The 124,078-nt window shown below is 38.4% G+C and overlaps 1 long non-coding RNA gene across 1 annotated transcript; it reads left to right on the plus strand.

Annotated features, from left to right (window-relative positions):
- Positions 1 to 23,420: 23,420 nt before the first annotated feature.
- LOC105499998 (uncharacterized) lies at positions 23,421 to 114,605 on the plus strand. Its single transcript, XR_011624235.1, has 3 exons — positions 23,421 to 23,605; positions 107,821 to 107,881; positions 114,547 to 114,605. It is a non-coding gene; the product is annotated as an uncharacterized lncRNA (long non-coding RNA).
- The last annotated feature ends 9,473 nt before the right edge of the window (positions 114,606 to 124,078 follow it).

Raw genomic sequence — 124,078 nt, forward strand, 5'->3', positions numbered from 1 at the left:
TATTTTAAATACATTCTTACAGTTATTTAATTTTACTTTTGACCTAGCTTCTGGGATTTGTTTCACAATATGAAAGTTTTTCTCTTTTAACATAATGACTTATAATTTTTTGCTTCATGATTCCTCCTTTGGTGTTATATTATAAAGACTTTTACTCATACTAAGATAATAAAATTATTCACCTATGTCCATATTTTTCTTGTAATCTTAGAGTTTAATATTTTAATTTTTAAACATACCTGATTTTTTGTATAGAAGGCAAAAGCCATGATTCAACTTATTTTTTCACAAATAGCTAGCAAGTTGACTCAATACTATCATGCTATCCGATTTGAAATGTCTGATTTATGACAATCTTATTCTGACCCCAGACTAGTAGGGGACTAAGAAATACAAGAAATACCTATGGAACCTGCCTATCCATGGCTAATCGTATTCCCGTAATATTAAAATTTTACATTCTAAGAGCTGCATTCTACACTAACCCCACCACACTACTTGCTTGCTATTTTTATTATAACCTATTAGCCTTGCATTATTTTCAGCATGCTACCCTCTGTGTGCTTATTAAGTAGCCAGAAGGCTATGCCCAATTTTTCTTCTAAAAACCAAATTGTCCTGCAACTCTATAAAATAGAAAAACACGAACTATTTTTCTCTGTATTCACACTCAACACAAAACACTTCTGTGACCAAATATGTGTACAAAAATAAGTCATTTAAAATCAAAGCTGCTTATGCATCAGCAAATGTGCTCAGCTGAGCCAAACAAAGTGTTTTTCAAAGTAACTTTCAGGGGCCAATATGGCAGACTAGAAGCAGCTCATGTGCACTGCTATCATGGAGAGGAAACAAAGGGCTAGTGAACACTGACCCTGCAGGCCAACCATCTGAGAAACCATGTCAGGAGCTGCCTTTGCAGTTGCTCTGCACCTTTGCAGTTGCACAGTTCTTGCTTCTCTAGTTCTTCTAGTTGTGATTTTAGATTGTTAATTTGAGATCTTTCTAACTTTTTAATGTGGGTGCTACAAAATTCTCTCTTAACACTGCCTTAGCTGTATCCCAGAGATTCTGGTACATTGTATCTTTATTCTCACAAGTTCCAAAGAATTTCTGTGGATAGTTTCTTTTGCTGTGCAGAAGCTCTTTAGTTTAATTAGATCCCATTTGTCAATTTTGGCTTTTGCTGCAATTGCTTTTGGTGTCTTTGTCATGAAACCTTTGTGAAGTCCTTCCTGTGTCCAGAATGGTATTTCCTAGGTTATCGTCCAGGGTTTTTATAGTTTTAGGTTTTACATTTAAGTCTTTAATCCATCTTGAATTGATTTTTGTATGTCATATAAGGTAGGGGTCCAGTTTCAATCTTCTGTGTATGGCTAGCCAGTTGTCCCAGCACCATTTATTGAATGAAGAGTCCTTTCCCCATTGCTTGTTTTTGTAGGCTTTATAGAAGATCAGATGGTGGTAGGTGTGTGGCATTATTTCTGGGCTCTGTATTATATTCCATTGGTCTATGTGTCTGTTTTCATACCAGTACCATGCTGTTTTGGTTACTGTAGCTCTGTAGTATAGTTTGAAGTATACTTTGAAGTATAGTTTGTAGTAACGTGACAGCTCAAGATTTGTTCTTTTTGGTTAGGATTGCCTTGGCTATTCAGACTTTTCTTTGATTCCATTTACATATTAAAATAATTTTTAAAAATTATGTGAAGAATGCCATTGGTAATTTGAAGGGAGTAGAATTGAATCTGTAAATTGCTTTGGACAGTATTGCCATTTTAACAATATCAATTCTTCCTATCCATAAGTGTGAAAAGTTTCATTATTTGTGTGTCATCTCTGATTTCTTCAGTGTTTTGTAATTCTCACTATAGAGATCTTTTAGCTCCCTAATATCTGTATTCCCAAGTATTTTATTCTTTTTGTAGCAACTGTGAATGAAATTGCATTCCTCACTTAGCTCTCATCTTGGATGTTTCTGGTGTATAGAAATGTTACTGATTTATGTATATTAATGTTGTATCCTGAAACTGATGAAGTTGTTCATCAGATCAAGGAGTTTTTGGGCTGAGACCATGGGGTTTTCTAGATATAGAATCATGTCATTAGCAAACAGGGATAGAGTGACTTTCACTTTTCCTATTTGGAAGCAATTTACTTTTTTCTCTTGCCCGAGTTCCCTGGCCAGGACTTCCAATACTATGTTGAATAGGAGTGGTAAGAGAGGGCATCTTTGCCTTGTGCTGGCTTTCAAGGGAGAAATGCTTCCAGCTTTTGTCCATTCAGTATGATGTTGGCTATGTGTTTGTCATAGATGGCTAATTATTTTGAAGTATGTTCTTTCAATGCCTAGTTTATTGAGTTTTTAACAGAAAGAGGTATTGAATTTTATTGAAAGCCCTTTCTGCATCTATTGAGATAGTCATGTGGTTTTTGTTTTTAGTTCTGTTTATGTCATTAATCACATTTGTTGATTTGCATATATTGAATCAATCTTGCATCCCAGGGACAAAGCCTACTTGAACATGGTGGATTTCCATGTGCTGCTGGATTTGGTTTGATAGTATTTTCTTGAGGATTTTTACTTCTATGCTCCTCAAGGATATTGTCTTGAAATTCTTTTCTTGTATCTCTGCCAGGTTTTGGTATCAGAATGATGTTGGCCTCATAGAATAAGTTGGGGAGGAGTGCCTCCTCAATTTTTTTGAATAGTTTCAGTAGGAATGGTACCAGCTCTTCTTTATGTATGTGGTAGAATTTGGCTGTGAATCCATCTGGTTCTAGTTTTTTCTGATTGGTAGGCTTTTTATAATTGATTCAATTTTGTAACCTGTTACTGGTCTGCTGAGGGATTCAATCTCTTCAGTCTTGGGATGGTGTATGTGTCCACAAATTTATCAATTTCTTCTAAATTTTCTAGTTTGTTTGCATAGAGGTATTTATGAGGAACTAGTAGTCTCTGTTTTGTTTTGTTTTGTTTTGTATTTCTGTGGGGTCAGTGGTAACATCCCTTCAACATTTCTAATTGAATCTTCTCTCTTTTTTTCGTCATTAGTGTAGCTAGCAGTCTGTCTATCTTATTTCTTCAAGAAACAAACTCCTGGATATGTTGATATTGTATATGTTTTGTGTGTGTCTCAATTTCCTTCCATTTAATCCTGATTTTGTGGGAGCCCTTGGTAAGGCTCCTCTCTGGTTTCAAATCCCCCTGGCTTAGGTGAAATGCAGACTGCATTCAAGCAACCTGATTCCATACCAGATGGAGCTGGAATTGAAGTTTAACTTTAAAGCTTTAAGGTAGTAGTTTCATTTTTTATCTCTCTAGAGATTCTGTTGTTTGCAAGTTTGTGGTTTTAGTCTTCTTTGAGGTTAAGATTTTTTTCATCTTACTTACTAAAGTTTGCAACCTTTTCTCTGGTTCAAAATCTGGTTTCTCGTTATTTAAGGACATTTAAGGAGAAAGTAAATGTCTACGGATTAAGCAAAATTGTGATTTAAACTGGTGAGGTTTTGAAGTTTGGTTCAATTTGGCAAATTAGAATTCTTCTTTTGAGTGACCAATAATTAACAAAAGACCTTTTATGAGGATGTGATAAGTCCTAAAGACAAGGGACACTGCTCCTCCCAGCCAAAGGCACCTTAGGCAACCAAGCACTTGTGCAAGTTTCAGAGCTTATCACTCTAGACAAGAAATGGTCCCATAGGGAATTCCCAAAGAAGAAAATACAGGGAAACTTGCTTAAACTTGTGGGCACATATAAGGGACTGATTTCTCAGTGCCTTAAGCACACTGAATTCCTGGTTTTCATTGAGACACATAAAAGGGAAGAACCAACCCAAGGGTGACATGTTGGGGCACTATTCCCTTAAGCAGTACACTCAGTCTAAAACACCTTTCCCTTTTAGCTTTTAGTCCTTAAGAGAAAAATGTAAATGATGGACAATCAGCCATCTAAAACCAAGTTTTTCTTGCGGAAAAATCCACCTTTAGAGACTCCAGCTAGATACATGTACAATATTTACGGCACCACCTCTTGTCATTATTTTTAAAAATGGTCCCATATAACTCGTGAAGAACCAAAACTTCAATGGCTCAAGTGGGATACCTTTGAAATACTTCAACTAATTTACTTGCATGTTCAAATTAGAAAAAGCTGACTATAGAATAAAACAGAGTAATTGGGAATGTCATTTTCAATGGTATTTGAATGCATCCAAAAGAAGTTCTGATAAAGTCATTTCTTTGCAGGAAAAAAACCCAAAAGATTATCTAAAACAATTTCTGAATTTAAAAAGGCTGCTGAAGCTTCTCCTCCCTCAGAAGCTTTCCCTTCTCGCTCGGCTCCTTTTTCTCTTTATCCTTTACTATCTGAATTACCTTGCCCTGCTATGGAATTTAAGTATTTGAGCTTATGACCCTGGCTTTTCTGACTTATATCAATTAGTTTGCATGTTAGCTTCAAAAAACAAGGCTAAAAATGAGGCTTGGATAGATAAAGCCCATTGGAAAAACTCCTAGAGGATTTCCATAAACGTTCAAAAGAAGACTGCAGGATGCCCGTGACACTGAAAGGCTCTACTTACAACCATTTCTTTAGTCTTCCAAAAGGTAGTTGATTGGAATAAAATACAGCGATGTCAATAACATCTAGATGAGTCAGTGGTGTCATACTTTGAAAGATTTGAAAAGACTTTTAGACAATATTCAGGTTTATCTGAGTTGAGTTCTGCTAATCATCAAAATGGTACTCTCCTGAACTCCAAGTTTATAAATGGGCTACACAAAAAAATTAGCTCTATTAGTAAAGAGACATTGCCCTAGCTGGGCTACTTCTCAGACTCACAATTTGATTAATCTTGCTGACAAGTTGTCTTGTACTTTAATTAAAAATGAAAAAGGGAAAGAGACTAAACTGAAAAAAAAAAGCTAAGAAGATTGTGAATCTGCAGCTAAAATAATTATTCACCCAGTCTGGAGTGCCAAAATACTCCAATAAACCTCTGAACAGATCTGACCCTCCAAGTTGCAATTATTGAAAACAAAATGGCCACTTTAAAAAAAGAGGTTGCTGAAAATTAACACAGAAGGAAAAACAACAGCCAAAGGAGGAAAAGATAAAATAGGAGTGCTCCAAGGAACTTAGAGGGATCTTTACTTATCTCCTTACTAATACTATGGGAGAAATACAAATCTCATCTTATTACAAGGTCTCATTCCTCAGAGTAAACACTTGATCCAAATGATAGGTGTCACAAATACTCCTATCAACAAACAGGTTTCAACCTGTAGCTTTTCAACCAGGTCCCTTACAAGGGACTCATATTTTCCTTTTGGTTCCTTTCCATCCATGTAATAGAAAGAGACTTCCTGGAACTGTATAAATACTCATATTTATTTTTCCTTAAAGGAGGAACTGTATTTAGAATTAGATTGTATGGTATGCACAAGAGACTACATTTTTTATCTACTCTAATCTTTTCAAAATGAATTCACTTTCTATCTTTTCCAAGCCATAAAGGAGTTTCCTCTCTTGAGCCAACTTATGAAAGATAATAAGCTACATCACATCTTAATGACACGATTTTGGCTTTTGTGAGCCAGCAGTGAAGAATTGTTTCTCAGAACCTTGAATCTGATGTTAGTCTCGGAGCTATACAGGCATCTTCATTAACCTGAGCCTCTGGATCTGACTTGTGATAGAGAGTGTCCTCTTTGTTTACATTTTAAGATTCTTGTTCTTAAGGGCAATCACAAGGCTCCAGGGGAAGGGAGAACCTTCCATCTGGAGACTGTTTACTAACTTGTCTTATTCTGTTACACGTTAAAATTATTTACCCAGCAGCTAGATACTGAACAAATCATTTTGGAGATTGTGGACCCATAATTGTATCCTAACTTACATTACAGTTATTTATGTAGTTAACTCCCTTACTAAATTATATACTCCTAGAGGGCAGAACCTTTGTCTTTTACATATGTGTCTTCTCCTTTAGCACCTAGTATAGAGGTGGAGACACAGAAAAGCAATGTCCTTATTACAGGTTTGGACTTTAACCAGATGGGGAGTAGAAATCTGACTCCAACACTAATTGGCTGTATGACTATTGTCTTAGTTGCCTATCTGCAAAGTGAGGAGCAAATTCTCCTCCTCCTTTCTCCCTTCCCTCCCATCCTTTTTTCCATTAACAAGCACTTACTGAACACCTACTAAGTGCTTGGCACCATGGCACACAAGACAAAATAATGAATAACACAGGAATGGTTGTTGTATTGGACCCCTATTGACTCCAGTAGGGATGACACTATATCTGAGAGGATGAAGAAGAGACAGTGAACAGGACATAGGGTTTACTGGGGGGATTTACATACAGGTATGGTCCTTTGGTGGCAGGTTGGTCAGGCGAACTGCTACCGTTTGTAAAAAGCATACAGTTTATACAGCATTTTCACTTAGCACCCTCCACCTAGCTACCTCCATCTAACCCAAAACAAAGGGCTTTGATCCCCTGCGTGGCCTGCATTGCAAGGGATGAGCCAAGGGTTCTGATGTCCTTCACAGATAAGGAGTGAATCTGGATTGGCCACTCCTAGATTCTTTAGCTTGGGACTCTGAGCAAATTCTTCTTAGGTCATTTTGAGGATGTGCTGAAGTTACTGCTATCGGGCCTGTCTGCCATACAATGGTCTTTGCTCCTTTGGAACTGTTTTAAGATTAAGAAAGATGATGAAAATGAGTACAGCGATGAAGTACAATGTGAGGTAGATAGAGAGATAGAGAAGTAGATAGGATTGAATAGATATTGTTCAATAAATTAATGCTGATGGGGAGAGAAAAGGGAATATAATACTTTTAAAAATGTATGATTGATTAAAAAGAGAAAGAGAAAGCAAAGAAAGAAAGAGCTAGGAAAGGAATTAAAAAAAAACTGGAGGTATGGATGCAAAAGAAAATTAAATGAGAAGAAAGGTGATATGATGAACAGGCAGAAACTTAACCTACTAGGGTTGGCTGTGGTGTATCTAGAATATCATCAGGACATAAAATGTCACTAAATTGTGACCAAAAACATCTCACAGTACTCTCCTCTCACTCACTGCTGGATCCTGAGAACTGCCTTTGGCTTACAGTTTAGTGCTCGAGTGTTAAGGGAGAGGAGAAAATAAGGATAATTTGGAGACTGTGAGCTTGTGTAGCTAGAAATGATGACACAATTCATATAAATGAAGTGAGGCATATAAATTAGTTAGGTCTTGAGTTTGGTTTAAAACTGATGAAGTTTCAGGTCTGAATGGCTTATCTATGTAGATATAACCAATGGCTCATTGGAGATTGGAATGAAAATTGGGGAAATAATCCTTTATAAAAACACACCTAAACAATGCACAGTGAAACCACAAAATGGATAACTCTTGAGGGAAATGACAGAGACAAAGCCAAAGAGAACATACTGAATCTTGAGAGTCTTTTCCTGGATGGTAACCTTCAGGAAATAAGAGAAGGGAATGCTTCAATCAGAAAACTAGAGTTGGAGCAAGGTGGAGCAAGGTGACGAAAGCTCCACAGATCGCAATCCTGTGCAAGGACACCAAGTTAACAACTATCTACACCGAAAAAAACATCTTCGTAAGAACCAAAAATCAGATGAGCACTCACAGTACCTGATTTTAACTTCATATTGCTGAAAGAGGCACTGAAGAGATAGAAAAAACAGTTCCAAATTGCTGACACCATCCCTCCCTGCCCCCTCTAGCAGAAGCGGTGTGGTGTGGAGATCATCTCCAGGTAGGGAGGGAGAACACAGCAATTGTGAGGCATTGAACTCAGTGCTGTGTTCGAACAGAAAGGAAAACCAGACCAAACTTAGCTGGTGCCCACCTATGGAGGGAGCATTTAAACCAGCCCCAGCCAGAGGGGAATCGTCAGTCCCAGTGCCTGCAAACCTCACCACCAAAGGCTACAGTATTCTGTGCATACAAGAAAACTCGAAAAGCAGTCTAGGCCATAAGGACTGAAATTCTTAGATGAGTCCTAGTGCTGAAGTAGGCCAAGAGATAGTGTATTGGGGAGGGCATATGGGGTCCTGGTGTTATTCCACCCCAAGCTTTAGATAGCTCAGAACAGAAAGAAACCCTGTATGTTTGGAAGAAAGTAAGGGATGAGAACAAGAGTCTCTGCTTGGTAATCCAGAGAATTCTCCCAGATCTTGTTCAAGACTATCAAGGTGGTACCTCCAAAAGTCTGCAAGAACCACAGCGTTACTGGATTTGCAGTACTCCCTAAAGCAGATACAGCCTAGATCACAACACCCAAGTCCTTTCAAATATCTAGAAAGCCTTCCCAAGAAGAACTTCTACAAATAAACCAAGACAGTGAAGACTCCAATAAACTTCAATGCCCAGACACTAAAGAACATCTACTAGCATGAACACTACCAAAGAAAACCCGACCACACCAAAGGAACTGCATAACTCATCAGGGACCAACCCTGGAGAAACAGAGATGTGACCTTTCAGACAGGGAATTCAAAATAGCTGTTTAGAGGAAACTCAAAGAAATTCAAAATAACACAGAAAAGAAATTCAGAATTCTATCAGGTAAATTTAACAAAGAGATTTAAACAGTTAAAAAGAATCAAGCAGAAATTCTGGAGCTGAAAAATGCAATTGGCATATTTAAGAATGCATTAGAGACCTTTATTTATTTTTATTTTTTATTATTTTTTATTATTATTATACTTTAAGTTCTAGGGTACATGTGCATAACGTGCAGGTTTGTTACATATGTATACTTGTGCCATGTTGCTGTGCTGCACCCATCAACTCGTCAGCACCCATCAACTCGTCATTTACATCAGGTATAACTCCCAATGCAATCCCTCCCCCCTACCCCCTCCCCATGATAGGCCCCGGTGTGTGATGTTCCCCTTCCCGAGTTCAAGTGATCTCATTGTTCAGCTCCCACCTATGAGTGAGAACATGCAGTGTTTGGTTTTCTGTTCTTGTGATAGTTTGCTGAGAATGATGGTTTCCAGCTGCATCCATGTCCCTACAAAGGACACAAACTCATCCTTTTTGATGGCTGCATAGTATTCCATGGTGTATATGTGCCACATTTTCTTAATCCAGTCTGTCACTGATGGACATTTGGGTTGATTCCAAGTCTTTGCTATTGTGAATAGTGCCGCAATAAACATACGTGTGCATATGTCTTTATAGCAGCGTGATTTATAATCCTTTGGGTATATACCCAGTAATGGGATGGCTGGGTCATATGGTACATCTAGTTCTAGATCCTTGAGGAATCTCCATACTGTTTTCCATAATGGTTGAACTAGTTTTAGAGACCTTTAATAGCAGAAATAATCAAACAGAAGAAAGAATTAGTGAGCTTGAAGACAGATTTTTGAAAATACACAGTCAGAGGAGACAAAACAAAAAAGAATAAAAAACAATGAAGCATGCCTACATAATATATTATAGAAAATAATCTCAAAAGGGCAAATTTAAGAGTTATTGGTCTTAAAGAAGAGGTAGAGAAAGAGATGGGGTAGAAAGTTTAATGCAAAGGGATAATAACAGATAACTTTTCAAACACAGAGGAAGATATCAATAGCCAAATACAAGAAGGTTGTAGAACATCAAGAAGGTTTCACCCAAAGAAGATAAACTCAAGGCATTTAATAATCAAACTCCCAATGGTCAAGGACAAAGAAAGGATCCTAAAGGCAGCAAAAGAAAAGAAACAAATAACATACCATGGAACTCCAATACATCTGGCAACAGACTTTCCAGTGGAAACCTTACAGGCCAGGATAAAAGTGGCATTACATATTTAAAGTGTTGAAGGAAAAAAAACTTTTACCCTAGAATATTATATCTGGTGAAAATATTATTCAAACATGAAGGAGAAATAAAGACTTTCCCAGATAAGCAAAAGGTGAGGGATTTCTTCAGTACCAGACCTGTCCTACAAGAAATTCTAAAGGAAGTATTTCAATCAGAAAGAAAAGGACATTAATAAGCAATAAATAATCACCTGAAGATATAAAACTCACTGGTAAGTACACAGAAAAACACAGAGTAGTATAACACTGTAACTGTGATGTGTAAACTACTCTTATCCTAAGTAGAAAGACTGAACAATGAACCAATAAAAATAATAACTACCATAGCTTTTAAAGACATAGTCTGAACAAAAATATATAAATAAATAGAAAAAACAAAAAGTTAAAAAGTCAGGGGATGAAGTTAAGTTTAGAGTTTTTATTATTTTTCTTTTTGCTTGTTTATGCAAATAGTGTTAAGTTGTTATCAGGTTAAAATGATGAATTATAAGATAATATTTTCAAACCTCATGATAACCTCAAACAAGCAAATCAAAAACATACAATGGATACACAAAAATTAAAAAGCAAGAAACTAAATTATATCACCAAAGAAAATTACCTTCACTAGAATAATACAGGAAGGAAAGAAAGAAGGAAGAGAAGACCATAAAACAACCAGAAAACAGATAACAAAATGGCAGGAGTAAGTCCTTACTTATCAATTATAATATTGAATGTAAAAGGACTAAACTCTCCGATCAAAATACATAGACTGGTTGAATGGATGGAAAAAAAAAAAAAAACAAGACCCAATGATCTGTTGCCTAGTAAAGACACATATAGACTAAATATAAAAGGATGGAAAAAATTTATGCCAGTGGAAACCAAAAAGGGGCAGGTGTCACTACACTTTTGTGAGACAAAATAGATTTGAAGACAGAAAACTATTAAAAGAAACAAAGAAATTCACTGTATAATGATAAAGGGGTCAATTCAGCAAGAGGATATAGCAATTTTAAATATATGTATGTGCCTAACACAGGAGCACACAGATATATATAGCAAATATTATTAGAGCTACAGAGAGACATAGGCCCCAATACAATAATAGCTGAGGACTTCAACCCCCCTCATTCAGCACTGGACAGAGCTTCCAGAGAGAAAATCAACAAAGACACATCAGACTTAATCTGCACTATATATCAAATGAATCTAATAGATATTGACAGAACAATTCCTCCAATGGCTGCAGAATACACATTCTTTTCCTCAGCACATGGATCATTCTCAAGGATGTACCATATATTAGGTCACAAAATAAAACATTCAAAAAAATTGAAATAATATCAGGCATTTTCTCTGACCACAATGGAGTAAAATTAGAAATCAATAACAAGAGGAATTTTGGAACCTATACAAATACATAGAAATTTAACAATATGCTCCTGAATGACAAGTGGGTCAATGAAAGAATCAAGAAGGAAATTGAAAAATTTCTTGAAACAAGCAATGGAAACACATACCAAAACCTATGGAATACAGCAAATGCAGTTCTGAGGGAATTTTATAGCTGTAAGTGCCAAAATGTCAAATAAACAATCTAATTATGCATTTTAAAGAACTAGAAAAGCAAGAGCAAAGTAAACCCAAAGTTAGTGAAAGAAAAGAAATAATAAAGATCAGAGCAGAAATAAAGGAAACTGAAATGAAGAAAGCAATGCAAAACATCAATGAAACAGAAGTTTGTTATTTGAAAAGTTAAACAAAATTGACAAACCTTTCACCAGACCAAAAAAAAAAAAAAAAAGAGATGATCCAAATAAATCAAATAAATAAAATCAGAAATGAAAAAGGAGACATTACAAGTGATACTGCAGCATGTCATAGGATTACTAGTGACTACTATGAGCAACTATATGCCAATAAATTGGAAAATGTAAAAGAAATGCACAAATTCCCAGATACATACAACATGCTAAGATTAAAACAGGAAGAAATCCAAAACCTGAACCGATCAATAACAAGTAATGAGATTGAAGCCATAATAAAAAGTCTCCCTGTAAATTAAAGCTCATAATCTGATGACTTCACTGCTGAATTCTACCAAACATTTAAATAAGAACTATTACCAATCCTACTCAAACTATTCCAAAAAATAGAGGAGATGTAATACTTCCAAACTCATTCTATGAGGTCAGTATTACCCTGATACCAAAACCAAAGACACATTGAAACAAAATAAAACAAAAAACTACAGACTAATAGCTTTGATGAATATTGATACCAAAAATCCTCAACAGAATACTGCTAAACCAAATCCAACAATACATTAGAAAGATCATCATCATGACCAAGTAGGATTTATCGCAGGCATGCAAGGATGGTTCAACATAGGAAAATAAATCCACATGATACATCATATCAACAGAATGAAAGATAAAAATGATCAATTGATCTTTTCAATTGATGCTGAAAAAGCATTTGATAAAATTCAACACTTCTTCATAATAAAACCCTCAAAAAATGGGGATAGAAGGAACATAATAAAAGCCATATATGACAGACCCACAGATATTAAATAGTATCATACTGAATCGGGAAAAACTGAAAGACTTTCCTCTATGATTGGGAACATAACATGGATGCCCACTGTCTCCACTGTTATTCATCATAGTTCTGGAAGTCCTCGTTAGAATAATCAGACAAGATTATTAAAAAGGGCATCTGAATTGAAAAGGAAGAAGCCAAATTATCCTTCTTTGCAGATGATATAATCTTGTATTTAAAAAACCTAAACCTAAAGATTTCACAAGAAAGCTACTAGAATTGATAAACAAATTCAGTAAAGTTGCAGGATGCAAAATCAACACACAAAAATCAGAGCATTTCTATATGCCAAGAGTGAGCAATGTAAAAAATAAAAATTAAAAGGTAATTACATTAACAATAGCCACAGATAAAAGCAAATATCTAGGAATTAAGTTAACCAAAGAAGTGAAGGATCTCTATAATGAAAACAATAAAACACTCATGAAAGAAATTGAAGAGAACACCAAAAAAATGGAAAGATATTTCATCATCATGGATTGGAAGAATCAATATTTTTACAATGTCCATGCTACCCAAAGCAATCTACAGATTCAATGCAATCTCTATCAAAATGCCAGTGACATTCTTTACAGAAATAGAACAATCCTAAAATTTATATGGAACTACTTTTGTGGACCCAGAATAGCTAAAGCAACCAAACTAGAAGAATCACATTACCTCACTTCAGATTATACTACAGAGATAGAGTAATCAAAACAGCATGGTACTGGTATAAAAACAGACACGTAGCCCAATGTAAGAGAATAGAGGACCCAGAAACAAATCCACACACCTACAGTGAACTCATTTTTGAGAAAGGTGAGAAGAACATATACTGGGGAAAAGACTGTCTCTTCAATAAAAGATGCTGGAAAACTGGATATCCATATGAAGAAGAATGAAAGTATACCCTATCTCTTGTCATATGTTAAAATCAAATCAAACCAAAATGGATTAAGGACTTAAATCTAGGACTTCAAACTATGAAACTACTACAAGAAAACACTGGGGATATGCTCCAGCACATTGGTCTGGGCAAAGATTTTTTGAACAATACCCCACAAGCACAGGCAACCAAAGCAAAAATGGACAAATGGGATCACATCAAGTTAAAAAGCTTTTGCACAGCAAATGATACAATAAACAAAGTGAAGAGACAATCCACAGAATGGGAGAAAATATTTGCAAACTACCAATCTGACAACAGATTAATAAGCAGAATATATCAGCAGTTCAAACAAATCTATAGTAAAAAATCTAATAATCTGATCAAAAAATGGGCAAAATATTTGGATAGACATTTCTCAAAAGAAGACATACAAATTGTAAACAGTTATATGAAAAGTTACTCAACATCATTGATCATCAGACAAATACAAATCAAAACTATAATAAGATATCTCACCCCAGTTAAAATGGCTTATATCCAAAGATAGACAATAAGAAATGCTGGCAAGGGTATGGAGAAAAGGGAACCCTCATATACTGCTGGTGGGAATGTAAGTTAGTTCAGCCTCTATGGAGAACAATTTGGAGGTTCCTCAAGAAACTAAAAATAGATATACCATAAGGTTCACAATCTCACAACTCAGAAGGGCCCCTCCACACTCTTGGAACTGTACATCCATTAGAAACTTTAAAGTAAAACTAATCAGGGAAGTTTCTCCCCAGAAGCATTGGCATCCATCATGTGGACAGCTTTCTTCCAAAATCACAGATTGAGAGTTCTCTACTGTCATGAGACTCACATCTTTCAATGTGTTTCCTTGCTTATGCCTTTGTGAACAATGGAAGTGAAAAGGGGGTCTGTTGTGTGTGTATTCATGGGGTATACTCTTATTTATGAAAGATTTTGCAGCCAGCCTTATACACGGACAAGCTCATGTTGTGACAGATGCAAGATGAAGGGTCAATGTAGGTAAGAACTTTTAATGGTATATTTGTTGCCTAATAATCAGTCAGAAATGAAACTTTGGTCCACTCCTCTTAAACTACATCATGGGTTAAAGAGAACATTGCCAGGCCAGGTGTGGTGTCTCACACCTGTAATCCCAGTAACTCTGGGAGGCTGAAGTGAGCAGATTGCTTGAGCTCAGGAGTTTTAGACCAGCCTGGGCAACATGGTGAGATCCAGTCTCTAACAAAAAATTAGCCAGGCATGGTGGAATGCAACTATAGTCCCAGCTACTCAGGAGGCTGAGGTGGGAGGATTGCTTGAGCCTGGGAGGCAGAGGTGGCAGTGAGCTGAGATTGTGCCACTACACTCCAGCCTGGGTGACAGAGCAAGACCCTGTCTCAAAAAAAAATAAAATAAAATAAAAATAAAAATAAAAAAGAGAGAGACAGAGAGAGAGAAAAAATTGCTGGGACGTCTTCATTGTTCTAGATGAGCGTCATTTTTAGGTCTTCTTTTCCACAATTTAGAGTAAATTAGGTAATGATTAAAAATTAATCTCTCACGATAGCATCTGTAGCAGATTCTATTGTAAAGGCTGTGGTTACACAACAGACTTTAAATTCTCTTGTGGAAGTTATGCTAAATATTAGAATTGCTCTAGATTACTTACTGGCTAAATGGAGAAGTATCTGCGCAGTTACTGGCATGTCTTGTTGCCCATGGAGAAATAAATTGGATACTATGGGGATTCAGTTGTAGGGGATTAATGAATAGGCTGCTTGGTTAAAGTAAATAGACTATTTACCCAGCTCATTCTTTGACCTGTTTAATTTTAGCTGCTTTGGTTAATGGGTATCCTGGCTAAAGAGCATACTCCAAACCCTTGGTATTATTCTCCTGATAGTCATAGTAGTCTCCCTGGTGTGTTGTGTTCTCTTTTTTTTTTTTTTTTTTTTAAATTTATTTATTATTATTATTTTACTTTAAGTTGTAGGGTACATGTGCATAACGTGCAGGTTTGTTACATATGTATACTTGTGCCATGTTGCTGTGCTGCACCCATCAACTCATCATTTACATCAGGTATAACTCCCAATGCAATCCCTCCCCCCTACCCCCTCCCCATGATAGGCCCCGGTGTGTGATGTTCCCCTTCCTGAGTCCAAGTGATCTCATTGTTTAGTTCCCACCTATGAGTGAGAACATGCGGTGTTTGGTTTTCTGTTCCTGTGATAGTTTGCTAAGAATGATGGTTTCCAGCTGCATCCATGTCCCTACAAAGGACACAAACTCATCCTTTTTGATGGCTGCATAGTATTCCATGGTGTATATGTGCCACATTTTCTTAATCCAATCTGTCACTGATGGACATTTGGGTTGATTCCAAGTCTTTGCTATTGTGAATAGTGCTGCAATAAAGATACGTGTGCATGTGTCTTTATAGCAGCATAATTTATAATCCTTTGGGTATATACCCAGTAATGGGATGGCTAGGTCATATGGTACATCTAGTTCTAGATCCTTGAGGAATCGCCATACTGTTTTCCATCTAGTTTACAATCCCACCAACAGTGTAAAAGTGTTGCTATTCCTCCACATCCTCTCCAGCATCTGTTGTTTCCTGACTTTTTAATGATCGCCATTCTAACTGGTGTGAGATCCATCTCTAGAATGTCAAATGGTCTCTTTTCAACTGGAATGACAAGAGCTGAAAGAAATGTGTGACCATGAGGGCACTGGAACCTATGAATGATATGCTGACACTGAAAACCCAAAATGACAGTAAGAGTGGCACTAAGGCCCTAAGTTTTGGTCATACTCTCAACTAAATTGGAACTTGACCAGAAGGGAAGAATTTTTAAACAAAATTGCGGGAGGCCATTGTTTTGGATTGAGCTCATGCCGTAGGCCCCAACAGATTGGACCAAACAAAAATAGTCACTCATGCTAAATGTGGTATAATCAAACTAAGACTTTAAAGAAATAGATTCTAGAAGAGACCAGGTCTTGTTTTTCTCCTGTAAACAGGGCATTCCAGCACAAGAAAGTACCCTCTACTCTAACCTTTGCAAGAAAAGTAACCTGAAGTCCTTGTTCCCACCTTAGGAATCCCACTGTTCTGCTATTTCCTAGTGGATTTCAAGACCAAATACTCACATTTACAATGGTGATTATGACATCAATGACTAAAGTTTTGGTCAATCTCCCAAAATTGAGAGAGGATGACCAAAAGGAGAAAATTTTTAAATCAGGTTTAGTCCAAAACTACCTCCTCACATATTTTAAGTTCAGCCTAAAGGTTTCTCTGTACATAGTGAACTATAATCTAAATGGAGATATAAACAGGCTGTAACCTACTCTTGTGCCAATCACCCAGTTTTGGCCAATAAAAGGGGGCCAACTGTTTAAACTATGTTCAGATAAGGCAAATGCTGAGTTGTAACCAGTCTGGCTCTTTCTGTACCTCACTTCTCTTTTCTGTAAGTCACTTTCCATAAGTCACTTTCCATTTTCTGTCCATAAATCTTTTTCTACCATGTGGCTGTGCTGGGATCTCTCTGAGCCTCTTCTGGTTCAAGAACCTGCCTAATTCATGAATTGTTCTTTGTCCAATTAAACTCTGTTAATTTAATTTGGCTAAGGATTTTCTGTTAACAGGGTGATTGGTAGGGAAAGAAAGTTGATGGAGTAGTAACTTGAAGTGACAATACATTGTAAAGAAGGGTTTTTCAGAATAGGGAGGATGTGCATAGGCTTTTAGTCAGAAAGAAAGGGACAGGAGGAGAGAAAGACATTCAAAAGGAGAAAAGAAAGTTGATGAAGAAAGGAAGTCGATGGATTTAGGAGTCAAGGCAGGAAGGGGACGTGGGGATAAGGATTATTCAGACCAGGAAAAGAGAAGCTTCTTCCTCTGCCAGGAGGAAGGAGGATGCAGGGAATGAAAATGGTCAGAGGAATTAGAGGCAGAGGAGGATGGTCACGGAAAGTGGAGGAAAGATGATTGTTTTCTTACTGCATAACCTTGAGGACAGTGGCTGGCCTGATGTCCTATTTTTGGACCACCCAAAACCATTGCTACACCTCAATAATAATACATGGAAGGAAGGCAGGTGAACCGGGTCAGCCTCAGCAAATGCAGCATAATCCATGGCCTGTGGTCATGGTTTCTGGGGCAATGGAAAGAGACTTTACCCAAAATAATTTCTTCAAACTTTAAAAATGTTCACATTAAATGGCTTTATTGAATCTTAAGTCATATTTTTAGATAATCTCTCTCTCATGTGTGGCTTCTTTAGCCTGGAAGGCCATACCAAAATGAAGTTTTCCTGCAAATAATATTAATTTAGCATTCAAGCTATGTGTATGGGCAAGTAGTCATTTGCAAACTTGTTTTACAGGTAAGCAAAAAAGAATGAAATGGGTACAAGGTAAAAAGAACTCTGAAAGTTGTTTTATGGAAAATAAAAATACAATGTCTGTAGTTTTTCCTTTTGTAAGGTCAGGTCTACTACATAATTAGAGCTTATGTGTATTCAGGATATCACAAGAATACAGAATTGCAAAGCATCCCTACTATTGTGATGGATGTGACAAAAAGGTACAAAAATTTTAGAACAATCTGCAGGCCAGATGCTGCTGCTTAATGATTGATTTGCAAAAGAAAACCACAAAAAGCTTTCGTTAAAAAATGATTGGCATCCTTTGAAAACTTTGCTTAAGAGGAGAAACATCATAAGAATTTGTGAAGGTGACAGCCATTCTTCCCTTTACACTTTTTTCTTTGTGTTCTTAAAAGCAGAAACAATCTTTTAACCAGAGCTTTTTAAAAAACATAAAGTTCCTATGCCTACCCATCAACTCCTATTTAAATATGTGTGGGTAAGAGCATAATTATTGGAAACTGTGTGTTGGCAGTATATAGAGGAACCTGTTAGAGGTGAAGGAGAAGTAGAGAAAAGAGAAATCTTGTACACAAAAGAGAAATGTCTCTTGTTTCAAAGTTTTCTTAGGATTACTGCAAAATAAAATTCCCTTCAATTGATGTAAATTTAGTATTAAGTTATATGAATGACTCAATTGCTATTTGAAAGGTTGTTTTTAAAATCGTTGTAACTTTTTAACCATGGTTTTCATTTTTACTAACATGAAAGTTCAATTTTCCATTACTCACTTGGAGTTAAGCTTGAAAACATATTTCTTTTTCCCTTTATTTTTCTTCTAACTGATTGTGCAATAAAGCTGAGACATAATGTACTCTGTAGAGTAGACGGGGTTTGAGAATTTTTTTTTTGATCCAGAGCAAATGTAGGGAGCTGATTGAAATATCAGAATCTCACACTGTTTGTCAAACACACACTCACCCCATGTCTTCTTGGAAGTCACAGTGCTCCCACCTATTTTCATTTTAGAGCAAAACTGGTTTGATGCAATTCCACAGTTGAGATTTTTTACATAAGTTGAAGTTGAGAAATCTTCACTCATTCTCACCTACTTGGCTTCAGTTTAAAATATTGCTATAATTTAGGCAAATAGTTGCAGAAAAAAAATACGCCATGGAAAGGCTAAGCAATAGTAGCTATGGCAACCTGCCTTTGACTCTCTCAGCGTTGTAGGGAATGGTGCTTCTGTCTACACTTCACAGCAGTCTCTTTGCCAGCACTCCCTGCCACCACCTATCTCTTCCTCAGGGGAGTTTCAGTGAACAGTATAGGCAGTTCACTCAAGTGGAAAATTCCGGTCCTCCACATGTGCCAGCAGGTCGGTGGGGTTTCAAATGCCTGTGACAACTTGTTGTCTTGAAATTTTGCTGAGACAGAAAAATTATGCCTTGAGCATCCCAGAATTGATATTTTTCTTTTGCTGCTCTGGTTGAAAGATAGAACATGTGTGGACTAGGATAGCAGGGTTTTTACAATGTTTGGGTAATCTCAGTCACTGTGCAAGAAAACAGCTCGATAGTATCTGTCTCCCCTCAGCTTCAAGCAGCTAAATAAAGATCACTCATCTCTGGAGTCCAGAATCAAGGCCTTTCTTGCCTTGTAGTGGAGTGACTTCACTGTCGCGTGGTAAGCAGACCATCTGTTTGCAGTAGCACCATGACCATGAGTGGTTGCTTGAAGGGAGAGTGGCAGTATTTGAGGTCTCTCTTTTCTGAGGGATTCTAGCCAGAGTGTGCAAACTCAGAGGTCTACAGGGAATAAACAAGTGATGAAATTGAGTGAGGCAGGGAGAGGGAGACTTTGGGAACTGGAGAACCCCTGCCCGACATCAAGGTCCTGGCTTGGTTTAAAGTAGAGAGCCTCCCTCAGCTCCACCTAGTTGTTGTCATACAGAAATGTGGCTCTGTCTTGCCAGGTCTTTGGGTTTGCCAAGAGAAGTCAGACAGTTACATGAAATTTATTTGTTACAAATTACTGGTAGCGAATTCATTAACATTTTGTGAACACCTCGTCAAGTTTTCAAAAACATTTCACCTCTTTCAGTTCTTTGCCCAAATGCCGACTTCTCAGTGAGGATTTCCCTGAACACTCTGTTTTGGTTGACAACCCCGACCCCACCCTGGCACTTCAGTTTTTCTCCTCCTTTGCTTTCTCTTTCTCCATAGCACAACACTTAATTGTTATCCAATACTGAGAGCAGGAACTTGTATCTGATTGCCTCTCTTCTGGATATCCAGCACCAAGAACAGTGTTTGGTCCACAGAAAGTACTCAAGAATTTCATTGGATGAATGTGAAGGAATGCAGGTCTGACGCACAGGCATAGGACTAAGGTAAGATGAGTGAGGCACTAAGGGTGCAAAATTGAAGGGGTACTTAGCTTGTACGACCATGGGAGTGAATGCCTACTTAAATTTTGTGTCCTGGATACCTTACTCCCTCACTCTAGTCTCTGCCATGCCGGTGTAGGTGCCATAAGAATGTCTGATATGATCCTGAGGGTCGAATGAGAGAGAGAAAAAAGGACTAGGATGTTTAACAAGTAACATGCTACTGTTATTTAAAAACGCATGACTCCAATGAATCTGTATTGTGTCCATCAACAACATGAATGATATCGACTAAAATTGGTACAGGGTAATCTTCAGTTAGAATGCATACCTTCTGGGAATTAGGAATTTTAATTCACGTTCTCTTTTTCATTTTTACACAGAAAAACGTAAATCATGATGAAAATGTTCTGTCAGCCAGGGGGGAATATTGATTTCAATTTTAGGCATGGGATGACCAGAGCTGAGAATGCCTATTTATTGAAAAGCATCAAAATGTACAACAAATCGAAAAAAGAATTACTACCTGTGGAAGAGGTAGTATACCTCATGTTCAAATTGAAGTTAAGGTTAAATTTTGAATGAAAACTAATTATAAGAAAAGTTCTCAGTACTGTAACAAAGGCCAGCTAACGTTTTCCATTTATAGTTTTACTGGCCGAAAAGTATTGTCTGCACTCATATCCACCAAACAGATGGCAATCCATAATACACAGGATGAACATAGTGGCAAATGTTAAATGGGAAATCTTGACTGAGGCTCTGAGATAGGATAACTATTAAAAGGAGTTAGTGAGGCAGATCAAAATGCAAACTGTTCAACTGTTGGAGAACTGGTTTCTCAAGCAGAATTGCAGTAGGAGGAACCCATCAAGGGAAATACCAAAGAACCCACAGTAGTCCCCATGGGGGAATCAGTTTTAAACATCTTCTATGCCTGATCGTGCAAAGCTTTTTAGAACGACACAATCGAAGAAAGAACTTTCTGTTCTCTCCTTTCTGCCCTCCAATCCCAGGGGCCTGAGAGTCATGCTTAGCAGGTTTGAGAGGAGATGCTGAGAGGGAGAAAGAGAGAGAGAGAGAGGGAGGAAGAGAGAACCACCACTGTCCCCTAAATCCTGGCCTTGCTAGGAAATGAAAAAAAAAAATTAATGATCAAAGAAAGAGTTTTGTATGTTACATTGGAGTGGACATTCTCATTATTGGATGGAGACTGTTTTGTGACATAAAGTGCCCTAGGACTATTTCAGAAGAATGAGTAGAAAAGTCATAGAACATGGTGGATTTCATTCAGAGGAAGTAAATTTTAGGGGAGAGTGGGAGACAAAGCTCGAGTTTCCTTTCAGTCATATCTCATGAGTGTGATTGTTAAATGTGCTGATTACCCAGGGCCGTGGCAGACTACAGCCAGTCTCTGCGATTATTGTTAAATTTTCCCAGAAGCGTTGCTCTTATGAAAACTACCTATTTGCTTAATAGGACCGAAAAGGAAAGAAAAGATGATCAGGTATACTCATAGGTGATTTGTACGGCTACGTAGTAACTGGAAGGTAAAGGAGAAAAGGAGCTCAGAGCAAATGTACTGGAGGGAAGAATGGTGCCAAGTAGTCCAGGGGAGCTGGGAGTTGGTATCCATCTGCTCCTGAAAGATCTACCCCTTACTAATACAAAAGAGGGGATTGTCCCTTGCAAAATAGAGAGCTCGTACCTTTCACTCCAGATATTTCAAAATGAGATGCTGAAGCACAGTTAACAAACTATAAAAATTAAGATAACTAGTAATACATCCCTGAAAGAGGCAAGGAAGTGGAAGGAACATAATCTTGGAAGACAGAAGTCAGATCTGCCACTTATCTTTCTGTGCATCTCAGTTTCCTTGTTTGTAAAAAAAAAAAAAAAAAAAAAAAAATAGATTATTAACACAGCTTTTAGGATTGTTGGGAGGACTAAATAAGATTATATATGTAAATAAAGTGTCTTATACCACTTGAAGTACAATTGTCATTCAATAAATGAGAGATATTAAAGTTAAAGTAAATGCTAGAAGACTCACCATCTATATTGGAAAAAAATCATGTGTATCATTATATTACGCCTCTCCATTGTCATCATTATTATGCAATGACAGGCTAACAAATATTTTTGCAGAAAACTTATATTTGAAAAGTAATATAATGGTGTAATTCGCTTGCCTAACAATAATACAAGAAAGCACATGACAGAAGACAGGGAAGACCCACATACACCCTCCAAGAATAGTACCTCTTTTCAATTTTATTTGACACCCTAAAAATATATTTGGAGGGTTTTGATGCCTTGAGAATATTAGGAGAGCTATTATAAAGTGAGTTACATTTTTTGTAGTCTGTCTTTAAAAAGAAAAAGGCTAGTTTATTTTAGGGTGGTAGAGTCTTAGGCTTATGCAGCTGAAGTAACAACTCCCAATGCACATTATTTTGTAACTTTCTTTTATCTAATGCCATCTTGGTAAATATTTATAGGACCTGGCAAATCATCCTGTTGGGCTGATTTCCCAGAGTCCCTGAGGGTAATAGGAACCTTTTTTTTTTTTTTTAGAATGTCTGTAGTTTTCAGGAGTTTCAACAAGATATAGCTTAAGTTGTGGCAATATGAAATAGATATTATGAATGTATGTGTTGACATGGTTAGCAGCATCATATGCCATCAGTCAATAAGAATGAATGATCAAATTCCAGCCCTCCCTCAGCCAGTACAAAGTTACAATTTGATTATGGCTACATATATGATTACCTAGGTAGATAATTTGATAACTGGCATTAGACTGTTCATGTATGTATCCTATCTGTGTCTAAGTCCTTGAATTTCAATATGCCATCACTTTTGACACCTGGACTGTTTTGTGGACTATTCGGCCTTGCTGGAACTCAGGGTCTGGGTCCCTCAGTGAAGGGCCAGTGCACTTGCAAGCTGGAAGTGGGTATTCATTGAGGATAGGAGAGACAGCAGGAGGTACGAATTCCAAATTTTACTTTCTGCTACCCAAACCATATCTTGATTGTAGTGGTGGTTACATGTGTATATACATTTGTCAAAGCTCATTGAACTTTACACTTCAAATGGGTATGTACTTTTATATGCAATTTATCTCAAAAATCGATTAGAAAATGTTTTGCTCCAGTTTGCTAAAAAGTAATTATTAATATTTGAACACTGTGATGATTGATACTGTTTCAACTTGATTGGATTGAAGGATACAAAGTATTGATCCTGGGTGTGTCTGTGAGAGTGTTGCCAAAGGAGGTTAACTTTTGAGTTAGTGAGCTGGGAAAGGCAGACCTTCCCTTAAGCTGGGTGATAAAAAGTAGGCAGAAAAATGTGAAAAGAGAGAGACGGGCCTAGGCTCCCAAACTACATCTTTCTCCAGTGCTGGATTCCCCCTGCCCTCAAACTTTAGACTCCAAGTTCTTCAGTTTTGGAACTTGAACTGGCTCTCCTTGCTCCTTAGCCTGCAGATGGCCTATTGTGGGACCTTGTGATCATGTGAGTTAATACTTAATAAACTCCCCTTTACACACACACACACAAATATATATATATTTAAATTTATATATATTTACATATATATTTAAGTTTATTAAGAAATATACATATGCTATTAGTTCTCTCCCTCTAGAGAACCCTGACTAATACAGATTTTGGTACCAGGAGTGGTTCTAGAGGAAGAGAATATTAAGGATGGAGTTCTTTTGTTGGTTTTGGGGTTTCTGGAGTTGGGTGCTTAATATGATTAGACCCCAAAATGCTAAGGACTCTACTTCTAACAGTATGGAGAACACTGATAGTCCTTAGCATTAGCTGTTTAGAGAGTTATTCAAAATCAATGCATTTGACACATTGATTCATTGCTCGTGAGAGGCAAGGAGCTTAGTGACTCTATACATAATGCCTTTGCCCATATGTGGAGAACCAAGGAACATAATGAAGCTGGTTGGTTGCTCCTAAGTTCAGTGGACAAAGTAATGAAAGAAAATGATGAACTTAGGGATTCTATCTCCTGGCTTCAGAAGCAGATACTGAGCCTCAAATCTGCTAAGATTGCCCTGAGAGAGAGTCTTATCAGCTGTAGAGAAAGAGTTGAAATTGTGGAAAAACAGACACAAGCTCTCATCATGCAAGTGGCTGACTTGCAATGAAAGGTGCATGTGCAGCCTCATCAGGTGTATACTGTTAAAGTGAGGGCATTGATTGGAAAAGAATGGGACCCTGCAACTTGGAGTGGGGATGTGGGAGGACCCTGATGAAGCTGGACACTGAGTTTGTAAATGCTGATGAACCTCTTTTGTTCCCAGTACCATCCCCAGTAGTGGCAACATCCTCTCCCTGACCCATGCTGCCATCAGCCTTTCCACCCTTGTCTGAGAAGATAAACCCTGTGCTGCCTGAGTCTACAGTGATGGCCTCTCCTGAGGCAGTTGCCAGGCAAGATAATGTTGATTCTCCTCAGGAGCCACACCCCTTTTGCTTCTAGACTTATAACTAAAGTCCTAGCAGGCCCCTATTGGTGAGTTGAGAGTGTGACCCTGAGGCAGTTGCCAGGCAAGATAATGTTGATTCTCCTCAGGAGCCACCCGTAACACCCCTTTTGCTTCTAGACTTATAACTAAAGTCCTAGCAGGCCCCTATTGGTGAGTTGAGAGTGTGACCCATGAGGAGGTACACTACACTCGAAAATAACTGCTTGAGTTTTCTAACTTATATAAACAGAAATCTGGAGAACAGGCATGGGAATGGATATTAAGGGTGTGGGATAATGGCAGAAGGAACATAGAGTTGGATCAGGCTGAATCTATTGATTTGGGCCCACTAAGTAGGGACTCTGCGTTTAATGTTGCAGCTTGGGGAGGTAAAAAATGTCCTAATTGCTTGATGAGCTGAAACATGGATTAAAAGCTGGTCCACTGTGAGCGAGCTGGAAATGCCTGATCTCCCTTGGTTTAATATAGAGGAAGGGATCGAAAGGCTTAGGGAGATTGGGGTGATGGAGTGGATTAGTCACTTTAGACCTACTCATCCCAGCTTGGGGTAGGGGGAGTCCAGAAGGTATACTCTTGACCAATGCCCTGTGAAATTGATTTATGAGGGTGTCACCTGAATCTTTGAAGAACTCTGTAATTGCTCTTCTCTGTGTGTCAGATCTAACAGTGGGAACTATAGTTTCTCAACTACAAAATTTAAATATAATGGGAATAGTTGGATCCTGAGGTAGCAGAGTCCAAGTGGCAGCACTCAACTGTCAAAGGCAAGGTGGGAGTAGCTACCATAATGGACAGCAGCGGCAAAGTGGTGATCAGAATAGTCTGACTTGTGTAGAGCTCTGGCACTGGCTAATTAATCACAGTGTTCCTAAAAGTGAAATCAATAGGAAGCCTACTGCATTCCTAATTAAATTATACAAGTAGAAACTTTCTAGGTCGAATGGACAAAAGGCTAATGTGAATTATACAAACAAAGAATCGCGGCCCCTCAATCAATTTCCAGACTTGAGCCAGTTTACAGACCCAGAACCCCTTGAATAAAGGGGAGACTGGGTCCCCTTGAGAAACGACCCCACTACATTACTGGCAATTTATGCAGTGAATCTTTCTCCCATCCTTCCCCAAGGAGACCTCCTGCCTTTTACCAGGGTAACTGTGCACGGGGGAAAGGGAAATGATCAGACATTTTGGGGACTACTGGACACTGGCTCTGAGCTGACATTGATTCCAGGGGACCCAAAACATTATTGTGGTCCCCCAGTTAAAGTAGGGGTTTATGGAAATCAGGTAGTTAATGGAGTTTTCGCTCAGGTCTGACTTGCAGTGGGTCCAGTGGGTCCCCAGACTCATCCTGTGGTCATTTCTCCAGTGCCAAAACGCATAATTGGCATAGACATACTTAGCAGCTGACAGATCACCCCATGTTAGCTCCCTGACTGGTAGGGTGAGGGCTATTATGGTGGGAAAGGCCAAATGGAAGCCATTAGAGCTGCCTCTACCTAGAAAAATAGTAAATCAAAAATAATATCACATCCTTGGAGGGATTACGGAGATTAGTGCCACCATCAAGGACTTGAAAGATTCAGGGGTGATGATTCCCACCACACCCCTGTTCAACTCTCCCAATTGGCCTATGCAGAAGACAGATAGATCTTGGAGAATGACAGTGGATCGTCGTAAGCTTAACCAAGTGGTGACTTCACTTGCAGCTGCTGTACCAGATGTAGTTTCATTGCTCGAGCAAATTAATGTATCTCCTTGTACCTGGTATGCAGCCATTGACTTGGCAAATGCTTTTTTCTCCATTCCTGTCCACAAGGCCCACCAGAAGCAATTTGTCTTCAGCTGATAAGTATACCTTTACTGTCCTACCTCAGGAGTATATCAACTCTACAGTTTTGTGTCATAATCTTATTCGGAGAGACCTTGATTGTTTTTCGCTTCTGCAGGATATCACACTATTCATTACATTGATGATATTATACTGATTGGATCCAATGAACAAGAAGTAGCAAACACACTGGACTTATTGGTGAGGTGTTTGCGTGCCAGAGTATGTGAAATAAATCTGAATAAGATTCAGGGACTTCTACGTAAGTAAAATTTCTAGGGGTCCAGTGGTGTGGGACCTGTCAAGATATTCCTTCTAAGGTGAAGGATAAGTTGCTGCATTTGGCCCCTCCTGCAACCAAGAAAGAGGCACAACACCCAGTAGGGCTATTTGGATTTTGGAGGCAACATATTCCTCATCTGAGTGTGTTACTCTAGCCCATTTATCAAGTAATGTGAAAGGCTGCCAGTTTCAAGTGGGGTCCAGAACAGAAGGCTCTGCAACAGGTCCAGGCTGCTGTGCAAGCTACTCTGCCACTTGACCCATATGACCCAGCAGATCCAATGGTATTAAGGTATCAGTGGCAGATAGGGATGCTGTTTGGAGCCTTTGGCAGGCCCCCATAGATGAATCACTGCAGAGACCTCTAGGATTTTGGAGCAAGACCCTGCCATCTTCTGCAGATAACTGCTCTCTTTTTGAGAGACAGGTCCTGGCCTGTTACTGGGCTTTGGTGGAAATTGAACGTCACCATGCATCCTGAACTGCCTATCATGAACTAGGTGCTTTCTGACCCATCTAGCCATAAAGTGGGTTGTGCACAGCAGCATTCCATCATCAAATGGAAGTGGTATATATGTGAATGGACTTGAGCAGGTCCTGAAGGCGCAAGTAAGTTACATGAGTAAGTGGCTCAAATGCCCATGGTCTTCACTCCTGCCACCCTGCCTTCTCCCCCAGCCTGCACTGGTGGCTTCATGGGGGAGTTCCCTATGATCAGTTGACAGAGGAAGAGACTAGGGCCTGGTTCACAGATGACTCTGCACGATATGCAGGCACCACCTGAAAGTTATAGCACTACAGCCCCTTTTTAGGACATCCCTGGAGGACAGCAGTGAAGAGAAATCTTCCCAGTGGGCAGAACTTTGAGCAGTGCACCTGGTTATGGACTTTGCATGGAAGAAGAAATGGCCAGATGTGTGATTATATGCTGATTCATGGGCTGTAGCCAATGGTTTGATTGGACGGTCAGGGACTTGGAAGAAGCATGTTTGGAAAATTGGTGACAAAGAAATTTGGGGAAGATGTATGTAGAGGAACCTTTCTGAGTGGTCAAAAACCGAAGATATTTGTATCCCATGTGAGTGCTCACCAATGGGTGACCTCAGCAGAGGAGGATTTTTATCAAGTGGATAGGGTGACCCGTTCTGTGGACATCACTCAGCCTCTTTCCCCAGCCACCCCTGTCATCGCCCAATGGGCCCATGAACAAAGTGGCTATGCTGGTAGGGATGAAGGTTATACATGGGCTCAGCAGCATGGACTTCCACTCACCAAGGCTGTCCTGGCTATGACCACTGCTGAGTGCCCAATTTGCCAGCAGCAGAGACCAACACTGAACCCTCAATATGGCACCATTCCTCAGGGTGATCAGCCAGGTATCTGGGGACAGGTTGATTATATTGGACCTTTTCCATCATGGAAAGGGCAGAGGTTTGTCCTCATTAGAATAGACACTTACTCCAGATATGGGTTTTCCTATCCTACATGCAACGCTTGTGCCAAGACTACCATCCGTGGACTCATGGAATGCCTTATCCACCGTCATGGTATTCCACACAGCATTGCCTCTGGCCAAGGCACTTCCTTTATAGCTAAAGAAGTGCAGCAGTGGGTGCATGCTCATGGAATTCACTGATCTCACCATGTTCCCCATCATCCTGAAGCAGCTGGATTGATAGAACAGTGGAATGGCCTTTTGAAGTCACAATTACAATGCCAACCAGGTGACAGTACTTTGCAGGGCTGGGGCAAAGTTCTCCAGAAGGCTATGTATGTATTGGAATTAGCATCCAATGTATGGTACTGTTTCTCCCATAGCCAGGATTCACGGGTCCAGGAATCAAGGGGTGGAAGTGGAAGTGGCACCACTCACCATCACCACTAGTGATCCACTAGGAAAATTTTTACTTCCTGTTCCCATGATATTACATTCTGCTGGCCTAGAGGTCTTAGTTTCAGAAGGAAGAATGCTGCCACCAGGAGACACAATAACAATTCCATAAAACTGAAAGTTAAGATTGCCACCTGGACACTTTGGGCTCTTAAGTCAACAGACTAAGAAGGGAGTTACAGTGTTGGCTGGGGCAATTGATCTGGACTATCAAGATGAAATCAGTCTACTACTTCATAATGGAGGTAAGGAAGAATATGCATGGACTACAAGAGGTCCATTAGGGCATCTTTTAGTATCACCAATTATTACCATGCCCTGTGATTAAGGTCAATGGGAAACTACAACAGCCCAATCTAGGCAGGACTACAAATGATTCATTCCACCAGGAAAAAAACCTATGACCTGCTGAGGTGTTTGCTGAAGGCAAAGGGAATACAGAATGGGTAGTAGAAGGTAGTCATCAATATCAGCTAAGATCACATGACAAGCTGCAGAAAGAAGGATTGTAATTGTTAGGAGTATTTTCCCCTTCTTTTGTTAAAAACATGTTTTTTCATGGATACACTTGTAGTAAGAAAATATCTTCATTTTATTTCCTTTCTCCTTTATCATGTGACATAAGATTTATTGACTTCACATCAGCATTTAAGTATTGTTAATTTTATATAATAGTATTTGGGGCCAGGCACGGTGGCTCATGCCTGTAATCCCAGCACTTTGGGAGGCTGAGGCGGGCAAATCACAAAGTCAGGAGATTGAGACCATCCTGGCTGATATGGTGAAACCCCATCTCTACTAAAAATACAGAAAAATTAGCCAGGCATGATGGCGGGCGCCCATAGTCCCAGCTATTCTGGAGGCTGAGGCAGGAGAATGGCATGAACCTGGAAGGCAGAACTTTCAGTGAACCAAGATCACGCCACTGCACTCCAGCCTGGGTGACAGAGTGAGACTCCATCTAAAAAAAAATAGTATTTGAGTTGTGGCTTGGTGCATTTCCAGTTGTACAAAGGATATTTGTATTATGTTAGGCATAATTATGACCTTATTATCTTTATTTGAAGATTATGTATGATCTCAGGAGATATGTATGGGTTCAACTTGACAAGGGGTGGACTTGTGATGGTTAACACTGAATGTCAATTTGATTGGATTGAAGGAAACAAAGTATTGATCCTGGGTGTGTCTGTGAGGGTGTTGCCAAAGGAGATTAATAATTGAGTCAGTGGGCTGGGAAAGGCAAACCCACTCTTAATCTGAGTGAGCACAATCTAACCAGCTGCCAAATGTGAAAAGAGAGAGACTGGCCTAGCCTCCCAGCCTACATTTTTCTCCCATGCTGGATGCTTCCTACCTTTGAACCCTGGACTTTAAGTTCTTCAGTTTTGGAACTCGGACTGGCTCTCCTTTCTCTTCAGCCTGCAGATGGCCTATTGTGGGACCTTGTGATTGTGTGAGTTAATACTTAGTAAACTCCCTTTTATATGTATATAGATCTATTCCATTAGTTCTGTCCCTCTAGAGAACCCTGACTAATACAAACACCTTCCTCAAAACAAAGAAAAAACCCTTCAGTGGCTCCCGTTTGCCTGTAAGACTAAATTCACAATGCTAATGAAGATATTTAAAGCTCTCTGGGTGATCCCAAGCTACCTTCAGCAGGGTTTTTAATCTCTTTTGGGTCACAGATCTTTTTGGTGGTCTGGTGAAAACTGTGGATCTCTTTTCAGAGTTATGTTTTAAAAAGCATAAAATAAAACACATTGGTGTACAAAGGAAATCATTTATATGCAAAGTATATCAAAATACTTTTTAAAAATTTGTGATATGGTGATATATGTACTTCTTTATTAACTCATTAAATAACAAGATCTAGGTTGGGTGCAATTTCTCACACCTGTAATCCCACCACTTTGGGAGGCAGAGGCAGGTAGATTGCTTGAGCCCAGGGGTTGGGGACCATCCTGGGCAATATGGTGAAATCCCATCTCTAAAAAAACACAAAAATTAGCTGGGCATGGTGGAGCACACCTGTAGTCCCAGCTACTTGGGAGGCTGTGGTGGGAGGATGGCTTGAGCCCGGGAGGTGGAGGTTGCAGTGAGCCAAGATCATACCACCGCACTCCAGCCTGGGCGATAGGGCCAAAAACAAAAAAAACCCACAAAAATCCCACATAAACAAACAAACAACAACAACAACAACAACAAATCTGGCATAAGTCTGACAAGTACAATTTCAAAGTATCATGAGCATAAATGGTAGTTTAAAAAATCTACAACTGCAATGTGCAATGAAATAATCTGTGATTTTTATTGGCAACAAAGTAACTACTAATACTACTGTGATTCTCCCTACCCACATTCAGAATGGAAGGAAACACTGAACTTTAGTTAGAGTTTAGTGAAAATTAAGGTCGATTTTTTCTCATTCAGTTTAAACCCTCTCCCTCTATTCCATCTCCCCAACTTTCCCCTGTCTGAATTCTAGGTTAAGAACTAATTATTTCTTAGTGAGTAATTTCCTCCCCCTAGCTTAAGCCCCAGTAAGCTCCAAGACACTCTGCTTTAGTGCAGAGATCACCCATCCTAAAACCTGTGAAAATAGCAAGAAACATGAATGTGTGGATGGGCAGGTATGTCAGACAGTGAAGAATGATAAGTGATACAGAGCCCATGTCCTCCCTTAGGGCATTCACATATAACATTTGGGTTTTTTTTGAAAAACACAATAATGTACTATCCAAATAAAGATTAGCCAGGAGTTGGCCAGTGTGTATCCACTGTTTAATCAACCAGAATGAACTGCCAGTTCTCCCCCATTCTCCCACCCCTGCATCTCCATAGTTTCCTTTTTGTAGAAAGTCCTTCCTTCTAATCTCTTTTAATCAAAATACAGCCAGTTCAGGGGTTGGTATTTCCTGCTTCCAGTAGCTGGAAGTCATCTGGCCCCTCTCTGTGCTCCCAGGAAACTTGGTTTAAATCTTTCTGTGCTTTATTTATTTATTTATTTTTAGCACAGGTCACATTTTGCCTTGTGTTATGTTCATTGATGTACACATTTCACCTTCTCTATTGATCGTGAGATCCTTGCAGGCAGGAAGCCTCCTACATTTCTCTTTGCAACTCCCATGGTGCCTGTATTCTGATGTACTCAGTGCTGTGGGGACCCAGCAGGGTAGATGGACTGTGTGGACTGCCCTCTGCCTCCTGCCTGTCTCTGCGTGGCGTCTTTCTCTCTTTAACTGATGAGTTTTAATTCTTCCATCCCATGAGAAATGAAACTCTGACCTAATTTTCTTTTCACTGAAGAGACCATGCTGTATTCACAAACCTCTTAGCCAGAAAAGTAATTGATGTCACATAAAGTCTTTATCAAGGAATAGACATTCATTCCTTTAATCCTTCATTCACACAATTCCTTATTCTCTTAAAAACCAGGTGAGAGCATGGTATGAAATAAATCAGATTAGAAATGGTGGTATATACAAACTGTGATGTGTATTTGTGAAACTATTTCTAGTAGCCAAGAGACAACGAGATTAAAGCCTCCTTATGAAGGGCACTCATTCTTTTTTAATTTTTGAAACTGAATCTCACTCTATCACCCAGGCTGGAGTGTAGTGCTGTGATCTCGGCTCACTGCAATCTCCACGTCTCAGGTTCAAGCGATTCTTGTGCCTCAACCTCCTGAGAAGCTGGGATTCCAGGCGCACGCCTCCATGCCTAGCTAATTTTTTATTTTAGCAGAGACAGGGTTTCACCATGTTGGTCAAGCTGGTCTCAAACTCCTGACCTAAAGTGATCCACCCACCTTGGCCTCCCAAAGTGCTGGGATTACAGGTGTGAACCACCACACTCAGTCTGATGAAGGGCCCTCATTCTTCATTGCATGTTCGGGAGTTGCCCCAGTAGCATTCTATAAATATGATCAGTCAGCAGTGCCTCACTGAACAACCATGGCTGTGGACTCCCTATCTGCCACGTGGTTACATTTGAAAACATTAAAGGAAATGTTTAATTACTTTGTATCCTGGCTTTTAAAATTCCTTGCAATGTGGCATTGAGTAAATTACTCAAGAATTCTGAGCCTGTTTTGTCATCTGTAAAACATCATTTATCTCCTAGAGTTGTTTGATGGTTGAATTAGTTAATACATGTACAGCACTTAGAACAGTGTCTGGCACATGGTAAGTGTCCCATGAATGTCACAAAAGTGTTCACTAAAACAAAACATCTCCCAAATATCTACTTCACGTTAGGCACCTGCTTTGTGCCAAACATTGGGTTAGGCATGAGGGATAAAAGGCTGAACAAAACATTGCCTCTTCCTCAAGGAACTCATAATGTAACATTTTCCAATCTGTGGACCAGAGATTCTCTGGGAAGACTTTTTTCAAGAATCTATTTCTTCATTATACTGAATACATAATCTGACTCAGAAATATATGCTTTATTTTAAAATGTATGTAGAATTAATAAATGTCAAAATCATTTAAAAGGATTTTTAGGTCACTTTTTTGTCATTACTTATAATCTCAACTCCTATTGAGGCACCAAATGCAATCATGTGGTGGCCCCCAACATTTTTGGAGAGATATTAAAAATAGTCTCTTATGGTAAAATGGGCTAGATCTACTTGTTGAGTGGCTAGTACAATCTGACAGAAACCCAAACAATCATTTCTGTTTAGGCATAGAGGAAATTCTGCCGCTGGAGAATAGCAGTAAGTACCAAGATACCTCAGAGTAAAAGCTGACTCTCAAGAAATATTCAATCAAAGAGCTTCCAGGTGCTCCCCTAAAGGTTGGGAACCCTTCACCAAGAAGGATGAGGTGGAGAGAAACTCCCAGATTGATCTAAGAGAAAGGGCTCTGTTAAGAAGCAAACTCTACTGCTGTCCCTCTTATCCAGCTAAAGTGGAAGGGTATCTCCAAAATTCTAAGATGAGAGAAGGCAACCTGTCGTTGTTAATGCAATCTAGATTTCTGTGGATGCCTGGCAGGTGCCAGTACTGATGGAAGTCCCACCAAAGAGACAGAGGTTGCAGAGAAGCGTTTGATTCCCTTCTGCTTGCTGCTGTTCTAATATGACAAAAATTGTGGAATTGTTCACACTCATATGCTTAGCTGCCAACCACTGGATATAAGTTCTTAGATCGCTTCTTCTTCTAAGAGATGGCAGTGCATAGAGGGAAAGCATGAGTGGGTTGAAATCTGGCCCCTGTTGCAGTTTGAATGCTTTGTCTTGGCATCTGTCCTAGGCAGTTTTGAAAAGACTGTAATAACTTTTCTGGAAAATTACTGGGAATTATTGTCAAATCACTAAGAAACTCATAGCAGTAGAGACTGAATATGAGATAAACTCCTACCGTTTTCTAAAAGTCCCATGCCTTAAAATCATTATGGTGCAACGTTCTTTTACGAAAGAGATCATTAGAATTTACTTTCTGGTCCAGAGCAGAAAGTCAGTATACTTTCCTGCAGAAAGTCTTGGTAGTCTTTGGGTAGGTATCTCCTTCTCAAGCAATTTGGTGATCTCCATGGAAAAAGAAATCTGCCTGTTTTGTGTTTTGTTTGATTTTGTTTTTTCTTATCTAGGAATTACTGTCTTTGGTTACTCCCCACAAAATTACTAATTTAGTACCAGGCCAAGTTTGTTATCTGGCAGATATCAGATACTCAGTTCAAGTTTATTGAGCAACAAAAAAAAATGAGTATTCACATAGCAGTGAAACCCCAATCTGTGTGTGTTCTCCTTAGTCACAGTCCCCTACCTTGGTTGTTTTCTTTTAATGGCTTATCTTCTTTTGCTCAAAAAGCTGCTGTGGGCCTGATGAATAAGCGATTTCTTTCATCGTAATTTCAAAGCAACGATGAGCATAAATGGTACTTTAAGACATTTGTAACAACTGTAACCTGCAATGAAATAATCTGTGATTTTTATTGGTTACTAAGCCACCCAAGGTCACTCACAGGTTGGTATGTTTGAGAGAGCAAGTATTATCTGATTTTACACATATATTTCTCATTTACTATCTTCTCAATCTAGCCATCTAAAGTTAAGAAAAAAAGCCTAGAAAATACTTGGTTATTCTCTCAACTTAAAAGGCAATTTTTAATGAAGTTTGATATAATCTTGCTAAGAGTTGATTATCTCAAATGTTAAAACAGAATTCGATTTCACAGCCTGCTCTAGTTCCAGATACATGTATTTTCCCTCTTTGACCTTTTTCTCAATTTTACTCTTTAAACACAAAATAGCATTTCAACTTTGTTGAGTGCTATGTTGGAGGTGACAGTTTTCCACTTAAAATCGTCATGTTCCTTCTTCTTTCTCACTTTTTTCTCTTCCTCCTTTTTATCATCATGTTGACTAAAGATCCTGGCCTAAGGTCTGCTCTCTTTATTCAGAGAGAGGATTTTGACATCCTCTTCCCTACCTGTGTGTTTCTGGGCATCCTTGGCATTCCTGCACTGTACTAAACTATCAGTTAATGTTTAAGCCTATTAAGTTCATTATATATTCCTTCTGCTGATGGTGTACCCAAAGAATGAGGCACAGCCAAAATCTCACAGGCTTTCCTACCTAGAGCTAAGGAGAAACTCTACTTTGGACTGCATACCCTTGTTGCTAGCTCTAAGAATATGAACTGTCCCAAATTAGTTTGTATGTTTGCCATTGTACATTTTGTTTTTTATAAAAGCTCTCCTAGCCTTGTGAGTTTAAAATTAAAATATGTCTTTTAAGAATATATCACTTATAATCACAAACATTGGCCACATAAGCCCATGCTTGAGGAGACCCTGAGTGCCTCTTGGCTGCCCATTTAGTTAACTGGGACAAGAAGATGGTTTGAGCATTTTATAGAAGCAGTACAAGTGTTTTGGGGCCTTTACTCTGACAAGTTCATCCAGAAGTAATGGATAAGTGTTAGAAAAAATAATGTTTCGTCATCAGCCATGAGGTAGATATAGCAGGAAAAAGAACAAGAATGCTTCAGACCTCCAGATAAAAGGCTGGTCACTCATTCCCCAGAACCACTGGTAAAGTGTGATCTGCCAGTGACACAGAAGATGCAAATTGTATGTTAGAAACTCCTAGTACAAACAGCAGCTCAGAATCATGGGTGGAAAGGCAAACCCTGATTACTCTGTTTTTCCATTTTTTGTGGCCACTGTTCCTTCATAGGAATAAATTTCTCCATCTTAGTATTTTTCCTGGCTGGATTTCAGGACCTACCTCTTAGTTACACTATTATGTTCTGATTCATAAATTTTTGTGAAGGCTTGGCCTGTAAATAGATCCTTTTTCCATTTGAAAGTTTCTATACTGTTGGAGTTTTAAAAATCTACTAAAGAACTGAAGGAGAGGTCAAAGCAATCTCTGAGTTCTGATTCCTGTGCTTCTCCCATACCTTGGATTTCTGTGCCAGGAAATTCCAAAATTTCTTTTTCCTCTTAAAGATCTCCTATTCCCTTCTTTTTCTTTTCTTTTTTTTTTTTTTTTTTTTTTTTTGAGATGGAGTCTCACTCTGTTGTTCAGGCTAGAGTGCAGTGGTGTGATTTCAGCTCACTGTGACCTCCGCCTTGTTGCGGGAAGTTAGAGACCCTGAACGGAGGGACCAGCTGAAGCCGCGGCAGAAGAACATAAATTGTGAAAATTTCATGGACGTTTATTAGTTCCCCAAATTAATACTTTTATAATTTCTTATGCATGTCTTTACTGAAATCTCTGAACATAAATTGTGAAGATTTCATGGACGCTTATCACTTCCCCAGTCAATACCCTTGTGATTTCCTATGCGTGTCTTTACTTTAATCTCTTAATCCCGTCACCTTACGTCAGCTTTAGTAAGCTGAGGAGGATGAATTTCACCTCAGGACCCTGTGAGGATTGTCTCAACTGCACAAATTGTTCGTAGAGCATGTGTGTTTGAACAATATGAAATCTGGGCATCTTAAAAAAAGAACAGGATAACAGCGATGTTCAGGGAACAACAGAGGTAACTTTGAACTGGCTGCCACTGAGCCGGTTAACAGAGCTGTATTTCTCCTCTTTCAAAAGCAAATAGGAGAAATATCGCTGAATTCTTTTTCTCAGCAAGGAACATCCCTGAGAAAGAGAATGCGCCCTGAAGGTAGGCCTATAAACGGCCCCCTTAGAAGCGTGCTGTCTTTTATGGTCCAAGCCGAGGGGATGAAATAAGCCCCAGTCTCCTATAGCTCTCCCAGGCTTATTAGGACAAGGAAAATTCCCGCCTAATAAATTTTGGTCAGACAGGTTGTCTGCTCTCAAACCCTGTTTCCTGATAAGATGTTATCAATGACAATGTGTGCCCGAAACTTCATTAGCAATTTTAATTTCGCTTCTTCGGGCGGTCCTGTGATCTCGCCCTGCCTCCACTTGCTTTGTGATATTTTATTACCTTGTGAAGTATGTGATCTCTGTGACCCATACCCTATTCGTGCACCCCCTCCCCTTTTGAAAATCGCTAATAAAATCTTGCTGGTTTTACCACTCAAGGAACATCACGGATCCTGCCAACATGTGATGTCTCCCCTGGACACACAGCTTTAAATTTCTCTCTCTTGTACTCTTTCCCTTTATTTCTCAAACTAGCTGAGACACTTAGAAAATAGAAAAGAACCCAAGTAACCATCGGGAGCGGGTTCTCCCGATACACCTCCCAGGTTCGAGTGATTCTCCTGCCTCGGCCTCCTGAGTAGCTGAGATTACAGGCATGTGCCAACATGTCCAGCTAAGATTTTGTATTTTTTTTTTTTTTTTCAGTAGAGACAGAGTTTCACCCTATTGGTCAGGCTGGTCTCAAACTCCTGACCTCAAATGATCCTCCCACCTCGGCCTCCCAAAGTGCTGGGATTGCAGGTGTGAGCCACCACGCCCAGCCCACCCCTCCTTATTAGCAGCAAAATTTATGGAAAGTGGGGGTGGACATGCCCTCTCTTCTGTATCTAACCTCTGTACACACACACTTGCACATGGACACACAAACCAACATTTTAAGCATCAATCTTGTCTAGTTTGTGGCCTTTTTCCAGCCAAACTCTATCCTGTTTCTCTGTATGATTTAAATTAATGGCAAAGCTCATATATTGAGCCTAATGAGTACTCATCCTTGTGTCCCTGTTCTTACGTGCTTCTATGCCTACAGCCTTACCACTGGGGTCAAAGTTAGTACAATGTGGGGGTCCCAGTCAGGAAATGCTCCAGGAAGAATAGTCAAATCTCAGTGACACCAATCAGCATCTGACTCTGCTGTTTGCATGGCTCTTGCAGGTCACTTTAATGCTAAAATTTCCCCCTCTTGTTTCAATCCTTCTGTCTTTCCATTTGCTTTTTCTTTGTGTCCAGTGTGGCTACTTGGAGATTTAGACTTAAAGAAAGTTATACCTGAGGGGACACTGCTAACTGTAAAGTACTAGAAAAAAGAAAGGCATTCATACCCTTGTTAACATCTTTGTATAACTTTCAAAGCTTCTCTATGAAAAACAGAGCCAACCAGAACCACCTGGAAGTGGGGTGCCAAGCTCTCCTGAGAGAAGACTGGGTCCACCAGAAAAAGTGCCCTCACAGAAAGTTTTCTTTCTCCTCCCTTATCGCCTGGACCAATTTTCTAAACAACTTCTTTGCCAGCAACATTATGTTGTAGAAAATGCATGAGCTAACTGGGAGTAAGTCATGCAAAGGGCCATCTTTTACACATCAAGTGTAAGTGTAAGTGGTAGGTGTACTTTCTAGCCTCATTCCTGCCTGTCAGTTTCCTTTCTTTGCAACAGACATAAGGAGTCATTCACGTATTCATTCATGGGCAGACCTTTTTCAGTAGAAGACACTGTTCTAGACATGGGATACTTCCATGAATAAGTCAGACAGGGTGCCTGATGTCATCCATTCACATGCAGGGTGAATGCAGTGCACATAACACTTCTGCTTAACCTCATGGAGCTTTCTTCAAGAGGGTCCTAGGGTCCTGAGAGACTGTGGCAGATGATCTCTAACATAACGCCTGACAATCTCATCTTCTCATTCTCATGCCCGCCACTTGAGTGTGGACAGGACTTGTGACTTGCCTCCAGCAATGGAATGTGGCAGAGGTGATAGAATGTTACTTCAGTGTGATTATATCATGATATATGAGCCATGTTGCTGGCAGGCGTATTCTAGGAACTCCATGGCAGACCTTAAAGAAGTAAGTGGCCATACTGGGAGGGCCATATGGCAAGAAGCTGAGGGCAGCTGCCAGCCAACAACCAGCAAGAGGCTGAGGAGTCCAGTCCTATAGCTGCAAGGCAATGGATTCTGCTAACAACCTAAATGAGCTTGGAGGTGGATCCTTTCCCAGTCCAGCCTCTAGATGACAATGCAGCTTAACTTTGGTTGCAACCTTATGACATCCAGATAAGCCATTCCTAAATGCTTGGCCCACAGAAAACTGTGAGATAATAAATTGGTATTGTTTTAACAAATTCACAAGCAAAACCAAAAAACAACTCCATTAAAAAGCGGGCAAAGGACATGAGCAGGCAATTCTCAAAAGATGACATATACACAGTCGACAAGTATATGAAAAAATGCTCAACATCACTAATCATTAGAGAAATGTGAATCAAAACCACAGTGACATACTATCTCACACAGCCAGAATGTCTATTATTAAAAAGTCAACAAATAACGGATGCTGGAGAGGCTGGGGAGAAAAGAGTACGCTTATATACTCCTGGTGGGAATGTAAATAGTTCAGCTACTGTGGAAAGCAGCCTGGTGATCTCTCAAAGAGCGTAAAACAACTGCCATTTGACCTAGCAACTCCATTACTGGGTATATACCCAAAAGGAAATAAATCATTCCACCAAAAAGACGCATGCACTTGTATGTTTATCGCAGCACTATTCACAATACAGAGACATGGAATCAATCTAAATGCTCATCAATGGTGGACTGGATAAAGAAAATGTGGTATGTATACACCATGGAATACTACGTACCTAAGAAAGAACTAGACCGTGTCCTTCACAGGAACACAAATGGAGCTCGTGGCCATTATCCTGTGAACTAACACAGGAACAGAAAACAAAATATGGCATGATCTTACTTATAAGTGGGAGCTAAACATGGAGTACACACAGACACAAAGAGGGGAACAATAGACACTGGGGCCTACTTGATGGGGAGGGTGGGAGGAGGGTAAGGATTGAAAACTACCTATTAGGTACTGTGCTTACCACCTGAGCAATGAAATAGTCTGTACGCAAAACCCCTGTGACATGCAATTTACTTATATAACAAACCTGTACATGTATCTCTGAATCTAAAAGTCAAAAATAACTAAGTCAATTGGTATTGTTTTAAGCTGCTAAATTTGTGATTATTTATGATGTATCACAGGAAATGAATACGGAGGCTCCATGACCAAGAAGACTAACCAGGCCCAGCACTGTCCCACAAGCCTCTGTAGCTGGTTAGACTGGATTTCTCTATTTGTCTCTAATACGTCCCTTAGGGCTTGGATTGCAGAGTTCTAACTCCCCCTCCAGGACTCCTCTAATCTGGGCAAGCATATTTATAACCTCCCTAACTCCTGGACTCCTTAAAATCAGATGAAGCCAAGTTGTCTGAAGCAAGACCATAGACAAAGAGAGATCCCTGAAATACTGTGTAAGTTGGGTGCTGTGTCACTGGAAGGATTTCAAAGACATATCCTCTCCCACTATAGCCCCACACAACCCCAAGTACCTTTCTTCTTAGATAGCCCACAGGCCACAAATTCCCACTGTTGGGGTCACTCTTTTGAAGTGAGGAATTGTCTCCAGGAAGTCTTTATTATTACATGAGGTAACCTTCCATTATTTCATTCATTAACTCAACAAACATTTAATTTCCATATCTATAAAATGAGTATAATAGTACTTATCTTATAAATTTGTCATGAGATGAAATGAGTCAATGTATATAAATTGTATAAATAATTGCTTGGCATGTTGTTAATGCTACAGAAGTATCTACCATTATTAATATAGTTTGTAGTATTGTGATTTATTTTAGCACAGACAATAACCTAGACATTAGGAACACAAATATGTAAGAGAGATAGCCCTTGCCCTGTTGCTTATTCCTCATCTACCTGTTTGAGAACTAAATTCCGAATGAAAAGGTCAACAGGACAGAAAGTTTTATGGAGTGGGGGCTTGAAATCGGTCATACAGATTCCAGAACCACATAGTGCATGCTGGAAAAGCACATTCTAGTTGGTGAAGTTTGGTGGTAGAGGATATAAAATATGGATCTAATAGCCTGTGTTCCCTTGGTATCTCAGGAGTCCATCAGTGCTGAAAGAGAAGAGATGGGTGAAGACAAATTCCAGCTACATCGTAATTTTTAAAGCACCAGTCTTGCTAATGCAGAAATTAAACTATGAACACCCATCATAACCATGTAAATATTATTTATGGAAAATACATATATAGTAAACAAAGGTTACAATATTTATTTATGGCATCAAAAAATTATAATTCACAGGAAAGCTAGATTTGATTGCTCTTTCAGGAAAGCTGGTGGGAACTCTAAGGGTAAAACAGTCTTCTAGGGTGGGCAGGAGCTGAGTGCTGAGACCACAGTTTGGTCCTTGCTCCCATGGAACACAGCTCCTCTTTGCAAACAGAACATGATAGAGCAAAGGAGAAGTGGGCTGCTCCGCACTGCCTGTTTAAAATGAATTTCTTAGGAACAAGCCTTGGCCTCCAAACAAACAAGTCATTCAGAAATAAATGTATATTTCCGTGGGGCTTCTTGATTAAGGTATCATCCAGGATAAGGGTAAAAATGAGATTAGGTCACAGTTTATGTCATATTATAATTTGGCTACTGGTGAGTGTATCTCAGTCTGTGGTTGAACTTTATATTCCTTCTTTTTCACCTCTGTACCTAGCATGGTGTCAGCAAATGGCAAAATATTCAGTATGTGTTTACTAAATAATGAGGCACTAAATACTGATTAATAAAACCAGACAATCAATGGCTAAATAGTCATAAAAGGTCAAATAACTCATAAGTCAATAGTTATTGTTCCTATTTATGAGTTCCCATATTGAGGGAACATTTTTACCTATTTGGATAAAATTCTTGTAGAAAAAGAAGTGAGAGATTTAGTTCAAATACAGTGTCTATAGCAATGACAAATATCATGGGATCTTCCTTAGACCTTCTTCCCAACTACTCCATAGAGCTAGTGCTTTGTTTTCCTGGCATAGTAAAGATTTAAAAAAGAATTCTCCAGTGTTCTTCTAAACTCCTACTCTGCCAAGTTTTATAAATGTTTGTGTGCCAAGGGAAGCTAGATAGTTTGATTTCCTCTCCTGGCCTACCATGAGCTGCCTTGATTTTCACCAATGGGGTTGTTCTTTAAGACTTGAGATCTTGTTACGAAAGACCCTTTTGTGTATCAGTTACTGGACATATAAGTCCAAGTTTGGTCTGCTGCTTAAGAGTGGAGGAAATGTGAAAATGGGGCATCACAAGGAGGCAGGGTGTATAACGATGAACAAGAGGGGCTTATGGTGGAATCCGAGCTCTGTTATTGACTATCATAAAAAGGTTACTTAAATTTGATAAATCTCCTCTTCCTCTAAAATGACAAGTACTTAATTTAGGTAATATTACTTAACGAGATGGATTGTATGAAAGTAATAAGCATATAGTAAAGTGATCAGTAATTAGCTATTCCTGTTATGTTTTGACTGAGAGCAACACAAAGAAAAGAGGAAGAAGGTTTAAGAGCTTGGATGCTGTCCAGCATGGTATGAAGAGGTAGGGTGCACAGGAAGGAGAATTTTAAAAGTGGTGATAATAGATGGCTATAAACAAACTTATCTAAACTCATCATCTCTCAAAGGGCTAATTCCAGGGGTTGATATCTTGTGCTAATGCACTCTACAAAAACATCATACCTGGCCAGGTTTGGTGGCTCACGCCTGTAATCTTAGCACTTTGGGAGGGTGAGATGGGCAGATCACTTGAGTCCAGGAGTTTGAGACCAGACTAGGCAACATGGTAAAATCCAGTCTCTACAAAAAAGACAAAAATTGGCTGGGCCTGGTGGCATATGCCTGTAGTCCCAGTCACTTGTGGGGCTGAGGTGGGAGGATTGCTTGAGCCAGAGAAGTTGAGGCTGCCGTGAGCCATGATTGCACCACTGAACTCCAGCATGGGTACTGATATGGTTTGGCTGTGTCCTCACCCAAATCTCATCTTAAATTATAGCTCCCCAAATTCCCATGTGCTGTGGGAGGGGAGCCAATGGGAGACAGTTGAATCAGGGAGGCAGTTCCTCCATACTGTTCTCGTGGTAGTGAATAAGTATCACAAGATCTGGTGGTTTTATAAGAGGTTTCCCCTTTTTGTTTGGCCCTCATTCTTTCTTGCCAGCTGCCATGTAACACACGCCTTTTGCCTTCCACCATGATTGTGAGGCCTCCCCAGCCACATGGTACTGTGAGTCCTTTAAACCTCTTTTTCTTTATAAATTACCAGTCTCAGGTATGTCTTTATCAGCAGCATGAAAAAAGACTAATACAGTAAATTGGTACTGGCAGAGTGGGGTGCTGCTGAAAAGACACCCAAAAATACTGAAATGACTTTGGAACTTGGTGACAGGCAGTGGTTGGAACAGTTTGGAGGGCTCAGAAGACGAGAAAATGTGGGAAAGTTTGGGACTTCCTAGAGATTTGTTGAATGGCTTTGACCAAAATGCTGATAATGATATTGTCAATAAAATCCAAGCTGAGGTGGTCTCAGATGGAGATGAGGAACTTGTTGGAAACTGGAGCAAAGGTGACTCTTGTTATGTTTTAGCAAAATGACTAGTGGCATTTTGCTCCTGCCCTAGAGATTTGTGAAACTTAGAGCTTGAAGAAGATAATTTAGGGTATCTGGTGGAAGAAATTTCTAAGCAGTGACTTGGATGCTGTTAAAAGCATTCAGTTTTAAAAGGTAAACAAAGCATAAAAATTTAGAAATTTGCAACCTGATGATGCGATAGAAAATAAAAACCCATTTTCTGAGGAGAAATTCAAGCCGGCTGCAGAAATTTGCATAAGTAAGGAGCCAAATGTTAACTGCCAAGATAATGGGGAAAATGTCTCCAGGGCATGTCAGAGACTTTTGCAGTAGCCCCTCCCATCATGCCCAGAGGCTTAGGAGGAAAAAATGGTTTTGTGGGCTAGACCCAGGGCCTCCCTGCTGTGTACAGCCTAGAGACTTGGTGTCCTGTGTCTCAGCTGCTCCAGCCATAGCTAAAAGGGGCCAAGGTACAGCTCAGGTTGTAGCTTCAGAGGATGCAGGTTCCAACCCTTGGCAGCTTCTATATGGTGTTGAGCCTGCAGTTGCACAGAAGTCAAGAACTGAGGTTTGGAAACCTCCACCTAGATTTCAGAGGATGTATGAAAATATCTGTATGTCCAGGTAGATGTTTGTTGCAGGGGTGGTACCCTCATGGAGAGCCTCTGCCAGGGCAGTGTGGAAGGGAAATGTGGAATTGAAGCCCCCATACAGAGTCCTCAGTGGAGCACTGCCTAGTGGAGCTGTGAGAAGAGGGTCACTGTCCTCCAGAACTTAGATTGGTAGGTCCACTAACATCTTGCACTGTGCACTATGAAAAGCCACAGATACTCAAAGCCAGACTGTGGAAGCAGCAGGGAGGGAGGCTGTAGCCTGCAAAGTCAGAGGGTCAGAGCTGACCCAAGACCATGAGAACCCACCCCTTGCATCAGTATGACCTGGATGTGAGACATGGAGTCAAAGGAGATCATTTTGGAGCTTTAAGATTTTATTGTCCTGCTGGATTTTGGACTTGCATGGGGCCTTTAGCCCCTTCATTTTGGCCAATTTCTCCCATTTGGAATGGGTGTATTTATCCAATGCCTGTACCCCCATTGTATCTAGGAAGTAGCTGACTTGGTTTTGATTTTATAGGCTCATAGGCAGGAGCAACTTGCCTTGTCTCAGATGAGACTTTCAACTGTGGACTTCTGAGTTAATGCTGAAATTAGTTAAGAAAGTGCTGGACTATTGGGAAGGCACGATCAGTTTTGAAATGTGAGGACATGAGATTTGGGTGGGGCCAGGGGCAGAATGATATGGTTTGGCTGTGTCCCCATACAAATCTCATCTTGAGTTATTGTAGCTCCCATAATTCCTACATGTCGTGGGAGGGAGCTGGTGTGAGATAATTGAATTGTGGGGGCAGTTTCCCCTATACTATTCTCATGGTAGTGAATAAGTCTCATGAGATCTGATAGTTATATAAGAGGAAACCCCTTTTGCTTGGCTCTCGTTCTTACTTGTCTGCCGCCATGTACAATGTGCCTTTCTCCTTCTGCCATGATTGTGAAGCCTCCCCAGCCATGTGGAACTGTGAGTCCATTAAACCTCTTTTTCTTTATTAATACTCAGTCTCGGGTATGTCTTTATCAGCAGCATGAAAATGGACTAATACAGCGACACAGTGAAACTCTGTCTCATTAAAAAAAAAAAAAAAAAAAAAAAAAGGAACATCATACTTATTCTCCATCAAATTTCTTTTAATTTTTTTGTTATTATTATAGTTTAAGTTCTAGGGTACATGTGCACAACAAGCAGGTTTGTTACATATGTATACAAGTGCCATGTTGGTGTGCTGCACCCATCAACTCATCAGCACCCATCAATTTATATCAGGTATAACTCCCAAAGCCATCCCTTCCTCATCCCCCTTCCCCACAATAGGCCCCAGTGTGTGATGTTCCCCTTCCCATATCCAAGTGATCTCATCATTCAATTCCCACCTATGAGTGAGAACATGTGGTGTTTGGTTTTCTGTTCTTGTGATAGTTTGCTGAGAATGATGGTTTCCAGCTGCATCCATGTCCCTACAAAGGACACGAACTCATCCTTTTTCATGGCTGCATAGTATTCCATGGTGTATATGTGCCACATTTTCTTAATCCAGTCTGTCACTGATGGACATTTGGGTTGATTCCAAATCTTTGCTATTGTGAATAGTGCTGCAATAAACATACGTGTGCATGTGTCTTTATAGCAGCATGATTTATAATCTTTTGGGTATATACCTAGTAATGGGATGGCTGGGTCAAATGGTACTTCTAGTTCTAGATCCTTGAGGAATCACCACACTGTTTTCCACAATGGTTGAACTAGTTTACAGTCCCACCAACAGTGTAAAAGTGTTCCTATTTCTCCACATCCTCTCCAGCACCTGTTGTTTCCTGACTTTTTAATGATCGCCATTCTAACTGGTGTGAGATGGTATCTCATTGTGGTTTTGATTTGCATTTCTCTGATGGTGAGTGATGATAAGCATTTTTTCATGTGTCTGTTGGCTGTATGAATGCCTTCTTTTGAGAAATGTCTATTCATATCCTTTGCCCACTTTTTGATGGGGTTGCTGGTTTTTTTTTGTAAATTTGTTTGAGTTCTTTGTAGGTTCTGGATATTAGCCCTTTGTCAGATGAGTAGATTGCAAAAATTTTCTCCCATTCTATAGGTTGCCTGTTAACTCTGATGGTAGTTTCTTTTGCTGTGCAGAAGCTCTTTAGTTAAACTAGATCCTATTTTTCAATTTTGGCTTTTGTTGCCCTTGATTTTGGTGTTGTAGACATGAAGTCCTTGCCCATGCCTATGTCCTGAATGGTATTACCTAGGTTTTCTTCTAGGGTTTTTATGGTTTTAGGTCTAACATTTCAGTCTCTACTCCATCTTGAATTAATTTTCGTATAAGGAGTAAGGAAAGGATCCAGTTTCAGCTTTCTACTTATGGCTAGCCAATTTTCCCAGCACCATTTATTAAATAGGGAATCCTTTCCCCATTTCTTGTTTTTCTCAGGTTTGTCAAATATTAGATGGTTGTAGATGTGTGGTATTATTCCTGAGGGCTCTGTTCTGTTCCATTGGTCTGTATCTCTGTTTTGGTACCAGTACCATGCTGTTTTGGTTACTGTAGCCTTGTAGTATAGTTTGAAGTCAGGTAGCGTGATGCTTCCAGCTTTGTTCTTTCGACTTAGGATTGTCTTGGCAATGCGGGGTCTTTTTTGGTTCCATATGAACTTTAAAGTAGTATTTTCCAATTCTGTGAAGAAAGTCATTGGTAGCTTGATGGGGATGGCATTGAATCTATAAATTACCTTGGGCAGTATGGCCATTTTCACAATATTGATTCTTCCTATCCATGAGCATGGTATGTTCTTCCATTTGTTTGTGTCCTCTTTTATTTCACTGAGCAGTGGTTTGTAGTTCTCCTTGAAGAGGTCCTTTACATCCCTTGTAAGTTGGATTCCTAGGTATTTTATTCTCTTTGAAGCTATTGTGAATGGGAGTTTATTCATCATTTGGCTCTCTGTTTGTCTGTTACTGGTGTATAAAATGCTTGTGATTTTTGCACATTGATTTTGTATCCTGAGACTTTGCTGAAGTTGCTTATCAGCTTAAGGAGATTTGGGGCTGAGATGATGGGGTTTTCTAAATATACAATCATGTCATCTGCAAACAGGGACAATCTGACTTCTTCTTTTCCTAACTGAATACCCTTGATTTCTTTCTCTTGCCTGATTGCCCTAGCCAGAACTTCCAACACTATGTTGAATAGGAGTGGTGAGAGAGGGCATCCCTGTCTTGTCCCAGTTTTCAAAGGGAATGCTTCCAGTTTTTGCCCATTCAGTATGATATTGGCTGTGGGTTTGTCATAAATAGCTCTTATTATTTTGAGATGCGTTCCATCAATACCAAATTTATTGAGCGTTTTTAGCATGAAGGGCTGTTGAATTTTGTCAAAGGCCTTTTCTGCATCTATTGAGATAATCATGTGGTTTTTGTCTTTGGTTCTGTTTATATGCTGGATTACGTTTATTGATTTGAGTATGTTGAACCAGCCTTGCATCCCAGGGATGAAGCCCACTTGATCATGGTGGATAGGCTTTTTGATGTGCTGCTGGATTTGGTTTGCCAGTATTTTACTGAGGATTTTTGCATTGATGTTCATCAGGGATATTGGTCTAAAATTCTCTTTTTTTGTTGTGTCTCTGCCAGGCTTTGGTATCAGGATGATGTTGGCCTCATAAAATGAGTTAGGGAGGATTTCCTCTTTTTCTATTGATTGGAATAATTTCAGCAGGAATGGTACCAGCTCCTCCTTGTACCTCTGATAGAATTCAGCTGTGAATCTGTCTGGTCCTGGACTTTTTTTCATTGGTAGGGTATTAATTATTTCCTCAATTTCAGAGCCTGCTATTGGTCTATTCAGGGATTCAACTTCTTCCTGGTTTAGTCTTGGGAGAGTGTAAGTGTCCAGGAAATTATCCATTTCTTCTAGGTGTTCTAGTTTATTTTCATAGAGGTGTTTATAGTATTCTCTGATGGTAATTTGTATTTCTGTGGGGTCGGTGGTGATATCCCCTTTATCATTTTTTATTGCATCTATTTGATTCTTCTGTCTTTTCTTCTTTATTAGTCTTGCCAGTGGGCTATCAATTTGCTGATCTTTTCAAAAAATCAGCTCCTGGATTCATTGATTTTTTTGGAGGGCTTTTTGTGTCTCTATCTCCTTCATTTCTGCTCTGATTTTAGTTATATCTTGCCTTCTGCTAGCTTTCGAATGTGTTTGCTCTTGCTTCTCTTAATTGTGATGTTACTGTGTCAATTTTAGATTTTTCCAGCTTTCTCTTGTGAGCATTTAGTGCTATAAATTTCTCTCCACACACTGCTTTAAATGTGTCCCAGAGATTCTGGTATGTTGTATCTTTGTTCTCATTGGTTTCAAAGAACATCTTTATTTCTGCCTTCATTTCGTTATGTACCCAGTAGTCATTCAGGAGCAGGTTGTTCAGTTTCCATGTAGTTGAGTGGTTTTGATTGAGTTTTAGTCCTGAGTTCTAGTTTGATTGCACTGTGGTCTGTGAGACAGTTTGTTATAATTTCAGTTCTTTTCCATTTGCTGAGGAGTGCTTTACTTCCAACTATGTGGTCAATTTTGGAATAAGTATGATGTGGTGCTGAGAAGAATGTATATTCTGTTGATTTGGGGTGGAGAGTTCTGTAGATGTCTATTAGGTTCGCTTGGTGCAGAGTGGAGTTCAATTCCTGGATATGCTTTTTAACTTTCTGTCTCATTGATCTGTCTAATGTCAACAGTGGGGTGTTGAGGTCTCCCATTATTATTGTATGGGAGTCTAAGTCTCTTTCTAAGTCCCTAAGGACTGGCTTTATGAATCTGGGTGGTCCTGTATTGGGTGCATATATATTTAGGATAGTTATTTCTTCCTGTTGAATTGATCCCTTTACCATTATGTAATGGCCTTCTTTGTCTCTTTTGATCTTTGATGGTTTAAAGTCTGTTTTATCGGAGACTAGGATTGCAACCCCTGCTTTTTTTGTTTTCCATTTGCTTGGTAGATCTTTCACCATCCCTTTATTTTGAGCCTATATGTGTCTCTGCATGTGAGATGTGTCTCCTGAATACGGCGAACTGATGAGTCTTGACTCTTTATCCAATTTGCCAGTCTGTGTCTTTTAATTGGACCATTTAGTCCATTTACATTTAAGGTTGATATTGTTATGTGTGAACTTGATCCTGTCAATCTGGTTATTTTGCTCGTTAGTTGATGCAGTTTCTTCCTAGCATCGATGGTCTTTACATTTTAGCATGTTTTTGCAATGGCTGGTACCGGTTGTTCCTTTCCATGTTTAGTGCTTCCTTCAGGGTCTCTTGTAGGGCAGGCCTGATGGTGACAAAATCTCCAAGCATTTGCTTGTCTGTAAAGGATTTTATTTCTCCTTCACTTATGAAATTTAGTTTGGCTGGATATGAAATTCTAGGTTGAAAATTCTTTTCTTTAAGAATGTTGAATATCGGCGTCCACTCTCTTCTGGCTTCTAGAATTGCTGCTGAGAGATCTGCTGTTAGTCTGATGGGCTTTTCTTTGTGGGTAACCCGGCCTTTCTCTCTGGCTGCCCTTAACATTTTTTCCTTCATTTCAACTTTGGTGAATCTGACAATTATGTGTCTTGGAGTTGCTCATCTTGAGGAGTATCTTTGTGGCATTCTCTGTATTTCCTGAATTTGAATGTTGGCCTGCCTTACTAGGGTGGGAAGTTCTCCTGGATGATATCCTGAAGAGTGTTTTCCAACTTGGTTCCATTTTCCCCCTCACTTTCAGGCACACCAATCAGATGTAGATTTGGTCTTTTCACATAATCCCATATTTCTTGGAGGCTTTGTTCATTTCTTTTTCCTCTTTTTTCTCTAGACTTCTCTTCTCATTTCATTTCATTCATTTTATCTTCAATCATTGATACTCCTTCTTCCAGTTGATCAAGTCAGTTACTGAAGCTTGTGTATTTGTCCCATAATTCTCATGTCATGGTTTTCATCTCTATCTGTTCGTTTATGGCCTTCTCTGCATTGATTATTCTAGTTATCCATTTCTCCATTCTTTTTTCAAGATTTTTAGTTTCTTTGCGCTGTGCACATAGTTCCTCCTTTAGCTCTGAGAAGTTTGATCGACTGAAGCCTGCTCTCAATCCGTCAAAGTCATTCTCCATCCAGCTTTGATCTGTTGCTGGCGATGAGCTGCGTTCCTCAGTTGAAAGTGCCAAAGTCACCTGTCTTCTGTGTCGCTCGCGCTGGGAGCTGGAGGCTGGAGCTGTTCTTATTTGGCCATCTTGCTCAGGATTGCATTTCTTTTAATTTGAATTGAAATTTTTTTCAATCAGGATTCAGATGCTTTTAATATACTTTGTGTAATAGAATGTGTTCGGCAGGATAACGGTCCATCAGATGTAGACATTCTAATTCCCAGAATCCTTGAGTATGTTAACTTACACAGCAAAAGGACTTTGCATACATAATGAAGATTATGAATCTTGATATGAGATTATTCTGTATATATGGGTAAGTTTTACATAACCATATAAGCCCTTAAAAGGAGAAGAGGAAGGTAGAGAGTTAGAGCGATGTGGGAGAACAAGAAAGAGGTGAGATTCAATGCTTGAGAGGTACTTAACCCTTGATTGCTGGTTTTGAAGATGGAGGAAGAGAGCCAGGATCCAAGGAATGCAGTGAACTCTATAACCTGAGTAAGGCCCTCAGCTGACACCCAGCAAGGGAATGGAAACCTCAGTACTACAGCTATTAAGAGCTGAATTCTACCAATCACTTACATGGACAAGAAAGTGGATTGTTCCTTAAAGTCTCCAGAAAGAAATGCAGCCCTGCTGAACCCTTGATTTCAGCCCAATGAGACCCCAGTTGGACTTTGGACATAGAAAACTATGAGATAATAAATGTTTATTGTTTGAACTACTGCATTAGTGGTAATTTATACTGAGAGCAATATAAAACCTATAAACACAGGTAAAGACAAAACCTTCATTGAATTTCATACATTTATTGCTCATTTGTTCATTTTCCAAACATTTATTAGTCAGCCCTACTGAAGCAGGCTCTGAGCCAGTGCTGGTAAGAAAAGTATGAGTAAGACCCAGTCCAAGCTCTCAACAGACTTATAGAAAGTCTGAGGAAAAAATGAGAGAAAGTTCTCAGATTCCCTAAACAACATGTTCTACCTTAATTCCCCAAACGACCCAAACTCTTGAGTAGAATTTCAAAACAATTAGTCACAGGGAGGTGTGTTATGTTTTGCAAACTTATTGGCATGGATCTAGCATGGGCAAATTAAACAGAAACTAAGGATTTTTCCCCCTCAGTCTGTGTACCATGAAGTCGTGGCTTTACTGCTCTTCATTGTGGGACTTTCGCCAGTTAATAAACACCCACATAATACTGCTGTTGCTCAGTGACACGGCGACATCCTCCTCCCTCAGAAGAGGAACCTGCAGAGGGTTGCCTAGGTTGCCTAAGAATCATCTAGAAGGCTTATTGAAACACAGATTCCTGGGCCCCACCTCTGGAGATTCTGATTTAGCAGCTCTAGGTTAGAGTCTGAGAATCTGCATTTCTCACAAGCTCCCATATAATGCCTCCTGCCCAAGGGCCACACTTTGAGTATGTCTGATAGATTGCTACTTGTTTATTGATAAATATGGCTCCTGGAACCAAAATGGTCAGAAGTAGAGAAACCTCAAAAAACATGTAGCATGTCTGCCAGTTAATGCCATACTTTTGAATACCTAAGCCCTGATAGTTTTCCACCTGGTCCTTCCCATTTTTCTTCCCAGATGAGACTTTCTTCCTGTTCTATTATAACCTGAAATGTACTGCAACTTGCTGCAAACTCAGACTGCTGAGAAGGAGGAGGGAGGAGTCAGGGGTTTTTCCCTAGACCTTATGTCCAAACAAAGGGGCTTGATGTCCTTGCCATAGTAAACAGCCTCCTCGTTGATAAACTAAATTAAAAAAAAATTGGAATCCCTGCTTATGCAACTCAACGTGAGGCCAGAGCTCATGTCCTGCTGAGGGGAAAGCAAAGTGGTTACACAATGTGCCCTGTGGAACTGAGGGCATCACACGGCATTGCAGCCTTTCTCCATCCCAACCTCCCATCACTGAACTCACCATCATCCGTCCATGAACTTTTTAAGATCAAAGGGCACGTTAGAATGCACTAAAACAAACAACTGCAAATTATTTACTGCCCAGTCTTCTGAGGACATGGTCCTTCCGGTGATCTTTGATCTATGATTGGCTATAAATCTCAGTACAATGATTCCAGGCAATAATCTTGAATTCCTAAATTGAGTGTCAATTTAGGAGCTATATGTGTGACATCAAAGTAATATGTGTCATGTTGCTTCAATTGGCTATATGGATTCTGGCTCCTCTTTCTAAGATTCAAAAAGGTAAAGTGGATAGCTGGGCATGATAACTCATGCCTGTAATCCCAGTTACTCAGACTGAGGTAGGAGGATCACTTGAGCCCAGGAGTTTGAAGCTTCATTGAGCTGTGATTGCACCACTCCACTACTGTCTGGGTGACAGAACAAGACCCCTACCATAAAAACAAATAAATAAAATAAAGTAAATAAGATATAAATACAAAAAGAAAGGTAAAATGGGATTTAGGTCTATTGTTTAGAAAAATCCAATTGAAATTTAAGAATATCTTTATCATTTGAAAGAGCAGAATATCGTAAATTAAAACCTTATAGAGTACTTCTTGCTTGATTAAAGGAAAAGTCATGTACATAGTAGAAGTCAGTTTTTTGCTTAGGTACTTTTCCTAAACAAAAGATCTTTCTATAGCTATGGGAAAACGATTTATCTCCAGGTGGCTGTGGTAATAGTAATTCCTTTGTGCAAAAAGAAAAAATACTTGTTTGGAATATGGAACGTTACACATCTGTAAATCCCTTTTCTTTTAACAAGAACAAAAAAACTCTTATTGCTTTTATTTGTTAAAGATTATTTAGTTTTATTTTTCTCTAAAGAAGAGATTTTTAACTTTCTTTATGTCATGAACCTCTCTAGAAATTTGGTGATGCCTACAGACCACTTCTAAGAATAATGTTTTAAATATATTTTTAAAACACTATAGTTTGTCATGGGATTAAAGGACAAAAAAACCATATAAAGAGGACTGCAAAGAAAAACAATAATTTACAAACACAGTTACCTGACTATAAGCCAAATTTATAATCTATGTACTTTTAATGCATGAATTTAGATCTACCAGCAAGCCTACTATCTAGTATAACTTCAAAGTAGTGAGAAGTAGAAACAGTATTTTGAGATATCTGCAACTGTAATGAATATGACTATATCTGTGATCTCTATAGGAGATAGAAACACAGGTGTCTATTGCTCTGGATTGCTGTTTACATTGTTAATTGAGGGAAATCCTGAATTTCAGATAGAGGTTAGTGAAAACAACAATACAATTATTCCCACCCAGGTCTGTGGACTCCCTGAATTCTATAGACCTCTTTGGGTGTCCTACAGCATCCTTAACTTTAACATCTTCTTTCCCTCTGAGCTTCTGTTTATGAATGCTAAAATTTAAGGAATCCAAAAAGAAAAAAGGATTCCTATGAATCAGCTGGTCTTTGGCAAATGGAGGCTGTCATTCTTTTGTAGGGACATCATCCTTTTGTGGGGAACACGTCTAGGCTTCCCATGGAATTCCAGAAAAAATAATGATCAAAGCCTCTGAACCTCATGAAGTTTTTGTTTGTTTATTTAGAGACAAGATCTTGCTCTGTCACCCAGGCTGTAGTGCAGTGGCATGATTACAGCTCACTGCAGCCTCAAACTCCTGGGATGAAGTGATCCTCCGGCCTCAGCCTCCTGAGTAGTTGGGATTGCAGGTGTGAACCACCACACCCAACTAGCTTATGGGGTTTTAATTATTCAATTAACATACTGATCTAAGGTCTTTGAAAATTTTCTAAATGACTCTGAAATATATATAGTAATTGTGAAGGAAGAAAAAGCAAGGGTTTTTTTCCCCTCCCAACTTCCAATCTCATGCCCATAAGGAAATCACTGCTGACAATGCATTTATGCTTGTCACTTCAATAAACATCACTGTTTAGCACCACTAGCTCACCCTTGAGTTATTTCCTGGGCAAAGCCAAGAACCCTTCTGGGCTAAGACTCCACTTTGGGGCTCTCTTGCCCTCTATCAGCCTCATGAGATCAAGTTAATAATGGATTTGGTCCTTAAATGGCTTTAATGAACTTTCTGTAGGGAAGATTTATGTTCTATTGGCACAGCCTATACTCCTAACCTTAGTCAACTTCTATGCAAATTTGTTTCTATATCAGTGATGGTTCTCCAATGAAATAAAAACCAATAGAATAGATAGATAGATAGATAGATAGATAGATAGATAGATAGATAGATAGATAGATATAGATGTGACATAGATATAGATGTAGATATAAAGGAGTTTATCTTAAAAATTGATTATGCAATTGTTAGGCCTGGCAAGTCTGAAATGTGTAGGGCAAACATAGCAAGCAGGCTAGAAACAGACAGGAGTTGATGCATGTAGTCTTGACTCCAAAATTTGTAGGGCAGGCCAGCAGACTTGAAACTCAGGCAAGAGTTCAGGAGTTGGTGCTGTAGTCTTGAGGCAGAATTCCTTTTCTTGGGAAACCTCAGTTTTTTCTCTTAATTCCTTCAGCAGATTAAAGAGGCCCACCCACATGATCAAGGGTAATCTCCTTTACGTAAAGTCAAATAGATCTTAACCACCTCTACAAAATACTTTCACAGCAACACTTAGATTACTGTTTGATTAAATAACTGGGTACTAGAGCCAAGCCAAATTGACATATAAAATTGACTATCAGTGTTCCCTTGTTAAAAAAAAAAAGCAGAACAAAACTGAACAGAGTATATTGATAAATTCTAAAACAGAGAACTTTTTCCTTGTTGGAAAAAACAGCATGCACTCCTAATAAGAGTGGTCAATATTTTAAGATACAATTTATAAACAAAATTAATGTGTTGTTAATGGTAAAGTCTCGTTAATATCAACACATTAATAATGCAGTTGCATGTAGATATTCAGAGGCACAAATCATATTTCTTGTCATCTAATTATGTTCAAAATATATGTTTGGAGAGGCGTGTAATAAACGTTGCTGATTGAGTTACTATTCATATTAGCTCAAAGAATATTAGCTTTGGACAGGATTTCGGCAATCAACAGTCCAGTGACAGCTGTACGAAATGGTTCCTGAGGATATTATGAAGAAAAAACTAAATTTAATATGCCCATTTTAATAAAAAACAGTAATCATACTCAAATCAGTTATTTTAACCCTAGTTAATTCTGGTTTTATTAATGTTAGCTTACATGTCTCCTTCCATGAGTTTGACCACTTCCAGATGAAAGAACTGTGAAAGGTCAAACTCATCTTGTGAAGTCTGAAAGGTGTCGGGTCTCTTTGTAATAAAGATACCAGCTTTGTTTGGCAAGTTGGGATCCATAAATCTACTTTTCTGTGGAGTAGAATAGTCGACAATTCTTCGCTGAAGGACACTGAAATTTTTGGAGAGTTTTTTGAAATTTTTTCCAGAACTTCTGATCTGTGGTTTATAGCAGTTACTTTTAAACAAGTGTAAAGGAAACCAGAAACCATCTATTGATGACAAAACTGAATAACTCTAATTAATATATTAGCCAGAATTATTGGAATAAGGAAAAATGGAATCCTCTATTAACATATGTGATTTATAAGCATCCTGAAGACATAAGAATATATTTATAATAATAACATTTCATCTGCATGCAATTAACCTGGAGAGGATTAAGTTTCTCCTTTTGATTTGAGAGTGGTTTGCCCCTATACTGTGAGATTGATAACAGGATTGCTCTCATAATTGTGTAGAACATACACATATTCTTATTTGTAGCATTATTAATTTAATAAAGTTTGGAACAAATCTTTTGTGTCTCAGAAGACTCCTTGGAAACCCCAAAGATAGTTTAGATAAAATAATATCTTAGAATTTTTATTATGCAGTATTTGGAACCTATATTTAGGAAAAGCAATATCAAAAATAATTATCAAAGAAACATTTTATAGCATTAATATATAAACAGGTCATTGATGTCTAAAGATGAAACAATGATCTTAGCTATAAAAATAATCATAAATAACATTTAAATTAAGCACAGCAGTGAGTCATAATTTATAGAATTTTAACTTCTTTTATTTCTTAATAGAAATAAAAGATTTTGGTCAGAAAGTAATTGAAAGTCAGTTGCAGTAGTGCACACCTGTAATCCCAGCTACTCATGAGACTCAGGTGGGGGGTATCACTTGAGCCCAGGAGTTCGAGGCCAGCTTGGGAAACACAGCGAGACTCCCTCCCTTAAAAAAATTTTAATTAAAAAACTCAAGAAATCTACACCAAACCACAAAGATTTAGGAGTCTCTCAAGAAGCTCTCTTCCTATGAGGTAAGGAAGTCTCTTCTCCATAATAGCCACCAAATAAGAAAACATGATTGTTTGTAGTTGTTGCTTTTTTTTTTTTAAAGAGCAGATTGAATATTCAAAGACTACTTCCCACCTAATTGTTAGTTTTTCTTTGAATATTCATAAGGTTCTTAGTTTCACAATTCTAATATAACTCTATATCTATGTTTAAACATACACCAATATGTGTGATAAAATTTTTTAAGCTTTTTTTCAGTTTTCAGATATATTAGCTGTATCATTTAATTTATATGATTATAAATGCACTACATCAAATGTATTGTCATGATTGGCACTTTTCAAAGATAAAATATGCATTACTTATTTGTACTACTTTTGTGATTTCTAGCTTTCTAAATTTTAATATCTTAGAATATGTCCAGATAACCAAAGATTTTAGATAACCAAAGTTTATGTATAATTTACTATTAGTTCAAGTTTCAGGGATCTTAGGAATTATATTAAGTTGTAACAGTACAGATTAAGGTGATTTCTGTTGGTATTAAAATTTAGACAGATGGCATTTAACAGTTTTCAGAAAGTGTAATAATTAAGTCAACTTTTTTTGCAGTATTGTTTATAGTTTACAAGACACAATCCTTTTAAAAGATAACAATTATTATCATTTAATTTAGTCAAGCATATTTGTTTACGTTTTTGTGACTTCAAATATTTTGTGGAGATAACTTATCTGACCGATTTGACTATCAAGAAATTTACAGAGTTAATTAGATGTTTTTCAGGAGTAACCAAAACCTAAGTCTTATAGAAAAGAGAATATATATTTTAACTTATTTCACATTATAATAAAAACTGGCAAGAAACCATACAGTTTTAATTGCTTTATTGAGATATAATTCACACACCATACAGTTTGCCCACTTAAAGTGTACAGTTCAATGGGTTTAGTATGTTTACTGATGTGTGTAACCATCACCACAGTCAGTTTCAGAATATTTCATCTTCTCAAAAAGAAATTCCATGCTTTTTAGCTATCACTCCCCTACTGCTCATCTCCTGCAGACCATAAGTAAACCACTTATTTACTTAGAGAACTAGGGATTTTCCCATTCTGAACATTTCATGTAAATAGAATTGTGTAATATATAGTCTGTTGTGACTGGCTTATTTCAGTCAACATGATGTTTTCAAGGTTCATCCATATTGTACCTTGTATTATTATATCATTCCTTTTTATGCTGAATAATATTCCATTGTATGGCTATGTAATGTTTTGCTCATACATTCATCAACTGATGGGCACTTGTGTTGTTCCGCATTTTTTGCTATTATGCATAATGCTGCAATGAATATTCATGCATATGTTTTTGTGCGGACACATTTTGACTTCTCTTGTGCATATACCTAGGAGTGATATTGCTCGGTCATAAGATAACTCTATGTTTAACTATTTGTGGATATGCCAAACTGTTTTCCAAAGTGCCTGCACAATTCTATATTAAATCCAATTGAAGAGATGGAAAATAAGCAAAGTAAGCAAATGATAAGTATCAGGGAGAAAAACATAAAGAAACTTACAAAGCTAGGCCACATTTAAGGGTTAAAATGTTAAATGAAGTGAGAAGGCCACTTTATGAGTCAAATTATATATGTATTGTCTCACTTTAAGAACAAACAAAAAACAATGAGATTAGTAGTTTTATTAACATAAGGGTACCTAGATTCACAAAAGTAAGACAACTTACCCAAGATTAAATGGCACGTAAATGGTGAAGCTGGAATTCGAATCCAAATTGCTGTGATTTCGAAGTTCACCATACCACATTTTTTTCACCATACTACGTTTTTGTGAGTGTAAATTTTGCTGGAGTTGGAGTTCATTCTTTAAAATGCAAACATAATTATGAATTAAAAAGTTATGGATATGTTATAAATACATGTGGCAGAAAAGAAGCATCCTTTTCTACTGTCTCTGAGCACCTCTCCTGAAGCAGAACATCGTATATTACAATTGGGGAATTCCTGCATTGTTATGTTTCCAGTTTTTTTATTTTTTTAAAGAACTGTCTTATTTTAATGACACATCACCCAGCCAGGTTTAGTACTTTAGAATCCCGTCCTGCTTTTTCTATTCCCTGAGCAATTATTCCTTTATGAGCTAGATATAATCTGATGAAGAAAAACTTATTTTTAAGGGTTTCATATAGAAATTTTCCTTTAAAATTAGCTGAGTGGATTCCAAACCTGTACATACTACTGAACTCTCTCTTTAAGCGAATCCCTCTTAGCACTATGAATTCATTCAAGAAAATAAAACCACTGATTCAGTGTAATAAATGGAGTCATAAGAGGATACTGCTTGTGAGGATGTGGTGCCACTATAATTTACTACTGCTCATGAATGTGCAATTTGCAGTTTTATTAGTTGTCTTTGTTTTCTCAGTATTCTTTATAATTGCTTTAATGGTGGAAGCAACTAAGCCTTTAACTTAATCTCCATCATCTGACTGTCCCTTAAGTCTAATCTCTGTAATATTTACATTTTGATATCCAGTGAGTACTTTATCCATTAAAATAAATCCCCAAAGCATGTGAAAATGGGCAAGATGTCTCATTTCAGTGAGCAGATTTGTGAGTATCCCTCAAACTGAGGACTGTGTGGAATATCCACTGGCCCTCATTCGACCTGGAGCTCTCCAAATTCCTATCTACAAAACATTATGAAGTTACAGTCCCATTATGTATATACTTATTTGTGAAGTTTATAATGCTCTGTTATACTACTACAGCATGAAATTATAAAACATGCACAAAATAGCAAATAAAAGACAATAATTTAAAATGAAATAAACATTGTAAATGACTTTTAAATGTGTATTATTTATAGTATCTTTGCTATAACTAAGAGCTTATTATTAATCACATTTAAAACAGGACAATATAATGGAATAGGCTCCTTTCTTTCTTTGTTTTGTTTTGTTTTTTTCTTTCGAGATGAAGTTTTGCTCTTGTCACCCAGACTGGAGTGCTGCAGCAGAATCTTGGCTCACTGCAATCTCTGCCTCCCAAGTTCAAGCAATTCTCCTGCCTCAGCCTCCTGAGTAGCTGAGATTATAGGCACGCACCACCACACCTGGCTAATTTTTGTATTTTTAGTAGAGACGGGGTTTCACTATGTTGGCCAAACTGGTCTCGAACTCAGGAGTTCAGGTGATCCAGCTGCCTCGACCTCCCAAAGTGCTGGGATTATAGGCATGAGCCACTGTGCCCAGCTGGCTTCTTTTCTTTTTTAACTTTGGTTCAATATATTGTGATGTGGCAGCACTAGATTTGGTTTGACATTTGATCTTAATGGCTGTCATAGCAGAAAAAATGTTATATTAAAAAGTGCTATCTTAGTCATATGCTTCATTCAGCATATGAATTTTGGTAAGTACTCACACATCTAGTTTATAGGATTCTGCCCCTGGTCCCCCCAAATTTATGTCCTTCTCACATGCAAAACACATTCATTCCATCTCATTAGCCTCAAAAGTGTTAACTCATTACAGCATCAACCTTAAAGTCTAAACTCCAAAGTCTCATCTAAATATCATCTAAATCTGATATGGGTGGCACTTGAGGTACAATTTATTCTGAGGCAAAATTTCTCTTCAATTGTGAGCCTGTGAAATCAAACTTGTTATATGCTTTCATAATATAGTGATTGGACAGGTATAGGATGGACGTATCTATTCTAAAAGGGAGAAATAGGAAAGAAGCAAGGGGGAATAGATTTCAAACAAGACAAAACTTAAGAAGGTACACTTCATTAAACCTCAAAGTTTGAGAATAATCCTCTTTGATTTGATGCCCTGCCTTCCTATCCTATTAGGATATCATCCCCACAGTTTGGTGAAATGACCCTGAAGTAGCTCCCTGCTGGAATGTCACAGCTCCACTGAGCTCGGGTCCTGTGCTCATGGCTCTGCTGAGCTGAGATCAGCACCCCACAGCTCTCGGCAGCCCCATTCTTTGAAACCTCGGTGGAAGTACATGGGTCCCCTGGACCCGTGTACTTTGGCCTGTGACAGAAATGGCCGCCCTGATGATCTCTGAGATATGCTTGGGGATATATTCCCACTGTCTTGAAGAATAGCACATGACTTCTGTTAAGATGGTTGATCCATATTAATCTTATCGGGTGGTCATTTGGCGACATCCTTAATGTTGTCTTCCAAACACACTTTCTCATTTTTGCAATATAAATAGGCTGGGAATTTTCTAGATCTTTAAGTCTTGCTTTCTTTTTGCTTAACAATTCCACTTTAAGTCATTCCTCTCTTCTCATGTTTTACTAAGCAATTTGGAGGAGCCAAGCCACACCTTCAACACATTACTTAGAAATCTCTTCAGCTAAATAGCCAATGTCATCGCTCACAAATTTTACCTTCTACAACACACTAGAGCACAAACACAAGTTAGCCAAGTTATTTGCCAATTTAAAACAAAGATTGACTCTTCTCCATTGTCCAATAATAGGTTTCTCATTTCCAGCTGAGACCCATCAGAATGGCCTTTATTGTTTTTCTACCAACATTCAGTTTATGATGACTTAAGTATTTTTTAAGAAGACTAAAGCTTTCTCTATAGCTCTTTTCATCCTGAATCCTCACCAGAATCACCTTTAAAATATTGTTCATGACAATCTAGGCTTTTTTCTAGCATATACCCCGAAACTCTTCCAACCTCTGTTCATTACCCAGTTTCAAACCTGCTTCCACATTTTAAAGTATTTGTTATAGTAGGCCAGGCACAGTGGCTCACACCTGTAAACCCAGCTCTTTGGGAGGTCAAGGCGGGTGGATTACTTGAAGTCAGGAGTTTGAGACCAGTCTGGCCAACATGGTGAAATCCTGTCTCTACTAAAAATACAAAAATTAGCTAGGTGTGGTGGCACATGCCTGTATTCCCAACTACTTCAGTGGCTGAGGCATGAGAATTGCTTGAACCTGGGAAGTGGAGGTTGTAGTGAGCCAAGCTCATACCACTGCATTCCAGCCTGAGCAATAGAGTGAGACTGTGTCAAAAAAACAAAAAACAAAAAACAAAAAAAAACCATATTTGTTATAGCAGCACCCTTACTTCTTGGTAACAATTTTCTGTCTTAGTGTATGAAGGCAGGTGTAACAGAATACCACAGACTGAGTAGCTTAAAAAACAAATGTTTATTTCTCTCAGTTCTGGTGGCTGGGAAGCCCAAGGTCAAGGCACTGAATCTTTTTCAATGCCTGGTGAGGGCCTGCTTCCTGTTTCAAAAACAACCTGCTTCTCACTGCGTTCTCACAAGGCAGGAAGAAGTGGAGAGTTCTTTGGGATCACTTTTATAGGGGTACTAATAAAAGTATCCTTTTATAAGGACTCCACCCTCATGACCTAATCAACCCCCAAAGCCCCCACCTCCTAATAGCATTGCATTGAGGATAAGAATTTCAACATAGGAGTTCTGGAAAGATACAAACATTCAGTCTATAGCAGGTACTTAGGCCTGGAGGAAGAATATGATTGATTGATTGATTGATTGATTGAGACAGAGTCTCGCTCTGTTGCCCAGGCTGTAGTGCAGTAGTGAACTCGCAGCTCACTGCAACCACCTCCCTTGTTCAAGCAATTCTCATGCCTCAGCCTCCTGAGTAGCTGGGATTCCTGCCACGTGCCACCATGCCCAGCTAATTTTCATATTTTTCGTAGAGACAGGGTTTCACCATGTTGGCCAGGCTGGTGTTGAACTCCTGACCTCAAGAGACCCACCTGCCTAGGCCTCCCAAAGTGCTGGGATTACAGGTATGAGCCACTGTACCCTGCCAGGAAATCATGAAACTCATTTTAAATCATAAAACTCATTTTTTTAATTTCATGCAGTAATTATGCTCAAGTTTTTCTTGCCTTGAAATTGAGCTATTAAATAGCCCCAGTTGTTCTTGCAAACTAATTAAAAGATACTATATTGCAAACAGTCTATTTCCAACTTTTTAAGTGTATAAATATGCAGTTTTTATAAGTAATGTTTTACTTCCAATAACAAAAATAATTTTTAAACATTTGCTTTTAGATGCTTCTGTAGCGTGATTGAGCTGTTATCTTCTCCCTTGCTGTTAAATTACTACCTTTACCTTGAAGCAACAGTCTGTGTGTCTCTCTTTTGTAAAATATTTGCTAGATGGCATACTGTTGCCAGCTAATTTGTCCTCACTGAAGAGGTCAGCAGATTTGTAAACTTTGCTTTTTGATCTTATTTTTATGTTTGATTCCTATTTCAATAAATGTGCTTTTGCCATAAGGTGATCCTTTGTGTGACAAAAAAGGTTTTTATGGTCACTTCCCATCATTTCCACATAATCCACTCCATTGAATGTGCAGAAAATGTTCTAGGTTTCAATACATGGAAAACAAGCAAACAAATAAAAGCATCACTGCCAATCTCCCACTCTGTCTTCTTTCTTATATTAGTCTTGGTTCTCTAGAGGAACAGAAATAATAGGGTGTGTGTGTGTGTCAATATATATATGTAGAGGGAGAGAGAGAGATTTATTTTAAGGAATTGACTTACAAGATTGTGAGGGCCAAATTTTGCAGTGTAGACAGTAGACTGAAGACTCAGAGAAGAGTGGATGTAGAGGTATTGACTTCGAAGGCAGTCTAGAGGTAAAATTCCTTCTTCCTTCTCAGTGTTTTTCCCTAAAGGCCTTCAGTCTATTGGATGAGGCCCACCCACATTATGGAGGGTAATCTGCTTTACTCAGAGCCTACTGATTAAAATGTTAATCACATCTAAAAAATAACCTCCCAGGAACATTTAGACTGATGTTTGAGCAAACATCTGGGTACCACACACTAATCAAGTTGACACATGAAAATAACCTTCACATTCTCTTACTGCAGTAGGCCATCCTGAGAACCCCTGGAATACATCCACTGAAGTTTGTAGATCTGTGTGGGTTGGCTTAGCAGATCCTTAATGATTCAGGAGTCTGTGGGACAACTCTAAACAAGGTGTACCTGAACTAGTTTGATGGAACAGGTCAGTGAGTGGAAAAACAATTATTTTCTATGCACCTGTTCTAGGCTCTGAGACCATAGTAATGAACAAAGCAGATGAGGTCTCACAGAACTTACTTTCTATCAGGTAGTATTAAAAACAAACAAACAAAACAACAACAACAAAAAATAAAATGATATTCACAAAACAAAATCAACTACGTACCATGGAAAAGGAAGAAACTAATTAGGAAAGAAGGTTGCTTTTGAGCCAGGTCTTGAAAAACAAGTAACTATTAACACATGAATGTGGGGAAAGTGTTGTTTGAAGTAAAAATCAGAGACTTAATAAGTGCTGTTGAAGTATGTTTTAAGAAACAATAGCATCTAAAAATATTTCTTCTTGCAGTTAATTTTTCAGAATTCATTATGATTCTCCCTTTTATTCTGAGCCCCTTATTTTCTCAATTTCTTTATATTCTACAAGTATCTTATTTTTAAAAAGGTATCAACAGAATTTCTAATGTAAAATTTATTGTCAGAAGCTTTGGATTTAGAGCCAGCAAGTAGAATAGAATAATTTGAAATTGTTAAGGCCTGGAAAACAATGAGGAAAAATATTCAAGCATTTTCCGACATTAAATTAAAACTGCAAAATTATTTTACACTCTGGAAATGATGGTGGCGCTAATGTGAATACATTTTCTATGTCAAGAATTTCCCAAATGAGCTAGTATCTCCATTTTAAAAACGTATTAACAGATGCCTTAACGATCTTTTCTCTGTTCTCCCTATTAAAGAACTTGTGTCCACCAACTCATATCTACAACCACCTTGAATGAATAAATTCTCTGAACTAATGGCTTCTGAAAAAAAATCCTACTGCCTCCCTGAGTAACACTTTTTCCCATCAGCTTCTCAGAATAGCTAGATAACGAATAATTGGAATGAGAATTATCTGAGAAAAAATCCAGTACACTCAAATTAAGGACTATAGTCAGAAGGAAGATAGGAAATGAAAGTAAAGATTAAGGGGTTCAGTATTACAAGCTCTTGTATATTAAGTGTTTATAACATAGTCAGTACGCAGTTCAGTATTTGGTTTTAGTTCTGCCATAGTTTGCATTCAGTTAAAAATAGATGTGGTGGCTGTCAATAGCTTTCCCTGAGAGATTAATGTAACAAGATTCACATTGAAAGTACCAACCCATCTCAACACAATGTATTTTAATAATATCAGACTCTTCAAAACATTGTATCTAGTACTTCAGAACTTGTTAGTAACCAAACAACATACAAAATGAGATCTTTTTGCATTTTCATAGGACTTTAGCAACTCTTGCCTTACTCTGTGTTTAAAATTATTTGTGTAAGTGACAGGCATTTTTGGTTTGTTCTAATTATGTCACTGAAACCAAATGTTCTCACTCAAGGTCAGATCAACCCGTAAAGGAAGCTGCAGTTATCAAATCACCAAAGGACAAAATGTTAGCTAGAAAAGGGACAGGGCTGAGGTGAAATCCTAGAGTGCCCAGGTCTTACTCCTGGGCTACTTAACATTTTCACCTCGATTATACCAGTTTATCCCATTTTCCCCATGCTCTTCTACAAGTAAATGCTTTGTAAGCCTAGGATGGTAGGAACTTTGGAACTTTGGGCCCTTTTGCTAGTACCCTCTTTTGTAAGTGGTCTGCCTTTTTCTTTTGAGTCTACCTTGTCACACCTTGTCCTACAGATTTTCTTCATTGGTGAAAGTTTCCAGAAGGCCTTAATAAACCACAAAAGCAAGAGTATTTCACCACTCATGTAGTGTCAAGAGACTCAATTTCCTTTCCTAGTGCTGCTGTGGCTAATTGTGTAACTTTCTGTCTATCAGAACTCCCATTTCATCCTCAGTAAAACTGCGAAATTGGACACAAAGCTTTCTCAGTGCCCTACCAGCTTCAACATACTGTCACCCAGTTCTCCACAGGGGTGGGGAGTAGGGGCTTTCACAGAATATAGATGGTGTGATGGTTAACCCTTTTCCTGTTTAGGAAAAAAAGTGCAGCTCGCTGCCAGCGCTCTTTCAATTTTATATAAACATGCTCTTTGAGGATGAAGCAAATCTGACTAATTTTCAGTGTGAAAGTAAAACATAAAAATTGTTCTTGGAGTTATTTCTAAACAGAACTAACATCAGAATCGTCTGAATCATCAAAATTGTCTATTTCAGAAAAATCAAATTTATCAAATGAATCTTCAGCCAACCACTGTTTGAGAACAATCTTAACATCACACATTAGAATGCTACATTTTCCAGGATTTAACATTTTCAGCCATTGAGAATTACTATATTTTGTAAATGGAAATACCACTACTAAAAACAGAATTCTATAAATAGAATTTGTTTCCAAAGTCGATGTGCTAGAGCAATGCGAAAATAATAATAAAAGTGAGATATTTTGTGGCAAAGTTATCTCGGGGTAAATGCTGCAGCCTTTAGCACTGCCAGCAAGTATTCTCAGGGCAAATGAGAAAAATGTTAATTTTATGTGCCGAACTTACTGTGCTATGGGATACCCAGATAGCTGGTAAACATTATTTCTGGTGTGTCTGTGAGGGTGTTTCTAGAAAAAATTAGCATTTGAATTAGTAGAGTGAATACAGAAGATCACTCTCCCAAAGCAGGGAACACCATTCATCCGGATCAGGGCCAAAATTTCATCTCTACTTCAGCTGGGACATCTGTCTTCTCCTGCCCACAGGCCTTGGCACTCCTGGTTCTTGGGTCTTTAGATTTACACTGGGGGTTATACCATCAGTTCATCTGGCCCTTCAGACCCAGACTGAATTGTACTACCTTCTTTTCTGGTTCACCAGGTTGCAAATGGCAGACAGTGGGAATTCTTGACCTTTATAATCATGTGTAAGCTAATTTTCATCATAAATCTCATATAGGTATGCACATGTGTATGCATGTGTGTGTGTATATATGTGTGTGTGCCTTTCTGTGTATATATCCTATTGGTTTTGTTCCTCTGGAGAACCCTGAATAATACAAATGCTTAAGCAGATAATGGTAAAATATGTCATCTTTTTGTTTTGTTTTGTTTTGTTTTGTTTTGTTTTACCCACTCACAATAAAAACCAAATTCAAGAAAGGCAAAAAAAAAAAAAAAAAAAAAGACCTTTCCCTCAATACTCTTTTCTTCCTATTACTTGTCATGGCATTTCTTGTTAGCATGCCTCCCAACTTTTGTTCCAGTTTGAGATTCCACACACTTATTAATATAATGATCTGTAACTACATTTTTTTTTTGTTTTCTATATGACTTAAAAAACTAATACACTAAAAAAATTAGTCTAAAATTTAGTATTATTGTAACTTTGGTTTCTAATTCCATATTTTTCTATGTAAATGAAGATAATAATGCATTCAAAAGAAGAATTAGTTTTTATTTTGGGGTGCACATGTATCAATATATAATTTAATGAAAATAATAACTCAAAAGGGTGGAGAAGTAGTAAAGTAGCAGAGTTTGTATGTTATTGAAGTTAAACTGGTATAAATCCAAATCAGAGTTATAACTTTTGGATGCTAAATGTAATATCCATTGGAGCCACAAAGAAAACAGCTTAGAGAATATACATGAAAGGAAATAAGAAAGAAATATAAACACTTCACAGCAAAAGATCAACTGAACACCAAAGAAGACAATAGTAATTCAGGAAACGAAGTACAAAAAAAGATATAAGGCATACTGAACACAAAGAGCAATATTATAGAATTTCCTCCTTATCACTAGTTATTTTAAATGTAAATGGATTAAACTTTCCAACTAAAAGTCAGAGATAAGCAGAATGGATAAAAATACATGATCCAACTGTATGCTATACATAAAAGACTCACTTTGGATCTAAAGATATAAATAGGTTGAAAGTGAAGGGATACAAAAAGTTGTTCCATGCAAAAGTAACCAGAAGAGAGCAGAGGTAGCTGTACTGACCTCAGATGAAACTGACTTTAAGTCAAAAGGTTTACAAAAGAAAAAGAAAGACATCATATGTTAATAAAAGTCTCAACACAGCAAGAAGATATGAGTTATAAACGTCTGTATACACAATAACAGACTAACAAAATACATAAAGCAAAAACTGATAAAACTAAAGAGAGAAACCAACAGTTCTACAATAATAGTGGGAGACTTCAATACACATTCTCAATAATGGATAGAATAACCATATGGAAGATAGATAAGGAAATAAAAGACTTAAGCAACATAATAAACCAATTAGATTTAACAGACAAATGAAACATTCTAGCAACAACAGCATACACATTTTTCTCAAGTATACATGGGGCATTTTCCAGTATAAACCATATGTTAGGCTAGAAATTAGTTTCAACAGATTTAAAAAGAGATATAAAAAGTATTCTCTCTAAACACGGTAGGATGAAGTTAGCAACCAAAGTAAAAGTGGAGGATTCACAAATTTGTGAAATAAACAACACCCTCTTAACCCACGGATCAAAGAAGAAATGACAAAGAAAATTAGAAAATATTGTTAGATAAATTAAAACAAAAACAAAACACACCAAAACTTATGGAATTCAGTGAAAGCAGTTCAAAGGGGGAAAATTTATAGCTATAAATGCTTATGTCTAAAAACAGGAAAGAGCTCAAATCAAAACTGATTTTTATAATTTGATGAACTACAAAGTAAAGAAGAAGAACAAAATAAACCCAAAGCTAGCAGAAAGAAGGAAATAATAAAGATTTGATTAAAGGTAAGTAAAATTGAGAATATAAAAGCAATAGAGGAAATCAATAAAACCAAAAGTTTTATGAAAATATCAACAAAATTGACAAACCTTTAGATAGATGGGCTAAGGAAAAAAGAGAGATGACTCAAATTAGTAAACCTAAAGATAAAAGTGGGGACATTACTATTGAGTCTACAGAAATAAAAAAGATTATAGGAGAGTGCTGTGGACAATTGGATGTCACAAGTTGGATAACCGAGATAAAATGGACAAACCCCTAGAAACACAAAACTACCAAGATTAAGTCATGGAGAAATAGAAAATCTCAATAGATCTATAACTTGTAAAAAGATTGAATCAGTAACAAAAATCTTGTAATAAAGTCCTGGAGCTTATGGTAAAATTCACTGGTGAATTAATACCAATTCTTCTAAAACTTTTCCAAAAGATTGGAGAAGAGGAAACACTTCCTTTTTTTTTTTTTTTAATTGAAGTTGCTGAAATCTGACTTTTTTAGAGGGAACACTTTCTAACTCATTTTAAAGAGGTCAGCATTATCCTAGATACCAAAGCCAGGTAAGGACATTACAAGAAGACTACAGACCAGTGTCTCTGATAAACATAGATGCATAGATCCTCAAGAAAATACTAGCAAACTGAATTCAGTATCTCATTAAAAGGATTACATACAATGACTGTCCCCTTCAAAACCCATGTTGAAGTTTAATTTCCAATGTGGCAGTATTGAGAAGTAAGGCCTTTAACAGGTGATAAGATCATGAGGCTTCTGCTCTAATGAATGGATGAATACATTCTTGGAATAATAGATGTATGGGATATCATTAGAGGGAAACTGATGGCTTTATAAGAAAAAGAAAAGAGGCCTGAGCTAGCACATTAACATATTAGCAAGCTTAGGTCTCTCACCATGTAATACTCTGCCCTGCCTCCAGACTCTGTAGGGTTCCCATCAGCCAGAAGACTCTCACCAGATGTGCCACCTTGACTTTGGACTTTTCCACCTCGATAACTGTAAAACATAAATTCTTTTTTAAATAAATTACCCAATTTCAGCTATTTTGTTATAAGCAATAGAAAACAGACTAAGATAATGCCAAGCGGGACTTATTCCTGGAATACAAGAATATTCAACATATAAAAATCAATCAACATAATACACTGTTAACAGAATAAAGGACAGAAAACATATGATCATCTCGATTGATGCAGAAAAGGCATTTGACAAAATTCACCACAGTTGCATGATTTAAAAAACACTCAAAATACTAGAAATAGAAGGAAACTACTTCAACATAATAAATACCTTATGTGAAAAACCCACAGCAATCATCATTCTCAGTGGTGAAAGACTGAAAGTTTCTTCTTTAATGTTAGGATGCCTGCTTTCACCACTTCCATTCAACATAATACTGGAAGTTCTAGGCAGAGCAGTTATGCAAGAAAAAAAGGCACCCAAGTTGCAAAGGAAGAAGTAACAATATCTCTGTTCACAAATGATACAATCTTATATATGTATACAATTATAAAGATTTCACACAAAAATTAAAACTAGTAAATGAATTTTGTACAGTCATAGGATACAGAGTCAAGACACAAAAATCAGTTGGATTTCTATATACTAACTGTGAACAATCTGGAAGGGAAATTACAAAACCAATTCTGTGTACAATAGAATCAAAAAGAATAAAATGCTTAGGAGTTAACCAAGACAGTGAAAGTCTTGTACAACAGAAACTACAAAACATTGCTGAAAGTAATGAAGACAGATAAATGAAAACACACAAATTGGAAGACTTAATATTAAGGTATCAATACTACCCAAAGTGATTCAATGCAATTTTTGTCAAAATCCCAGTGACATTTTTTGCAGAATATAAAATCCTATCCTAAAATTTATATCGAATCTCAAGAGACTCTGAATAGTCAAAACAATCTTGAAAAAGAAGAACAAAACTGGAGGAATCATACTTCCTAATTTTAAAACTTACTACAAAGCTACAATAATCAGAAGTGTGATACAGGCATAAAGACAGACAAATGGAATAGAATATAGAAAGTCCAGAAATAAACCCTTGCATATATGGTCAAATTATTTTTGTTAACAATGTGAGACCATTCACTGGGAAAGACAGTCTTTTCAACAAATGGTGCTGAAAAAAAGTAGATATCCATATGTGAAAGAATAAAGGTAGATCTTTACCTATGACCATAGACAAAAATTAACTTAAAATAGATTAAAGACCTAAATTTAAGAGCTAAGACTATAAAATTCTTAGAAGAAAACATAGGGTAAAAGCTACTGAACATTGGATTTGGCAATAATTTCTTGGATGTGACAACAAAGGCACAGGAAACAAAAAAGTAGGCAAATTGGACTTAATAAAAATGTTTAAATATTGTGCATTAAAAGACAATGTCAATAGAGTAAAAGAGCAAGCTACAGAAAATATTTGTAAACTATATATCTGATGGAATTAATATGCAGAATATATAGAGAACTCTTAAAACTTAACAATAGAAAAACAAACAACCTGATTCAAAAATGAGCAAAGAATTTGAATGAACATTTCTCCAAAGAAGATACAAATGGCCAACAAGCACATGAAAAGATGTTCCATATTACTTGTCACTAGGGAAATGAAAATCAAAACTAAAATGAGATACCACCTCATACCAATCAGAATAGCTACGATCATAAAACAGAAAATTAGGCCAGGTGAGATGGCTCATGCCTGCAATCCCAACACTTTCGGAGGCTGAGATGGGCAGATCACCTGAAGTCAGGAGTTTGAGACCAACCTGGCCAACATGGCGAAACCTCATCTCTTCTAAAAATGCAAAAATTAGTCAGACATGGTAGTGCACGCCTGCAATCACAGCTACTCGGGAGGCTGAGGCAGGAGAATTGCTTGAACTCTGGAGGTGGAAGTTGCAGTGAGCTGGGATCATGCCACTGTACTCCAGCCTGGCTGACAGAGCAACACTCTGTCTCAAAAATAAAAACAAAAACAGAAAATTACAAGTGCTGGTGAGAATGTGGATGAATTGGAATACTGTGCACTCTTGATGGCAATATAAAATGGTACAGCTACTGTGGAAAATAGTATAGCAGTTCCTAAAAAATTACAAATAGAATTACCGTGTGCTCCACAAATTCTACTTCTGAGTCTTCCTGCCAAATATTATTCATACTAGTGAAAACATGGAAGTGTTCCAAGTGTCCATGGACAGAAGAATCGATAAACAAAATGTGGTGTCTGCATTCAATAGAACACTATTTAACCTTAAAAAGGAAGAAAATTTTGACTTATGCTATAACATGGTTGAACTTTGAGGACATTGTGCTTAGTGAAGCAAGCCAGTCACAGTCTCTTGTATGAGACAACTTAGAGTGATCAAAATCATGAGAGAGACAGTAGAATGGTGATTGCTAGGGGATGAGGGGAGAGGGCAAAAGGGGGTTGTTATTTAATAGTTCTAGTTTTAGAAGATGGTAGAGTTCTGGAGATGAATGGTGGTGATAGTTACACAACATTATGAATGTATTTAATACCACTGAACTACACTTAAAAATGAGTAAGATGGTAAATCTTACGTTGTGTATTTTTAACATGATTTTTAAAAATTGGGGAAAAAAAGGTGACCCTTAGTGGCATGAGTGAAATTAGATAGCAGGGTGTGAGGCGGACTTTCAAATTTTGATGCTAAATATTGTATTATTTTCACAGTGAAAATGTAATCATGTATTTCCTGAGCAACATATTAAATATTATATGAATTCAACAAAGGACCAGTTATCTAGAACGTATAAAGAAATCTCAAAACTCAGCACTAAAAACAACCAATCCAACTAGAAAGTGGTCAAAAGGTATACATGAAAAGATGTTCAATATCATTTACCATAAGAAAAATAAAAATTAAAATCACGATTAAATGTGATTGCACACATATCAGAATGGCTAAAATAAAGAACAGTGAAAACACTGACCAGGTCATGGAAAAACTGGATCCAACTGCTGCTGGTAGGAATGTAAAATGGCACAACCACACTGGAAAATAATTGGATAATTTCCTATAAAACTAAAGCTTACAACCCAGCAATTGTATTCTTGGGCATTCAGTCCAAAGGAATGGAAACTTATGTTCACATAGCAGCTTATTCATAACAACCCAAATTGGATAGGTGAGTCACTAAACAAGCTGTGGTGCATACACACCATGGAATACTGTTGAAATGGGACACAACTTGGATGACTCTCCAGGGAATTATACTGAGTGAAAAAAGCTAATCTAAAAGGTTAGGTACTAAATGATTCCATTTATGTAACATTTTTGAAGGGACAGGGTGTTAGGAATGGAAAACAGATTAGTGGTTGACAGGGTTTAAGGATGGAGAACAGAGGGAAGTAGCTAAGAGAGGCAGAAGTCTTTGGGCTGCGAAAGCTTTCCTGGACTTAGTGAACCTCCATCCCAGAGTCTTTGGTTAAGCCCCTGAAGACTTTGCAACCTCGCCAAGGTTCTGGGCGATGTCAGGAAAGAGTGGAGTCTGAAGAACCCTGGCCTCTTTTCAACTCAGTACCTCCAGAGTAGAAAGGAGACTGGGGATTTGTTGCTGTCTGCAGCATACTTCCTGACAGATTCCTCACCGTTTTAAACACCCTCAGAGGAAATGTGAAGGGAAACTCATTTAACAACTCCTGTAGACAATTGGCATCCAGCAATCGTTAGCATTTGGCAGGCAAGCAGAGATATATTAAAAGAGGAAAACCTCTGCCCAATTATATTATAAGTACCACAAGAATTTCCCAAACAACCCAGACAAATTCCTCAGCCTCTGCTAAAAGCCAAGCAGAGGAATAACAGCTTTCTGGCAGTTCATGCTTTCTCTCCACTCTTACTTATAAATTTCAGACATTTTCTTGATTGTTCTAGAGATTAGCAAAGTTAGTTTTTCCCTCAATCCCTAAATTGTGTCCCATTATCCAGACCATTCATATCCTGTTTGTAGGCTGATGATACGGATCCATTAAATGGTTTTCAAAAGCCACATACTACTTGACCCCCTATTCATTATATTTACAGAATCCCAAGTGCAGCTATTAAAATAGATGCTGATCATTTACATGCTGGAATTGGTTTATTTTGTTCTCTCATATGCTTAACCTCATGCCTTACTTGAAGAATGGAAGAAAATAATTATTTTCTCTCGTCCATTTTCTTAATTTGCAATTGCAATCACTTCTACAGGGAGACCTCTCTAAGAAGTCATTGCCAAGGGAGACAAAGGGTTGAGAAGGCAAAGCAACTAACACCCGGGCTGCTGGCCACTGTAGGGGCTGAGTGCATGCTGTGGGATTCTAGGGTGCTGCTGGCTTAGGCTTACCTTAACTGCATTTTTTTTTAAAATCATCTAATATTTCTTTAATAATAATTCTAGTTCCATAGGTTTTCATGTTATGCACCAATTTGTACCCGAGTTCAATTACAAAAAAGGCAACCATTTCTAAATTGGTGGTATACATTTCTTTACAATTTTTTAATGTAAGGTCATTTATTAAAATAGACAAACTATAAGTTGAAAATGAAGGAAACAGAAAAATTCAACTTTTCACAACCAAAAGAATTAGCACAACCTTAGAAATAATTTAGAAAAAAGTGTTGTTAAAAGATAAGTTGGATTCTTAACTTCTTATCTTTCCTCTCTCTTCTGGTTTGACTAAAAGTGACGATATAGATTATTCCCATAAAGCAGTTCCAAACCTATGTGGAAAATCAGCTGAGACTGTAGCAGATTCTGTCTTTTTACTCCCTCGTTCAAAAGTAATCAGATCCTAAAATTTGAAAGGAATTTGAAAGGAAATCTAAAATTCCAGGCAAGCCTTAAAACTGTGAAATCATTGTCTTACTGTCTTGTTTTTGTGCAATCATTAGACCCTTTGGTTCATGGCTTACTTTGAAAACAGGAATTACCATCCTGTGCTGTAGGAAAATGCAAGTGTTTACAGACATATAAAATTTTGCTTTATAATTTCAGAGAGCCCCAGACCATCTCAGCACCTGAGCCAATGCCTAAAGGATGTTACCAATAGATTAGAATAAAAATATCAGGTGATTGAGGGAAGGAAATAGTCAAGCAAATGTGTAAAGCAAAGGAGTCTCTGTCTTGTATTTGAAGTTTTTAGACATGACAAGAGAAAATAACTTTTAAAAACTCTATACCTGTGCTGGAACAAGAGTTGGAGTTGCCGTAGTGAATCAGAGGCTGAAAAAGTCCTGGAAGATAGAAGGCAGAAAGAGTCATACACCAGACCTATGCAATGATGTTGTGGCAAAAGGTGTCAGGGCTCCTGAGATGCCCCAGTCTCAGAGGTGGCAGGCAGTGGAGCAGCTGGACCCTGAGGCAACCAAAAGGGTAATTGCTCAGGGATGGGAGGAGGAGGAGCCATGCTGATCAGCTCCTTTTTTCCATTCCGTCCCATTCCCATGGACCAGAAGCAAACAAGAGAGGTATCTGTTCCTAGGTGAGAGAAGAGAGTGAGGACTCTTGGGCTACAGATAACACTAGAAAGCTGGTGACATCCAGGAAGACAGGGAAGCACCCTCATCTGGAAGTCAGCCAACGGTCAACGAGGCCCCAGTCAGTGCATGAAGACTGGTAATACATCTGTGGAACTAGACAGACAAAAAGGAGTTCTCAAATAGAGACATAAAGGAGGGTCATCAAACATCTGAAACTAGCCAATGGTCAACGCCTCCCCAGTCAGTGCATGAAGCCTGGTAATTCATCTATGGAACTAGACAGACAAAAAGGAGTTCTCAAATACAGACACAAAGGAAGGTCATCAAACATCTGAAACCAGCCAAGGGCAAACTCAAAAGTCAGAATTGCCGTGGAGAGTAAATATAGTTACCCTATTTAGTTATACTCCATATAGTTATGAAGCAAATTAAATGAGACTTAGAATTAATATTGACAATATCCTCAGGAAAATTCAAATGCAAGAAAAGGTTAAAAGTTAAGGGACAGAAAAAATATGTATACTTTATAGATCAGAAAAAGAAATATTCTGAATATATTCATAAATAGTGATCAAACAAATGCAAAACCCCAAATCGGGGCTGAGAAAAGTCAAGCTGCCTGAGGTGGGGGCTGTCAGTGATCACAGGTGGGCTCTTAGCTTGGGCATTTCTGGCTGTGACAAAAAGACCACTAAACAACTGAAAGCTGATCTCGTCATGAATTTTGTTTCTTTCTGAAACTTTAATTCTGTTTCGTTTTGTTTTTAATGTTAAAAAAATGGGTGCCAAATGGGAAGGAAAAAAAAAATGGTCAAAACCTCAAACATTCATTGCATAAAAGTAAAATAATGGGCTGGATTGTGCTGAAGCTTCAGTTAACTTCTCCAACAGATAAGATAAAAGGGAACAGCTCTGAACACGAACAATGTGTCAGACAAGTAATAAGAATGACAGCATTACAGTATCACAGATAGATGAGGAAAATGAGGCACAGAGAAGCTATGTAACATGCTGGATGTTACTACACTAGTAGATAGCAGAGACACTGTATATCCAGGTCTGTTGGACTGTAGGTGGCACTTTTAACCACTATGCATTATTGCTTCCACTTTATCAAGTGTGGTAACTCAGTGGTTATAGCAGGAAACACTATGGACATGGTCTCTGTCTTCCTGAGGTTTACAGTTGAGTGTACATTATCACACATCAATGCCAGGACAAGTCAGGATTGTTCACAGATACACTGGGAGAGGAAAGCTGAGACAGATAGATAGATGATAGATAGATAAATAGATAGACAGATACATAGATAGGTAGATAACACTTGGAATAGATATATATTACATTTATACATTATATAATATGTATGTGTTATATATAACAATCATAACACAAAAAGGGGGAAGAAGATAAAATTAAGTTAGCATAAACCTAGAAGTAGATTCTGAGGTGTTAAAATGCATATGCTAAGTCTGCTACTATGAAAATAATGCAAAAAATTAAAAAATTCTTTTAAAAAATTAAAATGTTATACTAAAAATATTCACTTAAAAGAAAACAGTAGAGGAGATCAGAGGAGATCAGGAAAAAGAGATGAAGCATATAGAAAACAAAAAGTAGAATGTCAGATGTAAATCCAATTATATCAGTAGTAACATTAAATGTCAATGAATTGAACAATCCAATAAAAAACAAGATCCAACTATATCCTGTCCATAATAAACATACTTTAGATTCAAACATACAAATAGGTTGAAAATAAAAAATGGAAAAAGATGTATGATGCAAATAGCAACTAAAGACAGTTGGAGTGGCTACATGATATTAAACAAAACTCACAGTAAAAAAAATTACTAAAGATAAAGATTGATATTTTATGGTCAACCCATCAGGAAGATATAACAATTAAAACTTATAAGTACCTAACAACAAAGACCAAAATACATGGAGAAAACCTGACAGAATTAAAGGGAGAAATAGACAACAATAATTCATAGAAACTTCAATAATCTATTTTCAATAATGAGTATAACCCAAAATAAATGAAAACATTCACACAAATGTCATAGCAGCATTATCTGATAACCAAAACAACAGATACAACCCAAGTGTCCATCAACTGATGAATGGGTAAACAAAACATAGCATATCCATACAATGCAATATTATTCAACTTTAAAAAGAAATGTCTACCAGTACATGCTACAACACAGATGAACCTAGAAAGTATCATGCTAAGTGAAAAAAGCTAGTCACAAAAACCATACACATATATTGTATAATTTAATTTATATGGAATATCTGAAATAGACAAATTCATAGAACAGAGAGTAGATGAGGATTTTCCAAGGATGATGGCAGGAGAAAATTAAGACTGACTGCTAAGGGGTATAAGGTGTCTTTTGGGGATGATGGAAGTGTAGTGGAATTACATGTGGTAATGGTTGTACAATAAAATGAATATATTAAAAACTACTAAATTATACACTTTAAAATGATTAATTTCATGTTATATGAATTATATTTCAATAAAAGGAAGAGGAAGGGAAAAAGCAGGAAGAAGGAAGGTATAAGTATTTCATTTTAGAAAAAACTAGGGGAAATAGTCCCAAGAAGGAGGAAGTTGTCATGAGTATGAAAATTTATGAGAGTAACAAGTTAAATAAGAATGCAAAGGATCCCTTGGATTCAGGAGTCTCATTGAAATCCAAAATGTGTGGCTTGCAAAGGGATTGGGTGATTTAAAAAACAGAAACAGTTTGAGATATTGTATTGTGTATTGTATTGTGTAAAAAAAAAAAAAAAAAAAAAAAAAGGATAGTGATGTGCTATGAAGTTAATGTTTGTGTCTTCCCAAAATTTATATGTTAAAGCCCTCATCCCCAGTATGATGGTGTTTGGAGGTGGACCTTTAGGAGGTAATTGGATCTTGAGGTTGAAACCCTCATGAATAGCCTGACCTGCTTCACATTGCTCTGTGGGAATTGAGACTCAGAAAACCAAAGTAAATGTGCAGATGCTTATGCTGCTTGTTGCGCTGTGAATAATAAAGTCATTTATCTCTGTAAAAAATAATGGATAGAACAACTCAGCAGACTAGTTCAAGAAGACTCCCACAACACCATAAACCCACTAGGACGAACAGATGCTCTATTGAACACCTCAAATCAGCAGAATATATATTCTTCTCAAGTGCCTATGAACCATTTTCTAGTACAAACTATGTGTTATGCCATAAAACATAAATGTAAAAGGACTGAGATAATACAAAATATGTTCTCCAATCACAACAAAATAAAATTAGAAATCAATAACAGAAAAAATTGGAACTTACAAATATGTAGAAGTTAAATGACAGTTCTTAATACCAATAGATTAAAGAAGAAATCAAAAGAGAAATTAAAAATATTCTAAGATGAATGAAAATAAAGGCATAATGTACCAAAACATATGGGATGCCATGAAACTAATGCATAAAGGCAAATTTATAAATGCCTGTATTAAAAAAGAAATAAGAGCTCATATCAACAGCCCAACCACTGGGAGCACCTTAAAACACTCTAGAGCAGCTAAATCTAAAACAAGCAGAAGAAAGGTAATAATAAAACCAAAAGTTGTGCATTTGAAAAGATTAACAAAAATTGGAAAATCTTTAGCTGGTCAAGAAAAAGAATACAGAAGACTAAACTTACTAAAATCAGGAATAAAAGAGGAGACATTACCACTGAACCTACACAAACAAATGAAAGGATGCATCAGACTGTGGTTACCAACTTTTACAAAGTGAAACTGAACACAACTTTCCTATTCTCCAGCATCGGTCTATTTGAAGCACAGAATTAAAAACTGCTTACAAAGCCGTTACCGAAAGCTACGAAGTTTTGTAGCTTTTAAATTGCTTGAACTTCTGCCAATGTAGGACAAAAGGTGCCACAGCCTATCTACACAAGCTGTTCCCATCTCCCACTGGAAAGAAGAACTTGACGATAACAAAGACTTGTAGAGGGCCAAAATTAAAATCAAAATGGTAACATTGCAGCAATTACACAAAAACAAAATGATCCACAAAAGTAAAACTTATGAATTTATATTTATTAGTTCAGGAATAGCAGCAATTGAAACTGTGACCCACTCATGCTAACATTGATGGTGCAGATAATATAGTCCAGTCTGAGAATTATGGAAATCTTTCTGGGCAACAGGCACAATGGGAATTTTATAGCATTCCGTGGCAGCCAGATGCTTTGTAATAGAGTTTTCAGTAAACTCTGGCAACTGACGAATTTTATGTTATGACCACCCAATTTAAGAACCCTTAGTATTTACTCAGTGATATAAGTTTATATAATTATGCATTAGCCACCCATAAGGGTCAAAGACTTACAAGAAAAGGAGCCTCAAGTCCCATTCATGTTTGACAGATTTTATTTTGAGAATCACTGCTTTAGAACTATCTGTGAGTTACCATTTTTGTACTTGGACATATGACAGCATCATCAGAGCCTTCTTTCTGTCTTTTTAGAGAAAATAGTAAGATTGACTTGATTACACGCCTTCTGTAAGTTCAAAGCTCTTCCTATAATTTCTATAAATTTCTGGGGGTGGAATGCAAGTGGGCCACACTTGACAATCATCGTGACCTCTTTCTTTTGATTTTCTCTTTTGTGTGAGAGATCTCTGTGCTGTGCCACAGCAATGCAGATGTGAGTGAGCCTCTGCCTTCTTCTAAAATCATCAACAACAAAGTCCCCTCAGAAAAATGTTTCATGAAGATTTATGGGAAGACAGAGGAGTGATATGACAGTAAACAGACACTTTCAAATAAAGGAATAAGTTTCTGTGCTTAAAATAGTCTTCACCCATCTCTCTCCTTGCTTTCTCCTCTTCTCCTCCCCTCCTCCACAACCTTGGAGTTTGGCTAACGCTCTTCACCTTGTGCTAGCTGGTCTTCATCTTGCTTCTCCTCTTGATTCTCTTCTCTGTTTTTGGTTTTCTTCTCTCCTCTGTTTAGAACAACAAACCAGCTCACCTGATTCTCTCAGGGGAAGAGCTTTGATATTTTTCTGAAGCTATGTCACCTGTGAATGAATTCTCAGGACCTTGGGGGTCTCACCTTTGCTTTATGCCCAGGAATGTTTCCTGGAAAATTAACTGTGACTGGCATACAGGATTATGTAAGACCGTGGCAGAAGACACCACCACCTTGTCATTACAGGTGGCATTTTCTAAGACATGCGGAGATTTTCCCAGAAAAAGGTGGAGAAAATGTGTTGTGGAGCAAAACTTGGGTGTTTACTAAATATTTACTGTGGAAGAATGAGTTAGTGGAACAGGTAAGTCATGAAGAAAAGAGAGAATGGTCAATAAAGTTACCCCAGGTGGAGTTAGGGGGACAGGATCAAAACTTAAGTGGATAAGTTAGTCTTTTTCTGAAGGAATGACAGCTCTTTTACTGAGAAAGCATGAAAGAAGATAAGGAAGGTAAGCTGCAAACGAGATGTATTTATTTGTGGCTAGGAGAGTCAGTTAAGGGTTTGCTCCTGCAATGACTTGGATTTTCTAAGTGAAGTCAGGTCAAAAATCATCTGCTGACTGAGGACAGAGTTAGGACAGGGTTTAGCATTGTGGCTTGAGATCATTAGTTGCCAGTATTTCTTTCTTTGGCATTGTTTTCTGATTAAAAAATTTTTGTGGGTACATAGTACATATATTTACAGATTACGTAGGATGTTTTGATGTAGGCGTGCAATGCATAAAAATCGCATCAGGGCAAGTGGGGTATCCATCACCTCAAACATTTATCCTTGGTGTTACAAACAATCCAATTATACACTTTTAGTTATTTTAAAATGTACAATTAAATTATTTTTGACTATAGTCACCCTGTTGTACTAGCTAATACTAGGTCTCATTCATTCTAACTTTTTGCACCCATTAACCGTTTCAACTCCCACCCCCTGCCACTTTTCACTACCCTTCACGCCCTCTGATAACCATCCTTCTACTCTGTCTTCATGAGTTCAATTATATTAGCTTTTAGCTCCCACAAATAAGTGAGAACATGTGAAGTCTGTCTTTCTGTGCCTGGCTTATTTCACTTGATATAATAACCTCAATCAAGTTCCATCCATGTTGTTTTAAATGACAGGATCTCATTCTTTGTATGGCTTTGTAGTACTTCATTGTGTATATGGACCACATTGTCTTTATCCATTTGTCTGTTGATGGGCACTTAAGTTGCTTCCAAATCTTGGCTATTGTGAATAGTGCTGCAATAAACATGGGAGTGCAGATATCTCTTTGATATCCTGATTTCTTTTCTTTTGGGTATATACCTAGGAGTGGGATTGCCAGATCGTAAGGTAGCTCTATTTTTAGTTTCCTGAAGAACCTCCAAACTGTTCTCCATAGTGGTTGTACTAATTTACATTTCCACCAACAATGTACAAGTGTTCCCGTGTCTCCACATCCTCACCAGCATCCATTATTGTCTGTCTTTTGGATAAAAGTCATTTAAACCAGGGTAAGAATATATCTCATTGTAGTTTTTAAAAAAATAATTATCATACTTGTTTTTATTTGTCTTTAATGTATGTATAGCTCACATTTATTTTAATCCTTAATACTAGAAGTGTTTGGAGTCTTTATTTGGAAGTTTGGTGATGTTTTGTTTTTAATTTTTGATTTTATTTTTATTTATTTTACTTTTGGGTACATAATAGGTGTATATATTTATGGGGTACATGAGATGCTTCGATGTAGTCATGCAATGCATAATAATCACATCACATAAAACAGGGGTATCCATCATGTCAAACATTTATCCCTGTGTTACAAACAATCCAGTTATACTCTTTTAGTTACTTTAAAATGTACAATTAAATTATTGTTGACTATACTCACGCTGTTGTGCTAGCAAATACTAGGTTTCATTCATTCTTTCTGTTTTTTGTACCCATTAGCTATCCTCACATCCCCTCCACTACCTTTCCCAGCCTCTCGTAATCATCCTTCTACTCCCTATCTCCATGAGTTCAGTTGTTTTGATTTTTAGCTTGCACAAATGAGTGAGAACATGTGATGTTTGTCTTTCTGTGCCTGGTTTATTTCACTTAGCATAATGACTTCCAGTTTCATCCATGTTGTTGCAAATGACAGGGTCTCATTCTTTTTTGTGGCTGAATAGTACTTCACTGTGTATAAGTATCACATTTTTCTTTATCCATTCATCTGTTGATGGACACTTTAGCTGTTTCCAAATCTTAACCATTGTAAATAATGCTGCAACAAACATATGAGTGCAGATATCTCTTCAATATACTGATTTTCTTTCTTTTTGGTAGATACTTAGCAGTGGGATTGCTGGATCATATGGTAGCTCTATTTTTAGTTTTTTTGAGGAAACTTCATAGTGGTTGTACCAATTTATATTGCCATCAACAGTGTACAAGGGTTTCCTTTTCTCCACATCCTTGCCAGGATTTGTTATTGCCTGTCTTTTGGATATCAGCCATTTTACCTGGGGTGAGATAATATTTCATTGTAGTTTTGATTTGCATTTCTCTGATGATCAGTGATGTTGAGCACCTTTTCATATGTCTGTTTGACATTTCTATGTCTTATTTTGAGAAATGTCTATTCAAATTTTTTTGCCCATTTTTAATTGGATTATTAGACTTTTTCCTGTAGAATTGTTTGAGTTCCTTATATATCCCGGTTACTAATTGTTTGTCAGATGGGTAGTTTGCAAATATTTTCCCCCATTCTGTGATTGTCTCTTCGCTTGGTTGATTGTGCCCTTTGATGTGCAGGAGCTTTTTAACATAATGTGATTCCATTTGTCCATTTTTGCTTTGGGTGCCTGTGCTTGTGGGATATTACTTAAGAAATGTTTGCCCAGATCAATGTTCTGGAGAGTTTTCCCAATGTTTTATTGTAGTAGTTTCATAGTTGAATGTCTTATATTTAAGTCTTTAATCCATTTTGATTTGATTTGTATATATGGCAAGAGGTAGGAGTCTAGTTTAATTCTTCTGCATATGGATACTCATTTTTCCTAGCACCATTTATTGAAGAAACTGTCCTTTCTTCAATGTATGTTCTTTTCATCTTTGTCAAAAATGAGTTTGCTGTAGATGTATGGATTTATCTCTGGGTTCTTTATTCTGTTCCACTAATCTATATGTCTTTTTTAATGCTAGTACCATTCTGTTTTGGTTTCTATAGCTCTGTAGTATAATTTAAAGTCAGGCAATGTGATTCCTCCAGTTTTGTTCTTTTTGCTTAAGGTGCTTTTGGATATTCTGGGTCTTTTTAGTTTCATATAAATTTTGGAATTTTTTTTTATTTCTGTGAAGAATGTCATTGGTATTTTCATAAGGATTGAATTAAATCTATAGATTGCTTTGAGAAGTATGGACATTTTAACAATATTAATTCTTCTAATCCATGAACATAAAAATACCTTTCCATTTTCTTGTGTCTTTTTCAGTTTCTTACATCAATGTCTTATAGTTTTCATTGTAGAGATCTTTTGCTTTTTTGATTAAGTTAATTCCTAGGTATTCTCTTTTACTTGTGGCTATTATAAATGGAATTATTTTCTTGATTTCTTTTCAGATTGTTCACTGTTGGCATATAGAAATGCAACTGATTTTTGTATTTTCATTCTGTATCCTGCAACTTTACTGAATTTATGTGGTGTGAGTAGTAATATCTCCTTTTTCATCTCTGATTTTATTTATTTGGATCCTCTCCCTTTTTTCTTAGTCTGGCTAAAAGTTTGTCAATTTTGCTTATCTTTAAAAGACCAGCTTTTTCTTTCATTGTCCTTTTATATTGTTTTCTTCATTTTAAATTCATTTATTTCTGCTCTGATCTTTATTACTTCCTTCTTCTACTAATTTTAGGTTCGGTTTGCTCTCACTTTTCTAGTTCTTTAGGATGCATTATTAGGTTGTTTATTTGAATTTTTTTTGCTTTTTGATGAAGGCACTTATAGCTATAAAGTTCCTTTTAGCACTGCTTTCATTGTATCCCACAGATTTTGGTATGTGTGTTTCCATTATTATTTGTTTCAAGAAATTTTTCAAATTCTTTCTTAATTTCTTTATTGACCAACTGATCATTCAGGAACATATTGTTTGATTTCCATGTGTCTGTATAATTTCCAAAATTCCTCTTGCTATTGATTTCTAGTTTTATTCCATCATGGTCAGAGAAAATGTGTGATATTATTCAAAATTTTTTGAATGTTTTGTGATCTAACATATAGTCTATCCTTGAGAATGGTTGATGTACTGAGGAATAATTTTATTCTGCAGCTGTTGGGTAAAATGTTCTATAAATATCTATTAGGTCCATTTGATTTATAGTGCAGATTAAATTTGATGCTTCTTTGTTGATTTTCTGTCTGGAAGGTCTATCTGATTCCACAAGTGGGGTGTTAAAATCTCCAGCTGTTACTGTATTTGGGTCTATCTCTTTTTTAACTCTAATAATATTTGTTTTACGTATCTGGGTGCTCCAGTGTTTGGTGCATATATATTTACAATGGTCATATCCTTTTGGTGGATTAATTCCTTTATCATTATATAGAGACCTTCTTTGTCTATTCCTATAGTTTTTGTTTTCAAATCTATTTTGTCTGACATAAATACAGATACTCTTGCTCTGCTTTGGTTTCATTGATATAGAATATCTTTTCCATCTCTTTATTTTCTGTTTATGTGTGCCTGTATAGGTGAAATGTGTTTCTTTTTTTTTTTTCAGACGGAGTCTGACTCTGTTGCCCAGGCTGGAGTGCAGTGGCATAATCTCAGCTCATTGCAACCTCTGCCTCCCAGGATCAAGTGATTCTCCTGCCTCAGCCTCTCAAGTAGCTGGGGCTACACATGTGTGTCACCACACCTGGCTAATTTTTGTAATTTTAGTAGAGATGGGGTTTCACTATGTTGGCCAGGCTGGTCTTGAACTCCTGACCTCGTGATCTGCCTGCCTCGGCCTCCCAAAGTGCTGGGATTACAGGCATGAGCCACTGCACCCAGCCTGGTGAACCGTGTTTCTTGTAGGTAACATATCACTGGGTCTTGTTTTTTATTGTTGTTGTTGTTGTTTTTCTTATCCCTTCAGCCAGTCTATGTCTTTTGATTGGAGAGTTTAGTCCATTTATATTCAATGTTATTATTGATAAGTAAGGACTTTACTCCTGCCATTTTATTTGTTTTCTGCTTTTGTGTATGTGTATGTGTGATCTTCTCTTCCTTCTTTCTTTTCTTCCTGTCTTGCTTTTAGTGAAGCTAATTTTTTTCTGGTGGTATGATTTAATTTCTTGCTCATTATTTTTTGGTTTATCTGTTGTGTGTTTTTTAATTTGAGGTTACCATGAGGCTTGCAAAGAGTATCTTATAATCCATTATTTTAAAACAAAAATGTAATCCTGTTTACATAAACAAATAGCAAACAAATAGGCAATAGGAACTAATAAATACTATACATATTAGCTTCATCCATTTTAACTTTTATTGTCTCTATTTGTATCTTATTGTACTGTGTATTCTTGAAAAGTTACTATAGTTACTACTTTTGATTGGTTCATCAAAAAGATTGGTTCTCTTTCTACCCAAGATCATTGTAGTTTACACACCACAATTACAGTGTTATAATACTTTGTGATTTTTTTGTGTACTTACTATTACCAGTGAGTTTTGTGCCTTCAGATGATTTTTTATTGTTCATTAACATCTTTTTCTTTCAGATTGAAATACTCTCTTTAGCATTTCTTGTAGGACAGGTCTGATATTGATGAAATCCTCAGCTTCGTTTATCTGAGAAAGTCTTTATTTCTCCTTCATATTTGAAGGATATTTTCACCCAATATACTATTCTAGGGTAAAAGTTATTTGCTTTCAGCATTTCAAGTATGTCATGCTACTCTCTCTGGGCCTGTAAGGTTTCTACTGAAAAGTTTGCAGCCAGATGTATTGGAGCTCCATTGTATGTTATTTGTTTCTTTTCTCTTGCTGCTTTTGGGGTCCTTTTTTACTCTTGATCTTTGGGAGTTTGGTTATTAAATGCCTTGAGGTAATCTTTGCATTAAATGTGCTTGGCATTCTATAACATTTTTGTACTTGGATGTTGCTATCTTTCTCTAGGTCTGGGAAGTTCTCCCTTTGAATAAACTTTCCTTTGAATAAACTTTCTATCCCACCTCCTCTTTAAGACCAATAACTCTTAGATTTGCTCTCTTGAGACTATTTTCTAGGTCCTGCAGACATGCTTCTTTGTTTTTATTCTTTTTTTGTTTTGTCTCCTCTGACTGTGTATTTTCAAATAGCCTGTCTTCACGTTCACCAGTTCTTTATTCTGCTTGATCAATTCAGCTGTTGGAAGGCTCTGATGTGTTCTTCAGTATGCCAATCGCGTTTTTCACCTCCAGAATTTCTGCTTGTTTCTTTATTCTTTGTGTTTTCCCAAGACAGCTATTCTGAATTCCCTGTCAGAAATGTCACAAATTTCTTTTCTCTAGGCCTGGTCTATGGTGCCTTATTTAGTTCATTTGGTGAGGTCATGTTTTCCTGTATGGTCTTGATGCTTATAGATATTCTTCAGTGTCTAGGCATTGAAGAGTTAGATATTTACTGTGGTCTTTGCAGTCTGGGCTTCTTTGTACTTGTCCTTCTTGGGAAAGCTTTCCAAGTATTTGAATGGTCTTGAGTGTAGTGATCTAAGCCTACTTTAGGGGGCACCCCAAGCCCAGTAATGTTGTGGTTCTTGCAGACTCATGAAGGTACCACCTTCGTAGTCTGGGATAAGATCCAGAAAAATTAGCTGGATTATGGGACAGAGACTCTTGTTCTCTTCTCTTACTTTCTCCCAAACAAATGAAGTCTCTCTCACTCTCTGTTTTGAGCTTCCTGGAGCTGGGGTTGGAGAGCCCCTGTGGCTACCATCCCTGAGTCTGTACTGGGTCAGACTGAAGCCCAGACAGCACTGGATATCTCCCAGGGCCCACTGTAACCACTACCTGGCTACCACATATGTTTGCTCAAGACCCTGTGTCTCTACAATCAGCAGGTTGTGAAACCAGCCTGGCTTATGTCCTTCCCTTCAGTGTGGCAAGTTCCCGCATGCCCCACCTGGGTCCAGAGGTGCTGTCTGGGAGCTAGGGACTAGAGTCAAAAACCTTAGAAGTCTCTTTGGTATTCTGTTGTACTGCAGTTGAGCTGGTAGTCAAACCAAGATATACAGTCCTTCCCACTCTTCGCTTCCCTTTCCACAGGTAGAGGTGCCTCACCCCATGACCACCACCATCACAAGCCCTCAGGGAGTACTACCAGGTTACCATCAATATTCCTTTAAGTTCCAAGGGCTCTTCAGTCAGCTTGTGCTGAATGTTGCCTAGCCTAAGACTCAACCTTCAGTGGGCTCTTCTCTGGCCCAGGGCAGGTTCAGAAATGCTGTCCAAGTGCCAAAGCCTGGAATTGAGGACCCTAAGATCCCACTCAGTGCTCTACCTCACTGTGCTGAATTGGTACCTAAGCTGAAAGACAAAGTCTCCTTTACTTTTTCCTCCACTTTTCTCAAGCACAGGGAGTCTCTCCCTATAGCCACCATAGCTGGGAATGTATTGAGTCTCACCTGAAGCCAGCAAGTCTGAGTCTCACCCAAGGCTTACAAGATACTACTGGGTATTGCTGCTGGTTTTTCACGGCCCAGGGGCTCTTTAGTTAGCAAGTGATGAGTCCTGACAGCACAAAGTCCTTCCCTTCAAGGCAGCAGGTTCCCTTCTAGCCCAGGGTGTGCCTAGAAATGTTGTCCAGAGCTAGGGCCTGGAAAGGGGGCCTCATGACTCTGACTGGTGCCCTATCCTACAATGGCTGAGCTGGTATCCAAGATGCAAGACAAAGTCCTCTTTACTATTTCTTATCCTCTACTCAAGCAGAAGGATGGGATATATTTTGGAGCTGCAAGCTGTACAGCCTGGGGTTAAAATAGGGTTGGCGCAAGCATGTTCTTAGCCACCCTGGCTGGTGTCTCAGTAAGTCACGTTTCCCCCAAGCCCACTGTCTCTGAGCCCAGTTCAGCACTAGAACTCATGTAGGAGTTGCAGTATTTGTATCCTAGACTTTCTTTCAAGTTTTTTTAGAGTCCAAGAGCACTTTAGCCCATGGTGGTGAGGCTCGCCAGAACTCAAGTTCTGATTTCTGGAATGGGTGATTCTCCTCTAGCTGGGCTACTTTAAATACTGCCTCCATGAATGGGCATCAGCTGAGTTAGCCCAGTTTTGCTTTCTGCTGTGACAGGGCAGCACTGAGTTCAATGCAGTGTTGCACAATCGCTGCTCTCTCACTCTCCCAAGCCCATAGATTCTCTCTCCATGTCACATGGCCACTGCCAACAGATGTGGGAAGAGTAAAATTAGCAATTCAAGACTGTCTTCCCTACTTTCTTCAGTGCCTTTTTCAGCAATGTAAAGTTAAAACCAGATATTGTGAGTGCTCAGCTGATTTTTGGTTCTTTTGAAGGAGTTTTTTGGTGTAGATAGTTGTTAAATTTGTGTCCTTGTGGGGGTGAGGGTGGGGAACAGTGAGGCCTTCTATTCAGCCATTTTGCTTTGCCTTTCTCACCAGCATTTCTAATCTCTTATATTGTACAATCATTTCCACCTTTTATACTCAACTACAGGTATGATCAAATGAGAAATGTGATGCATAGAATCTGGGTTGTGATTTTGTGAGTCCATTAAAATAGAAGGGCATGAAGACAAGCAAATACAGTGATGGAACAAAAGCATCATCTAAGGAAAGGTGGTAAATTGGAAAAAATTGAGGGGTTCAAATAAATGGACCTGGGTAAAATTAGATATATTGTGAGTGAAAGGCTGAGCTAGAAGAATAAGAGGTTGCTGACAGGAGGCATGCTATTAATGCTAAAAGTATCAGTTGGAAAACAAAAAACTTTAAATGACATAATCCAGAGTATGACCCATGTGAATTACTTTTATGAAATTGTGGATGGAAATCACTGGAAATGAGGAGGTCAAGGAACTCTGAAGCTAGGCTATTGGATTAGTGATCCACAGGACGAGTGGGTATTTCAGGATGGTGGCCATCGAGGAATGAGGTGGAAGATCATATGAGAGAATGAACAGGAGGTTGGAATAAGGCAGTAATGAAGTTGTGGAAAAGAAGGAGAAAACACTTTAATCGTTCATCAAAGTAACATTATTTCAAAAAATGAAGTCATGGTTTACATGGAATAAATACCAAAACTCATGCTTTTTTTATTTATATATAGGAATCAGTTTGTCCTTGAGTGAGAATGGAGAGAAAATGTGGAGCTCCTGACAGTAGCAGAGGAAAGATGATCACTACCACAGTGTGTTACTCTGATGCTTCAAAAAGATCAAGACATAATGCTAAAGCCTGATCAAAAGGTGTGTTTAGAGTTTGGTTGTTGTTGTTGTTGTTGTTTTTTTTGAGATGGAGTCTCATTCTGTCGCTCAGGCTGGAGTGTGGTGGTGTGATCTCCGCTCACTGCAACCTCCACCTCCCTGGTTCAAGTGATTCTCCTGCCTCAGCCTCCTGAGTAGCTGGGACTACAGGTGCCTGCCACCACACCCGGCTAATTTTTGTATTTTTAGTACAGATGGGGTTTCACTACGTTGGTCAGCTTGGTTTCGAACTCCTGACCTCCCGATCCATCCACCTGCCTTGGCCTCCCAAAGTGCTGGGATTACAGGGGTGAGCCACTGTGCCCAGCCCCTATTTTGTTATTTAAATGAAGGCCACAAAGACAGTGGGTTGGGTGCCTGCTAGCAAAAGTTGAGAGACTAGAAAATCTTAAAGAAATGGATGTTGGGTGTTGCTGAAACAGTTAAAGGAAGGAATGCTGCTCTTATACAATATAAACAAAATACAAACAAATCCCCCACCCCACCCCACCCCACCCCACACACACTAGATGCTACAGGCTGAATTCTCACTCTAAAAGGTAACCTTTGCCATGAAAAGCGAAAGATGATTAATTGAACAAATTGCTTAAAAGTTCTGGAAGAAAGTTTTCTTTCTAGATTAAAAATCTATGGTTCAGGGGCAGGTGCAGTGGCTCACACCTGTAATCCCAGCACTTTCGGAAGCCAAGGCAGGAAGATCATTTGAGCTCAGGAGTTCAAGACCGGCCTGGGCAATATAGTGAGACCCTTTCTCTATAAAAAGAAAAAATTTTTTTTTCAAATCCATTGTGGTTCTGATGGGGTAAATTATAGAGGAAAGCATACTTGGACATGATGTGTAGAACAACGTAAATCTCTGGAAACTCTGTTTCTGCAGAATGCATTGTCCCTCTGGGGAAATGGGATTTGCCTCTACTTTGACACCCTGTGACCAATTCGATTTTGCAGATCAGCATCATGCAAAGATTTGTTTATGCATTAACAAGATTTCCACCAAATAATGAACAGGGACATTTTCTCAGGCTACACAATTACCGGCCAATTCCAAGAAAGATTATGAATATTGTGTTTTTCTTTTCTACCACTCTTTAGGACTCTTGGACAAAAATCTAAGAAGGGAACAATTCCTTTAAAAGAGACATCTTGAGGCTCTAATAAAACAAAGGTTTCTACTTAACCTCAAACAGCGAAGGTTAAACTGCAAACTATTTGACACCAAAGTTATTAGAATGGTACAAATAAATAAATTTATCATAAATGCCAGAGTATAATTTTTTAAAAGCCAATCCCATGATGAACCAAAATTTATCCATTCATTAACCCACTTACTCAAGACAGACTTATGCTAGATGCCAGAGATATAATGATGAGCCTTGGTCAAAAAAAAAAAAAAAAATGTTTTTTTTTTTCAAAAGTTACTTACAAGTATTAAGTCATAGATACTCCTGATAGGAGGCAAATATGCTTCTTGTTTTTCACTTCTTGGGAGAACTTTATATGTAGTCTTATCTGAATTTACTCCAATAGTTAAATATTTGTAAAATGGATTCAGTATATAGCCTTATATCGATACTGTGCTATCAGTTTTTAGAAATAAAATGAGCAAGGCAGCAAGCTGAAAGAAATACTTCTATTGGTTGTTTACTGAAAAGTAGTTAGTTTTCAGCATCTCTTAGAAAAGAATGCAACTTGCCTACTCCAGTCAGAGAGGAAAATTCTATACACAAAATCCATCAAAGTCATTGTGAGAGGATTTGTTTGCTTGGAGACTGCAGGGTTGTTCTTTGAATAGCCTCCTTCAGGAAGCTGTACATTTCATTAGTTAAGATTCTACTTTTGAGGGAAGAGTAATCCAGGCATCTACAGCCTCTAAAATTATGTATAATTAACCACTGGTAAGCATTAACTAAGAAGAAAGATTTGCTGTCAAAATTCACTGTATTAAAATTGGAATTGAAAGCTGTAACAATAAAAACGCCAAGCTTTCTTAGAGCCATGTTGTATTCTTTGAAAGCACCAAAGAATCTGTTCAGCATCTCTAATGTAGGAATGCTGAGCTTTTTCTCTGGAGGACAGCACATTCATGAGTGTTGGCTGAGGGCTCACTCAGTCTGCGAGTAGGTCACAGGGTGAAATGGAGATTAGCTCAGCACTCATTCTGCTGGCTCTGTTGGCATTGAGATTTCATTTTCTTTACTCAAAGATTCTGTGGGGGAAATTGAGGGTAATATTCAGATGAGCTGAATGCCAAGTATTTGGAAAACTGTGAGAGTCCAACACAGTTTCTAAGAGCCCCAATCATTCTGAGCATTTTGATTGTGCCAGTAATTGTAAATCTCGTTTTAGCAGCCTGCACCCAGAGGCTCCACAGAAGACAATGATTCCTTAGAAAAGCTCGATTTGTATTACCTCTACTGAATGAACAAGGGCTTTGCTAGATTATTTTATTCTTCTCTCAAATTTAAACTTAAACCCACTGAGCGAATCTTCTAAAACTTGTAATCTAGCAAAAACTTTGAATCTGCAATCTAGCAAAAACTTTGAATATGTTGATGCAGAATATAGAACCATCTTACAGGCACTAATTTGAACAGAAAATATAAGTGTAACACTAAGGAAAACCTATATGAAGATCCTGTGAGCAGTGACATTTTTTTTCTATGTTAAGACAGATTTTTTTTTTTTTTAATACTGATCAACTATTGCTACTAGGGCAATTTGGGTTGCAAGTGTAGCCATCTAAAACAAACTAGTTTAAGCAAGAAAGCAATTGATTATGGGTTCAGCCGTGGCTGGATCCAGGGCCTCAACAATATTGTTAGCAATCTGTCTCTCTTACACCTTGCTGCCTCATTCCTCATCTCTGCTCTGCTTTCCTCTATGTCAACTTCATTCTCAGGCAAGGCATTCTTTTCTTTGTTTTGGAAAGATAGTCTTCAGTAACTTGATGTTTAATTTGACCTAGCTAGTAACCTTAAGGAAAAAGATTGCCTTCTTCCCAATGGTTTTAGGAAAAGCCATCTATAGGAATGACATTGATTGGCCTGGCTGGGAAGGGGATCGAGTCTGCATCTCACGAAACAAGACTCATATGTAATCATAACATGTTGGGGGTGCATCCCAGAACTCTAAATCGTATGCGGTTAGCAAAAGAAGAGGGAAAGGGTGTCGGTCGGGTAAATGTAACAGGTTGCAAGAATTAAAGTTCAAGTTATGTCTAGGGTCAAAATTTTATTGCAACAATTTGTGTGGAAATAAGGTAGATCAGAAACAATCTCAATCATTTTTGTTGAGAAATGCAGCCTAATTCCTATACCACTGTAGCTCCGGTAGTCTGACTGCAAGTTTGGAACAAAACAGCCACTCTAAAAATTTGCCACATCTGAGTCTTAGATTCTGGCATGCTTCCTCCTGTGGTATCCAACCATTATAGTGCTTCTGTTTCTTCTGTTTTTGTAGCTACTGACTCATTTCTACTCTTCATTTGTTCATAGTTTCTATTTATCATTCTCTCTTTATGTGTTTGTCATCTTCTGTACTACTATTTTTGTTTTATATTGTATTAATTTCTGCTTTCAACATATATTCTTTCTTCTATTTTCTTTGGAGTTTCTCTGTGGTCCTTCTAGCAATTTTTTATTTGAATAGCTCATTAATTTTTCATCTTTCTTTTTTTGTAATATATGCAGTTAAGGTTATAAATTGCCTTCTAAGTACTGCATTAGCTGTATCCCACAAGTTTTGACATGCAGTGCTTTCTATGTCATCCAGTTCTAAATATTTTATAATTCTCATTAAAATTTGTCTTTATTCTGTGACTTAAGAAACATTACTATGAAGGCTTATTATATATAAAGTACATGATTAAGTGAATGACTCAATGAATTTTACATATGTATACACTTGTGTAGCTACTGCCCAGATCAAGATATAAAACATTTCCAGCATCCCAAAAAACTTTTCTATGCCCCTTTACCCAAAATACCCTGCCAGAGGAAACCACTATTGATTAATACCATGGATTAGTCTTACCTCGTCTTAATATCATCTAGAAGGAACCATGTGTCCCATTTTGTGACTGACTTCTTTCACTCCTCATTATGTCTGTGAGTTTTATTCATATTGTAGCAACAGGTATTTTCCCCCTCTCCATTACTGGGAATGTATATACTTATTTGTCCATTCTACTCTCAAGTCATATCTGGATTGCTTCCAGTGTGGGGCTATTATGAGTAAAACTAGTATGAAAGTTCTTATAAATGTCTTTGCTGGCCATCTTTACTCATTTCTGTTGGGAATATAGCTAGCAGTAGTTATTTCTGAATTATAGAATAAGCATATATTTAGTTTTATTAGATACTTCCAAATTGTTTTTCAGAGTGGTTTTTACCAACGTACACTCAGTATATGTGTGAGAGTTGGTCATTCCACGTTCCATCATACTTGGTATTGTCAGTTTGTTTTTTTCTAAATTTTACTAATTTTGGTGTGAAGCGTAGTACTTTAATGTCATTTTATTTTTCATTTACCTGCTGACCATAATTTTAAACTCCTTTTTATATGCTAATTGGTCATTTGCATATCTTCTTTTATGAAATGTTAATTCAAACCTTTTTCTCATTTCTAAATCACATTGTCTTTTTATAATTGAGTTGTAAGAGTTCTTTGTGTATTCTGCATGTGTCTTTTTACAGATATCTGTATTGTGAATTTGTTCTCTCGGTAGTGTGTCTTTTCACTCTCTAAATAATCTCTTTTTATTAACAAAAGTTTGTACTTCAATGAAATTTTTTTTTTCTCTCATTGGCAGTGCTTTTAGGGTCCTGTTGAAGAAATGTTTACCCCCGTCAAGGCCATGAAGATATTCTCTTACGTATTTTTTAAAAGCTTCACTGTTTTACCTTTACATTTACGTTTGTGATCCATTTTATACTGATTTTTTATATTGTATACAAAAGTATCAAGGTTCATTTTATTTTCCAATTCATGTCATCTGCAAATAATGACAATTTTATTACTTCCATTCCAGACACTATACCTTTTATTTTTTCTCTTGCCATATTGTACCCATGAATGTTTTTGTAGTGTTTTTTTAAAATTTCAAAACATATGAGGGTTTCTAATCTCTTTTTAATGTTAGTTTCTAATTTTGCTGCACTCTTTTTGGAGAACAAGCTGTATAGCATCCATTTTTTGGAATTTATTAAGCCTTGTTTTGTAGCCTTGTACATTATACATTTTTGCAAATGTCACATGTTTGCTTGGTCTCCAGACCCATTAGTTCTACTTGCAGAGAAAGATATAGAGGGAGATGTTGTTCATTTAAGGTATTTGCCATATCTTGCAGGATAGCTCCCCTAACCTTGAAGGTGTTCTCTTTTAGCTGGTGCCAAAATTGTGTGATCGGCAGGCTATTCTGCTCTTCTGGTGATCCAGCTCCTTCTTGGAGATGGGCAAGACTAGTGAATTCCAGTGGCGTGAACACATTGTCATACTTTCTTTGCAGTAGTATGACTCATTCCATGACTCAGGGGACAGGGTTACACTCATTCCCCATAAGTGCCTCTATTTTAATATCATAAGCCTCATGAACTTGAGCATTTAATTAATGCTGCAACCCTTATAATCAGATCCTAAGCTTAGTTCTCAACTACTTCCTCCTGCAGTTATTGGAATTAAGATTTGCTTTTAAAGTTGCCATCAGGGCTCTCTGATTTTCCACATAAATTCTCATGTGGCAATTTCATTTCTCTTTGTCCCTACTTATTCTCCCTAGGGCAACAACCCAGATGGCACTATAGTTCCTACGATCTGTAGAACTCATAGCAATCAAGTTTTACAGCTACTTGATTTCCCAAAACCCTGACCTCCTGTGTCATCACCAGTGACAGTTTGAGTAACTATGATACTACTGTATGTCAAGGATTATACATACCCCCTTCCCCCGTACTCTTCAAGTATTGCACAATCCAATCCAGGGTTTTAAGGATTTTACTTTGTTTTCTGGGACCAGTCATAGTGTCAGTTACTGTACCAATTAAGGTCCCAGTGGGAAAAAGATGGTACAGTCAAATTGGGTAATTTGAAGGGACTATTTATAAAAGTGCAATCAGAGTAGGGCAAACAATGAGAAATAGTGCAATACTCTGGGATTGTAAATAGTAGAATTTACAAAAGGCAAAGAGAAGGAGCAATTATGGGAACCTAGTTTAGAAAGTCACATGATAGGAGATAAGATATTTGGGCAAGAGGTTCTGCCCTCAGGCCTAGGTAACTCTGGATGGAGGTAGCTAAGGGAACAAATACCTCCACCTTACTTTTTGCCCTCCCTCAGATTTTCTACCAGGGATCTTCAAACCGAAATCCAAATACAAAGGAAATTAATACAAGGGAGTCTGTTGAGGTAGACTATACCTACAGGATACCCTCTCAGGACACACATAAGGATGGAAAGGAATGAAGAGTAGATCTAGAAGGGCAATCATAAAATATCCAGCAAAATATGAATTGGATCTTGTTGATGTTAAAAGTTGAGATTCCTTAAAGATGTCCAAATGTAGATGCTGAGTAGCCATTAATGGCAGGCAGACCATATTTAAAACTGTGGATGTAGAGGGCCTATAAACTGAGCCTCCTTGTGCATTAATATTTGGTTGAGGAAAATGGTCTTGCAAAGGAGACCGAGAAAAAGTAGCTGAGGACTTGGGAAGAAAGTCAGAAAAGGTGGAATAACAAGAGACAAGGAAAAGGTGTTTCAAGACGACGAAAGTCTACAGTGCTCAACCCTCTGATAATCAAGTAGGATAAATAGTGTAAATGTATTTACCTCTTCTCTGCCATGTGTCATGCCTTACAGGACCACCCTTACATCTGAGCTAGATCTGCCTGGGATCCACATTGTAGAGGGCTCTGCATATCATAAACACACATACACAATTCATTTATCAGTCACCCTTCATCATTCTGGCCATAGGGAAATTCTTCTCCACCTCTCTTCCCCTATGTCCTTGAAAAAATAAATTAACTGTGTCCATAAACGAAGGTTTGTGGTTTGTACTGCTGCTGACGTCAGAGAAACATAATGCTTCAGAATGCAGGAAGATTTAAACAGTACAAACATTTAAAAACAAAAGACAAATTAATTAACTTTTCACACTGTCCTCTTAGCATGAATCAAATAGATTCTTTTATGTCGAAGTATTCTTTCCCAGTAAGGTCAAACAGCATCTATATTCTTCCTTTTCATTATCTTTCAATTCCCAATTCCAGAGGTACCAGTGAAACAGGAAACTTACAAAGTTGCACTGCACAAAGATCAACTGACAAATATTTTGTAATTTAAACAATTCATATTCTCTTAGAGTTGTATATATTTAGGCTTAAACTGTAACATCCCTTAATGATGGTTTATATTGGCAATTAGATAGACAGTAAATGCTAAAATACAAATAGTTCTGCTTTTATAATAATATTTGATGATAGTTCATCACATTTTCAAAAAACTAAAAATTTTACTTTAAATACTTTTGATTTATATTTTTTATATTTATTAACTACACTGTACATTCTATTTTGCTTGAAATTCTAATACATAATTTTAAATATTTTAGAAGGAAACTTCTTAAAACAACAATAAAGTTTTGATTTTTACATTTATTTTACTTTACATTTCTTATTAAAATATATTCACATTTCATACACTGTAATACAACTAAATGCTATCTTTCAGAATCATTACTTTCAACAGAAGATAAATTATGTACATAATTTAATGGCAAAATTAATGATTTTGCTGAAATGACAGCAAGAAAAAATAAATTTTATGAAATAAATATATTTTGTGAATTATGTCTTTTATGCATCAATAGTTATTAAATTTTGTTGTTTAATATTTTACCAACTTGCAGTCACATAAAACCATACTTAACACAAATTTTTCTTTTTTTCTTTATGTAGTTATTTCTGTCAAGAGGATGGAACATATTTTACTTAACAGTTGCTTATTTGATTTATTATTGACATCTCTGACAGTACATCTCATTGTCAGATGTATGATTTGTGTTACACACGTCCATGTGAAGAGATCACCAAACAGGCGCGACAAGGCTGTTTATTTCACCTAGGTGCAGGCAGACTGAGTCCAAAAAAGGAGTCAGCAAAGGGTGGTGGGATTATCATTAGTTCTTATAGGTTTGGGATAGGTGTACAAAGTACATTCTTAAGGGTGGGGGAGAATATTACACAGTACCTTCTTAAGTGCAGGGGAAACTATATCATATCATTTAGCGTGGGGCAGGAACAAATCACAGTGGTGAAATGTCATCAGTTAAGGCTATTTTCACTTCTTTCGTGGGTCTTCCATTGCTTCAGGCCATCTGTATGTATACGTGCAGTTCACAGGGGATATGATGACTTCGCTTGGGTACAGAGGCCTGACATTCCTGTCTTCTTATATTAGTAAGAACAACAAAACAAAATAGTGGTGAAGTGTTGGGGTGGCAAAAATTGTGGGGGGTGGTATGGAGAGATAATGGCGATGTTTCTCAGGGCTGCTTCAAGCGGGATTAGGAGCAGTGTGGGAACCTACAGTGGGAGAGATTAAACTGAAGAAAGATTTTGGGGTAAGGGGTGATATTGTGGGGTTGTTAGAAGGAGCATTTGTTGTATAGAATAATTGGTGATGGCCTGGATGCAGTTTTTTATGAATTGAGAAACTAAATGGAAGACACAAGGTCCAAATAAGAGAAGGAGGAAAACAGGTATTAAAGGACTAAGAATTGAGAGGACCCAGGACATCCAATTAGAGAGTGCCCAAGGGGGTTCAGCATAATTATTTGCTTGGTTGGCGAATTTTTGGGCTCTCTCCTTGAGTTTTTTTATGTTGTCATATACCAGGCCAGATTGATTTAGGTAAAAACAACAACAACAACAATAAAAACAGTCTTCATTTAAAAATATACAGAGTCTCCTTCTTCAGCAGTGAGTAAATCAAGGCCTTGGTGATTTTGGAGGAAAGAGAAATGTAAAACCAGCAATTGTTTGTTAAATAAGGATTAGAAATGGCTAGGAGACAGTGAGTGAGATTGATAGTGTGGCGGAGATAGCTGGGGAGAGGTAGAGAGTGGCATAAGAATGGGAATGAGAATAAAAGTGAGTATAAAAGTAAAGAATAGGACTTCATCAGGGTGAAAGTGTTGGAGTGTGTCCTGTCAGCAAAGATCATCTATCCACTCCAAGAGGGAGTCAAGAGTGGTGGAATGGGGATAGATTTTCATAATGGAAAAGAAATGAGAGGTTTTTAAGAGGCAGGCTAATGGCTTGTAACCTACATGGAAGAGGTTATGAAATGATGACAGAATAGAATGGGCCTGTGAGGCTGGAAGGAGATACTTTTTTTTTTTGGTCTAAGAACCATCTGCCCTGAGTGGAGAGGCATTGATTGGTGGAAACTTCAGTGGAAGAGTAAATAGGAGTGACCAATGAGAAGGAGAAAAACTGGCTGTGAGGGATAGAAGTTGGAATGCTAGCTGCTGCTTTAGCTACCTTATCAGTATAAGCATTGCCCTGAGTGATGGGATCTGATGCCTTTTGATGGCCCTTGCAGTGAATGACTCCAGCTTCCTTTGGAAGTAAAGCGGCTTTGAGAAGAGTTTTTATTAAAGAGGGATTAATGATGGAGGACCCTTGCATAGTGAGGAAACCTGTTTCAGCCCATATAACAGCATTGTGGTGCAGGATATGGAAGGTATATTTAGAGTCAGTATAAATATTGATGTGTAGTCCCTTTGCAAGAGTGAGGGCCTGAGTTAAAGCAATGAATTCGGCTTGCTGAGAGGTAGTGGAGGGGGGCAGAGTGGTAGCCTCAGTGATAGATGTGGAAGATACTATAGCATAGCCTGCCTTTGCAGGTGAGCGGCGATTAGGCCTGGTAGAACTGCCATCAGTAAACCAAGTGTGATCAGGGTGAGGAACAGGAGAGAAGGAAATATGGGGAAATGGAGGGAATGTCAGGTGGAGCAGAGATACAGTCATGGGGGTCAGGTGTAGTATCCGGAATAATGTGGGAGGCCGTATTGAAGTCTGGGCCAGGAACAATGGTAATTGTGGGAGACTCAACAGAGTGAGTATAGCTGAAGGAGCTGGGGGTCAGAAAGTATATGCATCAAGTGTAAGGAGGAAAATAGATTTTGAAAGTTATGGGAACTATAGAGAGTAAGTGGAGCATAGCTTGTGATTTTGAGGACCTCTAAAAGTATTAAAGCAGCAGCAGCCACTGCATGCAGACATGAGGGCCAGGCTAAAACAGTAAGGTCAAGTTGTTTGGACAGAAAGGCTACAGGGTGCAGTCCCAGTTCTTGTGTAAGAATTCTAACCACACAGCACTGTACTTCAGCTGTGTGTAATGAAAAGGGTTGGGATGAGTTAGGGAGAGCTAGTGTGGGAGCAGCTTTTAGGGCAGTTTTTTAAGGAATGAAAAGGGGAGTGGGAAAAGGATTTAGGATTTATGGGGTCAGCTAGGTTTATCTAGAACAGAATAATGGATTGTGGAGCGAGGTATTGAGGATAGGGGAGTATATGGGTTTGGCACCACAGGGTGGTGACAATTTGGTTAATAAAGGCAAGACAATTTGGTTAATAAAGTGCAGATCCTGAACTAACCTGTAAGACTTGTCTGGTTTTTGGACAGGTAAAATGTGGGAACTGCAAGGAGACTTTATAGGCTTTAAAAGGCCATGCTGTAGCAGGCAAGTGATAACAGGCTTTAATCCTCTTAAAGCCTGTTGTGGGATGGGATATTGGCATTGAGTGGGGTAAGGGTGATTAGGTTTTAATGAGATGGTAAGGGGTGCATGATTGGTTGCCAAAGAGGAAGTAGAGGTGTCCCATACTTGTGGATTAAGGTGGGGAGATATAAGAGGAGAATGCAAAGGAGGCTTTGAACTGGGGAAAAGGGTGGCAATGAGGTGTGACTGTAGCCCAGGAATAGTCAGGGAAGCAGATAATTTAGTTAAAATATCTCAACCTAATAAGGGAGCTGGGCAGGTGGGGATAACTAAAAAGGAGTGCATTAAAGAATGTTGTCCAAGTTGGCACCAGAGTTGGGGAGTTTTAAGAGCTTTAGAAGCCTGGCCGTCAATACCCACAACAGTTATGGAGGCAAGGGAAACAGGCCCTTGAAAAGAACGTAATGTGGAGTGGGTAGCCTCCGTATTGATTAAGAAGGGGACGAACTTACCCTCCACTATAAGAGTTACCCAAAGCTCAGCATCTGTGACTGTCCAGGGGGCCTCCAAGGCCATCGGGCAGCATCAGTCTTCAGCCACTAAGCCGAGAAGATCTGGGAAGGAGTTAGTCAGAGAGCCTTGGACCAGAGTTCCAGGGGCTCTGGGAGTGGCTGCCGGGTGAGTTGGATGGTCCGATTTCCAGTGGGGTCTCGCACAGTTGGGACATGGCTTAGGAGGAATCCTGGGCTGCGGGCATTCCTTGACCTAGTGGCCAGATTTCCGGCACTTGAAGCAAGCTCCTGGGGGAGGCGGTCCTGGAGGAACACCTGGCCACTGTGGTTCAGACGTTTTGAAGTTCTTGTGTGCTGGAGATGTGGCGGGTTTCTCTCACAGTGGAGGCAAGTAGTTGTAACTCAGAAATACGTAGCTACTTGGCTGCTTCTAGTCTATTATGGTACACCTTGAAGGCTAGGTTAATTAGGTCCTGTTGTGGGGTTTGACGTCCGGAATCTAATTTTTGGAGCTTTTTCTAATGTCAGGAGCTGATTGGGTAATAAAATGCATATTGAGAATAAGACAGCCTTCCTCTGGGGTCTAGGATAGTAAAGCATCTAAGAGTTGTTGCCAAACGGGCCATGAACTGGGCTGGGTTTTTATATTTGATGAAAAAGAGCCTAAATGCTAACTGATTTGGGAGAGGTCAGATAAAGAAAAAAGGAACATTAACCTTGACTATGCCTTTAGCTCCAGCCACCTCTTTAAGAGGAAATTGTTGGACAGGTGGGGGAGGGCTAGTCGTGGAATGAAACTATAAGCCAGACTGGGTGTGAGGAGGGGAGGTGATAGAAGGATTATAGGGTGGGGGAGCAGAGGCTGAGGGAGAATTGGGACCTGGCTCGGCCTGGTGAGGAGCAGCCTGGGGAGAAGGGGAGAGGTCAGATGAGTCTACAGAAAAGAAGGATTCAAAGGACTCAGAACTTGGGGTGGAGACTGAAGGAACAGACAGGAGAGAAAGAAGAAAGATTTGGGATGAGTTGCATTGGGAGCAGAGACTAGGTAGGGACCGATGTGTAAAAGAGTGCCTGGATATCAGGCACCTCAGACCATTTGCCCCCATTTTTTGACAAAAGTCATCCAGGTCTTGTAAAATGGAGATATCAAAAGTGCTGTTTTCTGGCTGCTTGGAACTATTGTCGAGTTTGTGTTGGGGTCAAGTGGTATTGCAGAAGGAAATAAGGCATTTAGGTTTTAGGTCAGGTGTGAGTCAAAGGGGTTTTAGGTTTTTAAGAACACGGCTAAAGGAGAAGACGAGGGAATGGAGGGTGGAAAGTTACCTATAGTGAAGGAGGTAAGTTTAAAGAGAAAGGTAGAGACACGGAGAAGGCGATGGTGAACAGCCCTGGGCTGCAATGTGGGTGAGTAGCCAAAGCAGGCATCCCCGCAATTGACTTGCCACCAAGGGAATATGGGTGAATGACCAAGGCAGGTGTCCCCGCAGTGATCAGACACCAATGGACCGTGGGTGAATAATCAGACAGGCATCCCCGCAGTGATTAAATACCAAGGGGAGACTGTCTTCCCAAGTCCATGACCGGTGCCGGAGTTTTGGGTCCATGGATAAAATGTTTCTCCTTGTCTCTACTAGAGAGGAAAAAGAACTGGAATTGGAAGGACAGGGAGATTGAAGGGTAGCAAGAGAGGAAGATTGAAGGGTAGCCAGAGAGTCTGGAAAAGAGTGAAAAGACCGCTTACCTGATTTGAAATTGGTGAGATGTTCCTTGGTCTGGTTGGTCTGAGGACCCGAGGTGGCAAGTGGGTCTCCTCACGGAGTGAGGGTGAGGACAGGGGACTGGTCTCCCGAAGGAGTCCTCCTGTCTCGGGTCTTCAGTACCAAATGTCACACGCATCTGTGTGAAGAGACTGCCAAACAGGCTTTGTGTGAGCAACAAGGCTGTTTATTTCACCTGGGTGCAGGCAGGCTGAGTCGGAAAAAGGAGTCAGCAAAGGGTGGTGGGATTATCATTAGTTCTTATAGGTTTGGGATAGGTGTACAAAGTACATTCTTAGGGGTGGGGGAGAATATTACAAAGTACCTTCTTAAGGGCAGTGGAGACTATATCGTATCAGTTAGGGTGGGGCAGGAACAAATTTCAATGGTGGAAAGTCATCAGTTAAAGCTATTTTCACTTCTTTTGTGGATCTTTAGTTGCTTCAGGCCATCTGGATGTATACATGCAGGTCACAGGGGATATGATGGCTTGCTTGGCCTCAGAGGCCTGACAATTTGCAAATGTTTTCTCATATTCAGTGGGTTGACCTTATATTTTTGTTGTAGTGGTCTTTGAAGCACAAGAACTTCTAATTTTGAAGTCTAATTTATTTATATTTTCTTTGGTTGCTTTGTGCTTTTGGTTCATAATTAAGAAACCATTTCTTAGGCTGGGCACGGTGGCTCACGCCTGCAATCCCAGCACTTTGGGAGGCCGAGGTGCATGGATCATGAGGTCAGGAGTTCGAGAGCAGCCTGGCCAACATGGTGAAATCCCATCTCTACTAAAAATGCAAAAATCAGCCAGCATGGTGGCAGGCACCTGTAGTCTCAGCTACTCAAGAGGCTGAGGCAGAATCACTTGAAACCGGAAGGCAGAGTGTCAGGCCTCTGAGCCCAAGCTAAGCCGTCATGTGCCCTGTAACCTGAAGGTATACATCCAGATGGCCTGAAGCAACTGAAGATCCACAAAAGAAGTGAAAATAGCCTTAACTGACGACATTCCACCATTGTGATTTGTTTCTGCCCCACCCTAACTGATCAATATACTTTGTAATGTCTCCCACCCCTAAGAAGGTTCTTTGTAATCTCCCCCACACTTAAGAAGGTTCTTTGTAATTCTCCCCACCCTTGAGAATGTACTTTTGAGATCCACCCCCTGCATGTGAAACATTGCTCCTAACTCCACTGCCTATCCCAAAACCTATAAGAACTAATGATAATCCCACCACCCTTTGCTGACTCTCTTTTCCGACTCAGCCCGTCTGCACCCAGGTGAAATAAACAGCCTTGTTGCTCACACAAAGCCTGTTTGGTGGTCTCTTCACATGGAAGCACATGAGACACAGAGTTGCAGTGAGCCAAGATCGTGTCACTGCACTCTAGTTCTGGGCAACAAGAGCGAAACTCCGTCTCCGAAAAAAAAAAAAAAGGAAACCATATCTTAATAAAAAGTCATGAAAATGTGTACCTGTGCTTTCTCATGAAGGTTTTATAGTTTAAGCTCTTACATTTAGATCTATAGTTCATTTTTAGTTCATTTATATTTGTGTGAGGAAGGGGTTTCAGTTTCATCTAGTTGTACCAGCACCATTTATTGAAAAGCCTAATCTTTCCCCCATTGAATTGTCTTAGCACAATTGGCTGCAAATGTAATGTTTTATTTTTGGCCTCTCAATTCCATTCTATTGACTTGTATGTCTATTTTTAATGTCTTGATTTTTATGTCTTGATTAATGTAGTTGTGTAGTGAGTTTTGTGATAAGTGTGAATCCTCCAACTGATTTTCTTTCTCAAGATTATTTTGGCTATTTGAAGTCCTTTACATATCCATATGAATTTTAGGATCTACTTGTCCATTTCTGCAAAGAAGGCAACTGAAATTTTGACAGAAATTGCATTTTTATCTATAACTAACTTGCTTTAAACTTTTAAATATATATAAATATGATATGTAGATCTCCAGGTCCCACAAATAGATTGGACTTTATATTATTTTTGTGACTCATTGTGATTCTATGAAGAAGATATTATTAAGAAACTTCCTCAAGATCACACAGTTAGAAAGTGGCTGAAATGAGATACCAACCCTTGTATGTCTAAACTACAATCCTCTCATAGTATCATGCCATCCCTAATAATAACATCTTATAATTTTTTGAGCTGTATATTATCTTACATATTCTCATTACTCACAAAGTTACATAAATTAGAAAATATAAAAATTATCATCTCCTGATTTGCTGCCATAGCACCCCATGTACACTCCTATTACCATAGCTCCTCCTCACACTGTATTCTACTTGCCTGTTCTTTACCAGACAATGAGTGCTTTAGGAGCAGAAATATGTCTGGTTCTTATATCTCCGGTGCCTGGAGGAATGCCTGGTACTAGAAGGGGCTCTGTGATAGCTGACTGAATAAATGATTGTGTTATACATTCACCCCTTAGGATTCAGAGGCTGGCATTGCAAGTTCCCCTGTACATGAGTGTGGTTCATTTTCCCAACTACTGTGGGGAAGCTCAAGACAGAGACCAGAGCCTTGCTCTTAATAGGTACTCAGCACATAAGATCAGGTCCAGGCTGCATTCTTCCTGGGTCCAAGGAGAAGAGCCAAGTCAACTCATTTTGAGAAAACCAGCACATGCCATTCACAACAGAAAAAACATAAATGACTAATGAGTGTAAAAAGGTGTCTAATCTCACAGAGACACAAGTGAAACAAGAATTTGTCTTTGACCTATAAAATTGCAAAGATTAAAAGGTGATAATACTCAGTGTAGTAAGAACGTAAGAAAATGGGTCCTTGCTGGGAATGTAACTTGGAAAAGTTTTTTGAAGGGCAATTTGGTAATGAATGTCAAGTTATAAAATGGGAATATGCTTGGATACATCAATTCTGCACTTTGTACAAGTGCACAGTGCTGGAACAGCCAGTCGTCCTTGGGCCCCTGGCACTCTTCTTCTGGGTGTGGCAAGACTGCAAGACTGATTGGTCTGTTACAGGGCAATTTCTCAAGGTTATTTTATGTACTGGCAAATTTGAGAGATAAGGTACAATCTTCCTCCACACCAACAGTAGGCTTATTTAGTGCTTGCTATAAAGCAATAGACTCCCAATGCTCAGTGTTCCTTAGATACAACACAAACCCCCTGTGTGCATAGCATCCATATGGCTCATATTGTGTCACCCTATGGGACTTGGTGGCAAAGGAAATCAACACAAACAAGTTGATGCTCCTGTTGTCTGCTGTGCAATGAGTAACAAGGTCCTTTGTCCCTTAAAAATGTTATCATCCCATTTTCTACAGATAAGTAAACTGGGGTTCATTAAAATTAAATAGCCAGCCCAGAGCACATGGTCATTTACATGGTCATCCATTGCAGATGGAACCAGAGCCCAGGGTGACTGGCTGAGCCTCAGCAGCTAACCACGGATCATTTGGATAAGCAATATGAGAGACTGATAGAGAAGAATCACAGGGCCAACTCTCATAACAAACTTTATGTAATTAGCCTGCTGGATTGTCTGGCACTCTCCAATCAGTCTGAAAAGCATCCAAACTGTTGCCATGACCTGCTGAATGCTTGTGGCTACTGGGTCACGCACTAGAACAGTGGTTCTCAGAGTATGGTCCCCAGACCACAAGCATTGGCAGCCCCTATAAGTTAATATAAATGCAAATTCTCAGGCCTCCTGGATTTGCTTAATCCAGACCTCCTGGAATTGCTAAAACACCGCAACCTGTGTATTCATAAGCCTTCCAGGTGATTCTGAGGCACACCCAAGTTTGAGAAGACACTGCTCCTGTGCAGGCTGCAAAACTCCCCTCCCTTCAGCTGAGCTGCATCCTTACTGAGAGACTGCAGAGCTAGTTCTCACACCTGTTCATGACAATTGTACTTGTCACTCGATTTACATATTTTAGTTAATGATTATGTTTACCAGTGAAATATGAGGGCAAAAGAAAAGGAATGATTGTTTCTATGACAACCACATTGACTATTTTAGAAAGTCAATGAAGATAAGTCACTAAAAAATGTTCTTGAAAGAGAAAAATTGGTGAACATCTACTGTTTTGTACTCTTTTATGAATCGTTATTCATTCCACTTTAAATAAACCATATCTGGAGATCAGAAAAAATAAACGTGGTTTAGACAAGCAATGTGGAACTAAATACCAAACAATGATTCTATATTCAAAGAAAAGGCAGGGCTACATCACAACATTTGCAAATGAATATGCATTTACATGTTTTAAGTTAAAATAAAATGTTTAGGCCGGGTGCAGTGGCTCACACCTGTAATCCCAGCACTTTGGGAGGCCGAGGCGGGCGGGTCATGAGGTCAGGAGATCGAGACCATCCTGGCTAACATGGTAAAACCCCATCTCTACTAAAAATATAAAAAAATTTAGCCGGGCGTGGTGGTGGGTGCCTGTAGTCCCAGCAACTCGGAAGGCTGAGGCAGGAGAATGGCGTGAACCCGGGAGGAGGAGCTTTCAGTGAGCCACCATGGCGCCACTGCACTCTAGCCTGGGCGACAGAGCAAGAGTCTGTCTCAAAATAAATAAAATAAAATAAAATAAAATAAAATAAAATGTTTAAGGTATATGTGTATTTTTTATAATTTCACATTTAACTGACTCTAAAAACATTAGTTGACTGACTTCTAGCCTCCACTATGTCGGGGAGAGAGCCTCCCTTGGATAGGATTTAAATCCTGATAAGAGATAACAACCTAGAATGGGGGAATAAGATACAACGAACTTCTTTCAATTGCTGTTCCTTTCATTCTTGGCTCATGAACAAAGAGGTTTGGTTCTCCCCTCTTTGCTTCTATGTCTCTGAACCAAGAGGATACCATCGTTAAACAGCTATACCCTTGTAGCCTTGAAAAGGTATTATCAGGAGCATGTTTAATGGTAATACATGGGACACGTCCTAACATCCATTATTAAGCCCAGTGGTTGATCAGTTTGCCTCTTGGGCTCTGGTTAAAAAAAATTTATTTGTCCTGCTCAAGAATGCAGAAGCATGCAGGACAGAGCGATGAGAAAGAAGTGAAGCCATTTATCCCAGAGACAGAAGCCATTGTTCTCCTCATCCTACCCTTCTCCTTTGAGAACCCTTCCTCACCTCCTTTTCTCGTGGGCTCCCATGTTGGCCCCCTCCCTTAGTGTGTTGGACCCAATGGAAACCTAATTTCTGCTGGTCAATCTGTTCATTTTCCTGCAAATGGGATTAGGCACATGCAAACTCTAAGTCTTTATTGAATGTATGAATTGGAAGGGAAGAACAACTAGGGCTGTTGCAGTGGCTATATCCTCCCATACGCTGGGATAAGCAGAGAGAGCCAGCCTAGAAGAGGGAGAATGAAGCCTTTGCTCAGAGAAAATTGGAAACAAGAGATCCTGTGACTGTGGACAGAGTAACTTGGGGAAGCTAGTTGAGTTTCTTCTCTTTAGGAACTATAAGCTACCCACATCACCCCCATCCTTCTAATAAATTGCTTTTTTTTTTCTCCTTAACCTCATTTTACTAGGCCCCTGTCCCTTGCCTGATGCTATTCTTGGAGCAACAAGTACTTAGTGCCAGGCATCTCGGTGAGTATATTGAAAACACACATTGGCAATTCTATAACAATGACTTTTGTTGTTTAAAATCTGAACTTTAAGTAGTTGCAGATAGGGGTCATTTACTGACTAGCAACAGGGGTCCTCACACAGAGAGGTGATGTCTCAGTTTGAAACAGGAACAGCCTGGGAATCATTAAAAATCAAAGATAAGCAGAATTCGGATAATGTGTTATAGAAGAGATGTTTACTTAAGCAGAACAGAGACTATTAGACTACTCTCTTAGCTATTCTTAGCCAATGATATTATAAAGCTATTAAGTTTTGAAAGAATTGGACGTTTACATCAGGGACATTGTATAGCATTTGTGTATTTTTTATACATAAGCATAGCTAAATTAGTTCTTATTTTATAGTGTTGATGTAATCATTACTTGAAAATGCTATTGGTGTCTGATATATGGTTTGGCTCTGTGTCCCCACCCGAATCTCATCTCAAATTGTAATCCCCATAATCCCCACGTGTTGAGGGCGGGATCTGGTGGGAAGTGACTGGATCATGGAGATGGTTTCCTTATGCCGTTCTTGTGATAGTGAGTCCTCACAAGATCTGATGGTTTTATAAGTGTTTGACAGTTCCTCCTACACACACTCCCTCTTACACCTCGTGAAGAAGGTGCCTGCTTCCCTTTCGCCTTCTGCCATGATTGTAAGTTTCACCTGAGGCCTCCTAGCCATGCTTCCTGTTAAGCCTGTAGAACTGTGAGTCAATTAAACCTCCTTTGTTTATAAATTACCCAGTCTTAGGTAGTATCTTTAGAGCAGTGTGAAAATGGACTAATACAGTGTTTTAATGAAATCTGAAGTTAAAGGACCCTCCTCCTGCCCGACTCCTAGGGCACTGTGGAATATGGACAAGTCCCGGACCTCACCTGCCTGATGCAGTCATGACTCTGATACCCAGAGGAGGCAATGTCAGGTGGACAGCCCCACTTACTGAGTACTCTTTTAACAAGCCTCATTTCTATCTGGCAGTGTGACACACTCTAGAAACCATCTAAATGTAGAAAAGGTTTCCTCCTGCACCTCATTTCTCGTGTTCCCTACTCCTAACCTTGTTAGGAAAGGAAAACAGATAGTGGAGCTATGTCTTGGAGGCCATAAGCCAGGATAAACTACAATGCAGAGGAAAACTAAACTGAGATTACTCTAGGCATCTCTGACTGTGAGCTGGAGAAGGGCTTGGGGATTGTGGCAAGCAGGCTGTTGGGGAAACAAGAAGATGCCTCAGACACAGCTGAATGGCCTATGGCTGGGGAGGACGAGGCAGCTAGGGGTTGCAAGTTCTCTTCTTTTTACCCACAGCATCAAAGTCTTTGCCTTTGTGAAAGGAGAAAAGTAAAGGTGGGATTCAGGTGAAAGAGATGAGAATAGTGGGGTTAAGGCAAAGTCAAATGGGAAGGATGACAGTCAAGAAGGAAGGTAAAGGAAGACAAAAGATAAAAGACAAGAGAGAAGCACTCATTCAGCTGAGTAAGTTGGTATATGTGTATAAGTCAGTAAGGGCCATGCCGTGTGTGTGTGTGTGTGTGTGTGTGTGTGTGTGTGTGTGTCTGTGTGTGTTTCAGCCAAGGAACAGACTTTTGGTGTAATAGTTTTAATATAAGCAGAGTATATTCATTTCAATTCCTTTTTTACTTTTGCAGAAAACATACAAAAGAGAGTTAAGGGATTAAAAGTGCAGAATCTGGTTTTAAACAGATATGGTTTCAAAATCTGGCTTTGCTACTGTTAGCTGTATGACCTTAATTGATTTATCTAACCTCTCTAGACCTCCCTGTATTAAAAGTGGAAAGTAGTAATTTACCTGTAATAGGGCCATCCCGAGAAAGAAGCAAGATATATGTGTAAAGCAATTTGGCAGGTCTAGTACACAGTAAATGCTCATAATGATAGCTTTTGTGGCAGCTCTATCATCTGACAGATCGCACATATTGAGTGCTGAGTTTGTGCCAGCTCCTTACATCTATACTATATTCATTTTTTGATGCAATTAAAGCTTTCATTTGTTATGCATATTGGCACCAAGATTTATTTTTTGTCCATGTATTTTGTTTTCCTATTTTTATCCATCCCCAGACTTGACATGGGTACTATGAACATATTCCATATGAACCAATCACACAAGACCTGTAGTCCAGATAGAAATTAGCTACCTTTCTTGTTTTAAGAACAACTTGGTAATATTATGTAATTATACACTTTTGAGTAGACATGCTTTATACTTAGGAGCATACATATATGAGGTATATAATATTTTAAAATAAATTTACTGAAGATATGCAAGAAAATGCCTCATTATTTTATAATAATCTCCTTTCTCTTTCTCCTTCTTTCTCTAAAAAGAAAAAAAATCGCAATACTATAAAAAAAAAAGCTAAATTACTCCCCATCCAACAGCATTTGGCAATTCCTTAAAATCATCTGTCCCCCTAAATCTAAAAAATTTTCCACCCCAGTATATTCAAAAGAATATGCTATGAGTAATAACGAAGGAAGAAGTCAAGAGAATCTTTTGTGCCCTGGGATATTGGTTTCTTAAGCTACGACACTGAGGGCAGAGAGGACCACACTTACTTTTGGCACATGAGTTAAATCTTGCATATGACTTCATGGTTGCCCCTCACACACAGCCTGTGGTTTGCCACCCATACCCAAGCTTAACTCTGCATACCACCTTCCCCAAAGATTCTCAGTGTTCTCAACTGTTTGCAGCTCTGGTCGTATACTGTGGCAGGACCTCATCTCGTGACCACAGTTCCTCAAGAAGAGCTTCATTGTTTGACTTCTGCTCCCTGAGCTTGTCTACCTACTGCAGTGTGTTTTCTTGCATTTAGTCCATGGGAACATACTTTCTTTTTATAAATTAGTGTAAAGTATCATGCATGGGTTTAGGGAAAACACAGTATTATGTAGTGCCATATACAGACAACATACCATTAACTAGACCGGAGTTACATAAGAACAGCATGTTGTTATGTTTTATTCCCAAGGATTAAGAAAGCTCATGTGAGATTATTCTCTGCACCCTAGCATTTTACCATTTTCATCTTTAACACATTATCTTGTCCTATTTCTATTTTTTCCCCACATCGAATTTCTGAAGGGAATTTTCAAACCAAATATATATATATAATATATATGTATATATACATACATATGTATGTATAGTAGATCATAATTCAGAAACTGTGTCTTTGCCATAAACTTATTATGGTTTAGCCTGAAAAAAGCTCAATTCGCCCACTTTGAAGATTAACTACTTCATCACACGTAACCAGTGAGTGAGGAATAAGGGGCAGGTTCATTTTCATCACAAATATTATAACCTCAAAAATAAAAGTTTACCCTATTCTCCACTGGAATTATGCAAATACATAAAATATGAAGTATCCACACTCAATACTGAGTATATCATATGTCAAATTACTGGTGGATATTTTTCTTTCTCTTGCTTAATTAGCTGTATGTTGAGAAATTTGTATATTGGGCAGATAACAAATGATTACCACCTGGGGATTGCTAACATACCAAATTTTCTTTTATCTCTTCAGAAACGTCAGTGTGTAGTTATCTAATCATATTGATATTCTGATGGTGATTAGCATATGTTATATAATCTTTCTGTGCCTTTCTTGATGGGGTCAGATTCTGTACCACACAAGTCACAGTATTTCAAAAAGCTATTGTGAAAGTAAAGCTAGAAGCAACAAAAGAATGAGTCATTAGTCATTGGGTTTTGTTTTTTTTCATCTATGTGTATCATATTCTAAAATGAATTAAAGATGAGCAATTATCAGATGTAATTCTGAGCTCATGTTCTCACACTGTCTGATGGGTGGAATTTTCACAAGGGATGCGCTGTCATCATTTTGTCAGGACCTTTGGAGACAAGTTCAAGAGTAATGTTTAGTCAGCATAAATATCAAAATGCCCAATAATAAAACATTTTATCCATCTGGTTTTAATCACAAGCCTCTTTAATCTAAATGATTATTGTATTGTGTTTCATACATATTCTGTAAAGATCAAACTGAGTCAATGCCTCTAAAGAGGAAAATAAAATTTTAGCCCTATAAAAAAATTGTTAAGTTCAGGTTTATATTCCTATTATGAATTTAAAAATATTTCTTTGTTTTAAGCAATATTGCCTCCTTGAAATCATTGTTTTTTTAAAAAAAAGAAAATAGTTTTCTACTTTCTAGTTTGCAGAAAAGTTAATATTATCAGAGAATCATTTAACAAAAAGATACCAAGCTCTACTAATTTAACAAATCGTTCTCCATTAGACTGGAACTATACAGGAGATGGTAATTAGAAACTGTCTTCCTTGCCATTTGTCCTCATTAGCCCTAGCTCAGTCTATGGTCAGATTATATCCTTCTCATATGTTAAATTGACAATCAACCATCATTGAAGGTAAAATAAATAGTAATGGGCCACCTTCTGACCACAGGACACCTAGGCATGCTGTTTCTTCCACAGGGAAAACCCTTCACTATTCCTTTAGCACAATAGTCCTTAGCTTGCTTTTCACTTCCTCCTGGAAGCCTTCTTTGACCGCCCTGACTAGGTCAATAACTCACTTCCACATTAGATGCTCTCATAGATCTATTTTGCATCTTATAGCAAAATAAAATTTAAACTGTAATATTAGTGAAAGCCTGAAGGGAGCCATCTATTTACAAAATATATAATTTTTTAGTCTTTCCCAATTTAAAATTCCTCATCTGTAGCTTGGGCACTGTTTTCCCTATAGCATGCTGTCTGCCATTTTATTTTAGCTATAAGGCTGCAGTCAAGTTAGAAGAAAATATGACATAAGAGTAGGCAGCCCAAAACTCTAGGCCTGGGACATTATGGGAAGAGAATGAAAAAGGCAGGGAGCCCCAGTTCTCCTCTACAGGCTTTAACTGGAAGCATGGTAGATGAATTAAGGGGCAGATGCTCATCCAACTCATGTTTGGAACACGAAAGAGGCAATTCTCTCTCCATTTGCCCCACAAAACAGGGAGGTTTATGAATCTATTGTGTAGCCTCATTAGACAAAGGGAGGGCTGGGATTAACTTTACCAATTCTCTATTAGTTCCCAGGTGTCAGGACCCAGAGATTCCTATACAACACAGGGGACCCTGTGAAGAAGGCTGTGTTGAGAGCAGGCAGCCTTAGTAGGTGTTGGCATGGTGAGGAAAGAAGTCATCCTGCTTCAGAGGCTGTGCGGTAGATTGCTTAGTCAAGGTTTGGATGAGGCATGTGGCAGAGATTCAGAGGGTCCACAGCACTGGCAAAAGCCCAGGTGAGGCTGCAGCAGAGGCACTGCCAGGCCCTGACCCAACTAGAAGAACTGGGCCAGTGGATCACAAACAGAGCTCCACCAGCCTCAGGCATCAGCCACTCATGCCTGCAGGGCAGGATGTGGCTAACACTCAAGAGACACCACTAAGGACACCAGAGGACACTCCAGAGGACACTTCCTGGATTCAGTGATTTCATCCTTCTGTCAAAGCACCTGGTCCTACACCCAGATATAATTTTAGAGAAGGTCACAGGAAAGGGACAAAGTACTCAGGAAGACTAAGCATTTACCTAAAGAGGATGGCATACACACACATACACACACACACATATACACACACACACACACACTCTACAAACCAGCTCTGTCTACTTACACTGTTTAAAGTAAAAGAAACTGAAACATCTTTCTTTCCTTTTTTTCTGAAGCCGAGTCTCACTCTGTCGCCCTGGCTGTAGTGCAGTAGTAGTGTGATTTTGGCTCACTGCAGCCTCCGCCTTCCAGGTTCAGGCGATTCTTGTGCCTCAGCCTCTTGAGTCAATGAGACTACAGGCACGTGCCACCACACCTGGCTAATTTTTGTATTTTTAGCAGAGATACGGTTTAACAATGTTGGCCAGGCTGGTCTTGAACTCCTGGCCTCAAGTGATCCACTCGCCTCGGTCTCCTAAAGTGCTGAAATTACAGGCTTAAGCCACCATGCCCAGCAACATCTTTCAATTGTCACATCTAAGGTATCTTCATACCCTAGATAAGGTATTACCCAAGAGATTGGGGGTATTCATGAGGAAGGCCAGAGCAGAACAGTTTCAGAAAATGTAGCAATTCTGCACCTTTAAATCCAGTGTGAGTTCAATGTATAACCCTGCTACATAATCAATCAAGAAATATTCACTGAGTGCCCTCTGTGTGCCAGGCAGTAGGTGGGTGCTGGGGATCCAATGGTGAGTAAATGTAGAAAAGTTCCAACTCCCATGGGCTTGCCAGCTAGAACATGTTAGACTGGCATAAGACCAATAAGCTGAGAAATAATTAATGAGTAGTGATTGTGCTCAAAGCCCCTGAGGGAAAGTATCAGGATTAGCAGAGAGTGAAAGAGGGGGACTCCATTCATCCATTTATGTTATCCAGAACAATCTCTACTCAGAAACCTTCTTGCCTAACTCCCACTGGTTAAAGTAGGTCCCAATCTTAGCATGACTTGCTCTCAGCCATTCAGATACTGGGAATTCACTTTTCCTCTCTAAAGATTTGCAACAAGATCTGAAAAATAAAAATTAAAGATTTGCTAAAAGCAAAAATAACAATCCTGATCCTCCACTACTTAAATTATTACAGATTTACGTCCACTAAGAAGCCCCTTGTGACTACAGTAATACCAGCTGCATCAAGTACAGGTCGGTACAGTTTTAGAGGCCTTTTCAGACTGTCAAGGTAGTCTCAAGGGCTAGATAGGGGATGTGGTAGAATGAGCAGCCTCTTCTTTTTCTAAATCTACTGAACAGTCATTGCAGGTCTAGCCTTACAAACACAGGAGCTGAACCAAGCAAGGAAACTCAGGAACCCCTGTATCCGGGCTGAGCAGGTCATAGCCCCACAGAATCCCTTAGCCAGGATTGTCCTGCCATCGGTTCCTTTGTTTAAGTCAGTGCTACCTTTTGCAGAACTGGAAGGATGATGCTCAATATGCCACTGTGCTAAGCTCATTGGTCAGTCTCAACATGTAACTTTCCAGCAAGCAAGGTGGGTGGAGATATAGTGGTTACTGGCTAAACTTCTAGCAGCTGGACAAGTCAGAGATTGACTGCCCTCTTTGTACCATTGCCCAAGCGGTGGTGAGAGGTAATAATAAATCAGATTACCAAAGAACTGAAGTATAAGGTAAAAATACATTTCAATCCTTTGTCTTTGTAAAATATTTTCCGAAAATTACTTCAGATTGACCATGTAACAGAAAGTACATGATGAGTATTCTAATGTTTGCATTTAAAATGGAAAGTTAAAAGGCCACCATTGTGTTTGCATGCATGTGGATGTGTGTGTATGTTCATATGTATGTGCCATCTGGTCACTGCAGGGACCTAACTCAGAGGACACCTTTGGCTTGTGATTCTGAAATGTACCAGTGATGAGACATTTCCCTCCTTTACCCTGCCACAAGAGTGGATGCTCCAAGCTAGGCTTATCATATGCTCTGGAGAATTTGACTCTTGAGTGGGGACATAGGAATGGAAGACTGTTGGACCTGAGTCATCCAATGGGAACACTTAGACATCTGCAGAGTTAAGTGGGGCTTCCCCGATTCTGGTCCTTCCTGAGGTTGAGTAGTGCTTTGACTCAGTATTCTTTCAGCAAATACCCTGTTCAGCTTAGGTGATCCAGAGCTGGTTTCTATTGCTTGCAGCCAAGGAACTCTGACTAATTCAGATACTAGTATCAAAGAGTTAGAGGGAGGCAATAGTGCCTCTGGGAAACATGGTGGTTTTAAAAGGACCGACTGTATTAAATGATATTTTTTAAACTTCAATTATTCATTTTCATCAGGTTATGAAAGAAATTCCCAGATTTTCAGAGACAGTCATGTTGGATTGGATCTATAATAAGCATCTCTGCCACTCACCCTCTCACTACTATCACAACAGAGTTCAGAAGCCTCTCCTTTTTCTCTTGCCATGATAATTAGAATGGTGTGACAGCAGCACTGGAATCACTAAAATGTGCTCCACTGGCTGTTCTTAGTAACTTGGAAAAGCTTGTGGAAGAAGCTGCCATTAGACAAAAGGTAGTAAAACTTATGTGCAGATTCCAGGATGTGAAGGTGACAACCCATAGCAGGTAATGATGAGACGGCTCATCTCTGAGGGTTTATATTCCCTTGCAAATCTCTGGTGTACGGGGGCAGGAGAATTGTTCTTGAAGGCAGTAACTAATAAAATGAAAGAAAGGCATGTTCAAATCTTAAAATTCTTCCCCAAAAGCACAGCACAATACTCAGAACCTTTCCAATGATTGCTAGAGTCTGAGGTTCCTGAAAAACAAACGCAGAGATTAATTATTGGGCTGCCTTATTACAATGTTGGTTGAATTTAAAACTTCACTATATCTGGTTAAATTAGGACAATCATCAAGAAAAATTAAGACCCTGACAATTAGAAGAGCAACATTGGAGCACACTGAGAGCCCTGAAAATCTTCTGAAATGCTCACCACTGTTTGCCTTTGCCATGGTATCTCACCTCCCTTGCAGAAGAAAGCTAAGAATCATTACCTAAGTCTTATTGTAGCTTGGCTAGTAACCAGAATTCAAAACAAATAAAGTACAGAACCAGAGTAGAAAAAATAAAATAAAATAAGAGTTCCATTCACAAGGAATTGCAGGCATTTGCTAATTCATGTCATGCCATAAGAAATCTGGAGAATGTTAATGAAAATAGATTTTGAAGGTTCTTTGTTTGGGAGGGAATTTTTCAGATATCTTATGTTTTGATGCAGGTGTTGCCATTCGTTGAGCTGGCTCAGGCAATCCACTGATTCTAAAAGTGTGCTGGCTGAACCAGCAAATACAAGCCTGCAATGAATGGCTCATTAAGTGATATTAAAAGGCAGCAAATTCCTTTGCATGAGGTTGAGGAAGAAATTTGAAGACTTCAGAGGACATCCATGTTGAATTGAATATGATAAGCATCCCTCCCATCCACCTTCACCACCCTGCAGCCCAGAAGGCTCTCCTTTCACACTTGCCATGATAATCAGATTGGTGAGGAGTGCACTTGAATCATTAAAACATGGTTTATTGTCTGTCCTTAGTAAGCTGGAAGGGCTTGAGGGAAAAGCTGAATAAAAATGGGCTCCCTGAACTCAGGGGGATAAAGAGGATCTCCCAGAACAGTGCCCTAAGGAATGTGGTTCTGCTCATTTGCAAAGGCAGCAGAGTGGGTTTGTTAATTAGACCTAAAGAAAGGGGTAATATGCAGAGATTTCTGGTTGTGACTAATTTGTGGGGTCTACATAAATAAAACTGATAAGCAACCTACTAAAGTCCTTGATTTATACAATCACAGAGCACCAAGTAAGCTGAAGGCTAACAGTAATCTGCTCTGAACCTCCACATTAGAAAATCCCAGTCTTCCATCCAATTCCAGACCTGAGTCGGTTTCCACACCTAGAATGTTTTGAATAAAAAGATGTTGGATATTGTTGAGAAAGGCCCTTTCCGTGATCATACTGCTAGTCTTCCCCCAAGGGATTGTTGAACCTTTACCTCAGAAACCATGCACTGGAGAAATAACTTCAATTTTGAAGATTATTATGTACTGACTAATACCGATTCTTGGAACCCCAAATATCACTATGATTCATCAATCAGAGCACAGGTGCACAGCGGCTGTGGCGCCACAGAAAAATATCTGGTCTTAGTGCCTGGTTCCTGGCACAGAGTTCATAAAACCCTTGGAATTTCCCGAGTAATAAGGGAGATGGTGGAATCTTTTGTTCTAGTGAAGTAACTCTTGGTGGGCCCCTATATAGCTTTAAGATTGGCGATGGTAACCAGAAAGATTAAGTCTTAATTAGAAGCCTGGAACTTTCAGCCCAACCCCCAAATCTCCTGGGAGGGCAGACAGGCTAGAGTTTAAGTTAATCCCCAGTGGCCAAAGATGTAATCAACCCCTCCTACCTACATAATGAAACTGCCAAATGACAAGGTTCAGGGAGCTTTCATGTAGGTGAACATCTCGAGGTAGCAGGAGGGTGGTTTGCTAGGAGGTTTATGTGCCCAGAGAGGGAATGACAGCTCTGCATCCCCTTCCCTTCTTTGCCCTATGCATCTCTTACATTTGGTTGTTCCTGAGTTTCATCCTTTATAACAAACTAGTAATGGTAAGTAAAGTGCCTTTCTGAGTAATGCGAGCTATTCCAGTGAACTGTCAAACCTGAGCAGGGAGTTGTGGGAATCTTCGATTTATAGATGATCAGTCAGAAGTACAGGTCGCCTGGAACTTGTGTTGGTGTCTGATGTGGGGGTAGTCTTCTGGGACTAAGCTCTTTAACATGTGGGAACTGACTGTAACTCCAGATAGATAGCATGAGAATTGAATGGAATTATTGGAAACCCAGCTGATGTCAGAGAGTTGGAGAAGTAGTACACCTCTCTAATTTAGTCTTCATATGCCAGTCAGAATGCTCTTTTGACAATAGAAGTTAGGTTATTTCACAGTTAAAACTCTTCCATGGTTCTGCACTGCCCTAGGAAAATGCCCACATTTCCCACAACATGACCTTTCAGAAGTAGTTGTCAATGTAATTGTGTGATCCATTCACTAATAACTTTTCATTCTCATCTCTAGTTTTTTATCCTGGTGCTTTTAGCAAAATTTCGCTCAAATATTTCAAAAAAATATTTTTATTTTCAAAATATTTTATAAAGTATTTTAAATATTATATATTTTAAGACATATTTATAAATATATCACTAAATATACTTATAAATATTGAGATACAAAATGTTATAAATATATTAAATATATTTAATATATAAATAAATTATTTTATATAAATTATAAAAGTTTAAATAGTTTAAATATTTATATATTATACTATAATATAATTTATAGTAAATCATAAATTATATAATTTATATAAAATATTTTAAGTATTTTAAAAATATTTTATATTTTCAAAAAATATAATAGCTGTGCTACTATAAATCTCAGATGAAAGAAGAACAATCCATTATTGGTGCCCGGGCAGAAATATTAGAATGAGAGCAGCACCACCTAGTGGTCGGCGTGGTGTTGGTGGGGTAGGAGGGAGAGTTGAAAGTGAGCCGATGAACATGAAAGCCCACAGTATGGTTTCCGGTTCACTGGCCATTTACAAGAGAAACTTCCTTCTCTGTTGCTCCCTACATTTTGGAGAATGCAAAACTGGTTTTCTTGAGGAAGGTGGTGTGTTTGTTACTGTCTTCAACTTCCATTTTAAATGAGGACTTGAAATATTGCCCCGTAATATTATGCTTATCATCTGAAATCTTTACAATGTTGAGGAATTTCTGCAGGAAGGTGAGCAACATGGTCCAATTACAGAGGTTTCTGAGGAGCTGACAATCTAGTAGCCTGGATTTCTGGCTTCCAGAGATTTCGTGTTTTCAGTTTCAGCCATTGGTAAGTGGTTTTTGAGGACTAGTGGCTTATGACAATTTGTTCTTTTCTTGAGACACAAATATGATTTGTGTGACTGGCCAACATCAAGGTTTCCTTGTGGTTTTGCTTTCTATTCAATACACTATCAAGTAGGCAATCACTCTTAGTAACGAAATGAAAATTTCACATGAATTTTTAAACTTCAAATGCATTGCCTGCTTTAGAAAAATCATATGCTGCAGAAGTGCTCATAGATTTGGGAATTCACAAACGTCTGAAAATGTATCCTTTGTGTACATCTTCGTATCCATCTCTTCAAACAGATTAAGGAACTGTGAAAAATAATGCATTGATGTATCTATTTGGCTTTCTCTTAAATGTCAGGGATATCAGACAAGTCTTTACTACGGAGCAATCTGTGGAACTGGGCAAAAATATAGGTATCTTTCACTTTCTGAATTCTCATCATCTAAAGATTGCAAACAATTTCTCTGCAAATTCACTCTGAATCAAAGCCTGCTATAATGAATCTGCCATGCATCTGTCAGTCAAAGCATGTACATTACTTTGATATCTAAAGGAGAGGATGCAGAGTACACTGCAGACCTAGTTCCAACCTTTTCCCGAGTGATGAGTCCCTGCTTTCATTATTTAAATGGGTTGCACATTATAGATATCATCTTCTCCATATTATTAAATAAAAATATATTCTAGAAAATCTATTCTGCAATTAGTTCCTAACAATGTTTTGGGGCAGTCATAGTTTTAAAACAAAAAAATCACAGAAGTTGCCAAGGTTTATATATTTTGTGTGTGTGTGTGTGTGTGTGTGTGTGTGTGTCCATAGTCAAGGAAAATGTTGAAATTTGTCCAACTTAATAATCACTGTTGGTCAGCAGAAGAGGAAGAAAAAGAAAAGCAACCCTGAATACTCAGTGCCCAATTTTGAAAATATACTTTAGAGCATGCACAGGAAAGACTGATATCATAAATGGCAGTGATTATGACATAAGCAGAAGTATCACACTCCAAAATACATTTACAGATACAATCCTATTATTAGGAACTTTATATCTGCAGGCTAAGGGAATGCTGTCCATCCTGAAGGATTGCCTACTCAACAAAAGGTAATTGGGGTTTGTCTTATTGCTGCAGGCCTTGCTTCTTAGTCACTGACTGACTGTTGAGTGCCAAGGTGAGAAGACTGTTTATCTGCTCCTCAAATTTAGACCTGGACAAGCTTCTGGCACGTACTGCATGACTTAACTCCTTCATTTACTCATTCTCCCTCAAACTTCACCCATCACCAAACTGCTACTAAGATCACAGCCCCCTCTCTCTCTTCCCACTACCAAATCTCACCTGGGCAATTGGAAAGTAACTCTTCTCTTTCATTTTTCCTTCCTCCCTCCCTCCTTCCCTCCCTCCCTCCCTTCCTTCCTCCCTCCCTCCCTCCTTTCCTCCCTCCCTTCCTGCCTTCCTTCCTTCCTTTTTCTCTCTCTTTCTTTTCTTTTCTTTCTCCTTCCTTCCCTTTTTTTTGAGACAGGGTCTCACTTTGTCACTCAGGCTCAAGTGCAGTGGTGCAATCTCGGCTCACTGCTGCAACCTTCACTTCCTAGGCTAAAGTGATCCTCCCCTCTCAGCCTCCTGAGTAGGTCCCAGCTACTCAGCCACAATGTGCCACCATGCCTGGCTAATTTTTTATATTTTTTTTGTACAGAGGGGGTTTCACCATGTTGCCCAGGCTGATCGAGAACAAGTATTTCTTAATTGCCTTGTTTTATCAAGTTATTTTGCTAAGTGTTATGATGTATCTTTAACATAGTGTGTCCTTTTTTATTTACATTACAGTGCATGTTCTTTGCAGTGTAGAAGGAAAACATAATTTATATCTGATAATGTAGAGTATCCTTGAGTGCTGCATATGAACATACCATTGATGAGCTCATTATGTATTGAGGAAATTAGATAATTAGTGCTTTAAATGCTTATACTGTCATGCATTGCTTAATGACAGACATATTTTTTTTAAAGTATCCTTAGGCGATTTCATAGTTATGTGAACATCACAGAATATACTTACACAAACCCAGATGGTATAACCTACTACGCACCTAGGCTGCATGGTGTAGCCTATTGCTTCTAGGCTACCAACTTGTACAGCGTGTGACTACATTGAATACTGCAGGCAACTGTAACACAATGGCAGGTATTTGTGTATTTAAGCATAGAAAAGGTACAGTAAAAATACAGTACTATAATCTTAGAAAACTGCTTGTGATTGTGGGTGACTTTGTTCCTTCTCGTGTTTTCAGTTTCCTATAATGCACACATTAACTTTTAAAAAATAAAGGTTATTTTTAAAACCTGAAAAAAATAATCTTATAGAATCACTTTTATATATTCAGTCTGTTGTTGACTGAAGTATAGTTATGCAGCACATGACTATATTATGAAGATACATGTGAGTTGCTATATAAGTTGAAGAGTATTGCTGGTGATATTTAGAACAACTGGTTAGATATTTTTATATGAATATGGAATAGATTATTATTTTTCCTATTTAAATAATAGGAAATAGAATATAGGCTGACTCTTTCCAAAATTGCTATCCAAAATGTTTTCAGGAATATCTCAGATTCAGATAATGATGAGTGTAGGCTCTAGGTGTAATAGAAAATATGCTGACATTTTTAGTCTTTACTCCCTTATGTCAGGAGCTGCCTAAATAGGGGATCTCCATCTCTGGGCAGCAAATGCTTTATCTCAGAGTTTCACTTATGTGCATCTGATGCTGACACCAAGGAGGTCATGGCTATGTTCCTTTCCTCCACCGAAACCTTGTCCTCTGAAACTTCTCTATCTTATATTTATGTTAGTTATAATATTATTTAACCTAATCTAATATTCTAACATACAGAAATAATAGGAAACCCCATATCTATAGGAATAAAATGATAGTTTTTGTTTCAATAATGGCCTTTTGTGGAATAATTAGAGTCCCTGTTGTATTTCAAGCACTGTGCTGTGTGCTGTACAGACATTTTCTCATTATCTCATTCAATATCCTTTCAGCCACCTACAATTATCCCATTCTATAGATTAAGAAACTGTACTAGAAAGGTTAGGTAATTTGCCCAAGTCTACGTATTAGTAGGGGATATGAGACAATGTAGTCTCAAAGATTACATTTGAGTCAAAATTCCCATTGCTGTGTTTTCACTGTAAACTGACCAAATTATGGGTTATTTTTTCCTTGAAACACTTTGTAGTCCTTAGTAAAAGCGTGTACTTTACATAAAGATTATATTAATTTGTGTATTTTATAAAGCTTTCTCACATATATGTTCTTTCTGATCCTTATAATAATCCAGGGAAGTAAAGGAAAAAAACTAAAAATCTGGAACAAAATTAAATTCATATTCTCTAGATTATGAACCCTCCAAGGACAAGAATCTTGTTTAGCTCATTTTCTGTCTTTATCTGGCAGAGTGAATTCAGCGCAAAAATGAACAAAACTCTTCCCTGGCCCCATACTCACCTTTGCAAAGTGTCTGTGGTGGATTTGCATTGTATTAAATTAGCTAATTCAGAGCTACTGTTTCCTAGAATTCTATTCCTTGCATAGATAAAGGTCAGTGTATCTGAAGTAAGGAAGCAGCAGCGATATTCTTTTTTATGCCTGAAGTTTTCTGACTCCCAGGCCAGGTATATGTTTAGTTCCATGAAGAATGACAGCTTTTCCTGCAGTTCACCTATTGCTGAAAGGTCGGGGCTTGGAGGCAGTGAGAAATGGCTGTACTTGTGGCCCATTCTCACAGGCTCTAGTTTCTCTTTATTTTTCCACTTCACATCCATCTTTCCTTCTTGACTATGGTCATTATCTTCAGACTTCAGGCTCTAGCACCAGACACAGAAGAAACAGCCTCCCACACACTGTATAATATATGTATACCCAAAGATAACTATGTACTTGTTTATTTATTTATTTAGCCTTCCAGTGATTCTGCTTCTCTAGTGAAACCCTGACAGACATAACTCTTCCTTATCCTTGGAATCTGGGCTGACCTTGTGACTTCTGGTTAATAGAATGAGACAGAAGTGACAGGGCTTAGTACTGAGCCTAGCCCTCAAGGGGCCTTTTACCTTCTCTCTCCTGAAATCCTGGGATCATCACATGAATAATCCCAGGCTAGCCCATTAGAGGATGAGAGACTCCTACATGGAGAAGAGTTAAGTTTTCCCAGCCAACACCGTCCTAGACCAGCCTATAGCCACTTATCCTGCCAAAATATGAATGAACCCAGCCAAGATCAGCAAAGCTGTCTGTCCAATCCCCAGTGGACCACTGAGGATGAGTGAGCCCAGGTGAGACTAGACCCACTCAGCTGACCTGGGCTCTAATGTGCGGTAAACTATAAATGCAGATTGTTTTAAGCTACAAGTTTTGATGTGTTTTTCTCACAATAATGACTAACTACTGATGCATCCAGTATATTAAATTTTCCTTATTTTGCTGTGAAACCTAACATACATGCAGAAAAGTACACAAACCATATAATAATAAGTAAATACAAAGTGACCATACATGTAACCACCACCTATGTCAAGAAAAAGAGCATCACCAGCACCAAGGAAGCCCCCACTTTCCCCACCCTGTGTTGTCTCTCACTTATTACTCCATCCTTCCCCGCTCTCCTGACTATTGAGATAATCATTCCCTTGCTTTTT

This window comes from Macaca nemestrina, chromosome 6, assembly GCF_043159975.1.
Source record: "Macaca nemestrina isolate mMacNem1 chromosome 6, mMacNem.hap1, whole genome shotgun sequence".
Lineage (NCBI taxonomy): Eukaryota > Metazoa > Chordata > Mammalia > Primates > Cercopithecidae > Macaca > Macaca nemestrina.